The 106,091-nt window shown below is 35.8% G+C and overlaps 19 protein-coding genes, 2 long non-coding RNA genes, 1 other non-coding gene and 1 pseudogene across 23 annotated transcripts in view; 10 read left to right on the top strand and 13 right to left on the bottom strand.

The window, feature by feature from the left end:
- The first annotated feature begins 2,824 nt into the window (after positions 1 to 2,824).
- On the top strand, positions 2,825 to 5,504 carry LOC130509414 (uncharacterized). Its single transcript, XM_057005333.1, has 8 exons — positions 2,825 to 3,074; positions 3,691 to 3,774; positions 3,942 to 3,990; positions 4,094 to 4,190; positions 4,285 to 4,337; positions 4,732 to 4,794; positions 4,884 to 5,169; positions 5,276 to 5,504. The coding sequence occupies exons 1-8, from the start codon at positions 2,902 to 2,904 to the stop codon at positions 5,335 to 5,337; spliced, it is 867 nt and encodes a 288-aa protein (XP_056861313.1). The 5' UTR covers positions 2,825 to 2,901; the 3' UTR covers positions 5,338 to 5,504.
- A 256-nt stretch (positions 5,505 to 5,760) lies between these two features.
- Positions 5,761 to 13,874, bottom strand: LOC130509412 (protein EXPORTIN 1A-like). Its single transcript, XM_057005332.1, has 32 exons — positions 13,573 to 13,874; positions 13,160 to 13,276; positions 12,639 to 12,731; positions 12,485 to 12,556; positions 12,232 to 12,339; positions 12,081 to 12,163; positions 11,801 to 11,939; positions 11,619 to 11,687; positions 11,455 to 11,532; positions 11,199 to 11,261; positions 11,057 to 11,101; positions 10,812 to 10,919; positions 10,598 to 10,696; positions 10,285 to 10,455; positions 10,104 to 10,163; positions 9,767 to 9,877; positions 9,410 to 9,507; positions 9,187 to 9,295; positions 8,908 to 8,973; positions 8,721 to 8,819; positions 8,561 to 8,641; positions 8,398 to 8,487; positions 8,172 to 8,257; positions 7,970 to 8,050; positions 7,692 to 7,874; positions 7,441 to 7,507; positions 7,178 to 7,288; positions 6,985 to 7,092; positions 6,767 to 6,904; positions 6,524 to 6,661; positions 6,298 to 6,402; positions 5,761 to 6,218 (listed from the first exon to the last, which is right to left on the bottom strand). Exons 1-32 carry the CDS (start codon positions 13,669 to 13,671, stop codon positions 6,096 to 6,098), a joined length of 3,198 nt encoding a protein of 1,065 aa, XP_056861312.1. The 5' UTR covers positions 13,672 to 13,874; the 3' UTR covers positions 5,761 to 6,095.
- Positions 13,875 to 15,514: 1,640 nt separating this feature from the next.
- Positions 15,515 to 17,467, top strand: LOC108834916 (NADP-dependent alkenal double bond reductase P2-like). Its single transcript, XM_057005423.1, has 5 exons — positions 15,515 to 15,760; positions 15,863 to 16,037; positions 16,219 to 16,385; positions 16,608 to 16,690; positions 17,066 to 17,467. The coding sequence occupies exons 1-5, from the start codon at positions 15,515 to 15,517 to the stop codon at positions 17,442 to 17,444; spliced, it is 1,050 nt and encodes a 349-aa protein (XP_056861403.1). The 3' UTR covers positions 17,445 to 17,467.
- Positions 17,468 to 18,410: 943 nt separating this feature from the next.
- On the bottom strand, positions 18,411 to 18,949 carry LOC130509411 (uncharacterized). The gene has a single exon (XM_057005330.1). It carries the CDS (start codon positions 18,893 to 18,895, stop codon positions 18,590 to 18,592), a length of 306 nt encoding a protein of 101 aa, XP_056861310.1. The 5' UTR covers positions 18,896 to 18,949; the 3' UTR covers positions 18,411 to 18,589.
- Positions 18,950 to 19,167: 218 nt separating this feature from the next.
- LOC108835139 (uncharacterized) lies at positions 19,168 to 20,063 on the top strand. Its single transcript, XM_057005329.1, has 2 exons — positions 19,168 to 19,327; positions 19,395 to 20,063. Exon 2 carries the CDS (start codon positions 19,413 to 19,415, stop codon positions 19,824 to 19,826), a length of 414 nt encoding a protein of 137 aa, XP_056861309.1. The 5' UTR covers positions 19,168 to 19,327; positions 19,395 to 19,412; the 3' UTR covers positions 19,827 to 20,063.
- On the bottom strand, positions 20,059 to 22,147 carry LOC108835138 (probable arabinosyltransferase ARAD1; annotated as a pseudogene).
- LOC130509410 (TOM1-like protein 1) lies at positions 21,964 to 24,136 on the bottom strand. The gene is made up of 4 exons (XM_057005328.1): positions 23,978 to 24,136; positions 22,983 to 23,529; positions 22,654 to 22,917; positions 21,964 to 22,577 (listed from the first exon to the last, which is right to left on the bottom strand). The coding sequence occupies exons 2-4, from the start codon at positions 23,508 to 23,510 to the stop codon at positions 22,149 to 22,151; spliced, it is 1,221 nt and encodes a 406-aa protein (XP_056861308.1). The 5' UTR covers positions 23,511 to 23,529; positions 23,978 to 24,136; the 3' UTR covers positions 21,964 to 22,148.
- Positions 24,137 to 24,606: 470 nt separating this feature from the next.
- TRNAP-AGG (transfer RNA proline (anticodon AGG)) lies at positions 24,607 to 24,678 on the bottom strand. Its single transcript has one exon. It is a non-coding gene; the product is annotated as a tRNA-Pro (tRNA).
- Positions 24,679 to 25,587: 909 nt separating this feature from the next.
- LOC108843894 (AP-5 complex subunit mu) lies at positions 25,588 to 28,533 on the bottom strand. The gene is made up of 8 exons (XM_057005327.1): positions 28,376 to 28,533; positions 27,839 to 28,300; positions 27,479 to 27,762; positions 26,533 to 27,404; positions 26,389 to 26,445; positions 26,237 to 26,284; positions 26,069 to 26,167; positions 25,588 to 25,949 (listed from the first exon to the last, which is right to left on the bottom strand). The coding sequence occupies exons 1-7, from the start codon at positions 28,441 to 28,443 to the stop codon at positions 26,102 to 26,104; spliced, it is 1,857 nt and encodes a 618-aa protein (XP_056861307.1). The 5' UTR covers positions 28,444 to 28,533; the 3' UTR covers positions 25,588 to 25,949; positions 26,069 to 26,101.
- A 512-nt stretch (positions 28,534 to 29,045) lies between these two features.
- Positions 29,046 to 31,687, bottom strand: LOC108845598 (external alternative NAD(P)H-ubiquinone oxidoreductase B4, mitochondrial). The gene is made up of 5 exons (XM_057006611.1): positions 31,420 to 31,687; positions 30,261 to 31,197; positions 30,073 to 30,177; positions 29,562 to 29,822; positions 29,046 to 29,473 (listed from the first exon to the last, which is right to left on the bottom strand). The coding sequence occupies exons 1-5, from the start codon at positions 31,506 to 31,508 to the stop codon at positions 29,144 to 29,146; spliced, it is 1,722 nt and encodes a 573-aa protein (XP_056862591.1). The 5' UTR covers positions 31,509 to 31,687; the 3' UTR covers positions 29,046 to 29,143.
- Positions 31,688 to 33,078: 1,391 nt separating this feature from the next.
- Positions 33,079 to 35,054, bottom strand: LOC130509409 (binding partner of ACD11 1-like). 2 transcript variants are annotated; one of them, XM_057005325.1, is made up of 5 exons: positions 34,873 to 35,054; positions 34,429 to 34,532; positions 34,222 to 34,291; positions 33,926 to 34,000; positions 33,079 to 33,796 (listed from the first exon to the last, which is right to left on the bottom strand). In XM_057005325.1, the coding sequence occupies exons 1-5, from the start codon at positions 34,876 to 34,878 to the stop codon at positions 33,272 to 33,274; spliced, it is 780 nt and encodes a 259-aa protein (XP_056861305.1). In that variant the 5' UTR covers positions 34,879 to 35,054; the 3' UTR covers positions 33,079 to 33,271. The 2 variants fall into 2 exon arrangements, with proteins under 2 accessions (XP_056861305.1, XP_056861306.1); XM_057005326.1 differs by having other exon boundaries at positions 34,222 to 34,288; positions 34,873 to 35,051.
- A 363-nt stretch (positions 35,055 to 35,417) lies between these two features.
- Positions 35,418 to 37,509, top strand: LOC130509408 (syntaxin-21-like). The gene is made up of 7 exons (XM_057005324.1): positions 35,418 to 35,719; positions 35,817 to 35,913; positions 36,067 to 36,203; positions 36,440 to 36,514; positions 36,776 to 36,933; positions 37,027 to 37,127; positions 37,232 to 37,509. The coding sequence occupies exons 1-7, from the start codon at positions 35,505 to 35,507 to the stop codon at positions 37,295 to 37,297; spliced, it is 849 nt and encodes a 282-aa protein (XP_056861304.1). The 5' UTR covers positions 35,418 to 35,504; the 3' UTR covers positions 37,298 to 37,509.
- A 3,282-nt stretch (positions 37,510 to 40,791) lies between these two features.
- On the bottom strand, positions 40,792 to 42,760 carry LOC130509407 (uncharacterized). The gene is made up of 3 exons (XM_057005323.1): positions 42,169 to 42,760; positions 41,891 to 42,076; positions 40,792 to 41,398 (listed from the first exon to the last, which is right to left on the bottom strand). Exons 1-3 carry the CDS (start codon positions 42,646 to 42,648, stop codon positions 41,042 to 41,044), a joined length of 1,023 nt encoding a protein of 340 aa, XP_056861303.1. The 5' UTR covers positions 42,649 to 42,760; the 3' UTR covers positions 40,792 to 41,041.
- Positions 42,761 to 53,685: 10,925 nt separating this feature from the next.
- LOC130509810 (uncharacterized) lies at positions 53,686 to 54,034 on the top strand. The gene is made up of 3 exons (XR_008943741.1): positions 53,686 to 53,705; positions 53,792 to 53,857; positions 53,956 to 54,034. It is a non-coding gene; the product is annotated as an uncharacterized LOC130509810 (long non-coding RNA).
- Positions 54,035 to 54,242: 208 nt separating this feature from the next.
- Positions 54,243 to 54,772, top strand: LOC130509662 (uncharacterized). The gene is made up of 4 exons (XR_008943666.1): positions 54,243 to 54,342; positions 54,425 to 54,459; positions 54,541 to 54,586; positions 54,671 to 54,772. It is a non-coding gene; the product is annotated as an uncharacterized LOC130509662 (long non-coding RNA).
- Positions 54,773 to 58,587: 3,815 nt separating this feature from the next.
- On the top strand, positions 58,588 to 60,329 carry LOC130509404 (histone acetyltransferase MCC1-like). The gene is made up of 5 exons (XM_057005316.1): positions 58,588 to 59,014; positions 59,125 to 59,269; positions 59,480 to 59,579; positions 59,675 to 59,903; positions 59,990 to 60,329. The coding sequence occupies exons 1-5, from the start codon at positions 58,857 to 58,859 to the stop codon at positions 60,183 to 60,185; spliced, it is 828 nt and encodes a 275-aa protein (XP_056861296.1). The 5' UTR covers positions 58,588 to 58,856; the 3' UTR covers positions 60,186 to 60,329.
- Positions 60,330 to 60,940: 611 nt separating this feature from the next.
- Positions 60,941 to 66,743, bottom strand: LOC108846370 (DNA damage-binding protein 1b). The gene is made up of 21 exons (XM_057005315.1): positions 66,507 to 66,743; positions 66,242 to 66,309; positions 66,042 to 66,162; positions 65,899 to 65,950; positions 65,753 to 65,812; positions 65,576 to 65,667; positions 65,333 to 65,411; positions 65,143 to 65,258; positions 64,983 to 65,061; positions 64,608 to 64,802; positions 64,398 to 64,510; positions 64,197 to 64,311; positions 63,928 to 64,113; positions 63,597 to 63,830; positions 63,402 to 63,512; positions 63,053 to 63,319; positions 62,691 to 62,962; positions 62,288 to 62,609; positions 61,927 to 62,181; positions 61,243 to 61,813; positions 60,941 to 61,153 (listed from the first exon to the last, which is right to left on the bottom strand). The coding sequence occupies exons 2-20, from the start codon at positions 66,288 to 66,290 to the stop codon at positions 61,244 to 61,246; spliced, it is 3,288 nt and encodes a 1,095-aa protein (XP_056861295.1). The 5' UTR covers positions 66,291 to 66,309; positions 66,507 to 66,743; the 3' UTR covers positions 60,941 to 61,153; position 61,243.
- A 343-nt stretch (positions 66,744 to 67,086) lies between these two features.
- LOC108817744 (NAC domain-containing protein 86) lies at positions 67,087 to 70,170 on the bottom strand. The gene is given in 10 exon segments (XM_057005735.1): positions 67,087 to 67,242; positions 67,245 to 67,397; positions 67,600 to 67,669; positions 67,761 to 67,826; positions 67,956 to 68,237; positions 68,308 to 68,429; positions 68,432 to 68,642; positions 68,798 to 68,956; positions 68,958 to 69,082; positions 69,792 to 70,170. Coding segments are annotated over 10 exon segments (1,452 nt in total). The 5' UTR covers positions 69,949 to 70,170; the 3' UTR covers positions 67,087 to 67,135.
- Positions 70,171 to 77,329: 7,159 nt separating this feature from the next.
- On the top strand, positions 77,330 to 86,569 carry LOC108835847 (uncharacterized). Its single transcript, XM_057005314.1, has 14 exons — positions 77,330 to 77,710; positions 77,795 to 78,295; positions 82,114 to 82,203; positions 83,191 to 83,529; positions 83,719 to 83,934; positions 84,164 to 84,472; positions 84,563 to 84,649; positions 84,724 to 84,839; positions 84,956 to 85,103; positions 85,290 to 85,376; positions 85,506 to 85,718; positions 85,819 to 85,935; positions 86,024 to 86,176; positions 86,265 to 86,569. Exons 9-14 carry the CDS (start codon positions 85,092 to 85,094, stop codon positions 86,373 to 86,375), a joined length of 693 nt encoding a protein of 230 aa, XP_056861294.1. The 5' UTR covers positions 77,330 to 77,710; positions 77,795 to 78,295; positions 82,114 to 82,203; positions 83,191 to 83,529; positions 83,719 to 83,934; positions 84,164 to 84,472; positions 84,563 to 84,649; positions 84,724 to 84,839; positions 84,956 to 85,091; the 3' UTR covers positions 86,376 to 86,569.
- Positions 86,532 to 88,642, bottom strand: LOC130509403 (protein REVEILLE 1-like). Its single transcript, XM_057005313.1, has 5 exons — positions 88,438 to 88,642; positions 87,972 to 88,049; positions 87,768 to 87,879; positions 87,604 to 87,665; positions 86,532 to 87,472 (listed from the first exon to the last, which is right to left on the bottom strand). The coding sequence occupies exons 1-5, from the start codon at positions 88,468 to 88,470 to the stop codon at positions 86,711 to 86,713; spliced, it is 1,047 nt and encodes a 348-aa protein (XP_056861293.1). The 5' UTR covers positions 88,471 to 88,642; the 3' UTR covers positions 86,532 to 86,710.
- A 4,105-nt stretch (positions 88,643 to 92,747) lies between these two features.
- LOC130509402 (UTP--glucose-1-phosphate uridylyltransferase 1) lies at positions 92,748 to 97,136 on the bottom strand. The gene is made up of 19 exons (XM_057005312.1): positions 96,944 to 97,136; positions 96,792 to 96,839; positions 96,504 to 96,595; positions 96,325 to 96,415; positions 95,874 to 95,934; positions 95,718 to 95,795; positions 95,581 to 95,631; positions 95,413 to 95,486; positions 95,064 to 95,136; positions 94,898 to 94,955; positions 94,672 to 94,784; positions 94,334 to 94,366; positions 94,020 to 94,072; positions 93,866 to 93,941; positions 93,730 to 93,786; positions 93,555 to 93,638; positions 93,375 to 93,473; positions 93,110 to 93,286; positions 92,748 to 93,032 (listed from the first exon to the last, which is right to left on the bottom strand). Exons 1-19 carry the CDS (start codon positions 97,009 to 97,011, stop codon positions 93,006 to 93,008), a joined length of 1,413 nt encoding a protein of 470 aa, XP_056861292.1. The 5' UTR covers positions 97,012 to 97,136; the 3' UTR covers positions 92,748 to 93,005.
- A 2,099-nt stretch (positions 97,137 to 99,235) lies between these two features.
- On the top strand, positions 99,236 to 101,413 carry LOC130509391 (glutamate decarboxylase 1-like). The gene is made up of 7 exons (XM_057005291.1): positions 99,236 to 99,433; positions 99,758 to 99,958; positions 100,050 to 100,264; positions 100,364 to 100,617; positions 100,727 to 100,779; positions 100,856 to 101,031; positions 101,113 to 101,413. Exons 1-7 carry the CDS (start codon positions 99,236 to 99,238, stop codon positions 101,411 to 101,413), a joined length of 1,398 nt encoding a protein of 465 aa, XP_056861271.1.
- Positions 101,414 to 103,082: 1,669 nt separating this feature from the next.
- LOC108844708 (glutamate decarboxylase 1) overlaps positions 103,083 to 106,091 on the top strand; it is a 5,316-nt gene continuing 2,307 nt past the window's right edge. The window contains exons 1-4 of the mRNA XM_018617999.2: positions 103,083 to 103,258; positions 103,349 to 103,553; positions 105,701 to 105,901; positions 105,989 to 106,091. The exon at positions 105,989 to 106,091 is cut by the window's right edge and continues 112 nt beyond it. Of these exons, the coding sequence (XP_018473501.2) occupies positions 103,173 to 103,258; positions 103,349 to 103,553; positions 105,701 to 105,901; positions 105,989 to 106,091 (595 nt within the window). The 5' untranslated portion in view covers positions 103,083 to 103,172. The remainder of the gene's footprint in view (positions 103,259 to 103,348; positions 103,554 to 105,700; positions 105,902 to 105,988) is intronic.

Here is a 106,091-nt window from a genome sequence, read left to right as displayed (position 1 = left end):
ACAAAAAAAAGGTGCTATAATTCTATAATCCCAACAAAAAATGTTCATATTTAAGGATTAACAGATTGAAACGTCTTATGGGTTTAACATTTAGATGTTAGACATTAATAGACATAATTTTTAAATAATATTAATTATTTAGAAGTTCTCATCACATAAAATATATATATATACATATATAATATATATATATATATATATATTAATTTTGACGTAATGCTGCGAAGTAACTATTTATATAAATATCCGTTAAATGTCTAGAAGTTGTAATACATATAAAATAATCTATATGCATGATGACGTAATGGGACGAAGTAACAATACAGTCTTTGCCTTAAAAACGTTTCTAAATGATGCTATAATGTGGTTGGTTCAAAACAAATCTTATTTCCGATTGGTTAAATATATTAGGAAATTTAATTAAAATAACAAATTTTAAAAAGCAGTGGCATTTCTTTGTAAATAGCTTGAAAAACTAAGGGGAGAATCCTATTAGGAATTCTGATAGATGCATGATGACGTAATGGGACGAAGTAACAATACAATCTTTGCCTTAAAAACGTTTTTTAAATGATGCTATAATGTGGTTGGTTCAAAACAAATCTTATTTCCGATTGGTTAAATATATTAAGAAATTTAATTAAAATAACAATTTTAAAAGCAGTAGCATTTCCTTGTAAATAACTTGAAAAACTAAGGGCAGAATCCTATTAAAGATTCTGCTTTAATAGTATAGATTCTAAAACTATCTATATTCAAATCTCCAATCCTAATTTCATAAAATTAATATACTAAACCCTAAACAAAACAGTTATTTTCTTTTAACTTCTTAAATACCAGTGCCATGAGACTATATATATATTAAAATATGAATTGAACACCCATAAAATAGTATTATCTATTCAAACAAGTTTTACGGTTGTTGACTGATTGGTATTCAGCTATTCATAGATATCAAGTGTCTATTTATGTAATATGTATGATACACAGAGTGATGAATCTGTTCCTCTTAGCTTACCTGATTAATCCTGTATAATAAATTTAATAACAATTTAAAGTTAAACTTATTTTTGCGGGTCTTAGCAAAATTCAGTGGTTACTGTAAAGAGTAAAGATAGCCCCATCGAACCCCCTTTGTGTTTCCTTTCGGATCAGTTTGTTATTGTTTTTTGTTTGACTGAACTCCTGTTTTCTTTTTGTAGGCAATAACTCGTAATTTTAAATTATGCTTCACATTCTTATCTATTCAACATAATTTTATCTGTTAACAGCGAAAGATAATTTCCCTAAAACATATTGACTTGTTTAGAAAACAGAAAAAATGCTTCGTATGTCGACAATTAAATATCATAAAACAAATTACAAATTCAACCGTTTAAAACCGTAATAATAAGCCAGCAAGTTGAAGCAGGTAACAAGTAACATCCTCTATTTGGGAACTTTAAACGTTATAGAATTGTCACGAACGTAAGTTACGTAAGTGTTTATACATGATTCACTGGCCTAAAATCCTAGTTATAGACTAAATGCAACAATTTCCATGAGTTATTTGTTTTGAATTTGTGTAATTAGTAGCCTGTTAAATGATTCAGTTGAAACCTACTAGAGATTTAGAGCCCTAACAAATAAAACATCTTAATTAGAGACTAATGAACTCTCTTTTCTGGTGATCAGTCAAACCCACTGGCGAATTTATGTACACAGTAGGGGTAGCTGCCCATCATAGATTTTAAAAGTTATTGTACACCAATTTAATATTTCTTGTTGAAACTTCAAGTTTATAAAGATATCAAACTGTGTTTATAATTCTGGATTATCTCTAAATCCACCACTGGTTATACCTCGCGAACAAAACCTAATCTGTTTTAGATTTTCCTAAATGATTTCAAAATTTGATCATATTTGATCATAATATGTTAATTTCGACACAGTTTTCAACTGAACAACCAACCTAAATTATAATTAATTCGAAATATAAATTTAAAACAACACAAGTCTTATATTTTACAATTATAATATATATAGAGAGAAGGAGAATTATAATATATACCGTGACTATACAAATGAGAGAGAAACACTGAAACATATAGGTCATCATACATACCCTAGCAAACTTTTTTTTTTTTTTTTGAACAACACCCTAGCAAACTAGAATCAAATATTCAGTATTCTATATCAAGGCGAAAAGAAGCAGGCGGCCACACTCATAAAATATGCCCTCTAGTATTGATCGATTAAAAACGTCGCTATCATTACATTAAAGATGAGTTTTCTTTTTTTTTTGAGCTACAAGATGAGTCTCTTTTCTTTAACATACAAATAAAATTATGGTTTATTTACGAGAGAAACATGGGTCCTTTTTTCTGTCAGCACATGTTTTTTTACAGTTTGACTGAACCGTTTGTGGCTAGTTTTGTAATTCTAAAAGATACATCTTTTGTTCAACTTTTTTTTGGATCCTTTATAAAGATTTGATTTTTACTGAGAGATTAGATAAGCAAAAACAACAAGAAAAATGGATAATTAGATATTTAGTGAAAGGTTAAAAAGAGATAAGAAGGGAAATGAAGAGAAAGAGAAAGTTAAAAAAAAAGACAAATGAAGAGAAAGAGTGAACTTAAGGTGTTTTTAATAGTATAGGATCAAATTTCTGTCCCATAATTTGAATGCTACTGTAGACGAGAAGAATATTCTGACGCTGACAAAGAAGATAAAAGACACCTAACCCAAAATAAAATTTTAATCACCTTTGGTCTTCATATAAACCAAACCGACGAGAGCATTACAATCAATGACCATCATCGATCGGGTCGAATCGAATTGGATTTCGGGCCGGGTCGGGTCGGAGCGAAATAAATCGTTAAAACTTTCAATTACGGAATCGGGATTTAGTGTTCTTCGATGAGTCCTGGAGATTACTCTCAACAAGCTAAAACGACGGAGATGCCATCATCATCATCATCGGATCGTGAAGCTCCCAACAACACTTCATCCGTCGATCCTCCTCCTCTCGTCGTCGACGGCATTCCAGGCCAGGATCACGTCGTCCTCGCCGAACTTCGAGAGCATCCACCGTATGTTTCCTTTCTTCAGTCGTCGTCAGTTTCCACCACTAATTTGTGTGCTTGAATGAATGAATGCTCTTCAACCTCGTCGTCTCCCTAAGTTAATTAATGCTTATTAGTTCATATAGTGAGAGTTTGGTTTCTTGGATATCTCTGAGTTTCGAATCGATGATGTTGGCTCCGAATCTTGGTTTACTCCGGTTTGCGGAACGTCTTACTTACGAGTTTAGATCTGATTTAAGCTTTGTAATGCTGCTGCTCGCGTGAATATCATGCATGATCTTGTGTATGTTTATTTAGGAATAACACTAAGGTTTATATTTGCATCACCATTAGGCTTGTTTATTGCAAGATGAGGTCACGAGTTCTTGCTTCTCTATAGCTTCACACTTCTTTTTTTTTATATGCTCTGTTTCCATTGGTGTCTCTTTATGTGAACTTCTGACTTCTTTTTTTTCCTGTGTTGGAAACTTACTCCTGAGGCTATTTTTTTTTCTGTTGACATTACCTTCGTGTTTGTGGTTCGTTCTCTTGCCAGATTTTTGTTTGTTCATGTCAAGTGACTGACTAGTTTCGTAATACTTCATTTCTGTGCTAAAACAGAGTTATCTTTTTTTTTTTTCAGAGGAGCTTTGCAGAAAGCAGAAATGTTGTCTGAGGACGAAGTAAAGGGCACATTAGAAGCAGTTGCATCTACCGGGAAGTTCTGGTAATGCCACCCCTTTTTTTAATTTCTCTGAATACGCATGCTTGGTTATGTACTTTTCTTTATCCATACCGTTTTTGTATTGTTGTGACTATACGTTTTAGGGTCTCATCTCCGTATTGCTACTTTTGCTTCTTGTTGATTACTTTTATTACCTTGTAATACTACAGGCAGGATTGGGAAAAGTTAAAGGGAATGCTATCTTGGTGGTTGAAGAAGGTATGTTAAGGTATACCAGCATTGTGCTTATAAATACATATAACATACCACATTAATTCTGATGGTCATGATATCTAACTATCAATATGGGTGCGCTGTAAAGGTTCTGTCAGAATATCCTGAGGCAAATATGAAGGACGAACAACAAAAGGAAGCCCTAGGAGAAACGTATCCTGAGCTGGTTCGTCGATTGGATGAAGGTCTATATCTACTCATTTGTTAGTTTTTTTACTCTTTTTTTACCCAGTGGCCTTTTGTTAATTTTGTTTCGCTTGTATTTGGATTGTTTCACAGCTCTTCTTAGTTTCGATGAAGGTCCTCCATTTACACTGCAGAGACTCTGTGAGGTAAGTAAGTGCGTATGCTGACTGTGGTTACTTCAATGTGGGAGATACCATGTTCTTATTAGCTAGGCATAATTTAATAAAACAAAGTCGCTTGCATGGTATTGTAAAGACAAAGAATCAGTTGACTCAATACTTCACTCTGTTGCCCTCCATCCTCATCGAATCCTAAACCAACTTAGTTCTTTGAACTTATGATATAACAGGATTGTTTCTATATTTACGGGTTTAAACGCATCTTTGTAGACTGGGAGATATACACTAGCCATTTGCAAATCTTGTCAAAGCTGTAATTTTCAAACATGATTGCCATGCATGTATCATATGATAGTAGTCCTCTCTTCTTTGTTTAGAAGTTAATAACCACGCAGCATGTTGATTTATTTGTGTTCAACAGATCCTTTTGGCTGCAAGGAGCATCTACCCAAAGCTCTCAAAGCTTGCTCTTGCATTAGAAAAGGTTCAAATTTGAAATCATTACCTTTGTGATGTTATACTTATAATATTATCTTCATTGATAATGTGGAAGCTTTTCTGATTCTTTTGCAGAATCTGTTGGTTACTTCTATGCTATCCATCAGTACGGAACCGCAATCACAAACCTCTGAAGAAACAAACGCAGCAACGGAAGACACAGAAACGGCTGCAGCAAAGGGGACACAGCCAAATGGAATTGAAGCAGTGGTGGGAGGTGACAAGGATGAGATAATGACAGAGGTAGAAGAAGAAGCAGATGTTGATGACGCAATGACTATTGACATGGAAACAATCGATGAACCATCAGAGACAATGACGACAACGACGGCCAGTGAGAGTGAGACATCAAGCGAAATCAGTTAAGTACCTGATTTTGTTGGTTATCGTTCTTCTATTCGTTTTAAATAAGTATTCTTGGACATGTTTTGTTTATCATATTGATTTTTGTCAATTTTCTTCTGTAGCTGCTGCAAAACCATCATCAGATCCAATGGCTGCAGAGGAGGGAGACCCACGGTTGCCTTGAATTTTATGCCTACAATTTAAACATGATAAAGCTTTTTGCTCAAAAAAAACATGATAAAACTTTGAAAACTGTGATGGAATATAATGTTTGTTCTATGAGAGGAGACATTCTTGGATCTTGATCTTTCACTATATATTAGTCATTATGAAGGTTTCTGTTTTGTGTAAGTGGACTTTTTTATTATAAGGTTGATGTGTCAAATCAAAGACTTAAAATATTTAAAGTTATAGAGCGTGAAGTGTGGTCCTAGATGAGGTCTAATGTCGGCTCTGGGCGTTTTAACGGGCTCTTGTACATGATCAAATAGAAAGAACACTTCCATTGAGAGTATGAAAAATTTATCTCAACCAAGAAAATTATTTCAAAGGATTGTTGGATGCTGTTAACATTTTTTAAATTAAATCGAGTTATGGACAAAACAAGGAAAGGAACAACATTCTATTAATGGTAGCAATTATAGAGTTAAACGTTCTTGCACCTAAAACACGAATCACTCGAATCTGTAACAAAAGCACCCCGACCAAAGGTCTTAATAGTGACGCTAAAATGAGCCAACCATGTTTAAAATCTACATTAAACACCAATTAATCAACCAAACAAGCCACTAATATACCCGCATATATCTCTGTTTTCTTGCTTTTCCAATTCTCAAAATCAAATTAAAAAGGCAAAAATGGCAGCACAGATAAAACCTCTCCTCAACTCTTTACTCATTCCAAAACCTACAAAAAACTTTCTTCTTTGTTGCCAGCTTTACTTTAGGAGTCCACCATCTCGTCTTGAATCTCATTAGGAGCAACAAGCCCAGGAATCGAAAGCATTCTTTGACGCTCTTGCTCTCTCTGCGCAGCTGCTTCCTCAGCGTAGAGGTCTTTGTTATCCTGAAAGTTGTTGGATTTCAACAAATTAGTCTCGAGTTCTTTAGGAGCAATTGAATGAATGAAATGAATTAGTAATAACCTGAGCAGAAAATTCCTTGGACTGTACAAGGAAGTCCCGAATGTTTTTCTTGAATTCAGACGGGTCATTTCTCGACTCGTAGAGTCCATTCACAAATTGTGTGACCTGTATATTATTAATTGATATTCATTATCAGACTTTGAGAAACAAACAAGAGGAATCTTTGAACAAACAAAAAACGATGAGGAATGTGAACTGTGACGGTTTAAAAAATGTTTGTACTTACCTCTGCTGCAGTCATGTTGGGGAATGAAGAGCTCAATAGCTTAATGGTGTATTCACGAACAAATGCAGCGTTGTTCGGATACGGGTAAGGTACGGTTGCGGTGTCCCACAAAGGTTCCGTCAAAGCACCGCTCTCAACCTGAAATTTATAATCAACAGAGACGTCTAAGCGTATAGAACCAAAGCATATACTCAAGGCCAACAATAAAGATAAGATGGGAGAGGAGAGGAGAGACGGTTTTACCAGGCAAAATAAATGCTGCAGTACCAACACATGCAGCTTAAAGCCAGGCTTGTGAAAGGTATCAGTCAGCACAGCAAATATTTCTTGCTCGATTTGTATGAAGTATGACCGGAAGAATTGATTACTAAACGCAGATTGCTGCCACAATCAGAGGCAAATGTTAAGACCAGGTACCCACAACAACAGAAGAGCTAAAACAAGGGAAACGAACACCAAACCTGAAAGTTCTTTAGCATCTCAAGCAAAAGATTAAGCCCAGTTTCAGCGATATTTCTCTCAGTATGTCTAAATGCCCAGATAATTGAATCCATAACTAGCTTCAGTTGCTGATGCAAAAAAATGACAGAACAGTAAGGAAAATATCTGAATAATGAGACGAGACTTAGAAATAAGGCCATTAGCTCCACCAACCTGACTTGACAACTTTATCAAGGCAGGGAAACAAAATGTAGCTATAGCACGGAGTAACGAGAAAAACTTGAGGCGGTGTTCCGGATAATCTTCGAAGTTCTTAGTTATCATCTGCAGAAGGATGGAAAGGAAAAAAAAAACGAAAAGTGTCAAAATAGTATACGAAGCATTTTCCTTTACAACAATGAAAATGCCAAGTCTCCTCGTTTATATTAACAGCTGTAACGTGAGCAACAAAAAACACAGTCCCAAAGTTATATTACCTCCAATGTACACTGGAAAACAGCTTCAAATATGTTTGGTACGTCATCTAACATTGTTGCCTTGTACCTGAAAGAACAAATCAAAATCATGCCAGTTTCAAGAGAAGTAAAGTTCCGAATCAAATCTAGCAGTAAGTTTTGAATTTATGCATGGATAATATGATGATTAGGAAGACAACAATCTGGAACTAGTTAGTAGATGGTACACAATCTGGATTACTACGGCACACATCATCAAATCAGAGGCATACTTGTTTATGATCGTTGCGAAAAGTGAAAGAACTTCTGATTCCCTAGCATCAGGCACATTCCTCGCATAGTCAGCAAGTACATATTCCATCATTGGAGACACAAATTGTTTCCCTATGTGCGGTTGGTCTTCGGCTTTGTCTAAGAAGGTTTCTATCAGCTTAAGGGTCTCCCTCTTAACAGATCTGTACAGCAAAGCATTACAATATATAGTTATTCCAGTTTGTCAAATAGTGGGCATTAAGAACCTTGTGTATCTGACGAAAACAACAAAACAAACCTTAAGAGTTTTACAAAAGATGTCTTGGACGCATATGGGCCCCCATCAGTAATGCTGGTTGACACAAGCTCACTGTACATTCTGGTGCAGCCATGGAGAAAATAACACATAAAAACACATGGAAATAGCTCTGTGAGCCTCTCAACTAAAACAACGCAAGAAAGATACGTCAACTATTAAAAGACTAGAATGATGGATATACCTGTATACGTTGAGCATATCCAGAAATATCAAGGAAATTTGGGATAAGAAGTCCGTTCCTAGTGAAGTAGCAGCACTAGTGTTCGTCTGCATGGTAAACACATGTAAATAGTTATACCCTGCAGTAAAATCATTTATCTAAACACCAGCATATACACAAACTCGACTATTAAGATCACATGATTTGATATAATAATGCATTCTGAGGAATAGGTAAGAAATCAGACCTGTAGAATATTAAGCACTGTACGTATCACACCTGGATCCTTGAGAAATTCTACACTATGGCGTGCCTGTCCTATGATTTCTGCCCATTTCTATATTGTAAAACAGAACATTTTTAGCCAACTATGTACAAAAGTTTAGCAGACACATTTTTAATTAACGTACCTCGTTTGGGAGTTCCATCAACCTCTGTAGATATTCATCTCTCTTCAGCGGATCTGATTCTGCATGGATCATAGTACCAACCTGGAGACAGAAAAACCATGAAATCCCAACACAGATATAACTCTGACTGGCAAACTAAAACCACATCTGGAAAACTTACAGATTCATAAAATGAGTGAATTTGATGAGGCTCAAGATCTTGAACAGTTGCTGCAAGGCCAGATAGAAGTTCAGATACAAATGGTTCCCTCTCTCCAACCTGGAAGCACAGTGAACTATATAACTAGGAGCTCATCCGGAAGACAATGGAAGGATAAGAAAGGTGGATAGAACATAATGATACAAACCTGAACAATAACAAATTTACGTTTGCACTTCTGAACTATTTTCAAAAATGTATCACAGGCCATGTCCTGAAAAGTAAACGTAAGTATTAGGCATCTGTACTTAGAAAGGTGCAAATCTTATGAAAGAACACTCGGACTAAAAAAGAGTCAGATGCTAGCTTGAGCAGATGAGCATTCAAGAGCTTATATAAACCTTATTCTCGTACTTTAACAGCTAATAATACATTATTAATACGAACCTATGAACATCTCAGGATATCTAGAGTTTGGGAGCGGTACCTGAACACCAGGATGCGTCTCATGCATAAACTCAAACAGCTTATTCACAACTGTCTTCAGAAACTTCCAATGGGCCCTTAAAAACCTTGGATACTGACCAACTACATACCTGCAGTTAAGTATGTACAAATTTAGTGTGGCCTTGAGAGAAATAGAATATACTACAAAACAGAAGTTCAACAACCAGGAAGAAATTCAGCAGAATACGAAGGATCAAACTTACATAATGTTGCTAGCAATGACAGCTTTATTGTCTTTTCCTTTGGTAATCTCGCATAAATTTAACAAATCTCGAATGACCATGACCAAAAATCTATTTTCCTGAGAAAAGAAAAAAAATGGAACTCAAATCATCCGTTGGCACAGAACCAAAAGGTTGAACACCGTGCAGTCATGAAATGTGTGGGGGCAATGAGAGAAAATAATTAAGAATAAATTTCAAACTGCCAATCTTTTTGAATAAGATATCTTCAAGGAAATTAAGGTACACTAGCAAATAGATGGAAACGAACTGTATCAACACTTCCATTTATGTGAAAAGGAAAAAGGACACAGTCTGAGCTCTAGTAACAAAATTTACCTGATCTTCTGCCATAGATCCAGAAATAGACCCAATAGCCCAGCATAGTGTATTCAAATTGTTCCATGCCCATTCCTCCCCGCTTAATTGTTTGTTTAGCTTCCTCAACATCTTTTAAAGGGACAATCAGATGTTCACTTCAGCATAACAGCATGAAACAGACTAAAAGACAGCTACCATAAAAACTCATAGCTAACAACATGTCAATGTTAAAGCTTCTAAATTTGGGATACTACTAAAGAAAATCTCATCCGTAAACACCCATCTCCCCAGCTGTTAATCCTCAACATTTCACAAATCAATGTGCACACACCATTATATCAAGGTCACACTGTACCTGCTTTTCAGTATCATCATGATCAAGGTGTGAGAGATAGATTAATGTCTCCCGCATTATCTGCAATTTTAGAAAAATAAAAATGGGTAATACATCAAAAAGGATAACCAAGGAGTTTGAATTAGAAATATTTCAATGAATTATATATCTAACCTAAATGAAATGGACATGAATTCAGTACCTTGTACTGGACAAGAACATCATTGTCCTTCATAGTTTCACGGACGATATTCCCATTTTCATCTTCAACAATAAGCACTTCTTCAGGCTTCGCCATGCGGCTGATCATTAACCCTCTTAATTTGGACATTGGGTTAGAATAAAGTTGACGCCGTTGCAGGACTTGAGGCATCTGGGAATATGCAAATCAAAGGTAGTAACCCAAATTAAGCAAAGACAGTCCAACTAATACTATATACAACTATACTATCAACCCTTCAATCTTACGAATATAATTTTTTTTTATCCGTATTAGTCTAAGGAATCCATATTACCTGCAATCTCATCAGGTTTACACTTGCTGCAGGGTTATCAGAATTATGATGTGCATCAAACAGCTCCAAAACCAACGTGTTCCAGTAGTCCAAACAAACCTGCTCAATCCACACGCAAGCAAAAATTCTCATTTTCAGATGGCAGGTAAAGCGCATAAAACAATTACTAAGGGGAAAATAAAATACACAACTGTATTAACAGCAATTTACATACCTTAAAGACTTCAGTGTCATCGACATATGATATATTGATGAGATATTCGAGACCCGTAAGTAATAAGGCGACAGTATCTGGCGCAGATTCCAAGACTCGTATATGAAACTGCATAAAAATAATAGTTGCACAAAAAAAATAGTTAAGAAATAGATGATGATGAGTGCTGGAAGCATTAAAACGCAAACCAGAATTCCAGTAACCAAAAGACTAGATTTCCAACTCGAACAAAGAATAAGATTTACCTTGAAAAACGAAGTGAAAAAAAGGGCCAAGTTCTGGATAAATGCCTAAAGGTGACATAAGAAACACAGAGTCATAACCTTGCCTTGATAAGTTATTCAAATCAAAGGGTTGCCTCAAAACCAAAGGCACAAAAATACTTACTTGTTCTTCACCACTTCCGTTTGAATATGCCTCAGGGATGGTTGTGCCCGGTGAAAGAATGGTCTGCAAACATGAAAAAGTGTAGATCATCAGGCAAGAAGCCAACACAAGCATGGAGTAGACCAAATTGCTACATTCACTCACAAAAACGAAATTAGAAGAATCGGAATGTAGTTTATTGATCAGGGTTTAATGGAAGAACATGTAAAAATATGATAATACAAATAGAAGCAGCACAAGAAGATAACTAATATACCTGCAGCTGCCCTATAAATATGGTGTACATCTTCACATATTGGACATTGTAAAAGTCTCCGAAGTTGAGAGCGGCAACCTGTCAGACAAAGTTCAAGCCAACAGAAAATTAAATGACGCATTCAATTGGCAATAAGAAAGCAGAACAAAATAATTATCAAGTACCTCGGTCAGACATTGAAGCGTGAGATTCCTATATGCTGGTATAGGAAAGAACTTAAGGAGGGTCTCAAGCTGTAAACGCCGGAACAGATATCAGAAAACATAATTGTGGTGCCAATCAATATCACTATCTATCTTATTTTAAATCTATCAGCATCAATCTCTCTTTGATTAAAGTCTATTACCAAAGGAGACTCAAAAATATAGCCCAACGGAATCCATGAAAGATAGGCATGCAAAGCAGAGAGTGTTGAACGTATAAGATCCTGTCTTTGTGAAGCTGAGAGGACATAGAGGCATAACTCGTGAATGAGTTTAAACTCGCTGCACATAAAAAAACACCATAGATAAACAAAAATGATAGATCCAACGTCACTTAAGTTACATATTCAAGATACTTAATAGAGTTTGAAGAACTAATATTTCACAAGACTAAATATAATATTCTCAGAAAGTCTGGCATACCTGTTTAGAGATTGTTTCAGCTCTTTAATCTTTTGCTGAGTCATTTCTCCTCTTGAGAAATCAAAAACCTCTTCGCTTAGGAGCTGACAAAGAAAGACGTGTTATTGTTTCCAGTGAGAAACTGATTAAAGAATCATGTAAGTATTCTTACTTTCAAAATGATCATGCAATTTTCGCAGATAGTTTCGCTAGTTTTAGCAGCCGCAACTAGATCGGGAATGAAACTTGTCCACTTTGCCGGCCAATCATGCTTCACTATCTGTGAATGTATCACAATACATGTTATGCCAGAATATTAAAAAGGCCAACGGGGTGGGATGAGCCAGCGGTTGTAAGCATAAACGAAATTGACAAAAACAACTAACGCAAATGCAATGGATATTAGTAGGCAGTGCTGCAGATACCTGAACCAAGATAACATTGAGCTTGTTGACATAGAGCCTTTCCGATCTGAAAGATGCTTCATTACTGGAGAGCTGCAAGGCAATATCATTGTTAGCATAGCTTCCAAAAGTTTAATCCAGAGAACACCCCCAAGGCCTCCAGAAGTATATATACCTGCACAATGACCTCCGAGATGTAATTTTTCATTCCATCTCGTTGTTCAACAGGTAGTGCATTCCATCTGTACTTTATAACACCTTCTAGAACCTGAGAGCCAATCCCAAAATGATATTTCTTCGTCACGTATCTTAAAAGTACAGTTAAAATTAACAGAACTATACTTCTATTAGAACATAAAAATATGCCAAAGATTTTTTCAAGCAATAACCATTCTAAATAACCGTATTTCTATGCCAACTTTTCTCTAAAATAAATAGCTTAGGTTAATGCATAGTACTCACTGATCGGCTAAAAACTAACATCCAGAGAGTTAATTTCATATCCTAGAAGAAAAAAATGCTATAATCAACAGATGCTAGAGCCTAACAACTTAATTGTTCGCAACCGATCTTTATAATGTTTGGTATACAACATAAAACATTGCATTACATCCGTCAAAAGTAACATCATATAGCATTACGCAAAGGATAGCTAATGTAAGGAAGGCCAGAAAGGGAGCATAATACAATTCTTACCTGAAGGGCAAAGAACTTGGTATCCATGCTCTTTGTGTTCTGAAGAATGTGTACAACTTGAAGCCACATCTCAGGATTCGCTTGCAAATCCCGCAAAATCTGATCGGCAGCCGCTCTCTGTACATGTATAGGGAAGCAATGACAGATTAATTCAGTGTTTATTCAGCTTATGCTAAGTCCCATAGACTCAATCAGCCACCAAAAGAATCACGAGAACACAGATTAGGCGTAAGGAAACGACTTAGTTTTACCAAAGGGAGATCTCAATAACCGAAATAGAACGAAAGTCGCTTTCAGCTAACCTAATGAGCAACTAAAATAGAACTCGTTTTTTAAGCCCCATCGAGAACGCTACACGAATAACTATTGCTACACATTCATCAAAAGCGACGAGTCAGAGGAAATTGAAGTACCTCTTCCTTAGATCCGGTGACGAAGAAGGCGGCAACGGTGGCGTCGAGCACGGCGACGTCAATCGGCTGGCTCAAGTCTCTTAGCTTCTCGGCCGCCATGGCGGGGAGAGATGTGCGAAGTCTGGAGTAGAATGTTTCGACTGTTAACAGTGAGTGTGTGAGAAGAAAACCCTAGGAGGAGAAGAGAGAGAGAGAGATGAAGGGGACAACAATCTAGAGAGAGAAGAGAGCGGAAAAGGAGGAGAGGAGGAGCCTATATAGAGAGAGAGAGGAGTGAGTTCTCTCGGAGACAGCTTTAGATTGACGCAGACGAATGACTTTTGAATTTTTATTTTCCTCCAGTAAAATTATTTATTTTAACTCTCTTTTTTCCCTCCTCTCTTTTTTTCTTTTCTTGAACACCTTTTTTCCCTCCTCTCTAAACTATGTTTTATTACTTTCCTATTTATTTATAAAGGGACTTTGAAATTTGAAGTTGCTTATTTATCAAAGGTTTTCTGCTGTTTTCTAAAGACCATTGTTTTACAGATGATATTGTAAAAAAGTTATTATATAAAATATTAATCTGTGAGAAGTGTTGTGAATAGATATTAATTTACAGGTAATTTTGTAAATAGTAATATAAATGGCTTTCATTTACAGAAAATAACTCAATTATTTGCAAAAAAAAATCGTCCTTGGACAAACTAAAGTAATTATTTTATAATAGTGTTTATGAAATAATTATGCAGCAAATTAAAATCTATGAAAGACTTGGAAGGTCTTTAATTCTTGGTGGTGTTGGTGGCTTTATATGTCCTCTGCCTTTCATATCATTAGTCTTTTTGTAGTGAACTTGATCAAAATCTACAACAAGGAAGGTACTGTAGATTTACATCAAGCTCAATGTTTTTTGCCAAAAACATCACCCTCAATGTTAATAGAGAATTCAATGCTTACAGTTTCTTCACTTTTATATTTTATATGTCAAGACATGTCTGTCTCATTGTTCTTGCTGGGGTCATATACTACATCTTTTTCAGTGCCGCAACAGTTGTTGATGTAATTGCATTGCTTGGCTCTATGTGGGCTTGTCACCAAGTAAGCAAATAACCTACTCTTGAAGTTTTGCTGATCAAACTTGTAACAAATAGTTTTATTGTGGCTTCTTGTTGTATGGGTCACATGGCTCTATCTTTGCATGAATTGTAGGCAGCAGGAAATTTACATTTGCTTTGTGTGAATTGTTCTGAGCAATGTTAACTCCAAGCGCGCCATAAAAATATCAACATCACATGTTACATGTACAAAACACTAATGTTTAAAATCTCTGTAATGATAAGTTTGTTTTTTTAAAAATTATATGTAATAAAAAATTACTAATCACCAGAGTGGATATTAGAAAATAAAGCTAAAAACTTATTTATGCACTCATGTGGTTATTAGTCTAAAGAAAATTAGTATGTTTGTTGTACAAATCGATCTGAAGGACTCTCAAACAGTTATATATATGTATGTTTTATGAACACTTTGTTTTTTTGCTTCTTATAGTTGTTACACCATCAAATCCTCATCCTCGAATTTTATTACCATCTCCTTTTTTATCAAATTATTTTATTTCAATCAATAAAAATATTTTATGAGTGACAGGTACAGAGTATACTGCAGATTATGTCATTACAAAGGAATAAAAATACGTAATATCTTGCAATTAAAAATATATATTCTTTCCAAAATCACTTATGAGAAGTTTAAACTGAAAAATAAATGTAAACAGGAAAGAAATCTTATCAAAATGGAAAGTATGAGAAATGAGAAAAAGAACTGTGACCGCAGAAAGTGGTAATCAGCAATGACGTCACACTTGAAACCATCGTAGCTCTATAAAAGCAAGCAGCCGAGTCCTCCAAGAAAGTAACCAACAACACCTCGAACTAAGAAGTGAATCTCAGAGAAGTAAACGATGAGTACCGGAGGAAATGGTGGAGCGACGGCTACGAACAAGCAGGTCATACTAAGAGACTACGTGAGTGGTTTCCCTAAGGAGTCTGATTTTGAGATCACTACCACCACCGTAGAACTTAGGCTTCCGGAGGGGTCTAACTCGGTTGTGGTGAAGAATCTCTACCTGTCCTGCGATCCTTACATGAGGAGCCGCATGGGGAAACCTTCTGCTCTTGCTCTTGCTCAAGCTTTCACTCCCGGAAAGGTACGACGTACAACCTACTTATATTTCAAACTAGTTGACAATAGTACATGTGTTGCTCTCTCTATCTCGTGTTGATTGCACCATTGTGTGTTTTTGGTGTAGCCGATCTTAGGGTTTGGAGTGTCTAGAGTGATAGAGTCTGGTCATCCAGACTACAAACAAGGCGACTTACTTTGGGGGATCGTTGGATGGGAGGAGTATAGTGTTGTTACTCCTGAAATGCATTTCAAGATCCATGACACCCATGTTCCATTATCCTACTACACTGGACTTCTCGGTATGTTATCTCGGCCTTGCTCCTGTTTTTGTTGTATGGAACCATTTGGTAGTGTCCGAAGAGTGAGTCTTGGGTTCAGGCAGAGATCATGAAGTTGTAAGGAATTATACCCATGTGTAAGTAGTATAGTATGTATGGATATATAGTACTCTCCTTCATGGCTTTTCTCTCTTCCTCGTAGGCATGCCCGGTATGACTGCATATGCTGGATTTTATGAAGTATGTTCCCCTAAGAAAGGAGAGACCGTCTATGTATCGGCTGCATCTGGTGCAGTTGGACAGCTTGTGGGACAGTTTGCTAAAATGATGGGTTGTTATGTTGTTGGAAGTGCTGGAAGTAAAGAAAAGGTGAAACATTAGTGATCATCATTCTAGTTGTTAAAGTATCATGGGTTTCCGACTTAAAATCAACCGGGGTGGATTGATCCAAATTTCTTATATATTATTTTAGTCTTTTCATAAGTTTCAGTTTGGGATATTTTTTCCAACACTAGTTTTATTTCTTTGTCACTTGGTGTTCCTTTAAGAGATTGACTTGCCTTGCCTTTTGCTTATTTTTGTGATGATTAGGTTGATCTCCTCAAAAACAAGTTTGGGTTTGATGATGCATTTAACTACAAGGAAGAACAAGACCTTAGTGCTGCTCTGAAAAGGTTGTTAGAGCATCTCCAACCCACTCCTATTTTTGTCTCTATAATAGCATTTAGAGTCAAAATCACTCCAACCCATTTCTATTTTCACCTCTAAAATGGAGATTGCTATTTTTTTCTCTATTTATAGAGGAAGAAATAGCATTCCTCTATATTGTACTCTATATTTTAGAGATCTCTATTTTAAAGAAATACATTGGAGTAAAACCCATTTCTATCATAAAGTTCCTCTAAAATAGAGATAAAAATAGAAAAATACATTGGAGATGGTCTTACCCACTTATTTCCTAAGCATTTGATGTTTATATATATCTTATATCAACTCCTACTAAAGTACTAATGCATGAGAACTTCTCTTCTTCCTTTTTTTGTCCCTAGGTGTTTTCCCAAAGGCATTGACATATACTTTGAGAATGTAGGAGGCAAAATGCTTGACGCGGTGCTCTCAAACATGAACATGCACGGGCGTATCGCTGTATGTGGAATGATCTCACAATACAACCTTGAGGATCAAGAAGGTGTGCACAATCTAACCAGCATAATCTACAAGAGAATCCGCATTCAAGGCTTTGTAGTCTTTGATTTCTTCGACAAATACTCAAAGTTTCTGGAGTTTGTGATTCCGTGTATCAAAGAAGAGAAGATAGCTTACGTGGAAGATGTAGCTGAAGGACTCGAGAAAGGTCCTGAAGCTCTTGTTGGACTCTTCTATGGTAAGAACGTTGGGAAGCAAGTCGTTGTGGTTGCTCGTGAGTGAAAGGCAAGATTTAGTTAATGTTGTGTTTTGGGATAACTAAGAATATTTATCCATATACAAAGACAGCTTCTCTCTTCTTCTCCTTTATTGTTTCTGTAAGACAAAAATTACATTAAAAAGAGCAATTGAATTGGTTTGGTATGGTTTCGAATATTATCACCTTCCAGAATCCTATTTACCACATTACTTGCATCGCACTTAATAGCGCAGCTTATGCAACTAGTTTCGAATTCATTGGTTTTACATTTAGCTTGCTTCTCTATAACTCTTTGCATTCAAGAACAAGTTTGGATTCGATGTTGCATTCAACTACGAGGAAGAAAACGATCTTAATGGCTTAAAGAGGTAAGTAAAGATCTCTTCTTCTATATTCAAAAATCAAATGAACGACTAAACCCACCGGTTAAACAAACAAAGATTCTCTCTTTTTCAAGGTGTTTCCCTGTAGGCATTGTCATATATATATTTGGAGAATGTGGGAGGCAAATTGCTGGACGCAGACCGTGATGTTTCAACATGAGACCGCCACAGCATGTTGAATGATTTAGCAGTACAATATGCAGATTCTGAAGGAAGGCAGTATACAACCTCTGCTTCATCGCCTACAAACAAATACGTATTCAAGGGTTTAACGCCATTGATTACTTCCACAATTACTCTGAATTGGAGTTTGTGCTTCAGTATATATGTCGAAGATGTTGCTGATGGGCTCGAGAGCGCTCCTGATGCGCTCATTGGACTCTTCCGCGGGAAGAAACTGTAAACACATCTCGTGATCTTGAGTGAGAGAAATCAAAAGCTGTGGCATGTATTTTGTAAGAGAGGATGGGGTCGTTCTTAAAAAATAAACAAATACAAAACCGTTGAAGTAGTTGTGTTGCTAGTGTAAACATTGGTGGGTTCATCATATTTGCTTTTGTCGTTACTATGTAAGAAACTGTTTGAAACATTTTGTCCTAGGAAGCATTTCGTCGAACAACTTAAATGCGTTTCAGTTTGAAACATGTCTGGTCGCGTATCTTATCACAGCGTAGTTCTAAAACAAGCGAGAGTCTTTTGTCTACAGATAAAATGCCTTTTCTTGCAACAACAAATTTAAAACACAAACCCAGAAACATCTGAAAGACTTGAATCGCATTCTCTTTTCACTTCTTGTCGAATTCCCAAACGACTCCTCCATCTTCTTTGACCTTTTTGTTGATCCAAGCTTCTATAAGCATACCAGCACCGATCCCACCAAGTATGAAGCTTCCGTAGAAGGCAAGAGTCGATGGCCATGGCTTTCTCGGCAGGAAGTAAGCTTCGTACTTCTCTTCGAGTCCCCTCGGCATCTGTTTTCTCGCTCTCGCCACCATTTTTACACCACTTGGCTTCTTCTGATTCTGATTATGATTCTCACTCGTCCCCCACTCTTCTCCTTTCCATGGATCCTTCGCCCCTTCACTTGCCATCTTCGATCGCCCCAACGAAAAATCTCAATTTGATCGAGATGGTGATTGGTGAAGCACGTCGGGCTTCTTCCAAAATGTTATAACGACTCTAATAACCTAATTTAGGCCCAATCAAAGATTCTTAAGGCCCAGTAAAGCCCAGTTAGTATAGTTTCTGCGCACGTGCAATTGGTAATAGACAGCACGTGGTTGTGATGAAAATAAATCACATTCGCACAACTGGCACGTCGAAGACACGCAGACAAAATGCCTGAGGAACATAAAAAAACCAAACAAACGCGCGTGGATTATCTTAACTTGTTCAACTTTGTTGACACACATTTCCTCGAAGAAGACGAAGGAGAGGCGTAGACTTCAGACACAACTGTAACTTCAACATCTTTATCGATCACGAGCAGACACACACACACAGACTCTGTTCAAGAACATCTGGTTCGAATCTATTTACTTTTGCTAAAATATCAATCTTATATAGCTTGGCGAGGATTATTGATTGCAGATTTAGGAGTAACTAGCAATGGAATCAGAACTGATACTTCACGAAGGAGGATGCCACTGTGGGAAGATCAAATGGAGAGTAAAAGCACCAATAAGAGTGGTGGCGTGGAGCTGCAACTGCACAGACTGTTCAATGAGAGGCAACGTTCATTTCATTGTTCCTTCAAGCGACTTTGAGCTTCTCGACGATTCCAAAGATTTCATCACCACTTACACTTTCGGGACTCACACGGCCAAGCACACCTTCTGCAAGATCTGTGGGATCACATCGTTTTATACACCCAGGTCTAACCCCGATGGAGTTGCAGTCACGGTTAAGTGTGTTAAGCCGGGGACACTGGACCACGTAGAGGTTAGAAGCTATGATGGTCTGAATTGGGAGAAGTCGCATAAAGAGACCGGTATTGCCTCGTTTTCCAAAGACTCGAGCTAAATTCAACTCAGGATTGTAATGACCAGTGACCAAGGGAGAAGGAATCTTCAAGCAATCATAAAAATCTCATATGTTGGAAGGAGAGGGAGAAACTATTTGGTAAAATAAAAGCTTTTTCTTTTGCTTAAACGCTTTCAATAATAATAAAGCTCTCGATTTTGAGTCTCGAGTGTTGTTCAGATGTATAACCTGCAGTTACCTATGTTCATAATATCCATGTGACTTGTTTGGGCCAAAGTAGAGCACAAAATTATATAAAATAGGAAGCAATGTAAAATTGTATACATACAATATCCAGGGTACTTGCAAGACTGATAATGTGAAGTGGAGTGATGGGTCTTAAGACAAGAGAGGACTCAGAGAACTGGAGGTGGTAGAGTTAGGTCTCCAGGAATCGCATCTGCAAACACTCCTGGATTCTTTCACCACCCGTTGAGATCTCCTCGTGTGAAGCTTGATGTTCACCAGCTTTCCGGCTATCTGTCATTGCAAATTTGCAACAAGAACCATCATGCTTTTCTCAATCCTAGTTTTTTTTGACATTGCAGTAAGTTCTACACCAATTTTTCTAGTTTCTGCCAAGAGATCAAAGGCAAAAGGGATGTAAACAATATCCTCTGGTAGGTAGGTACATACCATTCTCCATGTCAAATCTTCTGGACCTAATGGCTGAGCAGGGCTGGAATATATGAAAGACCTAGCTATATATATTGTAGACAAGTTCATAAAACAATGTGGCAAGCACCAACGTAATATAGTTTGTTTCTTTCTTGACACATACCTTGTTTTAATCAAGTATTCCTTCAAAAGGAAGTTCCAACTCGTCACTGACAATAACAGGTATACAGCCACTGACAATGGCATCAAACAATCTCGCCGAGGATGGTGTGTCACCAGCAGGACACAAACAGAATAAAGATCTGCAACAACGCAGACGTAGTTAGTAAAAAAAAAAAACAGATATATGTATCGCATCTAAACAGTTAGGAAGCAAGCTAGATTTTACCTACGTATGCCAAACTGAGCTAGTGAGCTGCCAGCTTGCCTCCCTCTCCGGCAGTCCCCTCAGTGATGATTACATCCTTGACGCCACTTAGTCCTGCACCAAGCTTGGCACGTATTTTACCTCCCTAAGACAACAATCCAGCAGCCAAAACATGAGCGACATAATTTATAAGACACGGCAAGTTCAGGTTTAAGGCCGAGGTGGCATGACTATTACAGCATTCCTCTTAAGCCGCCCTCGGAAGAAGAGAAGCGTGGTCCTCATTGGTGCACTATCCGACAAGCATTTGGCATCACATATATCAACATTGGGAACATAAGGAAGAACCAGGTCTTTCTCTAGTGAAACTTGCCCAGGCATATACCTATAAGGTCAGACAAAGCATAGCTAAGAGAGCAAACAAACTACACGAAGACTCGCAATCAATCAAATTCAAAAGAAGGAAATCTAAGTAAGTCTCACCAGTTCCCAGTGGAGTCCATGTCAGGTAAAAGCCAGATAGCATTCTTGACAAATTTTCGTACCGTCTTAAAAGCCCAGGAATGGTGAATAGGAAAGATATGATCCCTTCCCTCAGATCTTTTCCAAGCAGGCTGATCAGTCACCCACTTCAAAGCTTCCTATACATTCAGACAAAAGAGTTAAAAAAAAAAAAACATGTCACCTGTCGGAAAAAGGAACTAGTTCAATAAGCTCACTCACACCCTATAGAGCGATTTGCATTGCTGCTTCTCCAACAAGAAGAAGCTGATGGTGGTGAAGAAAGGAACGTAGAAAAAGTCTGCGTCTTGCTGGTGATGAACCCTCACGACCACACTTTTCAAACGCCGTTGGGATTCAGGAGAGATCAGATCAGCCCAGAGCCAGTAATCAATAGAATGCTACAAATAAATAAATAGAAACTTTAGTGGGGGAAAGTTACTTGTGACGCAAGTGATTTTCAAAAGTAGTAAGCTTTAGCCAGCCGTAGTAAGTGCCTGTTCGATAAAGGCGTGCACGGGGGAAACAACGAGAGAAGGTCCAAAATGAACTTCTTTGGCATCTCGTAGACGTATACATTAACCGAAATAAACCGAAATAACAGAACCTATCAAACTGAACCGAAATAACAGAACCGAAAACTCAATATGATAAACAGTAAACACAACAATTTATTGAGAAAGATATAAAAGTAGAAATATTTGGTCTCATAACAGCTCTCTTCATTATAAACCCCAACATAAGTCAATCAAACACAGATTACTTACATAGAAACTGTTCCATATCACCAATTAAAAACCAAATCCGTTAAACATAGTTTTATTACTAAAACCATCTCAGAATCGAATGAGATCATCATCTTTAGACGACTTCTTCGAGTCATGTCCACCATCTGTCGAGGAACCGCCGCTCTTCTTGCCAAATATCATCTCATCAAGATCATCCATCATGTCATCCCCACTCCCACCACCTCCATGGATCAAAGCTCGTGTACTCGACGATTTTCTGACCAGAGATTCTTCTTTTCCATGAAGCGGAGAGTCATCAGGCTCCTCAGAAACAGGAATCATGGCTGGCTCAGGCGCGGTTAAAGGTGCAGAGGGTTTGTTCATCTCCTCGTACTTGGACAGAGTTTTCACAAGCTCGTCGTTCACATTCAAGGCTTCGAACAGAAGAGCCTCGTCTTCCCCTGCTGTTTCGATGATTCTTTGGACAGTGGTTTGAGACTGGCGACACTGCTGTACAAGTGTCGTTGTTAAGTCATCCTGCAAATCACAGAGTTAAAACATATATAGCGGATACTCAAATTCAATTGATGCCTACTACTAATTGGGGATTTACCTGTAAAGCATCGTGTTGAGGGGAAGAGGACAGAACCGTGGAAAGAAGTTCAATGCTGTTTCTTGCTATATCGAAAGCTTCCTTCGTCTGCTCAGCTGTAAAGGTTCTCACAGGAGGATTGTACTGAACATGCTCAGGCTCACGCGCATGCTGAGGAAGTTCAGTGCTCACTTCTACTGCTGGAGCTGACCTAGCAGGAGTGAAAATGGGTGCCAGGCTCTCGTTGTCTCGTCCAGGGAAGCGGATACCTCTCGCTTTTAAGCTCTATAACACAGAAACATAAGTACGAGACAATAGCCACATTAGTATGTAAACCAGGTCACAGTTACCTTGTAAGTTTCTTCGAAAACAGGTAAGTAACGAAGCTCACTGGTCGATTCTCCCCAGGCTTCAATCAGCATCAAAGCCTTGTTACGATTATTCACAACCGTCTGCGGATCATCAATCACCCTAACCATTTCGTCAAGGACTCTCTCAGCCGCCACCTCCGAGAAGGCCTTCTCGCAGTTCTTAACACACGTCTCGAGCAAAACCAAGGCGAGGTACTGAACCCTCGGCTGCTGCTTCATCATCATGATCCGCTTCTTGATCCCACGGATCAAATCCACGCTGCTGATCGTCTCTTGATTGATCATGTCGCATATCTCCAAGTTCATGTCCCAGTCAGGCTCCTCTAGATTCTCCGAAGTAGCGTCCTCGACTATTTTGTCGGTCGGGTTGGGGCCTTGGAAAAGCAGCTCCTTCATTTTTAAGCTCATGGAGCTAACGCCGGCGGTGATTTTGTTGCTCACTTCTGAGCCTCCGATCTTGAGGCGCTCGCCGAAGGCGGTCACTTTGTCCATGAGATTGTCACTCATCTTTGCTTGATACTCAAACCTGTAAAATGGAAGTGGAGGAACACATCAGCCTACTCATCATGCCCCAATAACATCAAGAATACAGAACAAGATAGCAAAAAGCTGAAACATCAACTTATAACACGCTTAAGGAAACATGCTCAATCTCTTGAACCACATCAAACAACTTACACGTATGATCGATAATCGATTCAAAAGAAAATCATCTTGATCTATCAGACCAAAACAAGGATGAAATCATCAAAAGGTACTGACTTTGACGACTATACAACTGGGTTTAACCAGAAATCAAACGGACTTTTACCCACGAGTCTAGAATCAATTAGGGTTTGCTGGGAAATAACTAACTAAATTCGATGCAAAATCCTCACTGATCATGAAAACCCCCAATTAAGGAAACCCTATCAGAAAAGAAAACAGTAAACAAAAAACAGCGAAATCGCAAGTAGAAGCACCCGAGTATCTACCTTGGCTACGGATCCGAAGCTAGAAGAATGAGAAAGGTGGAAATGATCGATTCTAGCAACAAGAAGGAGACAAGTCAATATGCAGTTGTCGCCGGGTAAATTCAGAAGAAGAAAAAGAGGAGAACGCGTCTCTCTTTAAGTGTGTTTGGTCACGGGAATAACTTTATGTCCTCCTCCTTTTATCTTTATCCCCCTACCTCCCTCCTTTACGTTAACAATAACATTATTGCCCCAAAATATACTGTATGTTTTTTTTTTGTTTATGGAGAAACAAATATAGTTCAATTGATATTTAATGCTAGCAAATTTGAAATTTCAATTCAAAAATATGATTTATCATCAATTATGTAGATTAATGATTAATGAAAAATCTTACGAAATTATTATTAGACTTACATTTCATGATTTAAAAGGACGCAAATCAAAAAAAAAAATTTTTATATATCAAAGTCATCATACAATTTCTATATTAATAAATTAATGTGAAAAAGAGAAAAATAAATACATGTACTTATTATGGTTTAAATATAGGTTGAAATATGGAAAAAACAAAGATTCATCTTCAAAGCCGTTCTCTCTCCCTATTTTCTTTTTCTGAAACCAAAATAAAAAGACGAACAAAAAAATAGGGGGCGTTCCGAGAATTGAACTCGGGACCTCTCGCACCCTAAGCGAGAATCATACCACTAGACCAAACGCCCTTTTTGTTTGTGAACCCAGGAGCCCAGTATTCTAATTTCTTGGTGCTTGCTAGTCAGCTACTAGGGAGAAATCCCCTCTGGAATATATTTTTCGCCTAAAATGTGAATCTAATATACTTCTATTTTTTTTTGCTCAAAACAAAAATATACTTCTATTTTTTTTTCAGATTCAAGGAAAGTTATGGCTATTCTTGGTGAGTTGTTATTTTCTGATCCAAGTCATGCTACTTTGATGGATATTATATGAGTTTGAGAGCTGCAAATTGCTATTACCTTTGATAACTAAATGTACTAGTCTGGTCCCTTGGTGCTTGTACTTCACCCTGATTTGATTTTATAGCTCACAAGGATCCATCATATGAAAATGTAAGCTCAAAAAATTGGTTTTGTGTGGTATCCAAATCTTCCATCTGCAACGTTCTATGGGGTGCAATAGAGATCTTGCTAGCATAATTTGTTTATAGGATTTTATCAGCTTTTCTAAGTACAACATTCGAAGACACTAAGGGTTGTTACTACTGCAGGACCAGTCCAAGTTGTTGATGAAGTAACAGGTGGACTAAAGCTTCTGTAGCAGCTTCAAGTTTCTATGTGACATCTCTTCAACCGGTTCTTTCAGATCAGATGGATCAAGCACAAGGGAGAGAGACATGCCCTACCTACATTCTTGATGATGTTAAAAAAATCTGAAAATTTGAAGTGTTTAATGTTTACTCATTCTTGACGACGATGATGAAAAATCCCATTTTAAATCATTTCCCCCAACTTTTCATAGCCGTTTCTCTCCGGGATCAGATTGATTAACCAATGGTGATATGATATCAATGCTTTCCAGGTTTGTATTAGAGGTAGCAAAGGTTCTATGGCATTCCAGGTGCTAGTATTTTGCTTCATTTGAAGACTAAACAATTGTAAAATCTTGTTTTACTGGAAGATAAACAGAGCGTTATTCTGTATTTTCTTACAAAATTTGCTTTAAGTTAATACAATCTACATGAGGGATCATTTGTAACCACAATCCTTGTCAAATTCCCTTAACAAGGGACCGTTCTTGAATCTGAACCTCTGCATTACGTTGCGGCGACGCTTTCATAACCTCTGCATGACGTTGGAAACTCGCTCACGCAATCAGAAAACAACGAGAGGGAGTAACTTCATGCATGTAAAGACTTGCCTCGCAAACCATATCAACGCATTTTCACTCAAGAGTCACGACTTTATTGGCTTAATGTCACACATGTTCCCATGTCAGAAAAAACACTCTTCTTTTTCTGAGGCACACAACAACAACAACAATATACAGATTCACTTCCGCAGCAAAAATAGGACCATCAATACTCCATGCATTTATAATGATGATTAACACAAACAAACAAATTAAATCTCACACTTCTCCAGTGAACTGAGGTCGAGACTCGAGGAATTACACAACAGCTGCTGATGGAGCCTTCCCCAATGTGTTCCACAATATATAATCCCCAGAAGTCACCTGTTATACGCACACATTATGCAGTTAAACACATACATAATTTATCATTTCTCAAGGTCTTTTACTTACCTGAGCAGAATACTCGACTGGTGACTTTGTGGTTGGATAGATATTGACCTAGCAAAACAAAGGGAGGCCATGAACAAAAAGAGAGAACCAACCCTTTCTAAAATCTGAGCTAGCAGTCTTAACAATGTAAACTAATCACCTAAAAAGCTTACCGATTTCGTGTCGATGGACATTCGAGATACAGATGCTCCCACAATCTTGAACGAGACCTATAAACCAATAAAACAGATTTTGAACAACAACCAAGACCAGAAGGTTCAGAAAGGAAGAAACAAAAGGCATATATATACACATACCTTAGCGTAGTCATAGGCTTGCCAGCAGAAAGGTTCCTCCATCTCAACTGCTGGGAGATCCTTGTTCATCTTCTGCACCAAAACCTCCTCCACGTTCACCACATTCTCTGTACCCTCACCGTCACTCTCGTCATCATCATCTCCCTCTCCGCTTCTCCTACTCTTCAACGGACTAAACTTAATTGTCCCGGGGAAAGTTGCCTCGAGGCTTTTTCCAGAAAGACCACGTCCACTTCCCACAACCCTCCACTCAACAGAGTGCTCTGTGGTCACCACAGTCCCAGATGAAGGAGTCCCATCAAACGCCACAATCCTTCTCCGCGGAAAGGGCATCGTAATAGTGCAAAACTCCATCGAGAGAGGACTCCTGTACCCTTCCATGAGACCCACCTTGAAGAGGAACGCACCTTCGTCCTCTGACACCATCGATAGCTGATAAAATCCTTTCACTGGTGGTCCAAGCCCACAACCCGCCTGGTACCTCATGAGAACAAAGTTACCCAAGGGAGGCTGGAATACAATGTTCTGCTTGTCAATCCCATGTGCTGGGACTTGCGCGCACGGATGAAAAGATATAGACTCGATGCGGGCTTTACTCAGCCCCGCTAGAGGAAAGGACACGTCAGGCAGTCCTTCTATCTCTGCACGGCAGTTTATCTGTCCTGCCACAGATACACTGTCGGGAATCTCGTCTCGGTCGTACATTGCAGCGTTAATGGTCTCATGGATTGTGAATAATAGTCTTTGCTTCCCTTTGTACAAGTACGGCTTCCAAGCTGGCTGCTTAAGGTCTTGGTGAGGAGGCTCAGCAGAGGAAAAGCCATTTGCTTTCATAGCAAAGATATTCGAAATGCTGAGGTCTAATGGTGTACCTGCAAAATTGAATTTAAAAGTTGTCAATAGATGGTCTAGTAGAAGACAGAGGGATGGATTCTTTAGTACGAACCAAAGGGCATAGCACTAGCGATGAAATTTCTAAGTAGGTCTTTGTCAAGCATCCCTGCTTTAGGAGCATCTGATGCCGCAGCTCCGGTTGTAAAGGAACCAGACTGGGAGGAAGAAGATGCAACAGGTGCAGCAGCTACAGGTCTCGGCCTCGAAGACATACCAATGCTTCCCGTTAATGAATCAAACAATCCTCCAACCGATGGCGAGGCTGCTACAACAACCTCAGGCTCAGCCGTATCACCAGAGATGATATCACCAAACGAATGTGCCACCATGAAAGCCCTACAAAAACACGACACACAACTGAAACTCTCTGTCTAGAGAAAAAAGGAGATGTGTAGTTAAATGTGTAACCAACCCAGTGATGGAAGACATGTTGAGCAAGAGAGATGATAAACTCAGATCTTCACCAACAGCTGATCCACAATCAGATCTATTACATAAGTTCACAAAGTCTTTAATCTCCTTTGGGTCAACCAAAGGTAAAACGAGGATGTGATATAGAGCTTTGGAGTGAAGCACAACAGGCCAGAGAATATTCGTCTCCTCATTTTCGTTAGATTCATTATCCTCCTGAGATAATAAGGAAAGGCTGATGATGTGACGAGTGATGGGATCGTCGACCCATGAGTCCGATCCTTTCGTGGATTGAGCGACACGTAAGCCGTATCCACGGCTCGAGCCTTCTCGTCTCTTTCTACGAGCGAAAGCTACAGCGAGTTGTTGATCGGTGGGAAGTTTAGGAGGATCTGAGCCGCCGGTGTTTTCGTTTTCCGTCTTGAAGGCGGAGCGCCACCGCTTCTCCACCACCGGAAACCTCCTGATTTGTTTTAAGAGTCAGAGATGTTGGAAGAATGAAATTGAGCGATTAATATGAAAATTTAAAAAAGAAAACCTGGAGAAGACAACAGTGTCATGGTTGTTGATTATCCAGAGAGCTCTAATGCTGCAGCCAGAGGGCATGGTTTGAAGTTTGAAGTGAAGAACGTTTCTGGGTGTGTTGATTTTGGTGGCCTCATGAGATGAAGAGGAGGAAGAAGAAGACTGGAAATTCAATTCAATTCGGTTTGGTTTGGTTTATTCCAATAGACTGAACCGGGTTTAATACATCGATTGTGAGCTGGGTTCAAAAGAGATGGGCCTCTTAATCTGGGCCAATAACTTTTAAAGAAAGCAAAATCAAATTGCTTGTCCATTCCTTTACTTGCTGAGGAAGTTGTTGACCGATCGTCTTTCCTATGTATAGAATAGATTCGTAAGAATCTCATTGATATCTGGTCGGGTGGTCTGTCTACAGTTCATGTAGAGAGAAAAAAATTTACTTTCAACAAAAATCTTCAATGGCTTCTTCATACTTCCGAAAAACGATAGTAAAACCCTAGTTCTGAGTTCAAGAAGCCCTGATTATCCGTCAGTTGACAGTGAATTTCTTGCTCAGTACGTAACGAGTCATTTACCAAAGGTCGACTAGTTAGTGTCGGAACTAAACATGGCTGTGTAATGATCTACGACATATGAATGTGTTAAAAAGACTGATAGATATAGGTTGAGTGTAATAATAAACATGAGCAAAAACAATTAACCATTAAACATTTAGGACATCATGCAAAATCTTGAAGGAGAAACACAAAAAGTTTGGAGAGAAGCAAAAAAAAAAAGAAGCTTAGATGCTACTAGAGTCACGGCCAAAGATAAAGCGACGAACCCAGTCAGAGACCACGAGCGACCTTGTGCGCCAGCTCACCAGTTTGCTAGCGTAGACAGAGTACCATAGCCACTGGCTGCTGTGACCAATAGAAACCCAATCCCCTGGTAGTTCAGCTGCTGTCTGTTCCCCTCCAAGCGGAGCAAACGATCCGAAATGTCTGTACCTAAACGGCTGGAACCTGTGCCTACCTTCTCCTCTGAACCTCAGCGGTCCCTCTGGCTTCTTCTCACACTTCTCCATTTTGTTGAAGCACTTCGCAAGATACTTCCCTTGTTGTGACGCAACCTGTTAATTAATATCATCAAGAAATCAGAACCGAGAGGTTTAACTAACATTCTAGTCCCTTTACTTGTTCTAGAAGAAAGCTTTTTACCTGTGCAGTTGCTGGAAGATTCTTCATCTGAGTATCAACCTCAGAGAGTGCTTGCTTAAACGTCTCGATGTTGACCTCAGTGTCATCACCGTTAGCACTCTTCAGCAAGTTTGCAATGTTTCTCAGTTTCTTCTTCTTCAAGTAAAGCTCCACCTGAGGGTACCTCTGGCAGATGTCTTTCACAACACTTTTGAACTCTTTCTTGTTCAATGTTCCCGTCTCTCCCTTGTCTGCCTTACTGAAAATTGCAGCTATATCTTCCTGTTAACACAAGGAAACAATCAGATTAAAACTCTGAAAACTCACTCATCATTTGATACATGACTGATATAACGATTTTATATTTAAATAACTCCAGTAGATGCTAACAAATGGTTTATGTCAGTGGTCTAATATCAATTTTGGTCATTTAAATTTAGTAAACATTATTAAATTATATTAAAATAATAATCTACTATAATCTTTGAGAACTCTTGAATGAGGTTGCTCTAAAAAGGTGTTGAAACGTTACCATGACTCTACGTTGGTTGATGGTTGCAGTATCACCTAAAGCATAGACACTGTCACATCCCTCCACTCTAAGCCATTCATCAGTTGCCAAGACACGCCTCTGACCCTGTAAACATATAACTCAAACCTCAGTTAGGTGGACAAGAAAGAGCAAATGATTTGAACAAAAAAAAAAAAGTTAAATCTAACCTGACCAATCCGGTGCATAAACTCCTTGATGACAGGACGTATCCCAACCCCCGTCGACCACACAACCATTCCATAAGGCTCAGACACAATTTTACCAGTCGCTATCTCTTTCGTTGATATCTCATCGGCATTCACTCCCACAACCATGTTCTTGGTCTTCAGATCAATACCGTCTCTCTGGAACTTCTCCTCAGCGAAAGCAGTGATCCTCTTGTCAAACATGTTGAGAATGTGGTCCCCCGCTTCGAGAAGAGTGATCCTCGTGAACTCTTGAACCTTGGGGTAAATCTTCGCCACGTCCTCGACCAAGAAGTCATGCAGCTCAGCCGAGAACTCGACCCCCGTGGGCCCTCCACCGACCACGACAAAGTGCAGAATTTTTTTCCTCTCTTCTTCGGTTAGAGAAGGAAGAGACGCTCTCTCGAAACAGTTGATAACCGATCGGCGAATCTTGAGCGCGTCCTCGGCCTCCTTTAAAAAATGAGCATGCTCCTCGACTCCAGGGGTGTTGAACGTGTTGGGCTTAGCTCCAACGGCTACGACAAGAATATCGTAGTCCATGTCAAACTCCTTATCAACGTTAGAGCCGTCCTTGGATCTGCAGTGGATCTTCTTGGTGGAGGGATCGATCTCGACGCACTCCGCCTCGGTGTACTCGAACCCTTTCTTGCGCATGAGGCCGCGGATGGGCTCGACGATGCTGCGGGCTTCGACCGTGCCGTTGGTGACGCTCGGCAGGAGGGGAGTGAAGAGGAAGAAGTTTCGCGGGGAGACGACTTTGACGTCGTAGTTAGGGTTGTTGAAGTGGCTCAAGAAGCTGTAGCCTCCCCAGCCGCTTCCCAAGACAACCACCTTCTTCTTCGGTACTTCTTGTCCATCTGAGGTTAATGCACGTCTCGGTGGAACCGAGTCTGAAAAAACTAGTAGACCTCCACCGCTGCAAGAAACCAACATTACATGAAACGACAACGGTTAGAGAGCGAAACGACAAAGATAAAAAAAAACAACTTTCAGAAAACTCTATGAGACCAGATCTAATGGAACTATACGTTACTTAAAAAAGAACTGGATCTGAACTAACAATCTAACTCATACATATGTACATCAATATTCATTACAGAAGAAGAATAGAATGGTGAAGCAGATCTAAAGGAGAGACCTGCAGGTGCTGAGAAGAAGGAGCTTGGAGGCAGAAGGGTAAGCTTTGAAGAAGCTGTAAGCTCTCTTGTAGAAGCTATGGGAACTCATGATGTTGTTTCCAGCAAAAAATTTTTACTCAGCCTCTCTCTGGTTTCCCAAAAAAAATATATATATATATAAAGGTTGAGAGGATTTACGAGAAAATTGGAAGAGAGGAGGAGGCTGTGAGAATGTGAATGCAAAGAATGGAAACTATAAAGGCTATGCTTTTTAGGTTTAGAGAGGCTGGCGACACACCTAAGCAAAAAGAAAGGAAAGACAGCTATGAGGAAAAATTGGAGTAGCGCCCAAGTAAAAATATGGAATATTGTCATTTAATAATATTCTCATTTTTCTCCCGAGAAAAAGGAAACGAGAAGCCCAATAAATAAACGGCTGACTGACTTTTTTTATGGTTTGACTTGCGGTAAAGTTGTGATTTTTTTAAAAATAATCTATTAGTATATTTATTATTTAACAAAAATTGTATTTATCAAAGTTATGCAATGTATTATATTCAATTTGTTTATGTTGACCGAAAATCAAACAACGAGTCGATCAACAAATAAGAAGCATGGAAAGGATATGCATTTTCCAGAGAAGAGCCATGTTTAAGTTAGTGCTAAGCAGTATAGGCATGTGTATTGCATGTTGTGACCTTCACTAGTTGTTCTGACCCTGAATCAAGAAAATCAAAAAAAATTCACCAAGCTAGAGTAATGGTTGAAGGGAAAAATGTTAAACAAATCCTCAACTTTGCGATTTGGACCATTATAATCTTCAACTTTCAAAATAACCACAAAAGTCACATATTTATTATCAACTATCTAAAAAACCTCTAACTTTTTGTTGAATGGATCAATTTAAACTTGACGTTAATTATATTGACAGAACATTTAAACTCAGTTAATTCTATTCGTTAATCAAAACGTCGCAGTGTTTTTTCAATTAAAAAACACATCTTCTTCTTCTTACCTACATCGTCGACTCCACTTTTTCTTTTCGATCCACTTTTGGCCCCAACGACTTTGGATGATTCTCCGAGAAACTCACCACGAGATTGTCCCGATGCTGCTGACATAGACGCTATAGAGTTGGCACCACCGAGTTTTGCTTGTCGAGACTTCTTATTCTTTTGATTACCCATCTCCTCTCTCTACGATTTGGTTCGTCGAAGATTTTTGGTGATGGTTCGTGTTTTAGGGTTCGTGATTGAGAGAAAACCCCAAATCGATTTGAGAAATAATGAGAGGAGATGTGTTTTTTTAATCGACAAAACACAGCGTCGTTGCGGTTAACGACGAGAATTAACTGAGTTTAATATTTTGTTAGTGTAATTAACGTCGGGTTTAAATTGATCTATTAAACGAAAAATTAGAAGTTTTTTAGATAGTTGATAATAAATATGTGATTTTTGTGGTTATTTGAAAGTTGAGGATTATAATGGTCCAAATCTGAAAGTTGAGGATTTGTTTAACATTTTTCCCAATGGTTGAATGATGCATCAGGTTTTTTCACTTACACCCAACCTCCTAAAGCATATACTGACTTTGATACCTACAAAGTTGGTTCAACCAGAAATTAAACATTTTTTTTACTTAAGAATCTAACTAATAGTGCAATAGGAGTATTTCAGAGATTTTAATTTCATGCACAGCTTAGCTTTTATGTTAGTAATAATAGAGAAGATCCAAACATACATTTTATGTTACATCCAAAAGACATAAAACCAAGTTCACATTTTTTTCATATCAAAGAAACCAACCAGAAAAAAAGTATACAAAAACGAAACCTTTTCAGTGTAATGAGATTTAGTTCTTGGAGTATTCAGACTAATGAATCGGAGCATACCCTTCCGGTGGTTGCTGCTGCGACGACTCTGACGGTTGTGGTGACGGTGGCGGTTGCTCAGCTTCAACCTTTTCTTTTGTTTTCTGACTAACCTCTCCAGCGGCTTTAGCAACTCTGCTGAACGCTCCTGCGGCCCAGCTCACACCGGTCAACACATACCGGTTCTTCATCACGGCGGTTCCCGCGCTGCTCACCGTCTGTTCCGCAGAGGCAAAGGCAGACTTGGTCCTCTCCGTGACCTGGAAGCTCTGGTCCACCTCTTTGATCTTGTCGTTCACCAAGCTCGTACCAGCTGTGAATTTTTGGCTTAGGCCGATTTTTTGGTCTATGGAAGCGACTCCTGCGGTTGCTGTTGAAGTGAAACCGAGTTTCTCGTCAAAAGCTTTTGCTTTGCCGACCGCGTCTTTCCCGAGGATGAAACCCTTTGCTAACATGCTGCTCACTACATCCTCTGCCTTCTGGACAACTGATTCTGCAGCGCCTCCGACACCACCGCTTTGTGTTTCCTGGGAAAATGAGCACAAATTAAAACCTCCGGAGAATCAATGAAACGTCAATGGGAATGGTTTCTTGTTTCTATTAAATGGAAGGGAAAAAAAACAATATATATGATCAAGATGGAAGAAAGACATTACAGTATGAGGGGCAGCAGGTGGAGTGTAGTCAGGAGCCATCTCGATGATGACTGATTGATCGGCAATACTCGCACCCTGAGAAAAAAAAAACATCACTTGTTGTTAGTATGATGACTTCAATTACAAATGTTCCAGTTTTTACAAGTAAATTATCTACTCGAGATACAGAGTAACTCTTGAGTGTTTCGCACCATATAGCTTACTACTTACTAGAATAGTTGAAGGCTACATATATTAATAATATATTATGATACAGTGAGGAAGGTTTAATTAAAGGGAATAAAAAGTGAACCCACGGATAAGAGCACAGCGGTCTCAGCTCCTTGAGGATCTTTGAATGTGACATAAGCACTATGCTCGTTACTGCTTTAGTTAAAACATGAAACCAAACCAAAAGAAGCTCAGAAGTCAATAAATATAACACAAAGATCATCGCTATCAAAAAGAACGAAAAACAATTAAACAAAAAAAAGGGAAGAAGAGAGGTATTGGGAATGACTAACAATTGGATGTCAATGGTTTCAACTTCACCAGAGAAAGAGAAGAACTCTTTGATATCATGCTCCGTTGCTCCTGAGGAGAGATTCCCAACTTTTACTGACCTTATCTGTCATTAACAAAAAAAAATTAAAACAACTGAAAAGATCACAAAAACGCAAAGGGAACCGTAACATATAATGGAATCCACTGGAAATGAATCTATCATCTGTAATGGGATCACTCTATACCAAACCGGAGATGAAATTCTCATATTATTGTACGATTTTCTGATTCGGATCAACAGCCATAGAGACGAATCAATTCGATTTCTACGAATTAAGAACAAATCACTAACCAACCATTCCCTAATCAGAAAACTTCCCTAAAAAGGATCATAGCAAAATCTGGAAGGCAGTATTATTCCACGCTTAAGATATTATAAGCAGAAAAAGAAATGAAGAACAAACCGCCATGAATATTGGTCTTTGTAGTTCCGGGGAAGAGAGATTGTGATCGTGATTGATTTCTAAACGCAGATTCTCACGAGAAACCGAACCGAATCGTACTTCGAGAAAGGAAGAAGTGTGTTTGGTTTTTATGACACTGCACGCACACCTTCGACGTGTGGGCGCGTTACTACATTAAAAATCCTTTTAGTGCTGCTAATAGATTATTTTCAACAATTCATAAAATATTTCATCAAAACTCAAATAATCTATCAAGTTAGTAAAACAAAACGGGCCTTATCTTCACACTTTGGGCTTTGCATCAAACTATCAAGTTGACGAAGCTTGGTGTTATTCGGTTTGGTATAAGTTAGAGACTGAATCTGTCTGGTTTAAACGGTCCGAGTTTCATTTCAATTTGGGTCAACTACTACAGCGCAGGAGGAACCATCCCTCGCAATGACGTGTCGCGCAGCTCCGTATTAAATAATTTCCCTCCACCACCATATTCACGCGGACCACATGACATAAATCATTTTATTCAGTTTTTTTTAAAAAAATAAACTAAACAATAAATTTCGAGTTAATACCCAAGTCTTGCCATTTTCGTCGTCTTCCCAACAAGAGAGATTCCAGAGAGAAAAGAGAGGAGGATGAGTTTCCAAGACCTCGAAGCTGGCTCTCGGTTTCAGCAGCAGCCCAATCGTGGGAGGAAGCAGCAGCAGCAGAGACCTCTCTCACGTGGTGGGGATCCGTCTCAGGAGGTAGCCGCGGGGATATTCAGGATCAGCACGGCTCTCAATTCCTTCTTCCGCCTCGTTAATTCCATCGGAACTCCTAAGGACACTCTCGACTTGCGTGACAATCTGTCAGTATCACTTCCCCCCCCCCCTGTTTTGCTCCGAATTATAGAATTAAAATATGATTTTTATTTGTTTTTGAATTGTTCTTTTTTTTTATGGCAGGAAAAAGACTAGGTTGCAGATATCAGAATTGGTTAAAAACACTTCAGCTAAGCTTAAAGAAGCTAGCGAAGCCGATCTCCATGGAGCAGCAGCTACTGTAAGCAAATGCTTTCATTTTTATTTGTTAGTCTTCTCGTATATATCATGAAGGAGAAAGAACATTTACTTAGAGAGCATTGGTTTGCTGTGACTTTTTTTTTTGTTTAGCTATAGACGTTATCCTGATTCTTATGTTTCTGTTCTCTCGCAGCCAATTAAGAAGATTGCGGATGCTAAACTGGCGAAAGATTTTCAATCGGTTCTCAAAGAGTTTCAGAAAGCTCAGAGACTTGCTGCTGAAAGAGAAACTACATATACTCCTGTCGTCACTATAGATATCCCTACCAGGTTTGTCAATATGTTGATTGTACTTTGGACCAGTACCACTTAGGTTTAGGAACTGATGCTTGTGGTAATTAATGAATCGAGGATTTAAAAAGTTCCTTTTTTTTTTACAAATAAGGAGCTTCTAGTGTGTTAACTTTTCTAGTGTTCAGAGAGCTTTACACTTGGGATTTTTTACTTAAGAGTTTGTGGAATTATATATACTTATACATGCTTCATTATTATGCCACTCCATGCAGTTATAATGCACAGGAACTGGATAGTGAATCTTTAAGGACCTCTCAGCAGCAAACTCTTCTTCTACAATCAAGGAGGTGAGGAGTATGTTTTGATTGTATGCTATAGGACATTGTTTTACTTGATCAAATTTTTTTTTTGCATAAACACTACCCAAATGTGAGTCAAGCGTGCAGTTCTCTTTTGTTCATTTAGTTGATATCTAATTGGGTATTAACTCTAGTTGTAGTTGGTGATATAAACTTTAAAAAGTCATTAGTACCATCTTTTTTGTTTCAGCAATTAGCTTATGTCTTGCAGTGACGTGCTTTATTAACTTCTTATTATTCTCGTTCCAGGCAAGAAGTAGTGTTTCTAGATAACGAGATAACATTCAACGAGGCAATCATCGATGAAAGAGAGCAAGGAATTAGAGAGATTCAAGAACAGATTGGTGAAGTGAATGAAATCTTCAAAGATCTAGCTGTTTTAGTGAACGATCAAGGAGTCATGATCGGTAAGTAAACTGCCAACGACCATAAACCTTAAAGTATCCCTATGTCCTTTACTTCTTTAGAATCTAAGAAACACTGTAATGTCTATATGGCAGATGACATCAGCTCTAACATTGATAACTCACAAGCTGCAACTGCACAAGCCACTGCTCAACTCAGAAAAGCATCTAAAATTCAGAGAGCAAACTCATCTTTGGTACACACTAAGACATAGACTCTCTTCTCACATATTTTCAATTCAATGATTACTTATATTAAGTAGCTAAAGCTAAGTTCCCATATGTTTTACTTTTGTTGCAGACATGTCTTCTTATTCTCATTTTTGGGATTGTTCTGCTCATTGTCATCATCGTTGTCTTGGTCTGAGCATCGAACTCCAAGAATCAAGCCAAAGACGAGTGAATCAAAACTATACAAATTACCCCAATAAAGATATAAACTATTGTACAGATTCTTTATACTCCATTTGTCTTTCCCATGTAATCGAAATGAATCTTGATTTCTAATTTTGTGAATGTTGTATGTGTTAATCCATCATAAAGACTGTTATAGCAAAATAAATATGTTTATCATTTATAGTCTGATAGATCCCCCGAAAATCTATATATTACTTATTTGTAAATTATAATATGAAAAAGCTCTGATAAAGTAATAATCTACTCTTGTTAATGATTGATCCATTTTTCCGAAAATACCATTAATCTGTTTTTTTTTATTATTCAATAATTTTACTGACAAAACATTGATCATAATAGAAGTGACCGCTTTGTCTGAGAATTAGAAAATAGTAGTAGTTTTGGGGCATTTCGTTATACATGTTGTAAAACTTGTATTTCTTCTTATTATTTATGTGCCAATAGGCATCTATATATATACATGTTACAAAGAAGAGATAAATGAAAAGATCGGAAATACATAGAAATAGTAATATCCTAATACAAATATGCTAATACATAAATATGGTAAAGTCTAAGTCTTCATTTCTTCCTCATGCGTCTGGTCCGGTTCGGTATTGTCTGTCCGGTACGTCCGCCCGGTACTGTCCGGTACGGTTCGGTTATGTCCGTCCATCCAATGGTTTATAACACTCCCCCTTGGACGCCATAACCGTTTCATAATTCATAGTGTGCTTCATGTTGCCTCATTAAAACCTTACCAGGAAAACCCAGTGGAACAAAACCTTGGTGAAGGAAAAAGAGTACAACACACACTACTCCTCCTGATGAATGCATCACTGAAGATGTCCGTGTAAGGACTTGTAAATATTGATTCAGTGAGCTTGGAGTGTCTGTGTTTCTTTCTCTTAGAATTTCGCAGAAGAACACTTGGACGTCCTGTGCCTTATGTCGTCCAACTTATAATATGGTCGACCATTATGGTCCTTGACCAAAAACGTATGTCTCTTAGACTACTAACCACTTTACTTGGTCGGATCTCATCCATAAGTGTTTATGGATCGTCCTATAGTATGACCTGGTCGTTTATGGACAGTGAGATATTTCTCTTAAGTACTATCGAAAATGTACTGAACTGGTCGATCCATATTGTGTCATAGACCTTGTCTATACACGTCCATAATTTTCTCATGAGTGTCTTAGATCATGACTTGATCAGTGATCATTACTACAATGAGTTTTACATACTCATTAGACTTTGGTTCTATAACCAAGTACACTCATCGGACCTTATTCTTGGCAATCAATCTTTCTTGCCATATGTACTATCCATACTGATAGTTGATACCTCAAAAGTCATACCACGTTTTGGGTTAACAAAATTAGTCATCTCTCATGGATGATTCGGCTGGAAAGAAGCCGGACATAGTCTTTGATTTGGTATGGTCTTTGGCGTGAACCATAATGGTTCTCTTCGCTTTTTTCTGTGACCATCTTATATCTTACTTAGGGCGTGCTGATCTCATACACATACCCACGACTATGGTCTCTGCTATGAGTTATTGCAGTCCTTCTATACATAGTCTTAAGAATCAATCTTGTTTATACACACACACAACCTTTGATGGATGTCTAAGATGTTGTTGGTGTGTTGCTATCAAGCCTTTGCCGTAGACCATTGGGTCATAGACCACGACCAATCACATGGTGATTGGTACTTCTCTCATACGGCTATATCTGTATATGCAGTCCCATGTCTTTAGTTCGTATGGACCTTTGCTAGGCGTGCCTATGGACTGCTACATGATAGCTGATCTTTTGAGATCTAGAAATAAACTGTATCAACCTCTCTTTAGGCTGGTTCCAAACACAAGGGATTTTGTACTTCTTATAAGTATGTATGGACTGAATTGGATTGTTCTTAGACAGATCCTTTACTTATACAGCTGCTTAATGATTCAGTCCATGAATAGCTTAGGAACAATGCTGTTCATTGAGAATTTCTTTTCTCATCTTTGTGGTACCTTTATAATATTTGATCCAGTGATCCATATGCTTGCTTACTACGTTTTTATCTCTTACTTATGACCAGACCTTTGTCAATTTCGAATCTGAGTAGTAGCATCCACCACATAGGAGTATATCTCCTTATAAACTGTTTTTCGGTCTCTGTGAGTAACCTTGTGTAATCAGCTATGTTCAAATGCTGTAAATAGGTACATGCACGTCTTAGACCACATGACCATGTCCTTATCTCACGGTTTACTTTCCTCACATGACCCATTCACTGGTTTTATCACTTGATGGCGTTTTATGGCCAATACGTCCATCTTTCTTTACTTTAAACCCCACGTCCATTTTATTCTTTGTGAGTACTCTCGTGGGTTTATGATCCTCGCATTATATCTTATACTCAAGTGCTACTTTCTTTTATGAGTTCTCTTATATGTAAATACATCAGTGGTGTTAACACTCTTATGTATGGTTCCATTGTGTTCCAGACATGTCCAAATCGATTTGAGATTTCATTATCTAGGACCTTTATTTCCTTGCAGTTTGGCGTCCCAAACTACATGGTCTGGTACCTTAGAGGGTTAGCTGGCCAGCCTTATCTCCATGTCCGGACTGGTTCCCTTTTGAACTCGGATTTATATCATTTTGTGCACCTTTTCATTTCTTTCTATCCGAGGTTCCTTTATCTTATGGAACACTTTGGTCTATCTTGTATAGACTCTGTAGCAACTTGATTGTGTCTCTTAGGACATCAAATTTCGTGGTGCATAAGCTGGTATGACATTTAGTCATTCTTTTCTATTCTTTCGGGTCAATGTGTCTGGCATCTAGTTCTGCTATGGTTATGGTTTATAAGCTTTGTGTTCTCTTTATTCTTTGGGTTCTGTATTGAAACTTTCTAGTTATCATTTAGTGTGGATTTTGATTGTATGTCCTATGGTTTAAGCTCACGCTCATTAGATGGGTTTCTCACAAAAGTTCTTAAAAAATCTTGATCACGATGCAGACTTTTTTTGTTTTACTCGTTCGCTTATTGTAACAAGTCAAGACTCAACGGCTATCCAATGTCTTTATATGCTGAGACTTCTGTCTTGGGCATTATGACTCGTCCAAGGGAGAGGAGTCATTGGACGTCATGCGTTTTTATCTGATTGGTGATCTTGATAGTACAGTATATATATATATTTGTCGATGGTATGGTCGTAACCATACACATTTTTTGAGCCATTTCTGATATAACTTTTTTTTTGTTCAAACAGGTTTAAAACTCAAGAGTAGTAAGAATGTAAGATTGAAGTTTGTTGTTTGTTTAGTTTGATTTGTGTAATATATTATGAAACTTTCGGTCAACAATTAGTATAGACTTAAGTTTCAATTTTAATAGAATAGATAAGTATTGTCCATCATTGCATCAGAACAAATGAATTAATATATTCTCGAAACAAAAAGAAAAAGTAAAAGGAAACAAATGAATTAATATATTCTCCACACAATTTTAATTTTTTTTTCACAGATAAAAATAAAATAAGTAACCATCCAAAACTAACCACTCAAGTAAACTAAAGCCACCGACAGTTTTTTATTCGTTACCCGTCCACGCGCTGCCCAGACAACCCAAAATACTGACCGTAGAGCTGTAATCACGTTACCCTTATACGACATCTTTTTTTCCTCACTAAAAATGTTTTTTTAATTCTTTCTTTCAAACAGTAGTGACGGTGCAGTTCTTGGTGATAGGTATATGCTTATTGAGCTTCTTGTGTTCGAAGTTGATGTCACACTCGATCTTCTTGAGGAACTTGGGCTTCACTAACCTCCCCAACACGTAAGCTCGTGATCGAACAACGAAACTGAGTCTCATAGGAACCGGTGCAGGAGGTGCGGGCGGGTCAGGAATAACAACCGGAGCTCCTTTCTTCTTCTTTTTAGGTTTGGGAAGTGGAGCTGGAGGCGCCGGCGGTATCAATGTCGCGCCACTTCCGTATAAAGGAATTTTCTCTCCGATCACGTGTACCAATACCGTTCTCTCGCTCTTCCTTGACTGATAAAACTTCTTAATCTGCAATGTATCATAATACATCAGAAACCTAATATGGCCTCACAAACAATTGTATGTGTTGGAAAATTATGCTAATCTCAATTTTTATTGGATGTTCCAAAAAAAAAAAACAATTTAGGGATTTTAATTGCAGATTGAACCGAACCAATTTAAAACTGAACTGAAACTTCCGACAAGTATTGAATCCGACAAGAACATCCGAAAAATTCAAAACAAATATATAATAAACATATATTTTGGATAAAAATCACAAACAATTGTATGTGTTGGAGATTATGCTAATCTCAATTTTTATTGGATGTTCAAAAAATAAAATAAAAACAATTTAGGGACTTTAATTGCAGATTGACCCGAACCGATTTAAAACTGAACTGAAACTTCCGACAAGTATTGAATCCGACAAGAACAGCCGAAAAATTCTAAAACTGAGGCCTAGTTTGCAGAGTATTGTCCGATTAATGCAATGTCTGACTTTTGATTAGGACCACTTACAGAACCGGAGCCAATTTTCATCTGAGAGAAACTGAGATCGACAGGAGTTGAAGTTACATGCACACCGAAGAAAGTTCCAGGGTTTCGATACAACATTCTAAGAGTCGCGTTCATGGTGATCATATCGGTTCCCACACCACCAGCATCTTGACCAGCTTGGATCTTGAGCGTCTCGAATGTTATACTCTGTGGGTTGCAAAAGTTACAGATCTTGAGAAATCGAATTATTCTTAAAAAAAAATCAGATTTTTAAAATTCGGAAACACACACTAACCAACCTTGACGGTTATCTTTGGTTTCTGAGGTTTAGCAGCACCGTAGAGAATCAAAGAGAAGAGACCAAAGAGTACGAAGAACCCAACGACGAAGGCTAAGACATAGCACCGACGAGGAAGCGTATCACGATCTCTCTCTCCATCGTCTAACAGCCCTTCCTCTTCGATCATCGCGAACTGCTTCTCTCCGTTGTGTCCTTTCCGCTTCGCTGAGCTGTCGTTGACTTTCCGCGACCCGGGTTTTAAGGACCCGGAGAACCGGGTCGAGGAGGATTCTCGCGAGTGGCGGCCCATGGAGGATTGAGAGTGCGGCGGAGATCCCATCGGACTGAGCACGGGAGTTGAGTGGAAGGAGGTTGCTGTTTTCTCTCCGTCGTGAGAGTCGCGAGACGGAGATTGGACGTAGTAGACTGGTCGGCGTGGAGATCTGGCTGGTGACGAGGCGGCGATGCTCGTCACCTCCGAATCTGTTTTGCCGTGCATCTTTGGACTTTGGAAGCGAAAGATTCTTCCTCTGGGGAACTGAAATTGGAGGTGAGGAGAAAAGGGAAAGTGAGAGGGTAAATGTAACGATGACTCAAGTGGCTTTCTTTTAATATTACCAAACGCGTCCGCAACTATACAACTCTTGGACTTTTTTTTTCTTTCGGACAAAACTCTGGACTTTTATTTCATATTCCAAAGACAACTGTTTTCATTATTTTTCTTTCTTTCTAATATTACAACTGTTTTAATTTTTCTTTTTTTTAATTATTTTGCTCGATATTTCAAAACCATCTTCCAAAAGACAACTGTTTTCATTTTTTTAATTAATTTGCTTGATAGTAAGATTTTCGCTTTATTATATTAGTGTCGCTTGGACAACAACTCATCAAAATTGGGCGATATGGAACTTTGTTTCTTGTCGGCGATACGGAACTTATCAGTAGATGTGAAAAAAAAAGTCTTATCTCCTACGTTACCAGTGAAATAATGTTTATATTACTTTTGTAACTGCTCATTTTCGCTAAAAAAATAACACTGATATTTTATTTCTTAAGCATTATGTAAAGAATTATGCTAAAAATATGAATACAGAATACTATTACTAAAGAGTTATGAAAATTGACGGTCATCGTCCAGATGACAAAACACAAAACAATATATAGTTAAAACACTTAAACATTATATTTAGTTTGGATTTTCAACCAAGGATTTGTGGAGATTTTATCAATTTAGTATGTTATGGTTTATAAGCTTTGTGTTCTCTTAGTCTTTTCCTTTTTGGGTTTTTTACCGAAACTTCCTTATCGTTAAGTGTTGATTTTGATTATATGTCCTATGGTTTAAGCTAATGCTCATTGGATGGGTTTCTTACAAAAGTTCTTAAAAATCTTGATCACGATGCAGACTTGGTTTTACTCGTTCGCTTATTGTAACAAGTCAAGACTCAAGGCTATCCTATGCGTTTTTATATCTGATTGGTGTCTTGATAGTATATCTATATCAGTCGATGGTATTGTCGTATAGTTTATGTATTCTCCATTTGAGATTTGACACAGACCCAAATAGAACAAGAACTTTTACTATACTCGATTATATATTTCTGGAACGAAGTAAAAACACTCCTAATACATTGATATAAACTCAAATTGCCGTATGAAAACCCACATGGATCATGATAACAAATTTGAGTGTTTTTGTACGATACTTAAAATAGAGAGTCCTTGAAGGGGCAATCCTCCATACAGGTTTTGAAGCAATATTGGTCCTCGCCACATCTGATGCGACAATAATGTGCGCAGGTAGGATAGTCACCTACTGTTGGCAATATTGCTTCATCCCTTTGTATTAAGACCACATAAATACATCAATATTCAATACAGTAATAAATCAAGAACAAAATATTTTGAAGAGAAGGAATACGCAGTACGTACTTTGGAATAACCTGTGGTGTGCTAGGTTTGGGCACCTCCATCTGCAACGAGATTCGCAATGCGAATCTCCGCCGCATTTGTCAACGCAATCAATGACGCATGTATTGTAGTCTTCTATTCCTCGATTAACAGTAGCACATTCCACTGTTACCAATACCATCACCATCATCATCACCATACACATTTTGTGAGCCATTTCTGATAGAACCTTTTTTGTTCAAACAGGTTTAAAACTCAAGAGTAGTAAGAATGATGTTTGTTGTTTGTTTAGATTGATTTGTATTGGTTTATATATACGATGGAGGACAGATTATATATGCATTGTTTTTTACTTTATATTCTTCTTTTTTAATGCCATATACTATTTGGAAATAAATTCCTAGAAAGGAACAATATTTTTGACTATGACCAGAATTCTTTCTTTCTCATTTTGAGAATAGAAATATATATTAGAAAAGGAGAAATATTTTTTAAATATGACCAGAATTCTTTCTTTCTTGTTTTGAATATAAAATCATATATTAGAAAAATGTACAATGCAAAATTATGGGATGATAATATAATTATTTATATATTATTTTATTTACGTCTGTTTTATATTTGCCAGATCAACATGTTTGTTATTTGTATTGATTTCAGGGTAACTTAAAAGAATGTCAACTGGAGAAGTGTGTAATTAGGAGAATAGATCATTTTGTGTTGTGGACAAAAAAATTACAGAGTACTAACTCTAGCCTTAGTTGTTGACATAATACTAAATGCTAATGTCCTCCAAATGCTATCTGGCAAATGTTTTCATATGAATTTTTTTGAAGAGCATTTGCATTTATAATTTATAAATTTTTAAAAATATATAATTAGTTCATTTATTTTATTTAATAATATCATTATTTTTATATCCAGAAAATGAAAATTTTATTTCTAAAATAAATTTACAATATAAATATATTTTTGAAAAATAGTATTTCGCATTTCAATATAATTTAATTATCTAATTATATTATATTAATAAATTAAATTATATTTTAAATATAAAATATTATTTTAAAATATATATTCTAATTGAAAAATTTATTTTTAAAATAATATTTTTGATATAAACATAATTTTTGAAATTAGTAAATAAAATAAATAAATTATATATCTTTTTATTGTATATACTAATATAAATATATATTAGAAATATATTCATTATAAATAATATATTATATATTGTACTACTAATTTTATAATAATTTTAAATAGCATGTTCATACTGCTCTACCAATCAATCTATTAAACAGTTAAGCAAAAACATATAGCTTCTGCAGCATATTGCTTCTATAGCATACTGCTACTGCTTTATCATATGTCTTGCCAATCAGGGTCTTGGTCTGAGCATCAAACTCCAAGCATCAAGAGAATACAGAGTGGACGAAAACTATACAAATTACTCATTGAAGTTAATATTTAATGTAAAGATTCCTTTTACTTCAAGAAAATATTACTCCCTCTGTTTCGAATTACTTGTCGTTTTAGAATAGAATTTTCGTTTCAAAAAAAATGTCGTTTTCGGTTTTCGCATATATTTTACTACATTGTCCTTCCCATGTAATTGAACTTAATCTTGATTTCTCATCATGTGTATGTTGTATGGGTTAATCTATCTTAAGGATCGTTATAGCAAAATATATAATAAATCAACATGTATGATTAGTGTGAATAACGAATCGGTCAGGGACCACAGAGTATAGTGATATATGAACATAAAAGTAATATGTAACAGAAACAACATAACGATCATTCTCTCAAACCAAAAATTATTCGCTATTATGGTAGTAAATTGTTCAGCCCAAAAAAAAATGGTAGTAAATTGTTTGATATATGTTATCCTTCGTTTATATCCCCTTCACAATGTCCCCTGAAAATCTATTTCATTTATTTATTTGTAGATTATAGTATGAAAAAGCTGTAGTTATCTATTCTTGTTAATCACTGGTCCATTTTCTGAAGATCCTCTGGACTATATTTACGAAGTAATTTTGCCACATGTCTTCTATATAATCAATTTAACAAAACAAATATGACATGGTTATTGAAATTGATGACATGACTTCCGAAAAAAGATGACATGGATAATTTCATTTAATGTTGATTTATAATTTTGGAAAACTTATTAAAATATGGTAATCATATATTACATTTATATTGATATTTCTTATTATAATATGGTAAATAATTCATATATTACACTTAATATTGATATTTCTTTTTGGTAATTTTTTAAAATATGGTAATACCTAGCTCATACATCATCTATAAAATAAATATATTCATATATAATATATCAAATTTCGAAATATTATTATTTGTATAATTATACAATTTGTATTACTAAAGCTTTCAAAATTTTTACAATATTTAAAAAAATTAAATATCTAATCGTAAGATCATTAGTTTTAAATTTTTGATAAATTTTATAAATATTGTTTAGCCTAAACTTTTGATAATTATAAAAATTTATATAATTTTTATTAGTTTTATACAAATTGATTTAATATATATCAAATATATATTAAATACTAGTAAGAAAATATTAAAATTTATAATATTTAATAGAAAAAAATATAGAGTAGATTTAAAAATTCCTTACTGCACATGGTATATGGTGTAGGAGAACACCTAGTATAATAATATATCTTGAGTATATCTTGAAGTTCTTTCATAGTTCATATCATTAATATGTTTTACTGACAAAAACAATGGATCATAACAGAAGTGAACGCTTTGTCTGAGAATTAGAAAATAGTACTTTTGGGGGATTTACTTATACAAGGTTCGAAACAATCTGCGTCTGCGTTATAACCACATTTCTTTCTACAATCTCTGTAGCAGCTAGCATTGTTGTCTGGCATTATTGGTTCCGTAAAAAACTCAAATTTATGTATTTTTTATTTGAGATTAGACATTACCCATATAAAACCAGTTTTTGTTTACTCACATTCCATTTTTTTTTCTGGAACGAAGTTAAAACACTTAATACATTGATATAAACGCAAATTTTCGTATGAGAAAACACATGGACCATCATAATTTTTTTGAGTATTTTGTGTGATCGATAACTAAAAAAATAGTAGTCCTACAAGGGGCATTTCTTGAAACAATCGTGCATGCAAGCTTCGTCATTGCCACATTTGATGGCACAGTTTCTGTAGCAGATAGCGTTTCTACCTTGTTGTGGCAATATTGCTTCATACCTTTGTATTAAGACCACATATATACATACATCAATATTCAATACAGTAATAAACATGAACAAAATATTTTAATTAAGGAGAAGGAAGCTGTACGTACTTTGGGAGAAACGGTAGTGTGTGAGGTTTGGGGCAAATGAATCTGCAATTTAAATGGCACCTGTCATCTATGATTATGCCGCAATTGATAATGCATTTTTTGACGCATGTTTTGTAGTCTTCTTTCGGTTGATGAATAGTAGCACATTCCACTGTTACCAATACCATCACCATCATCATCACCATATAATTTTTTTGAGCCATTTGTGATAGAACTTTTTTTTGGTTCAAACAGGTTTAAAACTTAGGAGTAGTAAGACTGTAAGATTGATGTTTGTTGTTTGTTTGATTTAATTTGTGTGGGTTTATGTATTATATATTATATATACTGTACATAGAATTATTTATTCCTTCATTTCTAGTTTTCGTGTTGTTTCACCCGCATTAAATTGCATATACTGTTTTAGTTTGAAATTATTTATTTTTGTTTGAATAACAGTCCTTTTGATCTATTCTTTCTTCTTATGCCATATACTAATTGGAATGAAATCATATGTATAATGGGAGAGATTTCTCTTCCTGAAAGGTCTACCTCTGCAGTTATGATCTCATTGAAAAATAGATCTGTGTTTGGAGTTTTAGAGAAGAGTTTTGTGATTTATAAAATGGGCTTCATGATTTATTCCGAGGTTCGTTTTAATATATATAAATTTAAGAATATCTTTTGGACTGCCAATGGATGTTATCAATAAAATTTGCAATATACTTGACTTAGCCTGCTAATAATAGAATTAACGTAAAACATATTTCTCCATAATATATAGCCGGCTCATCAGTATAGCAAAAAAAAAGTTATGAGTTATCTGCGTTTTCATCTAGTTGATGCCTTGATAGTATACATATCGGTCGATCGATGGTATAGTCGTATAGTTTATGTATTTTTCATTTGAGATTTAACATGACCCAATATATAACGAAAATATTTACTCGTAACTGATTAATCTTAATACATTGATATAAACTCAAATCGCCGTATGAAAAAACACATGGATCATCATCAGAAATGTGAGTTTTTTGTATGATAATAAAAAAGAGTAGTCCTAGTTGGGGCAGTTCTTCTGACACTTGTGCATGCAGTCCATGTCAGTGCCACATGTTAGCCTACAATTTCTGAAACAGATAGTAGCATCACCTTCTTGTGGCAGTATTGCTTCATCTTTTTGTATTAAGACCACATACATATATCAATATTCAACACTGTATTAATTAAGCAAAAAAAAGTTTGAAAAGAAGTAATCGCAGTACGTACTCTGGGAGGGACGCTTGTGGTGTGCTAGGTTTGAGGCACCTCCATCTGCAACGAGATTCGCAATGCGAATCTCCACCGCATTTGGCAACGCAATCGATGACGCATGTATTATAGTCTTCTATTTCTCGATTAATGGTAGCACATTCCATTGTTACCAATACCAACACGATCATCATAACCATACACATTTTTTGGACCACTTCTGATATCGTTTTTTTTTGTTCAAAGAGATATAAAACTCAAGAATAAGCTGCAAGGCTGATGTTGTTGTTTGTTTGATTTGATTTCTGCGAATATATATAGGATGGAGGAAAGATTATACATGGAATTATTTCTATACTTTTACAACAGAGACTAAAAAATCTACAAAAGTCGTTATATCTATACTGTTACAACAGAAACACTAAAAAATCTACAAAAAGTCATAATTTGATTTTAGCAAAAAAAAGTTATAATTTGACCATTACATTATTTAAAGTCCTATAATTTCTCATACAATTAACTTAGTTACTATTAAATACATACTATAATCTAAGATACTTTTTCAGTATTTTCAAAATAAGATATCTAAAAGATACTCTTAAGTATACTTTTCTAAGATTTCATTGTAATGATATTTTTAATACATTTATTTAAATTTAAATTTATATTTTTGATATTTACATTTAAATAATAAAATTCATAAATATTATATATTCTTATAAATGGATATTAATTTATTTTTATTTATAGAGTAAGAAATAAAATTTCTATACAACTTTTATATATATATTCATATGCATAATTTAATTGAGACCAACAAATAAATATTAAGTTACTTAATCCATTTATTAAATATTTTATAAATTATAAAATTTAAATAATTACATAAACAGAATAACATATGTTCATGAATTTTACAAACTGCTTCCACTTATTAAAATAAATTATTAAAGTATGATATTAAACTAATAAATATTTTTTAATTTCAATATACATATTCAAATTATAATATTAAATGTAAATATATTTTAATTTGATAAAAATTACAATACTAAATTTAGTTGATATTAATATATTTGATTATATGGTATATCAAACTATATGTTATGTTTTACAATTATAGTTTTTAGCGGAATATTTCATAAACATGTGGATATTATCAAGTATGAGATTAGTTAAATGAAAATAGTTAATTTTATATTATAATAAAATAAACTTTAACCAATATATAAGGTTCAAAATATATTCTTATTATATTATAAACTTTAAAGTATAAGTAAATTAATAAGGCATGTTATATAAATGAGTTATCTTATTTTTTATATTAGTGAAATTTTAAAGTATTGATTTATATTTTAAAACAAATATTTGTATAAAATTTCTAATTTTCCATAAATAATTGTTCGAAAAAAATTAATTCCGCTTTTTGTAATGGAAATCAAAATCTAGTATTTCTTTATTTCTAGTCCTTTTTTACTAATTTTATTTCTAGTCTTCAAGGACTAGATTATACTTTGGATTACTAAATAGAGTATTTAGGGTGTATATACACCAAAAATACCAAAATTTGCGAAATACCCGATCACTGTAGCGGACACTGTGTACTTTTTTAAATACCAAAATAACCCTATTCTCCTATTCTCCTATTCTCCTACACATGTCTTAGCTTAGATTTTTCTATCTCATTCTCTCTCTCACGTGTGACCCTTTCCTTTACAATTCAAGTCTGCATTTTACTTTTTTTTTCCACAAATAGCTTTATCTTCTCTCTTTTTTTCTCAATCCCTCTATATCTTTTTGATTATAAACATGAATTATCCACCGTGAACGTCTCATTTCCTCCCTTTGATATTGATTGTCGTCTCAGATACCATCTTTAAAAGCTGTTCAGCGGCACCGTAACCTCGTCACACTGTCTCGCGGTTGTGAATTCACTTTTGGCTAGGTATGTTCTATTCAACACATGTATGGATCCATCGAGTACTACCCGGAATTGATGAGTACGACCCATTAGCGATTCATGGATCAGCAAAACCTCCTCGTTGTATGGATCAGCAGGATAGTCTAAGAATGATAGGGTTCTAAACACGATCGACGAGGACGATATCACTTTTCCATTTTTCAATTTTTAGCTGATACATATTTGGGTATCTGTTACCAAGTGCGGATACCGTTAAATGATAACTTGTTAGTAAAATGTTACAAAAAATTATTGTTGTAAAATAAATAGCTTGTAAATTTCTAAAGGATACGTGGACATATAGATAATTCATGTTTGGTTAGTTGTTACAAAACATGTTAGAGACTAGTATACTTATTGCTAAGATTTATAAAAACAATTCTTTTATTTGATACATGATTTGTTAGATGTTACAAAATATGTTACAATAATAACTTAATTATTATCTGTTTAACTCTATGCTTGTTAACCGTTAACAATTATTTTAACCAATAAATTACACATAACACTAGTTTTACATGGTAAATAAAATGTTAGGTATCAAATAACTCAATGTTATAGATCATTGTACTTAATAAGTATAGATCTATGATAATAATGTTTCTCACTAACAATTCATATAACATTTAACGTCAAAGCTTAGGCTTTAACGCCTTTTCTTAGCACACTAAAATTATGTTGACGTTCCTTGATGTATACTGTTATTCTTTCATTGGAAACAGCTGTATATAATTGATTCATCAAGATCTTGCGATCAATCATTCTCTCTTATTCATTTATTGAACTTTCGTATATCTACAGCTCAGAGATTGTTGGGAGCATATGTTCTTTGATTCCATGACTGACGGCGGCGCCGGCAAGGACAAAGTTTGAAGAGGAGCTCGGTGTTGGAGTGCCATCAGAAATATAATTGGTTGTGTTTCGGCGATTTAGAAAGTAGATCGACAAATGCAAATTTGAGAAGATTATATTGATGATGAATGATAAAATTCTCGTTAGAAAGAGAAGGAGATGAAAAAAGATAAGTGTTGAAGATGGAGATTGAACTTTCTCTCTCTCACTCTCACGTGCTGAATTGAAAGGACATAAGCGTCAGTTTGTGTTCATTTTGCTACAGAAATTGATAGTTTACTACTGGTGGGGTAGTTCCCTAATTTTGGTCTCATTTATGTATATGTAGCAAATTAACTCTACTAAATAATCATTATACATATATTATTTTAGTTTGAATTGAGAAGAGATTTATCTTCTTCTTTTTTTTGAATTCCAGTAATTTTGACATATTCTTTCTTTTTGTGCCATGTTGTAATTGGAAAGAAATTCCCAGAAAAGAACAATATTCTCTCAATTTTTTTAATCATATAGAGACCCATAAATATATGACTAGACTTCTTTCTTCTGAAAATAGAATCATATATTAGAAATGTACAATGTAAAGCTATATGACTGAATTTTTATATGTAGCATTAATAATATGATTATTCACATATTATTTTGTTCACGTCTGTTTTATATTTTTGAGATCAACATGTTAATTTTTTCTTCTACGTGTTAATTCTATTGATTTAAATCTTATTCATGCCAGATATAAACTAAGATAAGATTAATAGATATCTACTCTATTAAAAGATAAATTTTCTTTTATCTATCATAATAAATTTATACTAGATCCATTTCATAATTACATAATAATCGATAAAGATATTAATAATGAACTAATTTTAGCAACAAATTTTTATTTTTTTTAGTTTTTAATAAAATATGTTGAAAAAAATCTAACAAAATCTTATTGATGTTTTAAAATATTTTTACTAGATAATTCATTAATTAATTTTGTAATTAGTAATATTATACTAATATTAATTTTTTAAAAATATATATAAAAAAGTATGTGCTATTTTTATAAATTTATATTCATAGTCTATATCTTATCTACTAAAAGAGAAGTGCAATTTTTATTCATCATACAAAAAACATACTTTGTATCTTTCATTAATTACATAATAATCAATAATAGATATTAACAATAAATTAATTTTAACAAGAAATTTTAATTTTAGTTTTTGTTATAGCAAAAATTTATTGAAAAAACTCTAACAAAATCTTATTAATTTTAAAATATTTTTATTAAATAATGCATTAATTAATTTTGTAACTAGTAATATAAATTAGTATTATTTAAATTTTATTATGAAGAAAAAATTTAAAAAATATATGTTATTTTTGTAAATTATGCCAAACACCCGTGTGGATAAACTCGAAAAATGTAATAACATTAATAAAAAAAAGTACAAAAATCATTATATATAAATAGGTAATAAAAATAAGGACAAATCTCTGAAATAGCACTTTTTAAGGTTTTATCACAAAAATAGCACTCAAAAAATAAAATAACCAAAATAGCACCTTTTTGTTATGAAAATTTTCATTTTTATTTTTTATTTTTATAAATTTGAATACATTCCTAAAACTTCATCCCTTAACTCTAAACCCTAAGTCTTAGATTAATTAACCCAAAGGTTATAAATGCATATTTACCTTTCAATAAAACTTCTTTTGGTCATTTTCTTCCTTGTGATGCTATTTTTGTGACAAAAACTTGATTTTGTGCTATTTTTGTCTTTTTCTCTAAAAATAAAATGCATAAAGCGAATTATTATATATTAGTAAAGTAATAAGAAATCTAGACGATAAGAATAAATAATTATCTATAACACTACTAAAAGGAGAATATGAAGCTCCCTTAGAGTGTCCACCTCCTCAAAAAAAATCGACCAATTAGAAGCTTTTAATTGTCCACGTCATACTGGTCGATGTAGTTATTTCCGTCTGGGCTTCTCCATTTACGTATGGGCTTAAAAATATTTTTGCTTGGGCTTGATGGTTTAAGTTTTGTAAGATGATCTAATAAAAGTTGCGACGCAATTAAAGCGACGTTTCTCAAACAGTTCGTCTTCTCCGATCGAACAGCCTAGAAAATCATATGACTCTCATCAATCAATACCTTTCTTTACTTCCATCCATACCCATGTTCTTCTTTCACAGGTGTGTTAAGTTTTGCTTTCCATTTCATAAAGATCATGAGTATTAGTCACACAGAGGTAACAAATCTTAGTGAAAAGATATAAGGTTCTTTTTTAAGAGAATATTTGTATTTAATTTGTTCTTTGAATTTATTTGTGAACAGTTTCCACAGACAAGGATTGCTGATCTACTCCCCAATGCTTCTCCTGAAGCTATTGATTTGATCACTGTGAGTCCTTGTGTTTTACTCTTTTTTTTCCTGTCAATAAAAAAGTATCTTGGTTTCTTATATGATCGATCTGATGTTATATCTTTTTGACTCAACAGAGACTTTGCTCATGGGATCCATTGAAACGACCAACTGCTGATCAGGCGCTAAACCATTCCTTTTTCAATGTAATTTGACTCATCCTCTTACTTTTTTTTAATCTGTTTCACACATACTCTCTCTGTATTGATAAATATAAGACCCCAATAGATGGCTATGCAGGCTTCGTATCCTCTACATGACCTTTGAGTTGAGGCTTAACACCATTGGTGAGATTTTTTTATTTGTTTATCCTTTTATAACCTTAGATTAAATTCAACTTATTTTTTTTTGTTCAGCAGCGGATATGCCTTATCTTGAGCTAAACCTCTGGGATTTTAACACAAAACAAGATGAATATTTTCTTGGCTTGACTTTGGCTGTAAAACCAAGCGCTCCTAAACTAGGTAAGTATCCTCTCCTTGTGTAGAGCAGGATGCATGGTCATATGATTACACACATTGACATTGCAACTTTTTTTTTTGGCAGAAATGGTCTGCAATGCATCTCAGGATATGAGTGAGGTAATCTTTTAGACGCCATGACGTTGTAATGAGCTTCTCATTGAGTTGTTGTAATGAATCCAATACTCTTTTTGTTTGCAGAACTTTCTCTTTTGCCCTATGGTTAACAATGATCGTGAACCATCAGGTGAGTGTTATGATTAAACCTAAAGCATATGTGTTGGTTATGTTTCTCTTTATTGAATTGCTTTTCCTTTTTGAACATTTACAGTTTTCTGGTCTCTGCTCTCTCCTGATGAAAGCCGCGACCACGCACCTGTTGAATCATGTCCTCTATCTCTGTCCTTCAGGTGAGAATATGAATCCATGTTTTCTCTAATGATTCCATGAATGTGTTTAACATAAATGTTTTCTTTTAGCAAACAAAACATGTATTATTATTTAAAAAATTCTGGAAAATCTCTTAATGGCATCCAAACTGACCTGATATCATTTTTGTTTTAAGCTTTCCTATTGAACTGACTTCTGACTAGGCTACTTTAATCATGGAGTGCAGTGAGAGAGAATAAATAAAAGATGATGAGCTAAGAGGAGATGGAAGAATAAGAGGGGAAGGAGAATAAATAAAAGAACAAGTTGCACTGCGTATTCAACTTGACGACATCGGTAGTGGCTTCTCGGCTATTGAGTCTACCATCGCTTTCAAGTTCATAGGATGGGCTGCTGAAATATCATGTTTGGTGGAAGGAGCAGCTGTCAAGTTTTACTCATACACCCTTTTCTCCCTCACTTTCCAACACCATGCTTCATTCGGCCACCGCTACCTCTGGTTCCATGACATGGTCACCACATCCACGTGAACTCTTTGGTTCGAGTTGGTTTGGTCGTTATGTGGAAAAACAGATCGTTGATGAGTTTTTGTAAGAGTAAAAAATCCATGGATAAAGAGGAAGAGCGGTGGAAAAGAAAATAGACTGAGAAGTTTTTTTTTGGAAAAAGATTTCAAAGAGACTGAGGAGTTTGAGAACTTTTTTGGTGAGGTAGAACTTCCACTAAGAGTCTGAGAGAAAATGGAGGTTAGGTCTTGGAAAAAGAAGATAAAGAGAAGAAGTAGAAACAGAGCAGAGGAAGAAGAAGAAGAATAAAAGGAAGTAACGGAGGACGTTCGATGAATAATAATCTATGAGTATGAGTGGCCGTGCAAACAAAATATCAAGATTTTGTATTAATGTATCAAGAGGTACATTCGTGGGATTTGTATTTTTTATTGAGAATTGTAAAAATTAAATATTGAGATACGTGTGTAAATATTTATCTTTTGTAGGAGATCAAAATATGTAAGTGTCAAGGTTGTGAGGGATATAGGTTGAAAACGAAGGGTGAAAATGCGAAGGAGGAAGATTATAAAATTTTAAAAGTTGGAGGAACTGTAGACTATTGTTTCTTTTTTTTAAGACAACTGGAGAGTATTGTTTTTTTTTTTTTTTGAAAAAGAACTGGAGAGTATTGTTATATGAACAATGCTCAATATATGAAAAGATAGTAAAAAAAAAAAGAAAAGATAGTCAAAAAGCCTATAAGCAATCCAAAAACTACACAACTCTATAAACTATTTATGTGTTTTAGATTTTAATTTAACCTCTTTCCACTGAGTAATTTAGATTTTAATTTATACAACAAACAATCTACATAATATTTTAAAAAGTTCTATTGTAAATTTTATAAATAATATAAAGGTAATTATGCATTTATAATAAATATGTAGTATTTAAATTAGTATTTAATTTACAAAAAATAGTCAGAAAGCCTGGAGTACTACACATTTTAGCAAAATTAATTAAATAAAAGACCACATTATTATGTCTTTTTTTCTCAACATTTTATGTTCTTACTTCACTAAATAAAATATTAATCTACATTTTTAAAAATTTATTAAATCTTGAGTATTTTATATTATATAACAAAAATGAATTTAGTATTACTTAAATTTCATCAAATAGCATCGATAACCCAAACTTACAAAAAAAAAATTTGAAAATAAAAACTTGCTAACGCCACTTTCACGCGTCTATGATCTTATAGTTACAAAATATAATATTTAATATTTCATTTAATAACTTATAAAAAAATTATTTGAAAATGATAATATATATTATTATCATATATATTATCATATGGGTGATATTGATATTGACACATGGACCTGATCACATGGGGGATATTGATCGTTTACAACATATTATTATTAAGAACTAACATCAATCTTGCATTGTTATATTATAATAATGCAAACACGATGCTACGAGCAGTTAAAATTGGTTCAATGTGTGGAAATATTAGACAACTCATGTTCATAGTTCAATACCAAATCTAATGCTCTCTCTATTTCAGATTAATTATTGTTGTAGAAGAAAATTTTTATTTTAAAATAAATGTTATTTTATAATTTCAATGCCAATTTTTTATTAAGAAGATTTTCTACTTATTTTCTATTGGTTGAAATATAAATAGGTATATGGGTAATGATGTTTTTATTTTGAAAATGTGCAAAACAAAATGTTTTCTTAATCTATGTGTGTAAACCTAAACGAATGGAGTAAGTAGTTACATCACAGCTAAAAAAGAAACTATGAAAGATCATAATAAAAGTTGATGTTAATTTCAATTTAGACAAATATATAACTAAAAAGTATTCTTATTAAATAAAACTATAATAAAAAAAGAAAAAGATAATATTTAAACCTTTTAACATGAAAGAAAAAATCATATTTAAAAAATAAAAAGTATATTTATTTGAAAAAATCATAACTAATTTTTCAGATAACATGGTTTATTTAGTCTTCAAATACAATAACATGTATAAAATTTAACTAATATGTATATTTTTAAACAATAAGAATTTATATTAAATATTTACTCTAACTACTTTAATTATTCGTTAATATAAGATGGTTATCATTATGTTTGTGGTAAATATGTTTTATGAGGTCAATGTTAAAAAAATGTTTTCTAAAAGTTAATCAGTATTGTTTTAGAAAATTAATCACTGTCATATATAATTTACAAAACAATAATAGAATAAATAGTGAAAACCGTTATAAAATATTTAAAATTATTGTTACATATGATTAAGAATAAATTAAGAATTAAAAAAAAATATCAAAATTGTTTTAATGGTAGAATAAGTATATTCTGTAAGTATTGTGAACAGAGTAAGGTTATAATATTTTATTTGAACCATACTTTTGATGCTGATATGAATATTAAAATTATATTCTTCATAGTTCAACAAAAAAATATAAAACAAATATATGCTTCATAGTCCATGAAGATTATTGCTCAATAATATATTAGTAGTTGTTTATGTATTGTTTATTTGCACAAACCTTTACGATTTTAGTTTTTTTAAAAAGACACAGTTCATAAGTCTTTTAAATAGAGTTCCACCAAATAACATGAAATGGAAAATTTCTTTTTGGGCTTTTTGCTTCTGTAAATTTGTAGTAAAAATATGATGAAATGACGGATAAAGAAGGAGCGTTAAGTCAATATATAGAGGGAATGAAGCGAATGAATTAGAGGGAAGTGGTCACTGGCTTTGGTATGATAAATGAAAGTTGTGTTTACGATTATTGAGAAAATAAAACCATAGTTTTCGGAGTATATAGGCGTCACGTTTGTATTAGTATTCACAAAGATTAATCCAGCTTAAGGAAAACATACAATATAATTTATTAAATAAAATGTATTGTTCACATTGGTATGTTTTTCTAACTAAAAAGTGTGCCGTCAAAAAAAAAATTAAAAAGTGTGTATCTATATTTATGTGTGTACTTTACCCGACTGATTTTGGTTGTGTATTTTGCCAAAATGTTATTAAACTTAATAATTTGTTAAGTATTCTAATAACATAAAATATATTGTTCAAAAATCAAAGAAAAACTTTAAATAAATTTTAAATAATATATAATTAGTTATGGATACAAAAAAAAATTCCATGTAAAATTAGTTTTCTTTTTGACTTATCTATGAAAAATTAGTTAAACTGACCAAAAATTATATTTTCACCATTTTTTCATCATAAACCATTAAACATCAAACATTTTCCACGCGTAGCGCGGACATCGCATCTAGTAACAATAAGAATAAAATAAGGATGTATTTTAAGGCAACATTATTAACGTTGTAAGTAGACAAAGATGCACACGTGCCTGTTTGTCGGAAGGCACGTGAGGTGATCCCAAGACAAGACTCTTTCTCTTCTTCTTCTTCTTCTTCCCAAAAGTCGTCTCTTTCGATTCATCGAACTCAATCTGCGGATTACGAAACCCCCTGTATCCCCCACCCGGATTACGATTCAATCTCGTGAATTTTCTCTTGTTTTTAGGGTTCAGATGATGATCACAAAGCGCTAGAGAGATTAATCTACCGATTCAAGATTTAGATTACTGCGATAAATGTCGCGATTCGCTCGTGGGGTCGTGGAGAATTCATCGATGGAGGAACCCGAAACGCCTCCTCTTCGTCGTCGTCGTCCGAGTATTTGTTTCAGGCCGATAAACCCTTCTGATTTAGAACGTCTTGAGCAGATCCATCGCGACTTGTTCCCAATCAGGTTAAACTAAAAAAGTTCCTTCCTTTTCTTTAATTATGTTGCGCAAAAAAATAATTATGTTTTTTTTTTGTTTTGGGAAATTTGATTTTGTCTTTTTTTTCTTTGTTCAGGTATGAGTCTGAGTTTTTTCAGAATGTTGTGAATGGAGGTGATATCGTTTCGTGGGCTGCTGTTGATCGGAGCCGTCCTGATGGTTACTCTGAGGAGCTTATTGGATTTGTTACTGCTAAGTTCGTGCTTGCCACAGAAAGTGAAGTCAGTTTCTTTCTTCTTTTGGCTTAAGTTTTAGCTTCTGTATTGTCTTGTTTAAGTGTAGATTCTGAATGTCTGAAATAATTGATTAGAAAGCTTTTTTTTTGTAATTGGTGAACGTTTTAAGTTCTGATAGAAGGTGTGTTCTTAATGTAACAAGTCAATAGATATCCTTTGCGTATATATGCTGAGAGTTTTCTATGTCTTGCGTAGATATCAGATCTAATAAGATATGACTCGTCCAAGGGAGAGGAGACTTTGGTGTATATCCTAACACTCGGAGTTGTAGAAACCTACAGAAAACTCGGAGTAGGTATTGTTTAATGACCCCAAATGATATGGATGTTTATTGATTATCTCCCTTCATTCTGTTAAATATTAAGCTCTGCAACTGTTTGAACTTTGCAGCTAAGTCACTAATTAAGGAAGTCATCAAATACGCTTCTAGTATCCCCGTGTGCCGTGGTGTTTACCTTCATGTGATTGCACACAACAACCCCGCAATCAGATTGTACAAAAGAATGTCTTTCAGATGTGTACGGAGGCTACACGGATTCTACCTAATCAACGGCCAGCATTTCGATTCTTACTTGTTCGTCTACTTTGTCAACGGTTCTCGCTCTCCTTGCTCACCCTTGTAAGTTACACAACACTTTTGAGTTTTTTTTTTTTAATTCATATACCGAGGGATATGGTTTAATCGTGGCTGCGTTTGTATTGCAGAGATCTTGTGGTGTTGGTTCTGAACTATGTGAGGAGCGGGATCAAAGTAGTGGCATCAAAGCTGACAATGAAGCAGGAAGAGAAAGGCTTGAAAGGTGTTAAATGCAAAGACAACACGCGGTGTCTATTGCCAACTCAGACCAAAAGAAACCTTGCATCATCCGAAAGAGTATCATCAGGGTACGATTACGTTTAGTGTTTTTTAAACTTAATTCATTGTCCATGTCTTCATATGATCCTTAATAATTTAATGTAATAAAAATGTAAATATTGTGAATGATGTAGTCGAAAAAACTTAATCTTTTGGAGAAATGAGGTGATACGATCATGTTTATTATTAGGCATAACTGTAACGGGCCCAATAAGCTTATTTGAGATGGTTCTTAGAAATTGTAAATTTGTGATGTCGGTTTGGTTTTGTTGTTGTGATAATCAAAAGCTATTTGAGATGGTTCGGAGAAATTGAACCGAACTATAAATATATGGCCTTTGGCTTTTACATTGGCACACGTTTATCTTCTGTCAATCGTTTACATTACATGTTTGTCCTCTGTCGCAATCCATGATTTAAAACTGATTTGAGTGTTGCTAAGTTGATAGTATGGAAATGGTTGTTTGTTGTAGCTGGCGGACTGATATTATTATTTCATTGAGTTAGTTCATATTCGCACCTCTTTTTCTAATGCATATGGATACTAGTTTTTGGATCACGAGACAATAAAGTATTTGGCGCTAACAAAGTTAAGGTACTTTTGTAGAAGATTTAGTTAAAAATTAAATTAATTATTGTACCTTTCAGATCTTATGGCATTTGGTCTTGAATTGTTGCAGATAACGTTTCAACATTTCTCATAGATACCTTTTATGTTTACTTGATGGAAATGTTTATTCGATCTTTTAATTAAAATAACACTTCTGAGAAATTTGGACTGATTGTTAGAGACTACGAGATATAAGAGAAATGCTTCTTTAGCTCGATAACGTTTTGGTGCATTCAGCACTAATTCGTGTAGATTGTTCAATAGAACCGAAGAACGCAACGTCATTGTTTACAAAAGAAAGCGTCAAAACATCTCAAAAGGTTCACTCATGATAACGACAGACATAAAGAGACAGCAGAGCAGCAGCTTAGCTCAAAAGTAACAGAGAGAAAGCTCTCGAGACCTGCAAAAAGTATGGCAGATGACCAAGTTGCAGAATCAGACCATATACAACATGTAGGAGAACTTTTTTTTGAGAAGATAGAATGTAACCTCAACAACGGAAATAGGTGACATATCCAGCAATGTGCTCGAGCTCGTCAACACTGAGATCCGTATCCCTGCCTACAGCCATCTGATCCTCCAAAGATAGAGTGGGAAAACACTCAATCAGGTTTCCATCAATGAATTCCTCTCTCGTGCTAGTGCTCAAGGCTGATAATCCACCAGATATGTGCGGATACTTCAAATCTGGGCACCCTTTTCCCATTGTACATTTCCTCATCGAAGTCTGAATCTTACCCAACAGCTTGTAGATTTTGGGAGGAAGTGACACTATTCCTCCAATTAGGCCACTCGCAGTTGAAAAAACAACACATGGTGCTTGTGCACAATCTTCATCTGACATTCTTGCTAGAGTCCCCGCCTTCATCTGCGTAATAAACTCTCCACAGTACCATTGCCGTGCCTTGTCTGGGATCCCATTCTCCCCAAATCCGGCACTTGAATATATGTTATACAGCTCATCAGAACAGAAAGTAGCGTCATTTTGTAGCTTATGTATGGCGGTGAACCTAGTCCTGAAGCGTGGCTCGGTGTGACTGTTAATATCACGCAGCTCATACTGAACCATCAAACAAACAGAAACATTCAAAAGAATGAGCCCATGCAACCATCAAAACAGAAACATGAAATCCCCTAAATTGGTTTTTATCAATAAAGTATTGGTTGCTTTACCCGTTGGGAACTTGAGGAAATCAAGGCAACTCTTTCTTCTATACCACCAGCTTCAATTCCAGCAAGATTGGGATTCTCATACAGACTGTAACGATCACCATTTAACCGCCACTCAAAATAGCGACAATGAAGACCACCTACCATGCCCAAAAGTCCACCATGCAAGGCCTTGAGGTACGTGACACCTCCATTGGTTATAGTTTGAGAAACGAGACGCAACTCTCCACCTCTAACTCTGAAAACTAAAATCCTCCCCTGTATACAAAACAAGAAGAAAAGAAACAAAGAAATTGACTTCAGAAAAAAAAAAACAGAAACCAGTATTAAGATCAGAAAAAATAAACAACATTATTATATTTACCTCTGGCGGCCGAGATGTGCCAACACAATAGTATGCACGTTCGTCTTGGCCAGCAAATGAACAACTAATTACTGAGACTCCAAGCTCTCCCTCATTGAGTCTGAAGGATGATAGCGTGTTGAGTGCTTTGTCAAGGAGTTGCACTAAATGTCTTGCAAACTCTGCTCCTGGTTGCTTCTTCTCCTCGACAAGAACAACATTTGATTCCGTTTGATCTTGATGGCATATACGTCTACCATAGCTTGTCATTGGGATTTTTGCATTCCTCTCGACATCTCCCATTGAGCAAATCACAACTCCATTTTCCTTAACAATTGCTAGCCTGCCCAATTTAGAGAATTGCAGTTAGATATTTAAAATATTGATTGAGAAAGATAAGAAACCTTAGAAAGTATTAGCTTACCCCTCTAAGAGATCAGGACGGTGGAAAGGACACACGTCTGGAACATCTGTCACATTCAGCATGGTGCACTGCAGTTGTTGGTCCTTGATGAAAATCAAAACTGGTGCTACTTCAGTTGCTAAAAGCACATGCGGCAACCCACCCGATAAAAAGCTACGCAGTGTTGCAGGGAAACACTTCAATTTCTTGGTGACCTTTTCTTGCAGTTGCCTTTTAACCAACTTGAAAGTGGAAAGAGTTCCATCTACTAGAGCACATAACAAATATGACACCTGTGAGAGAAAAAAAATATCAAGAGACTATATCAATTAATAAGAAGACTGATTTAAAGGCAGATGAGAAATGATTAGGCAAAATCATACCCCTTCAAAATCACATAGAAGCAAACACTTTGGTATTGATTCAAAATGCTCAGTTACGAGAACTTCTAGCTCTGGAAGTGATAAGAGCAAAACTGCACGCTTTCTCCAAAGCCCTACAACAGCCAGCTTACTACTAGAAGCATTATCACCTAGGGGACTGATATCCAGACATGACACGTCATACCCAGCTAGATGCTTCTCTTCCACCAGTGAATTATAACCAACTCGAAGATAGATTAGCCGCTGGTCGCTAGTTGAGAGAATAACCTAAGATGTAAAACAATATAAGTAACTCAACTAAATGGGTAAAAAAAGAATTGACTTAGTCCACAAATAAATGTAACTATACCTGCTTGGTAGTTGCTGATGCAAATAAGATTTGAGACCTAGGCTCAGGAAACCACTCGGTCCTCAAAGATCCATCCTTAGAACTAATCAGTCGAACTGATTCATCAGTAACCTGATTTGACACGAAACCATAAATTCAAAACAAGAACATACAAGCATATAAGTTTCTCTTTTGAATGAGCATAGAAAAATATACCTGAATAAATAGATTGTCACCACGATGATCGTCCCCAGCTTCATGGCAACATACCGTGCATTTATCATATGCAAAGCCAGCCATGTTATAATTTATGAAACCTCCATTACCACTAACGGTAAGCACTCGAGTCTTTGCACCTAAAATCTGAAGTATGAGGAATGTATGATGCATATCAGAGTGTAAATATTTCAGAGACCATATTCTTCTGACGTCTAAAATATCAACAGCCAACTGCAACAGGAAAAAAAAAGATTTATTAGCTGAGACATACGATGAGTTACATAATTTTAAATACAGAAGGAAGAAATGAACGACTTTGATGTAATACCTTTAGGTTAATTCCCACCCCAGTACTAACAACCTCAACACTACTGTCCTCATGCGTACCAGAACACATGACGAGCTTCCGGAATCCAACAGGCTTGTTGCTTATTGAAAAATCGATGACTGGACCAGAATTAGCAAACATCTTCAGCACTTCTAGACCTGGGGTATGCTTATGCATCTTCACAAGCTGCAGGTGTAAAAACAAAAGAGATAGAGACTTCATAAATATGGACTTTATAGCTAACTTATTTGCAAACAAACATTACACACCTGCGACTCAGCATAACGAAAGCCGAGAAAAACGATGTCATTGCTGAGAAGTGTAATAGAAGAAGCTTGTGAGGTTTGGGTTTTACCCAATGACGTAAGTGCAAGTCTTGGTAGCCTAGGACACAGATTAAAAGAAGAAGTTATGCTAAAATGTCCATTAAAGTTATGTTAGAAACAGCAAACTACATTAAATGAACTCACATCTTTTTCTTGATATTCACGTCAAGCAAAAAAAGGTGTCCATCCTGCCCACTAAGAAGATAGATACACCTTTCGGGATTCTCATCCACTCTTCCATAGGCTTCTACATCAATCTGAAAATCCAAAAATGAAATTCAACATAAACTTTAAAAGACAAATAAGATACCAAGAGTTAAACAAAAGTTGATAAAAGTGTAAGAATGAACTTACTTTTCCAATGAATATGGTTTTGGCAACGTTACTATTTGCATAGATCACACCTTCCCTTCCAATAATGAGAAAACTGTCAAGACTTGGCACGAGAAGTGTAGGCTCGATGGTAGTATTATCATGCCGATAGAAGCTTTTCACATGGAGATTAGCAGCTCCAATCGTGTATATCCCACTTCGAAAATTAACACCAACCTACAATAATGCATAGATTAGTGATCAGTTGAAAACAAATCAGATCAAAAAGGTACGTACAAGAAATATTTGATCATAAAAATAGAAGGAATGAATAATGTAAGAGGGTGAAACTGATTTGAGAGTGTGTTGTGAGTGGAGGTGTTTAATTTTGGGGTTCAAGAGAAAGAATTAACTTACCATGTAAAGGAGTGCAACATCGCGTTTATTGTCGCTGTTGAGAAACTTGACGTCAAGAATTTTTTTACTCGTTGAGAATCTGAGAAACAAAAAAATAATAATATTTTACTGTGCACCAATGTAATACAAAAGGGGTGAAGATAAAGAATTAAATCTTTACATCTTCCTAAATCTTGTTTCGCCTTGTCCTGATTCGTCGATATCAACAATCCTCAAAATGTTTTTACAACAATATAGGAGGACAACAACTTGTCCATCCGGAGAGATTGTACCACCCTAAGACACAAAAAGTCAAAATATAAAACATACAAGTCATTATTATTAGATAAAGAGATAAATATTCAACATACCTTTACGTAATCAATGTAATCATAGGCTTCATTCCCTAGTCCATGAGTTAGTACTGTTGGTTGGAATTTCATTGTGTGTCTGCAGGATAAAACAATGAGTCTTATTAGTTAGAACTGTTAAAGAAGCTGGAAGCACGTCAACGTCTCAGAGAAAGGAGAAAAGACATTTGTGGACTATGTTTAATGGAAACGAAAAAAAGGAGAGTTTATGGTGGGTTTCTAACTTGACTCTAGGTAACATACCGTGAAACGACATTAGACGCCACAACATCCCAACCAAACGTACAAAGCACGCCTCTTTCACTGGCAATGAAAAGGAAGTTTTCAGCTGATCCCTGCAGAAAGATTATAAATCATCAAATTATAGTTGTCAACCCGAAACAAGAATAATAAGATACAATAAAATTTAAATGTACTCACGACCACAGGGGAAATCTCCATGAAAACGACTCTTGCAAACATGGGAAAATCCACTAGATGCTGTATTTGATTAAAATATTGAATCAAATGAAGAAAGTAATCTCCAGAAATAACAAATACTGCAAAGAAGACATATAAAGTAATACCTCTAAGGATCCACTATTGGCCATGACATATATCGATACTACAGAGCCTTTGCTGAAAGGTGAATGGAAAAAGTAGTTATGGAACCATAATGAACAGAACTAGTATTAAAGATAATATTGTCTTTCCAATTTTATCAAAATACCAGATGAGAAGATTCAAGTTCTTTCTACTCGTGAAATTGCCACAGCATGAGTGAGTCACGGCGGTTGGTTGCCGAATGGTAGTTATATAATTCCCATAAGCAGTTTGCACTCTTGGTCCAGCTGGAAAAAAAAGAGAAAAAACATAAAGGTTTTACAATTGACTTTGAATTTCATTCAGTAAATAGAAGTTACAAAGTACCTGCTGCTTTAGAATAAGAGTTGGGACGAAAAAATTCCATGGGATCCATCGCCGTGGACAAAAGCAGCCTAAAAAGATGATATTTAAGTATTAAAGAAAACGTGATGTCGAAAGAAAACTCAATGAACCAAGCTAAGAGATATGAAACATTAAGTATCTCTAATTTAAAATTAAATGCCAATGTTTCTGTGTCTCTGTTTCCGGAAGCAATTAGACAAGGATTCAAGTTGAAATGGGCATTGGACAAATATTTGTGAAACCTAACCTTGTACCAGACGAAGAGATTGAACGGGCGATGTCTTAAGGCGGTGGAAATGTTTGTACGGAAATTTCTGTCCTAGACGTGCCGGAACCAAAATCGAGGTCTCCCTTGAAAGATTAGCAAGGCGAAAGAAGGAGATCAAGGTGGAGAATCATACGATTTCATAACCCCTCCCTAAACCCTAGTTTCTCTCTTAGATGGACTTGGATGTCTTTTAGCTCAAAAGATATTTTATGGACTTAGGTGCCAATCAGATGATGAGGAGAGGACCCATAAAAAATAAAACCCTACAAAACTCGCGTGCTATTCACACGTGACTCGTTTTTCTTTTCTTTTTTGTTGCAAAATTGCTATTTGGGCCTCATATTTTGTGGGCCTTCTGTAAAAACCCCAAAATAAAACAAAATAGATTATGATTTGTCTAGTATGATATTAATATATGTATATTGAACCTGTTTATCGACCAAGAATTTCAAATTAACAATATAATTATGCATCCCCCCCCCCCCCCCCCAATATTATATGTCACAGTGAATTTGAATATAGTTTACAATAGTATAAATGTATATCGTCTCCTCCCTTTTCCAAAACGTGTTTGCCACAATAGTTTTGAGTATAAAACTATAAATAAATCAGAAAATAATTCTGAGACCTTTGTAATAACGTTTTGAAACTAAACTAATCTGTTTCAGTTTCATCTTGGCACCATTTTCCGCCTTCTTCAACCAAGAATCATTGTTCTCTCTTCAAATCCTTGAACCCGATTTATTTGAATTTTCAAATTCTGCGACGGTACGACTTGGTAGTACATAACTTCCGTTGTTTGACGCGTACAAATGAGCATTTTATGCTCTACTCGTATGTCTTCTTCGTTCATTGTCTTGTCTGTGTGTTCTCAAAATCGTCTAATAGCATGTGTTACTGAAGCGGTCGTACAAGACCCAAATCTAAAAATAAAAAGATATTAAGACATTTTAGAAAACAAATACATAAATTTGGTTTGAAATTTCAATTCTTTAGATATATTTTTGAAATTATAGTTTAGAATTTGAAGAAAAACCTCAAATATGTATAAATAAAGCTATTGGTGTCCTACTTGGTTTTCGGATGAGAAAAAAATCATCGACCTCTATGTTGTTGTTGATTGTATTGGTCCGAGACCCGCCTGTTATAGTATAACAAATTAAATACTCGTTCACTCAACATTTTATATCTCAGTTATCTATGTAATTGGATATTTTTATATCATACCCACCAAAAAAATTCAAGATCTTGATCATTATCCTCGAAACTTGGCAAAATCTCTTCCTCTTCTATCAAACTCTGTTGATTAAGATCAATTCATATGTTAGAGACAATTTATGCAATTGGGTCTAGACTTTAGAGCCTAGAATATATAAAGGACGAATTCACACTAATGAGATATGATATTATATATAGCTTGTTAATCACCTGTTTCAGATTCTCGTTGGACATTCTCATCCACGTTGTGTTTCCAGCATTGAGAAATTGTTCATCGAGACTTCCAAAGTGAATTATATTATCATCAACGTCGTTGTTATAGAGCTGGTTAAGGTTACTTGCAGCGAAAGTAAAGTCTTCGAAACCGCACTCACCGCTATTTTGATTCATTCCATTGGAGAAATCGCTGGTTTGAACCCGCGAGTTTTCTACTCGCAACGGTGGCAATGACATCTGACGCTGCAACATCCCACACTCAATTTCTGTATTTGCCTATACATATTACAGATTTAGATACATATTTGATGATTCAGTATTAAGTTCTATAACTATAGAAGGTTACCTTTGGTTGAGTGAGGTATGATCCATAAGGAGATACGTAACTTGAAAAGCCAGTAGGCATGCCTTGTGACATGTATTCTGACCAGTCATCACGATCACCGATTGCGTTTGTGTTTCCAAACCTTGTTGGGTCTCGGTAGCGTTGTTATAATTAGGTAGAACTTGATGTGTTACATGTGTACTTGAACTTATTTCAAGATCCGAACAAACGTCAACACTTGAGTTACCACTTATATTTGACCTCGTGTTTACGTAATGCTGATGCTGATGTTGATCTAATCTTGGTTTAGCTTCAATAATTATTTTCTTAAAAACACGGCATAGTGCATATGCATCCTGAAATTAATTATAACATTCAAACGGTTTTGTCTTAATATATGCAGGGAAATAATAGACTATGTAAATCTATAGTTTAGAATAGCTAGATAATTTTTTCTTCCCTTTTTTTGGAAAAGAATAGCTAAGATAATTGATCAGTTTGGTTAGTCAACCTGCATGCCGAACGCAGTAGGCTCGCATTCAGTTTCATCGAGGCGATATTCATGCATGACCCAACCAGTTCCAATACCGTCTGGTGCGCGTCCACGGTAATAGACTAATGTTTTCTTGGTTCCTATGGCTCGATCTCTCAAACTCACCCTCCGGTCTTAATTTGCCCGTTGCTTTCCAGTAACCTCCTTTTGTTGCCCGGTTTGTTCTTGAACCATTGGGGTACTTTCTGTCTCGTGGACTGAAGAAGTACCATTCTTGATCTTTGTTAGGAAGCAATGATTTCCCTGCCAATTTTTATAATTAGTTAATTTCTGACGACACTTATTATATAGTATATAGAGCTTAGTTTTTCAGATAAGCTAGCCAATTAGTTTCTTATGATCAATTATCTCTATCTTTCCCGTACGAAATATTATGTTTGATAATTACTTACTGTTTCCAAAGCTAATACCCCTAAAGTACGAAAAGAGACAAACTATAACACAAAAGGAGTGGTGGTCGATGAAACTTTTTGACCAAAACGAGATTATAAAAAGTCGATTGCGTCTGCTCTAATGAATACTACTATGATCGTTGTTAATATTTATTACTTAATTTTCATCTAAACTTCATTGGTTTTTCTATAAATGAAAACGATAGTCCCAATCCAAAACTGATCTTAAAAATGTAATATAATTACTGAATCGATGTTTAATTTAGATGTATTAAATTGTGAAGTAGTTTTGTAACTTCTTTTATTCGAAGGAAAATAAATTTGAAGAGGTTTAAAAGCGGATATGAAACGAAATGGAGGTATATATAGATGTATTAAGTGTGGTCAAGTTAACGTATATTATGGTCTTCTTGGCCATGTGATATTCTTTTCTTCAGTCTTATGTCTTGAACCTACGTTCAAACCCTTTTGAGCTCTAACGTCATAAAGGGATCACGAACCAGATTATCTATTGCTAGATTGATAGGTGGTTACTCATTTAATGTACGTATAATTATTACCGGGCAAGTCCCATGGTTCACACTTGTAGAGGTCTATTTCAGGGATAATCTCTAGCTCAATCTCTCGACCGTTGATCTTTCTTTTGAGATAGTATGTGATTAGTTCTTCACCCGTTGGGTGGAACCTAAAACCAGGAGGCAATGAGACCGGGGGCATGAATATCCTCGGTTGACGATGATACTGAGACCTCTTGATCGATTTGATATCGGAGTATAATATACTCGAACAACAAGATTTGGCGAACGGTCTTGTTACGAGATAAAATAACAAGACCGATCTTAGTAGTGTATGTATATAAATAATTGAAAGGTGTGATTGAGTGGCTATATAATTGATGATGAGACAATAATAGAAAAGACTGAGAAACAAGAAAGGGAGAGATGACAAATGTTTTGTGTTGTTGAGTAGAGGCTCAAACGGTATAGGTTTATAAATGAAGAGGAGAAAGACAAAAATTCATATAAAAATAACGAGAAGGGAATAATTAAGGGAGAGTATGTCACCTTCGTTATAAAATATGGAACTAATAAGATAAAGTTATAAAGAAAATACCCAATTGTCTCTTCTCTTTTTGTTCTTTCTTACACATATTCTGATTTTCACCATCGTTCTCTTAAGTTTGATGATATAAGAGTGGAAGAAACTAAAAGCTTCTGTATATTTATTAGTTCAATGGATATTATAACATAATTAGACAAACTGAGTTTTTTTGTCAAATAATTGTTTAAATTTCAAATTGACAAGTAAATTGCAAATGAAAACTTACAAAGACTATTCATTATAAATTATATACACTTCTAACTTGTTTTCCAATGTCAATGTTTAATGATTTTGGCCCTTTTGGGATACCAGTAAATTAAAGGGAAAATTCCTTAAAAATACACACACTAATTTTCATTTGTTAATAAAATATACGAACTATTTTGGATCCCTATTTAATACACGAACTATTTTTCATTGTCTATTAACTACACATACTTTTGAAATTCACAGATTTTACATATCGTTTTAGATGGCATTAACTATATTTAACGGAAATGTTGACGACGTTAGTATTTAATTAAACATGTGTTTAAATTGTTAAAATAAAATCTTTTAAAATACATGAACTAATTTTAATTGCTAATAAAATACACGAAATAATTTTCATTTGCTAATAAAATACACAAAATATTTTATATCTCCGTTTAATACACGAACTAATTTTTGTTGTCCATTAAATACACAAACTTTTGAAATTTGCATATTTTATACATCGAGTTAGTTTTAATTCGAGTTTGGCACTCTAATTTGTTTCAACCTCTTTTATTCTCCAAACTCTGTTCCTTTTCTTCTTCTTCGCTTTGATTTATCTTTATATCGTTTCGAAGTAGAGTCGACTCTATGTTGTAAAAAGATGAAAACACAGGTAATTTTAAATGAGTTTCTGCTTTTAAACGAGTTTCTGCTTTGTGTCACGTTTTTTCATTTGGTTATTGCTTGATATAAATATTGATTTTGGATTTTATTCTCATTTCGTTCTTTCGTTTTGGCCTGAGATTTAAAATTATTAAAAAGATACATATTTAGGTTAAGAACTGCGCCTTGTGTGAATAAATATTTTATATTTAATACTTATTTTTTATTTATTACTTATTTTATGTTTTTCTGCATATTATGAAATATAAAATGATAATTGACAAATATATCTATTTATACTATTATTTATGAAGTGATTTTGCTGATTTGTCATATTCTCTATGGTTTTAGCTAATTTTGATTATTTGTCATATTTTTATTAGTTTTCAGGTTAAATCATCAATTTATTAATTTAGTCAATATAAATACTTCAAAAATTCTAATTGATTTATTAATTTAAATAATATAAATATTTCTAAATTTCTAATTGAAAATACAATTATAATTATTTTAAATAGTTTAGAACCAATTCTTATTTTCTTATGATGTAAGCTATTTTAAACTCTATAGTTTTATTTTTCTCATTCACTCCAAGTTGTCTTGATTATAGTTTTTGACATCTATCTCTATGTACTTTTTATATATTTTTTAGTTGAAGTTCTATGTTTTTTTTTTTTGAGTTTGAAAAACTAAGAAGAACTCGGTTTTATTACATGAAGTTTGAAATTATGAATTAAGTATTATGAATTACTCTTATAGTTATTTCACGTTTATTTATAACAATGAAACATAATAAATTATATCCCCAAGTTGAGGACATGGTTTTTTTTTCTTTCGAAAATATGACCTAAAATTCAATGGGAAACAAAAATAATATAAAATTACCATACTTTTTTTTTGAAAGTTATATTGATGATACCAGAATATAATGCAAGTGTTATTTGGTAGTCGGTAATCTTATGAGCTAAAAGGTAAATAAAATCGTGTTTCGGTTAAAATTCAATTATGTTCGTAGCGCATTTTTATAGAGAAAATGGTGCATTTATTTGTCCATACGTTGCGCATATGTGTGTTAGTAAAGCGTATCGCCGTTTTCCCTTATTTTTTAACGTGAATTTCTAGGTAATTTAGCTCTGATCCGCATCATCGGTCGAATTATATATGGTCATTGATTATATTGGTTACTAGTTTCCAGCTTGGCCATTCTCATGAAAATTGCATCTCCAGATCATCCGTCCTATATATGATAATTGTTCTTGCCATTTTACTCATCTGGTTACAACATCTTCCCATTACTTTAAAAAAAAAAAAAAAAACATCTTCCCATTACTTTCTCGCCACCAGTTCTTCATTTTTCAAGTTTTTGTTTGTTATTGTTGTTTGTTAATTGTTAAATCATGAACCTTAATTATATCTTCTTTTTTTTTTGAAAAAGAAAACCTTAATTATATCTTTCTGGTGCTGTGTTTCATCATAAGTTTTTTTTGAACTGAAAAGATTAGTGTTTTTGTCAGCAACATATTCATCATAAGTTCCTTTTTGCCTATTTCTAGTTTTTGAAAACTACATACTGTATATGATATCTTTCCACAAACAATATTCATGGATAATGGATTCACTGTGAAATTTTGAATTACACCAAACGAGAATGAGACATACAAACTAGTTCGTAAGATGTAACATCTAGACGACAGTAAAACATATGATAGTGATAATATACGCACGTATATATGTACTGTGTTCATACATAGCCTATGGATATTAAACTTACACACCGTAAAGAGACGTAGTTGCTCAAAAAAGAAGAAGGTAAAGAGATGTACAAGCTGGGAGTCCACATGGTAGATCATGTGGGTCCAAACTGTGCTCATGTGAATAAATCCTTGGAGGCATTGATGGGCCAACCCCAGCATCACTTCTCAGCTTTTCCCATCACCATCATCAACTTTTCTGTCATTATTCAAATTCCATATTCCAGATCTATATCCAGTTATATATACATATACTACCATTAGCATATAGCAAACACATATATAATAACAAATTAGGCATACCCTTCTTTACACTTTTCCCTCACATGAATCCATCTTTTTGTTCTTATTCATTTCTCGCTTCACACTTTTTTTTCTTATAACTCTTTCTCGCTTCACACATAGTTTTAAATTGGTAATGTATCGTTCCTACTTCCTAGTACTCGTAGTTTATACATATTTATTTATAACAATGAAACGTAATAAATTATATCCCCAAGTTGAGGACATGGTTTTTTTTTCTTTCGAAAATATAACCTAAAAATTCAATGGGAAACAAAAATAATATAAAATTACCATATTTTTTTTAAAATGATATTGATGATACCAGAATATAATGCAAGTGTTATTTGGTAGTCGGTAATTTTTTGAAACAGTGAGATAGAAAATGTGGTTTCGTTCAAACTATAGATGCATTTATTATCAAAATTTTTTGACACGAATAAATCTATCTTATTAAAACAGAAACATTTTGTTGGACCTAACATTTATTTTGTAAGTTTTTAAATTAAATACACATTTATACTTTATAGTTAAACCTACATTAAATCACTAATGTTCCTTTTTTTATACTACTATCCATGTTTCCAAACAATATACTTATTTTTTTATACTACTATCAATATTTCCAAACAATATATTTTATATACTACTATTAATGTTTCCAAACAATATAATAATTAATCTTAGTTATTTTTTATTCATCATTTTCTCTTTAAAATTTTGTAGAAACGTCATAATTTCATAAATTACAAAATAATGAACTTTAAAATTTGAATTATAAGATTAAAAATTATGAAACTATTACAATTTCAATCAAATTAGATTACATATCGGTCATCCATCAGTTCAATCGGTTAGTCTCGGGTTTTAGTGATTTTTTAATATGAATATTTTAGAAAACTAAATTGAATTGTTAGATCTCCGGATTAACCGGTATAATCACAATCGGGTTGAATTTAAAAACACTGATTTAAATACAAAAATATTTTAAATACACACTCTTTAAAAGTTAACAAAATATTTGTTAAGTTATTAGTGAAATTTTTCATCGTAAAATATTCCGCGCTTCCAAAGCGCGGGTCAAGATCTAGTTTTACATTAAAAAAAAGAAATTATCAAAAACCGGTGCTCAGAGAGATGCAAATCACTGTAATTTGCTAATCGCATTACCATAGGCGGAACTACATTGGTGGGCACGGGGTCACGTGCCCCCTTCTAATCATGTATAACTGCAATCAATTCTAGAATAGCTCAGTGGTGATAATAAGTGTGCCCCCGTTTAGTCTCGACCCTCGAGTGAGTTGGTTCGATGCCCCATAGCTGCAATTTTTGATTAAGATATATCAGTGGGTCCCATAGCACAAGACGTCCCATAACTGTTCTTGTGCATTTAGTGTGTTGTGCTATTAGAAAATCGTATTTTTTTTATCTTTTTTTTCTTCTCTTTTTTTTTCTTTAAAACACTTCAACAATCATAATTTTTTTTTAATTTTATATTAGAATATTAAAAATCTCAAAAACAAACTAAGTTTTTCTGAAGACATATAGAACAATTAAAAATATAATATAATATCCAAATATCGATTTTAATTGGTTTAAATATAATATTATATTTAAAATTAAATTAATTATATAAAGTTATATACTATATTTATATTATGATGCCCTCGATTAAAAAAAAATCTATTTATGGCTTTATCTAATCCAACTAAGAATGATTATCTACCGTTTACAAGCATATGAATCTATCGATAACATATATATGCCATCACAGTTAGTAACCCTACAAATTATTTATTTGTCGTTTTAACATTTGTTTTCTGATTTTTAACATAACGAAGACTTCAGTTATAAAAAAAAAAAATCAAGACTTGAGATGATATCAAAATTTGGCTTAGCCGGTTCGCTGGTTTTATACTACCGTTTTTCTCGATTTTGCAGGTTAATGACCACCCGCGTTTTAGACTGCAAACCAAACCGGAAAGAGATATTCGTATACCGTTATAACCGGCTTCACCATTATACGACGCCGTATGTCATAGTACTAAACCACAAAAACCTCCATGTCTCTCACCGTCTCCTCCACAACACAACCACCATGACCGATGGCGAAATTCAAACCCTACGCGGTTAGTGGGGCTCTTCACCCCCGTCAGACTCTCCTCCCGAATCCCAATCCGAAACCCATTCACACGACTCTCTTATAAACTCCCTCTTGTCCCTAATCGAGTCCGGAGACTACCTCGGAGCTCTTGACTCCGACGCTGCTAGGCTTATACTAGGCGATGCCGAGTCGGACCTGGTTGACTCGGTTGATTCGGCCGAGCTAGTTTACTCCGAGCTTCTCGAAAAGGTCGAGTCTTTCGTGGCGGCGAACGGTTCGTCGGATGAAATCGACAAGTCTCGCCGTGCTGTTATGGTGATGTGCGTAGCGATCTCCGCTGCTCTTTGGTTCGCTCGTTGCAATTTGACCGGGTAAGTAAGCTGCCGAGTTATTGCAAAACTCAAAACTTTACTGATCACTTGTCGATTATTACAAAACTCCAACGAGTCTTTTTGTTTTGTCTTTTTTTTTTTCTTTTTGAACAGCAGTCTTTTTTTTTCTTGTTTTGTCTTAATCAACTTGTTAGGCCGACAGATCGATCAGTGAAGTGTTCGTTGCCGTTTAAAGTATCAGAAAGTAAGGAACTTGGTGAATGGGAGAACTGGGCAAAGATTCAGCTCATGTCTGCAGGCTCTGACTTGCTCGGCAAGTTTTCTAATCTCCAGGTTACTTACTATATATTATTATTATTATGAGCCCTCTTTTGATCTTTTCGTTTTGATCTTTTCGTTTTTCCTGCAGCACTTAGTGTTTGCTAGAATGCTGCTGTTCAAGTTGAAAGATTTGTTGTTCGAGACAACCGCTACTCAACATTTGAACTAAGGAGTGTTTCGTGGTGGATTGTCAGAGTCTTACTTATCCATCAAAGAGTTCTACACGAGCGATCTTCTTCTTTGTTTGATATGTTGCAAGTCTATATGGCTGAAGCTTTAGACCACTTTGGAGACTTGGAGAAAGTTGAAAGCTATTGGGATGACAAGCTGCTGGAAGGGGAAGTTTCATCCATAACGTCAACCATCCATCTGGAAGCTTTTGTATTGCAATACATATATGCAAGGATTGATCCCTGTCGGTAAGTTATCATGTCCTTGCCTACTTCTTATACATGTTTATAGTTGAAAGCTATTGGGCTACTTCTAGTGCTATCTTATTATATTGGTATTGATTCGGAGTAAAATTGTCAGTTTCAGCTTGAATCTGCTAAAGCAGCATCAAAGCTGGAGCTCTCTGTTAGTGGGGCTTTTGGATTCCGTACTATTCACCAAGTAAAGCTAATGAGACTTATTTGATTATTTATTTATTTTGGCAACTTTTTTATTCTAAGCACCTCTGGTCTTTGTTGTAGGTAGAGCCAAAGGCACAAATGGTATTTATAGCGAATACTAGCTCATCCAATGGGAACGTGAGGCTGGCCTCTGAGAAAGCTGATGTTGGATCTTACGAAGCTTGGGGAGGTGAAGCTCCTGAAGTGTACATGACTCCTAAACTAGTGAACGATGAGAGTGAAGCTGGCAAAGATTCTGTGACTTTAAAACCAGTGTGTGAGGTATTTCAATTCACTTTAACCTCGCTTTTAACTTATATCACCTAAGTTATACTTGATCAATGTGACCTTGATACGTTTGTTTGTTTGTAGTTAAAGAACACAAGACAATTTGGTAACCCAGTTCCCTTTCGGTACGTCTGGGGAGAGACTGTGCTCTCAAGATCCACTAATGTCAAAGTAACAAGAGTTTACAATAGGAATAGCTTGTATTGTATCTCTACACCTAACGCTTGATCTCTTCTTCTCAACAGGAACCTGAGAAGAGATACTACCAACGCTAGCTGACACTGTGATCACCAAGCAACACAACCTGATCAGCACTTGAGTATCTTCACTGCCACTCTCCTGCTATTGTTGTTATCGCTAGGTACTTGCCGTAAAAACCCTAACCCTGCACTTCAAGTTTCAGGTTATTTATATACTTGCAAGTCGGGCTTCTGAGATGGGCTGATGTCTTGACTGGTAAACGTATGGGCTTTACAGATGTATTGTAGCCCATTAGGCGAAGCCCTTTTGCAGTCTTGGCCTCATGTCTGAATTGCGACAACTGATCCCTTCAATCTCCACCTTTGTCTCTATTCAGCTTTCCATCGCCACCATCGCCGATCCATCTCATCCCAATCCTCAATTGACCTTGAGATTCTTCCGATCCTCCTTGATTCAGCTCAACCCCTTTAGATATGACCGTTTAGCTTCAAGTGGATCTATTCATCGATGTCTCCTTCGTCTCCTTTACCGAGGACGTGGTTTGACTACGACTCGCCATTACAGCTCCCAGTGATGCGTTGTGAGCTGAGTCATCTGCTCCGCTTGACCACGATAGCTTGCTGACTCTATGTAAGTACTGCTGTAACTTATGTCTTAGTCACTGACTTTGTCTGATTCCTATGATGCTCATCTTCAATGTGAAACTCATTACAGATTTGGAGAGTTGTCGACTAGTCTCCTTCTCATATAAGCTTCAACCCGGATGCTCAACATAACTGCCACAGATTTCTCAGATCTACCTCTGAAGTGTCTTGACTCTCACAGTTATCTCCAACACTCTGACTGCCTCGGATTCAGATTCTGCCGACTGAAACTGAGACTGTTCTACTTCTGTATATGACCTGCTCCTTCCTTTCGCATCTGCAGTTGCTGAAGGAGAAACCAGATTCCAGCAAGATGAACCATCAGTGTTAAGTAACCTTCCTCTTTCCTTAGAATTTTGACCATTCTACAACCATCTCAAACTTTACCATCTGAAACTGCATCATTCTGTCGATTTCCATTTATGTTGTTACCGATACTGACCTTCTGCAATATCTGTTTTAGGTCCATTTTGTGAGACTCTCAAATCGACTAGAGAAGTCCCTGGACCATTATGGCTTGCTTACGCTGTGAAGTTTAGAAGTGCCAAGCACTTCTCAAAACTGTTTCCAGGTAAACACTTAGTAAGCATGTCTGCTGGATTGTTAGTCGTATGCACCTTTTGAACTTTCATTGACCCTGCCTCAATTATATCTCTGATGAAGTGATATTTCCTGTCAATGTGTTTTGTTCTGTTATGATGTGCACTGCTTTTGGCTAGGTAGATAGCACTTTGGGAATCACAGTTTAGCTTAAAATCGTTTAGCTTAAACCCCAGTTCTTCGCATATGTCTCTAAGCCATAGACCTTCCTTAGTTGCTTCCGCTAGAGCCATGTATTCTGCTTCCGTAGTTGATAGAGCCACTACCTGTTGTAGACACGATCTCCAACTCACTGTGTTTCCACCAACTCGAAAAACATACCCTGATACAGATCTTCTCTTGTCCAAGTCACTAGAGTAATCTGAGTCTGAGAACCCTTCAATATCAAATGTCTCTGACTTTGTGAAGTTTAAACACACTCCAGTAGCTCCGTTTAGGTATCTTAGGATCCACTTAACCGCAGACCAGTGATCCCTTCCAGGATTTGCCATAAACCGGCTCACCACACCAATAGCGAATCCTAGATCAGGTCTAGAACCTATTATAGCGTACATAAGGCTTCCTACAGCACTGGCATAAGGAACATTATCCATAAGGCGTCTCTCAGTAATTAGTTCCTCCTTAGTTAGGCTTCTTAGCTTAAACTGTGAGTTACTAGGCGTGATAACAGCTCTGCTTTCCTCCATATTGAAAGTCTTGAGGACTTGTTTTAGATACCGTTCTTGTGATAGCCTTAATGTTCCCTTCTTTCTGTCTCTGATGATTTCCATGCCTAGGATTCTGGACGCAGGTCCTAAATCCTTCATCTGAAATTCTTTGTTCAGACTTGCCTTTTTTTTTTTTTTTTGAACAAACCTTCATTAGATTACTTAATTAACTCAAACAGAGTACAGGAGATTCGACAGGCTTAATTTAGCTAAAGCATCAGCTTCAGTATTGTTTAGCCTTGGAACATAATGGGAAGAAACAGACTGAAAGGAATAACATAGATGTTCAATATCAAATAGGACACCTTGTGCCTCAATAGCGTTCTTCTTGTTCTTGATGGTGGAGATTAGGGACTGTGAATCTGACCAAATGGTGAGCGTTCGTAGTCCCATGCTGACTGCTTCCAAGAGAGCAGTTTTAATCGCTATAGCTTCTGCTACGAAAGCAGAGCCGACAAAGCAGCGATTTGCAGACTTCCGGTGAAATGTGGTGCTGTTGTATGGGTCCTTGAATATGCAACCGAAGCCTCCTCCTCTTGTGGTTGCATTCCAAGCAGCGTCAACAAAGCAAGGAACCGGGGTGACACTTCCACAGACACGTGGTACTTGACTAAAGGCTGGGACTCTGTTTGTGGCTGGTGCTGGTGTTGGTTTTGTTTGCACAGGTTGAGCTGCTTGCCAGAGTCTCGCTTCTTTGATTGCTAGGGTAGCCACTTCCTGTTCAGTCAAAACCAGATTTTCAAAAAGCAATTTATTTCTTGCAATCCAGAGGTACCACAAGACCCACGGGAAAAGGTCAGTAGCACTCAAACCAGTCGGTGGGAGGTTTATCATGCAACTACAAGCAGAGAGTAAGGAAGCAGGTGTGGATATGGAGCTCGGTTCTGGCTTAAGGAGAGCAGGGATCAGGTCCCATACTCGGGAGGCAAACTGGCATTGAGCGAACAGATGTCTGTCTGTTTCTAGAATCCCACATCTTTTACAGTTCCCTTCCACAACAATCCCTCTTCTGAGCAGGTTTTCGCCCACTGGAATAGCTTTATTCTTGATCTTCCAAAGAAAGTGCTTGAGCTTCGGTGAAGTTTTAACTCCCCAGACTAGCTTTTTCCAGTTGAACGCGAGGTCAGTATTCTCCACGTTGATCTTGCAAAGGGCATAGCCAGTTTTTGTAGTGTAAGAACCTGATTTATCAGGGAGCCAAACTAGTTCATCTTCCATAGAGAATTGGCTTAAAGGTATGGCTCGTATTGCAACCTCATACTGAGGTAAGTGTTGTCTTATGGCTTCCACGTTCCATTCTGCGGTTTGGGCATCAATGAGGTCAGAGACCATCATACTCATGTTTGTTTCTGTCGGAGGTCCAAAGGGTGAGAGGGGTTTAGTGATTGACAACCAAGGATCTGACCAGACGTTGATGCTTGTCCCCGAGCCCACCACCCAGCCTAATCCTTTTCGTAGCACTTCCCTCCCCGCTAGGATACCTCTCCAGCCATGTGACGCATTGTTTGGTGCGTGTACTTCAAGGAACGGCGTCAAATGACAATATCTCCCTAATAGTGTTTGAGCCAGAAGTGATTGCGGGAATTTGATAATCCTCCACGCCAATTTTGCCAGCAGAGCATCGTTAAACTGCTCTATTTCCCGGAAGCCTAAACCACCTGCATGGCTGAGGGAGCGTCATCTTTTGCCAAGAGACCCAAGCCATTTTCCGCAGGTCCGGTTTCGCGTCCCACCAGAACCGGGTAAGTATCATCTGAATCTGTTTGCAGAGCGATATAAGCAATTTGAAGCACGTCATGGCATATGAGGGCATAGCTGCGAGAATTGCCTTTAACAGGACTAGCTTGCCAGCAGCATTAAGATGCCTAGTCGCCCAGCTATGGGATCTTTGCCTGATACGATCAACAATTCCTGCAAAAATATCCTTTTTCTTACGGTTGAAATGTTCGGGGAGACCCAAATATTTCCCGATACCGCCTTCACCTTCGATGTTAAGAGCCATTTTTACTCTTCTTCTTGTCTCAATCGGGGTCTTTGCAGAGAATGTGATTGCAGATTTTTGGAGATTGATACTCTGTCCCGAGATAGACTCGTAGCTTTGTAGGATGCGGTTTAGCTCACAGACAGAAGCGTGGTCACTTTTGCAGAAGAAGACCGTATCATCGGCAAAGAGCAAATGGTTGAGAGCAGGAGAGTTTCGGGAGATCTTGATTCCTTGCATTTTTCCTTGTTCCTGAGCGTTTAAGCACAATCCAGAAAGTACTTCTGAGCATAAAATGAACAGATATGGAGAGAGAGGGTCACCCTGTCGGATTCCCCGTGACGGTATGACACTCCCTTGCGCACTGCCATTTATCAGAAAGGAATAAGAAACTGAGCGAATCCTAGATCAGGTCTAGAACCTATCATAGCGTACATAAGGCTTCCTACAGCACTGGCATAAGGAACATTATCCATAAGGCGTCTCTCAGTAATTAGTTCCTCCTTAGTTAGGCTTCTTAGCTTAAACCGTGAGTTACTAGGCGTGATAACAGCTCTGCTTTCCTCCATATTGAAAGTCTTGAGGACTTGTTTTAGATACCGTTCTTGTGATAGCCTTAATGTTCCCTTCTTTCTGTCTCTGATGATTTCCATGCCTAGGATTCTGGACGCAGGTCCTAAATCCTTCATCTGAAATTCTTTGTTCAGACTTGCCTTTAATACGTTGATTTTCTGAATGTCTTTTGCTGCCACCAACATATCGTCAACGTAGAGTAGTAAGTAGATTCTGTTCTTAATGTCTGAACCCTTTGTATACACACACTGATCCTTTGTGCATCTCTGGAAACCTTGTGATTCATAAACTCATTAAATTTCTGATTCCACTGTCTTGGCGACTGTTTCAACCCATATAATGACTTCTTTAGTAGGCACACTTTTCCTTCATCTCCTTTAGCTATGAACTCTTCTGGCTGTTCCATGTAAATAGTTTCATCCAATGTGCCATTTAGAAATGCTGTTTTAACATCTAATTGCTCCAATTCAAAATCGTAGTTGACCACAATCGATAGCATGATTCTGATTGACACATGTTTGACCACAGGTGCAAAGATCTCGTTGTAGTCTACTCCTTCAATTTGAGTGAAGCCTTTAGCCACAAGTCGGGCCTTGTACCTAGGATCTTCCACACCAGGTATCCCCTCCTTGTACTTGTATAACCATTTACATCCAATTACCCTTTGCTTGGCTGGTCTAGGAACTAGAATCATAGTCTCGTTTTCATCTAGGGAGATTTTTTCTTCTACCATTCCTGTTTCCATTTCTTCCAATCCCTACTTCGTTTTGCTTCAGCAACAGATTTAGGCTCTGCAAGTTCAATACTCTCTGCACACGCCAGTGCATACGCCACTACTGACTCACCATAATCGTACCTGGATGGTGGTCGTATGGTACGCCTGCCTCTGTCCCTAGCTAGAATGTAGTCATCTAGACTTTCCCCTTCGTTTAGCTCAGTTTCCTGATTCGAGTCCGATTCATCTGAGCATTCATTTTCCTCTGATTCTGAGCTTTCTCCACCTTGATTGTTATTCTCAGTCGTAGGCAGTACTCCACCTTGAATAGTGCCCTCAGCGTTAGGTTCATGTCTAGATGGTCCTCGTATCAGATTTGTGCTGAATGCGACTTTCTTTTTCTTTGTCGGCTTGATGGTTTCTTCCTTCTTCTGCCTGTTAAACAGATTCTCTTCATCAAAAACAACATTTCGACTGTTAGTGCATTTACCTTCTTCAGGAAGCCAAACCCTGTACCCTTTAACCCCTTGAGGGTATCCAACAAATATTCCTTTTACTGCTCTGGGACTGATCTTGTCTTGAACCTTATGAACATAAGCTACACATCCAAAACGCCTTAGGTGTCCATAGTCGATTTTTGAACCTGACCATACTTCTTCTGGAATTTTGAACTTGAGTGATGCATTAGGTGATCTGTTTATTAGATAGACTGCTGTGCAAGCAGCTTCAGCCCAGAAGCTCTTTTCCAAACCGGATTCAGCTAGCATGCATCTTATTTTGTCAGCTATTGTTCTGTTCATTCGTTCTGCAACTCCATTTTGTTGTGGAGTATAAGTACACGTTGTGTGTCTTTTGATTCCTGAACTCTGACATAGTTTGTTCATCTGCAGGTTAAAGAACTCAATCCCGTTGTCGGTCCTGAGGCACTTTATCTTCCTCTTGGTTTGATTCTCAACCAGGATTTTCCACTCTGAGAAGTGATCGAAGACCTCGTCTTTGGTTCTCTGGAATCTTATCCACACCTTTCTCGAGAAGTCATCTATGAAGGTGAGGAAATACTTGCAACCTGACAGGCTTGGCTCATTTGAGACTGACCCCCACAAGTCACTGTGGATATACTCCAGTACACTGGTTGATGTATGTCTCCCTTCTGGAAAGCTCTGCTTATGCGTTTTCCCAAACACGCATTCCTCACAGAAATCTAGCGTGTGTACTTCCTTCGAGCTCAGGTAACCTCCTTTTACCAGTAGATTCATATTCTTTAAGCTCATGTGTCCCAATCTAGAGTGCCAACGATTAGTTAAGTTCACTTCAGTTCACTTGCAGATAGTATAACCCATCCTGATATTTTCCCTGAGATAACTTTCTGTCCTTGTTTGTAGAATGTTACAGTAAAATCCTTTCCTTCATACTTGCAGCCGTTCTTCTCTAGTTGGCCATAGGAGATGAGGTTTCTGCCCATTGTTGGCATGTATCTCACATCGCTCAAGATCACCGTTGAGCCATCAGAGTTTATGATCTTGAGTTTTCCTATGCCTTTGACTTCACTATGGGTGTTGTTACCCATCAGGACCTTCCCACCGTTTATCTCTTTGAAGTCAAATAACAGATCCTTCTCTGGAGTTATGTGAAAGGTACATCCTGAATCTAGTACATCCTCAATACTTTTGTGTTCCTCCATCTTAAAACTGGCAAACCGCTGTTTTAGATATATTCTATTTGGCAATGTTTTCGTCTGATAGTCTCGTTCAAGGGCTTTCCATACTGCTAAGGCAGTAGTCTCCTTCATAACTTTCCTCAAAACCAGATTGCTAAGACTTGCGCATATCATATTCTTAGCACGTTTATCCTTCTCCTTTTCAGTTAACTCACCAGGAGATTTCACTGGTTTTGTCTCCGGTTCATCATCCTTTAGAGCACCTTTCTCAGATGACGAACTTGGCTTATCTTCCTCCAGGACACTGTCTAGTCCCGAGTTCTCAAGCTGCATTTGCATCTTAAATTTCCACAACCCGAAGTCTCCTTTGCCATCAAACTTCTCCACATCAATTTTGATCTTCGTGGATTGCATGGCTTCTCACCGGATCCTCCTCCTGTGACCCACCAGCTGCAGATCAGAAACTGACAACCGTATCCACTGCAATAGCCTGATGCTCTGATACCACTTGTGAGGTATTTCAATTCACTTTAACCTCGCTTTTAACTTATATCACCTAAGTTATTCTTGATCAATGTGACCTTGATACGTTTGTTTGTTTGTAGTTAAAGAACACAAGACAATTTGGTAACCCAGTTCCCTTTCGGTACGCCTGGGGAGAGACTGTGCTTTCAAGATCCACTAATGTCAAAGTAACAAGAGTTTACAATAGGAATAGCTTGTATTGTATCTCTACACCTAACGCTTGATCTCTTCTTCTCAACAGGAACCTGAGAAGAGATACTACCAACGCTAGCTGACACTGTGATCACCAAGCAACACAACCTGATCAGCACTTGAGTATCTTCACCGCCACTCTCATGCTATTGTTGTTATCGCTAGGTACTTGCCGTAAAAACCCTAACCCTGCACTTCAAGTTTCAGGTTATTTATATACTTGCAAGTCGGGCTTCTGAGATGGGCTGATGTCTTGACTGGTAAACGTATGGGCTTTACAGATGTATTGTAGCCCATTAGGCGAAGCCCTTTTGCAGTCTTGGCCTCATGTCTGAATTGCGACAACTGATCCCTTCACAGTGGAGCAGGCAATGGTTTTGGCTCAGTGCCTTTTAATTGAGAAGGCTAGTCGGAGCGATGAGATGCAGAGTAAGTAAACCCAAATTCAAGTGTCTTTAAAACGTTTAGAGTTTATGTTCTGTACATGTAGAATAATAGTAACAATTTTTCGTAGTAAATTAATTTACCAGACATAAGTTGCGACTGCAATAAAAAAATGCCTAAAGAAGATGTCTGCTCATGCTTTTGTGTCTGAATTAAACTATTGTCCTTTAGTTTTATTTATATATCAACAGGCGAGACAGCTGGCAGATGTGGGAGAACTTCAGCCATGTAGCTATGGATGTGGGAAATATTGATCAGGTAGATGCAGCTAAACCACTTAAGATTTAAAATTCAGCACTTTGTATAAATGACTTAACTAGTAGTTCTCCCTATATCTGTTTGATGCAGCTATATGAGTTGATTCATCTGTGTGTGTTTTTCTTTCAGACCTTTGAAGCTATACAACAGATACTGAGAATGAGCAAAAACAAGAGGATTGATGTTGTTTTATTAGACCGCATAATGACAGAGTTAGAAAATAGGGATTCAGTATGCAAGTCAGCATCTTCATCGGTTGAATCAGTAGAAACAGAACCGTGTGCTGCAACACCAGCTGAAACTCAACGTCAGTTAGAGTTGCTTGGGAAAATTATTCAGCAGGTTAGCAAACTATTTTGATAACTAGTATGTATCTTTGTATCGTCTCAGAGTCTAAGTTTTCCTTTACCTGATTCTTGCTTGTGGATATTCTCTCTTATAGATTGTCCGGACAGAAAATACATCTGAAATTTGGGGATTGTATGCAAGATGGAGTAGAATCAAAGGAGATCTTATGGTATGCAGCGAGGCACTGTTGAAGCAAGTGCGATCATATCAGGTATTAATGTCATTTATTAATAGTAGTCGCTCTTTTGATCTGTGAGCAGCATTCTCAGTTCCAATCTGATGATATCTCTCTCTCACAGGGATCAGAAGTGTGGAAAGACAAAGAGCGTTTCAAGTTGTTTGCAAGAGCATCATTGGAACTTTGCAGAGTCTACATGGAGATCTCAGTGTCCACAGCAAGCAGCAGAGAACTCTTTAGTGCTGAGATGCATTTGAAGAACACAATCAAACAAGTAGGAACCAAAATGATCATTAATTAATACCCACAACACTTAATAAGCTTTATGACTGTACTGAATAATGGCTAACATGTGTGTGTAGGCCACAGTGAGCTTCTCGGAGAGTGAGGAATTGAAGGAGCTTGAAAGTTGTCTTGAGGAGGTGAGAGATCTTATACAGAAGAGTGGAGAGGCTACGAATACTAAAACATGAAGGAAGCAAAGACTTGTCTACTATATAGATAGGTTAGTCCCTGACTATGGTTCCTGTGTGTTTGTAACATTTATCATTTTTCTTGTTTGTGTCATAGACGATTTTGAGATAACAGCGTTATGGTTCTTATAGCATAAAGATTTTGGGGACGATCTATAGATTAATAGAAAAAAATTAGAAGTGTTTTACAGTTACAGATTACGCAGAAATTTTAGCCTTAACAGCAAACAGCTCAAAGAAAAAACTGAAACAACAAATAAGAACACTTTGATGAACATTAAGAAGTTGAATGAATATTGAATTGAAGGACCTTGGTACATGAGAAAAGATTCTGGTTACAAGCAGAGGCGAATCTCTTCTTGTTCTCGTTCTATAACCATCTTTCTCTTCTTGTAAGGACTAAACCCTCTTGAATTTGACTCGGAGGTTGTTTTCCTGAGCACAGAGAATGCAGACCTCTCGCTAGGTTTAAACTCCCATTGACATACCATTGTCTCGGGTTCTGAGTTCTTATCCGTGTGCCCTGTGTCATCGACCGAACCGGTGTTTGAACCAGTCGATGATCCTTCGTTTTGGACGGCCATTTCTGAAACTAAGCATCTGTTTTCCACCACTTCTTGCTTAGGAGGGGATTGTATCCAACAGCTCAAGACTTCTTCTTGTGGGTTTGTTATCATGGAGAGTTTCTGTGGTAATGGCTGCATCGGTGACTTGCAATAAGCTGTTGATGATGTTAGAGAAGAGGACATGTCTGAATCAGCAGATACCAAAACTATCTTGCCAAAGAGTTTAAGGCTTTGCTTTGTTGGTGCATTTGAAGTACTTGCAAGAGCAGCCGGAGGTGATGCAGAGGAAACAGGGGACAAGCTTTGATTAGGTGAATGTGAATCAGAGGAACCAAAGGCTTCTGATCCAACAGGGGACAACACAGAGGTTGGTGATCGGTTGTCTCGTTCTGAGGGAGAAACCGACCTACTCGTTTGATCTCCCTCGTTCCCCAACTTGCGTGGGTAAGGATGCATTGGTCTTCTCTTGGGACGAGGAGGCGGTATCACAATCGAGCTCCCATTACTTCCTTCAGTTGCTTCTCGAGCAATCTGTGTAAAAAACACAACAGAACAGAGGCAAGTCAGAACACACACAAGTCTCCGAAGAATGTATGTAACAATGATCCCTTGTTTAAGCAGTTCTTGGTACACTTTATATGAACAAGGAGGGGGTATAAGACCTTAGAGAAGAACTTCTGAGCATGGCTTCGAATCTGAACAGCAGTCTTTGTGCCCACATGTTCTGTTAGTGATATTTTGATGGTTAAGGTAAAGCAAAGAGCGTACATGCATAACTCATTAGAAAGAAAGTGCTATTTATTACTAGCTCATTCATTTTTATTACCTTTGATTCGTCTCCAGGCTCGGCCGTATAACTTCAATGCTTCGACAAACTTATAGTGTTCTCCATCTGTCCATCTCTCTCTTTCCTTTGTTATAATATATGGTTTCCTCACCTAAAAAAAAAGAAAGACGAAACTGAGCCAAAAGATCTTCACCTTTTACATAACAATACAGACACATTAGAGTGTATCAAAAGAAGCAAAACCTTGGGTGCATAGTCATTAAAGTGTATCTGCGTATCTGAAGTTTCTTCAACTCTGCTCCTCGGAGGAGCTTTGGCACCCTAAAAGAAACAAACACCAAAGCCAAAAAGGAAGGAACCTTTAGGAAGAAAAACATCATCTATAATTTTCTCACATGGTATACATATATACAAGTTCTGTTACTTTACCAAAAGTGGTATTGTATCGTATCATTCACAAAATGTAACGGTTTCAAATATATTCAGAGATTCTGATTACATTAAGACAAACACAATTGGCTTTAGAGGAACTCATAGCTCAAAAGAAACAAAAGAGTCTGCAAATGAACAGGCTTGACTTTAACTTAAGAAAATAAAACTCAACTTGAGGTTTTTTTTTTACTTCTCTAAGCTCATAGATTGATTAGCTAAGGAGAAACGAAATGTGGATAAAAGAAAATTAAAAACAGAGCAAGATTTGAGTTCACACCTGAGCATTCGCTGTCAACCGAGGCGAGTTCATAGTTGTTTGCCGGGTTATAAGAAAACTAAGCTTCTGCTACAGGAAAGAGCAAATGAAGAAAGCAGAGAGAAAGGAAAGTTGTTTTGGGGTCTGTGGAGGAAGGAAAGAGTGAGAAGAAATAGCAAGAAGATAAAAGGAGAGGATACCACGTCAGCTTCTGCTATGTGCGCTTTTTCAAATTTTCTTTGTTTTTTTTTGGGAAATTAGGCCCAATGACCATGAAAAAAAGCGTAATTCACATACTAGCTATTTTACCTAACAGACCTATAGATGCTGTCATATATACATAATAATACTGTAATACCCTTATTTTCAACCGGCGTAACCTGCTCAAAAAAATAATTATTAATTATGCAGAAAAAAGTTGTGGCGTACGTGACTTCAGATATGTATTCTTTTTTTTACTTTTTTGGAGTCGAAAGGCCTCCGACACCAAATTGCTCCACAACGTCGCCTCCGCCTGATTTCAAAAGCTTTTTCGTCTTCTTCTCTTTTCTGTTTGTGCCATCCTTCGACATCGGACATCGTTAAATTCGAAGCGGCGGTTAGTAACAAACCCTTCCTTTCTAACTTCACCAAGTTGAGTCTTCTCAGATCTCCTTCATATCAGTGATTAAGGTGAGTTCTGTTGCAATATTGTAAGTTATCTGTTTTGTGTCATAGATTCTACTATTACAATGTTATCTTCCCTATTCGGAATAGATTTCACCCTAGTCTATTCTAAATTGATAAATCTAACTCATAGTTTCTGTTTCATGTCCAATCTGGTAAGCTGAGGTAAACAAATTTTTCTCGGTTCGTCTTACTCATATGTTTACTGCAAAGTGGGGATAGTGATTTTGGAATGAAAAAATCCCTTTTGCGATAAAAAAATGGTTTTGTGTGAAATAGAATATCTTATAGAACCTGTACTATTTGAAATGGAATATCTTAGTTTTAGAGACTGGTTATGTACCATTCCATTCGTCTGTATTTCTGAAGAATCGTATCAAAACTAATATATTATTCGCTTTCCATTCCATCTGACCATCTGTTCCATTCCATATCTATAAATTATATATTATATCAGATGGTACAATTCTAATTGCATATGTTACTTCTTTACTCGCATAGGCTATTTGGGAGTAATACAACTAAATATTTAACCTAAGCATAAAGTAATTCATATATTAGTAGTTTATCTTAATGCTTCCATTTCCTTCCAACTTGTAAACTAACGTGTTTTTCATTTCATTTTGTTTTTCAGGTTTGTCATGGATGAGTTGGAATGGTAATAGCATTTCTATACTATTTTATGAATGGAAGAGACTGTCTTTCCTTCAAATCTGGCTCTTCTCTTATTTGCAATGTTTATTAATATATAATATACTTTTTACTAAGTTATACTTCATTCGATCTTTGAAAGGGAGGATTCAATATTGTTCGTTGTTGTTTCATATTCTATTGATATGAGTTTTGTATGGTTTATATTAGCTTGTATATGATTTGTAAAAATAAATAATATACTGAACATAAATGGAATAAAATTTATTATTGCATCAAATAAAATAGAATCTAATGTGATGTTGAATGTGAATGACATACATATGATGTTGTCTTTTCTACCTCTTTTTCTCTAATGCTGTCAATTTTTGTTTCTTTCGCTACAACCAATCTGAATTTGTTGTAAGCATTAGATCTTTTCCTGCCATCATAGACACTTCAAAATTTGAACTATATATATATATTGTGTTATATCATTTGTTACATTTTTTATTTTATATGCTCGTATAGAATGGAAATGCATGTTACTTGTGTTTCAAAATTTTTGGTTTAATTTATGAAATATTTGGGTTGACATTGGATTATGGTTTACATCTACATGTAGGGTTTAGTGATTAGTGGCTAGGGTTTAGTTTATGAAAGATTTGGGTTGACATTGGATTAGGGTGTACATTTATGTGTAGGGTTTAGTGATTAGTTGATAGGGTTTAGTTTATGTACGATTGGAGTTGACATTGGGGCAACTATTACCACTTTCCATGAAGGTTTAGTTTTGGTGACAAGTGTTCTCTTATCCATCCCCATTAGTTTTGTATTTCATGTAACTCAATCATGGTTGTATTATGCGTACTATATCATTTAAAATAGTACACTTTATATAGAATAGAACGGTTCACATAGGTTAACTTGGCCAATAGATTAGGGTTTATATTTCCCTAACTTGGGTTTAATGTTTGGTGTCAACTGTTCTCTTAACCATTCCCATTAGCTTTGTATTCATTGTATTTCATGTAACTAAATCATGGTTGTACTATACATCTAGTAGCATTTAAAATAGTACGGTGTATATTGAATAGAACGCTCTTCGTAATGGACAGTGTAAATATTTACTTAACCCTATAATGCACATATATAATCATTAGCTTACACCACTTGTTTAATTCTACACAGTGAAATTATCTTAATAACTCTAACTCATTATGTGGCATCTTCCTACTCTTTCATATGGAATAGCTGTCACCAACTATTGGAAATGTATTCTACAACATGCATCATCGCATCTCATACCGCACACGTCAACTTTCAGATGACACAAGTATAATGTTACTATTCTACCTAGCATACATAGTATGGAAACTTATACAGTTCGTATAGAATATAAATGTCATTATCTTCATATCGCCGTTAGGTTAATATAGTTTCTGGTTACTTGCAACTGTTATCTATTCCTTTCGATGCATACACTTACATCATATGTATTGAATATAACTGTACCACGTGCTCCATAAATTATGTTATTGGTAATATGCCACACAAAACCAACCACGTCGTTTACTTTAGAATATGGAACCGGCAACTTGTTACGTGCAAGGACATAACCGGGTAAAAGGAAGCCAAAGAGTCTGACAATGAATTATGTCAAAATCATTGTTAGATTCTTAATTTCATACTAAAAAATGGCTATCTCGCCAATAAGCCCTTTTTTTTTCCCAGTCGAGAAACAGATGAAATCTTGTGGCTCACCTTCAAATACCCCCTCCATTTGACACGTGTTGCTCGTGTGGTTGGTGGTTACTCGCTAGTATTAATAAAAAAAAATTTGTATGATAAAAAGGATAATGAAAAATATCGGGAAATATGGATTATGCTGGACCGAGAAATGTGAGCCGCCAGCTAAATATCTTCTGTCTATAAATTAATACATGGTGTGGGTCGCTCCATTACGAAAGCCTTTGATAGAGATACACAATATGTTGCCATCATATCATTACAATTATTTTCAGCTTTTTCCTTACTATTATGCAGTTTATCTATTGTTCAGGTCGTAATCAATCCTCTTAAATGTGTAAGATAATTAATTAAATCCTTTGGTTAAGCATATACGAAAACATAAGCAAACAAGTCTGTAAATCATAGACTTTAATTTAAAATATATTAAAATGCACTTTTGTCCATGTCACTTATTCTTACATTTAGCCGACTGTTCTACACAAAATTGACACGCGGAAGAAGACGAAGGCGCCACTGGCTTTTTTTCTTGTTACCGAATTATTGTTATCGCAAAAAAAATCCTCAGCCACGTATTTTCGTTCTCGCTGTGCTTTAGCACTGGTTATTTGTTAGGCTTGGTGGTGCTTGGGAGTTAGGCAACTTATTATATTACTGGATAGTGTGAATTGATGCGTTACACATTTGCGATATTTTTTTTTATTTTTCTTTCACCACCATACATTTATCTTTTGCGATATAATTCCCTTTAGCTATGTGGTTCATATTCGTTGGCCCAACATCTTTTTGGCCTGCCACTTTAGAGCCAAACGGGATAAAAATTGAAAGAATCAGATATTCTTTTGAAATAAAGGCCTCTGACTTTTGTGGCAGTCAGTGTGAATGTTCTTCTAAAGTCTAAACAAAGATAAAAAAAGAGATTGGAAAAAGGATGTGTGGACCTGGACCAGTGTAGAAAAGCCTGACCAGTGAGCAGTGAAACTATTTATGGACCAACCGTATTATCTTTGTATTTTATGATTTCTTGTCGTTCACTTCGGATTTCGAGTTGGTAAAAGTGGTCCAAGTAAGAGTAGGAAATAATTTGCGACAACCGGAATATGGTATAGAAATTGGTAGGAATAATTTTTTTTTTTTTGAAACACAAACTGGAAGGAATAAATTATTCTGACTAATTAGTTGAAAAACTAAATAAAACATAATATTTACTCTCTTTGTTTTTTTTATTTGTTTCATAATATTAAATTTTCTCACATATTAAGATGGTTCTTGGGAAAATAATAAAATTATTTTTAACTGATGTTTTCACTAACATCTCCATTGATAATATTTAGAAGAGTATCCCAACCATAAAAAATGAAAGAAAAAAAAACTCAAGTAGGGAAAGAGAAGAAAATAGTTCCGTAAAAAGAAGATAAAGAAAACATCACTGTGTTATTCTTGGGAATCTTTTACCTTGAAAAAAGTTCAATCAAAAGTGCTTTCACGTATAATAAGAAGAGGAAGACAGAAGAAGACTGCATCAGGGATCTTTAAACTTTTCTTCACAGATCCTCTGGACCGTTGATGTCCTGTAACAACAACACGCACAAGTTGAGTCCTAGTGATGTAGTTCTTACAATATCCTCCCCGGGAATATAAACGTTACCTTATCCTTGACCACCGCATTATCGGGAATTTCAAGTTTTGTCCCGGAGTTTGCCTTCACCGACACTTTGCCCTTGAGAACAACGCCTGAGCCAAACCAGACATCACCAGAGACCTTAAGGCTATCCAGCTCAACTATACTCGGGATGGACTTGAACCGGCTAAGGAAGCTCGCCACCTGTTTTATTAACCCAAACACACACAAAAAAGTTAGATTGTGTAAGAGTGAAATACTCTTTTACAGAGAGCGAAAAACGTTTTCTTACCTTTTTGAATTCGGGTCCCAATTCGATCGCTGGGTTTGTGGGGTTTGTTCTAGCTTTGTTTCGTGTGACAAAGCCATCCACGAGAGTGTACAGATCAGACTGTGAAAATGATTAAGAATTATTAGCTCTCTGTTGCGTGTTCAGTGGATTATTTGGAGCTTTGCAGTGTTTTGGCTTTACCTGAACAAGAAGCAAGTCTGAAGTTGCCTTCACTGGTAAGAACCGTGACCGCGGTACATTGACACCGATTGCATTTTCAAAAAACTGTTTGAAGACAGGGAAGCATTAGAAGAAGGTCACGGTTGTGTTTCTCTTAAAAACTGCGTTGACGAAATAAAGAACAAAATCTGCATACCCTTATCGCAGCACCAGCTGCAGTTTCCAGTTGAAGAACTTTGACTCCATCGACTTCCTGAGAAGAGTTTACGACAAATCATGCAAAGTTGCAATAGCCTAATTGTGCAGGATGGTACGATTTGAAAAATAGGTACCTTCGGGTTAGGGATGATCTCCATCTTAAGCGCATCAGCTTCCACAAGCTTTTTGATGGCTTTCAAGTTAACCCAACTGTAAAGCTAAACAGGTAAGTCTCCGAAAATAAATCTATTATCTTCCACTGTTTTGAGGACCAGATAGATTACTTACAGGTTGTTCGTGTTGAAAATCTTGAATTTCTCAATTGATTTGAATTCATTTACCTACCAAAAACACGAGTAAGGTAATTCTTAGTCAGACGTAATAACCAGAGATGAGCAATTTCGTTTCATGCTCAGAGCAGCAGCAACTTTTTTATGACATGTTATGAGCGAAAAATGGAACAAGTAAAGCTAATGAAAGATAGTGTCTGATTGCTACAAGAATCTCAAGGAAGCTCTCGTAAAAAGGAAATCTATATCATAAAAACAGAAAGATAAATTTAAATAGAAACCACAAGGAAAACAGAAGAGTTGTGGACTTACATGCTCATCAGGTACCTGAGCAATCTCCAGTAGCTGAGTTACACATCAGAAAAGTCAAACTTAGAAGTCAGTAAGACTATTATATTCTCCTTTAACAGAAGAACAATGAAAAAGCGTCAGGATCATGAGTTGCAGAAAACAACGACATATATCTCCATATATTATTTAACTATGAGCCTGGATACCCCTATGATTTGAAGGTGGCATGCACAATAATAAGGAGAGATATTGCAGAATGCACAGACAATGTTCAGTAGGTACTAACACCAAGTTTTATTAGTAATTTTCCAGTAATCTTGCAGCCAAATAGCTATATCTAAACAGGAAAGGAAATCTACCTGTACTTTTCCTTCGTAGGAGATGAGAGTTCCTCCCTTTACATCAGCTAGGGTTTTTGGTGTCACCTCCATACAGTACTCATTTTTGTTTTGGATCAGGTGCTTCAAGATTTCTGAAGCAACATCGAATAAATGACAGCCAATAATTACTCTCTGATTCAATGTTACTTTTGCAGATTGCAACTAAGCAAAAGCAAACAGGAAGAAACCAAGAAGAAGATATTACTTAAGTCGACGACAGCGCCCAAGTTGTCTGAGTTGGCAACGAACACATACTCCTTACCCTGAATAGTGAGAAACCCGGAATTAAAATTGGCAAATGCCAAAAGTCACAAACGTATCAAAAATCAGTTCAGGAGACAAATAGTAATATACTAGATCAAAGAAATAACCTGTGATATGAAAGCATCAAGCTTGCCACTGTTCATGAGGGATGGGAATACATCACCGTGACCGGGAGGATACCTTCACAAAAACACCCTTTATAAGTGGTGACAGAATAGAGAAGGATATTCACATGCAAATGGAATCTCAAATGCAAATGCATATGCAATACTATAGGAAAAAATTCCATCAGGATTGCAGCATTTGATTGACAAGGCTAAATGAGACTCATAATGATTGTAAGCATAGACTAGACCCCAGGACTTTTTGAAAGTTTTGCATGATAAGAAAAACCAAAATACAGAAGGCAGTGAAATTACAATATAAGTTTACTAGTCTACGAGAACAAAATCATACCAGCCATCCTTGTCAGTCTTTCCTTTGCTAGGCCATGGCACAAACTCGTCAGCAACAACACGAGGATACTTGCTCTACACAATTAAAGCCAACATTGTTAGTTCCACAGTTGACCTAGATCGTTCAAGTAAATGAAGTTTTGGTTTCTTGGCATTGACATGAAAGTACCTGATTAAAAGTGTGAATATCGACATTTGAGTTGGTGTACTTCTCCACAATCTGAAAACAGACAAAAAGCAGCCAGCCTACAAGTATTAGATAAATGTAGAACTAAAGAGAAGTGAGTCTCGGTGTAAAAGAAGTACCTTTTGTGTGTCATCATGGGTATTGAATGAGTTCATGAGAACCAAGGGAACCTTGCATCCATACTTGTTGTTGAGATTCTGTTGGAAAGCAATATATGAAGTTACGTAAAGGCATTAAGATTAGAAAGAAAAAGAAAAAAGAAAAAATTGACAAACCTCGATCTGGATAACAATCAGGTCAAGAAATGTCAAACCATCACGAACTTCGATAACCGATCTGCACAGAAACAGGAAAAGACAAATGAAAAACCGATTGCTAGAAGAAAGAAAATGTCGCATAATACATCGGTAAGGACTGCATACGGTAAACTCAAATGAAGTTATAAAATATGGACTGTATGAACTTGTTCACCCGTGAAGTTCAAACAACTACCATATCCCTGCCATTTTCAAAAAGCTAGCAGTGAATTGTTTACTAGCTACACAAAGGATCCGCTAAGTCCACTAGTGATAGCAATAAATCCTATAGACCAAGAGCGCAGTCCAAAACCAAGGAGGACATGGTAAATGTACTCTCCACTTAATTATCTCAAAGAGACTAGATCCACTGCTCAAATTCAAACTAAAAAAAAAAAAACCGATAGTGAGGCAAGACTAGAGAGCTTACTTTGGACCAGTGCATCCCATCGTCGTTCCCAAACCTCCATTAAGCTTTAGCACAACAAGCTTGTCCAACAGATACTTAGTCTCGGAAGCATCTTCATTACGTTGCAAAACATAATTAAAACTTATTTTGTTACCGAATGCAAATTTCAATAGAGATTTTGTATCATTCGAAAAAAATACCTTCAGAGACGTTAGCCATTTTATCGTAAGGAACAACAATCTCATCAGTAGGAGTCTGGATCTTGCTCCACTCAATGTGCTGAGCCTCACCGCTAACAGATTCACACGTGATAGAATTTTAGAACTCATTCAAAAAAGTTTCTTAGATCTGTTCCCAGATCCGATACGATACTTGTTGCATCGATCTTTTCAACTAACAAACATTACTCCGTTTCAATGCAAACTAAACCGTTTGATTTTAACAGCAACACAAAAACTCGATCAGCAAAGATAATACAAAGGACGAACCTCAGGTAGCGAGAGACGAGGTTGATGAATCCGCTCCTCTCGTTATCACTGAAACAGATGAGAGAGAGAGATTAAACGATGAAGAAGAAGATTTACCAGATCCAGAATCAGAATCTGAGAACGAGGAAAATGAGAGAATGTGTGGAAGAGACCTCATCTCGTTAAGTCCATCGGTAGCGGATTTGAGCTGAGGGAGCTTCTCGATCGCGGCTGCGGCCATGGTTGGTAAACGAGATTCCGATCTAGAGATGTTAATCGCAGAGAGGTTGGAGATGAAGGAGTGTTGTGGAATCAAAGGGGAGGGGTATTTATAGTGAGGGAGAGAGATAGTGGTGGTAACGAATGAATCGTCCGTTGTTTTCTCTTTGCCATTTGTAAAACAGTAATCTCCCCCACCTCGCAATCGCATCTCCCTCCATTCGGGGGTGGTTTTTACCTAACCGGTCGGTTTAAGTGTTTGAACCAAGTAAATCGGTTCAATTTAGCTCAACAAATTGAATGTTTTATTGTACTTTTCCCCGTTTTCCATTATGAAGCTCGAAAAACTGAGTTCTTATGATAGAAACTGAATTCAAATCGAACCAAAAATACAAAAATGGATCGTGACTTTTAGATTTATATTCTTTTTTCAAATTTGTGAAATCTAAACCGGATAGTAAACCATTTTTTATATTTAACTCAAATCTGTACAGAACCAGAAAAAAAACATTTGGAACACCCTTGTCCAGTTCTTTTTATTATCATCATCATTACAAAACTAAATTAAAATTATTATTCATGTGAACGTGGAAAAAAACGAGTACCACGTCTTGCAGGTAAGCTTAGCTATCCATTTCCGATGGTGCAGTTTTCACGTACGAGAAAAGATATTTTGATGTTGATATGTCTTTTACAAACGTAAGATTTTTCATTGTTAACTGATGAAATGTCATATAACAACTAATTAAAATAGTGTTACAGAAGAAGAAAAGTGTTACGAAAAAACAACTAATTAAATGATTTTGTAGGAGCTAGTAGATAGGGGCCTCCCTTAGAATTTATTACAATATTTATTTTACCAATCAGAAACATCAAACCGATATGAGTTTGATACATTATAAAATCACCGGAGAATAGTCTTCTCACTCAAAACATTATTTGAAAGATAAAGAACCAAATAGTCTCTCACTGAGTATCATCGCATTTTAGCATGGCTTTGATCCTTTGAATTGTGGAACTATGTTGTGCTTAGATCAACGGGAGTGTAGACCACTATACTTTCTAATGCATCTCTACGAAGCCGTTGTGTATTATCATCATCTCACTAGGTGAAAAATGCCTAACACGGTACCTAGTAAATAAAATAGTAACAGTTTAAATTGAGGATTCATTGTGGGTTTCTTTATTGTGTGTTTATATAACACTATTTATCAGTTTTTCGAGCAAATCGTGTTCAAGCCTCACATTCAAATGTTATATAGACACCGTGATGGATATCAGAACATGCCCGGTCTTGCCATTTTTCACTTTCTATTTGATAAATCATGAAATGACGGATTAGCCTCGTCTTCTACCTAGCTAATTGGTGCGACTTCTGCGCTGTGTCTACTTTTTTGACCACCTATAGAAAGTAGAAACCATATCGTATACATGGTCGGAGCCTGGTCCACACGCATCTTCTTCCGTGTTATAACAATGTAAAAAAACATAAATGTTTGGTCTAATTGTATAAAGAAAAATAAGATATTCCGCTAATTTAAACAAACTATAGGCGTTGAAAGCAATTTTGGCAAAAAGAGCATTTTGTCATTTATGAGAAGGCATTTAATTTGTTAAATAAATGCAAGTTTCCTTGAATCCCATTAATCTTTTACGTATTTAGCACGCATTGCATATTTTCACCCTTTTTCCAAGTATACTTACTTTTTAGAAACCGAAATCAACAAAATGGAAAGTAACGAAATCGTATTTCCAATGTGGTTTCATTCGTGTCGGGACCCTTCTGATTCTAACCAAACTTCACAAAAAAGTACATAATATAGGCCTTGCGAAGAAATTTAACTTTCTAAAAAGAAAAAAAAACGAACATTTCCAAAAGCATTTATTTCAAATATATATTATTAGCCAAGTAACTCACATGGTTTTTAGGGTTACCTTTTTTGATATAAACCACCCATATATATAAAGTGTTTCACTTCTTCCTGCAAGATCCATCACCACTTCTCTAGGCCTTACTTTCTCTCTTATTGTAATCTCGTGGAGATTCTCCCTCATCGTCGTGATGGTGCTCTCCCATGCTGCATCGGATTCGGACATCTCCGTTCACTCAACATTCGCATCACGATACGTCCGAACTTCGCTTCCTAGGTAACATACAACTTAAAAATAAAAAATCTTGATCATGTTATATGCATGTAATAAGCTCCATTATAATGTGGTTTAAAACGTATAATATCAGGTTCAGGATGCCTGAAAACTCGATTCCAAAAGAAGCTGCTTATCAGATAATTAACGATGAGCTGATGCTTGACGGTAATCCAAGGCTAAACTTGGCCTCCTTCGTGACCACATGGATGGAGCCTGAGTGCGATAAGCTCATCATGGCCTCAATTAACAAGAACTACGTCGACATGGACGAGTACCCTGTCACCACCGAACTCCAGGTTTGTACTTTAATCAATAATATATAGAAGTCATGATAGTTTCAAAACAGAGTTTATACTTAATTCTATATCGGAATATATGTGGAGATAGTTTTACTGGATCTTAAGAATTTTTTCTAACGATATTGTGATATCATGTGACCGAAATATTACATGGTATATTCTTTATGTTGTTTTTGGGTTTCTGTTCATTACCATTACTAGTTAGCATTATAGAACTTTTCATAAGATATATGGTTGTAGTTAACCTTTATAACATGTTACGTTCTTATTCAGTAAGATTATTAACGCTAAACACTCTTTTTCTTACTATTACTAAAACAGAACCGATGTGTGAACATGATTGCACATCTATTCAACGCACCGTTAGGTGAGACGGAGACGGCCGTTGGAGTAGGGACCGTTGGATCATCTGAGGCCATAATGTTGGCTGGGTTGGCCTTCAAGCGGAAATGGCAGAACAAGCGCAGGGCCGAAGGCAAACCCTTTGACAAACCCAACATCGTCACCGGAGCCAATGTTCAAGTAATTAATTAGCGATTCTTCAAGCTTAATATTCACAATTAAATAATGCTTTTGAGCAATGTCTAATAATCATGAATCAAAATGGTTTTAGGTGTGTTGGGAGAAATTTGCTAGGTACTTTGAGGTTGAGCTTAAGGAAGTGAAACTACGTGAAGGGTATTATGTGATGGACCCAGAGCAAGCTGTTGAGATGGTCGATGAGAACACTATATGTGTTGCGGCCATTCTTGGTTCCACTCTCAATGGAGAATTTGAAGATGTCAAACTCTTGAATGATCTCTTGGTCCTGAAGAAAAAAGAAACTGGGTAATTATATATTTCCTTCATTATATCAATGGATCGTTACACACTACTGTATGTCTAGTACACTAAGTAAAACAACTAACATATGCATGTTTTTGATAGATTGGATGTACCCATACATGTGGATGCAGCAAGTGGAGGATTCATAGCACCGTTTATATATCCGGAGTTGGAATGGGACTTTAGACTGCCACAGGTTAAGAGTATTAATGTGAGTGGTCACAAGTATGGACTTGTGTACGCTGGAATTGGTTGGGTGGTATGGAGAAACAAAGAGGATTTGCCTGATGAACTCATCTTCCATATCAACTATCTTGGTGCTGACCAGCCCACTTTTACGCTCAACTTCTCCAAAGGTAACGTACTTCACCACTTAAGTATTACTATTAGTAGCTCACTCCAGAATCTATAAATTACTTCCATTTTTTTCTATATATTTATTGATATTCTTTTTAATAAACACAGGTTCGAGTCAAGTCATTGCTCAATACTATCAGCTTATCCGATTGGGCCATGAGGTGAGCCATGAATATCGATTTAATATATTATGCTAATTAACTAAGAATTACTTACTAACTAAAATGTATCAAACAGGGGTACAGAAACGTGATGGAGAATTGCAGAGAGAACATGATCGTGTTAAGGGAAGGGCTTGAGAAGACAGGAAGGTTCAACATCGTATCAAAGGACGAGGGAATTCCACTTGTCGCTTTCTCCTTGAAAGATAACAGTTCTCACACTGAGTTCGAAATCTCCGAGATGCTTCGCAGGTTAGCTGTCTTGAATATGATACTCTTTGTCATTTAGAAGCAGTCATTGTGTTGTTATATTTACGTTTGACTATGATGTAGGTATGGATGGATAGTGCCTGCATATACAATGCCGGCAAACGCCGAGCACATAACTGTGCTTCGTGTGGTCATCAGAGAAGATTTTTCAAGAACACTGGCGGAGAGACTTGTGATGGATATTGAGAAAGTGATGCATGAGCTTGATGTGCTTCCGTCGCGAGTGATCCACAAAATTTCACTTGGAGAGTTGAAGAGTGAAGATAACGGCGACAACATGGTGGTTACGGTGAAGAAAAGCGACATTGAGAAGCCGAAAGAGATCAATGTCAAGAAGAAGACAGACAAGCCCGTATTTTGTTGATGTCAGACCTTCATAGGTTGACTGGTTTTTGATAGTTTTTTTTTTCTATTTTTATTGCATTGGTTTTAAATTTTGAAAGACATATCGTTTATCTTTTTCATTGAATTGATTTTAAGTTTTGAACTAATGTGATTATTATCACACATTTATTTTGGAGACATTAAAAGAAAATTAGTTTCTTATTTTAATAAACTATTCTTAGTTTCTTTGTTTTGTCAATTAGACTCTTATATGATCTTTTTTCTTCTTGTAACACTATTTTTATTTTGAAAACAAGATTTTTGTAATAAGATTGTTCAGATTTATTTAATTATATGCTTTCATACTCTTTGATTTTTTTGTAGATAGATGATGAAGACTAGCAACTCGTTATGATATTCGGCCGACTCAATAATAGAGATCGAATTAAATATAATCAACTTTACAGTTAATTTAATTCTTAATAATCATATCATCAATCGATCGGCAAATATTATTACAAACATTAACTGTGCACTACGCATGATCTTATGTAATCAATGATGAAATATAATAAACTAACTCGCATATTTTACATTACGAGGCCTATCATACTAGATAAATTAAGAAGAAACCTTACCGTATTGGTCGATGTGCGTTGTCTTCCGCGTTTCTAAAAATGTAAAAAAGTAACCAACGTTTGGTCTAATTCTATGGACCAAACGATTGCTGAGAGAACATTTATTTAAGATTTTTTCTTGGGTTCACCCCAAGGGACCAACCAATAGAAAGTTGTCATTTTAAATTTAGTATCTTTTAATTAAAGAAACAAAATAATTTACCAAATTATATTATGCTTTTAAAATAAATAAAAATGATTAAATAAATAAAAATAACAATAGTTCTCAAAAAATATTATTTAAAAGATATTTATTTATAAGATTTAGAGTTTAGTGTTTAAGATTTATAATTTAGAATTTATGCAAATGTTTAGTGTTTTTCTAAGGGTTAGGATTTACCCAAGGATTTAGGGTTTACCCAAGGGTTTAGGATTTAAGATTAGAGTTTGGGGTTTAGTGTTTTGTTGACAACATGTTTAATGTTTTTCCAAAGGTTTAGGGTTTACCCAAGAGTTTAGGGTTTAGGATTAGAGTTTAGGGTTTAGTATTAGAGTTTAGGGTTTAGTATTAATTTTTTTTTAAATTCGTTTTTATATACTATGTTTATTTATTTTAAAATTTTATATTGAAAAGATAATATAATTTGACAAGTTATTTGTTTCCTTAATTAAAAGATACTGAATCTAAAATGACAATTTTTTATTGGTTGGTGAACCTTTTAGTTTCACCTCAGAAGGTGAACTCAAGAATAACTCTTTATTTAATACATGAACGAATTCATAAAACGCTTATATATTTTCCTCGGATCCCATTCATCATTGACTTAGCAAGCATTAAATATTTCTACCGTGTTAATAAATCAAATTTCTTAGAAATCTTTATTATGGAAACAAAATAAAAGCTATCGTGTTTTCAAACAAAACTTCTCAAAAATGCACTGGGTTTAGAAAACTGAAACGAAATTAATTAGAGGCATTATTCTACTAACTTAAATAAACACTCCATTTCAAAATATATTATTACACAAATAAACCCATATGGTTATCATTCAATATTATTTATTATTGATATAAAACCCCTACTAGGTGTTTCTCCATTTCCTCCAATCCCATTCATCACTTTCCTCGATCTCATTCTCTCTCTCATCATCATCTCGTGTTATTCTCTCTCTCATCGCCGTGATGGTGCTCTCTCACGCCGCATCGAATTCGGACGTCTCTGTCCACTCCACATTCGCATCAAGATACGTCCGAACTTCACTTCCCAGGTAGCATACGATTAAAAAATATAACAATCTTGATCATGTTATATGCATGTAATCTTCATTATAACGGAGTGTTAAAAACGTTAATATCAGGTTCAAGATGCCGGAAAACTCGATCCCAAAAGAAGCGGCTTATCAGATAATAAATGATGAGCTGATGCTTGACGGTAATCCAAGGCTAAACTTGGCATCCTTCGTGACGACGTGGATGGAGCCTGAGTGTGATAAGCTAATTATGTCTTCCATCAACAAGAACTACGTCGATATGGACGAGTACCCTGTCACCACCGAACTCCAGGTATTTGATTATATAATATATAGCTCATGATCGTTCAACATCGAGTTAAAACCATAATTATATATCGGTTTATATATGGAGAGAAATGATTATAAGATCTTCAGCATTTTTTCTATCGATCTTGTGATAGTATGTGGCCGAGATATTATATGGTATTTTTTTGATTGAATACATTTTTGTCTATACCATTGTTGATTAGTATTCATAAGATGCATTGTTTTAAATCTTGTTTTGTGAGTATTTTTTTCTCTAATTTGCTGGTCCTATATATTAATATTTGTTACTATTATTAGTTTGTATCATCAATAATAAGATGCTTTATTATTGAATAATTTTCCACATGTATAAATGCGTGCACTACGCTAACACCTATCTTGACTTTTTCTATGGTCGTGTTTATTACTTTTGGATTCATTTGGAGTAAACTATAGTAATTAGTGGGAATATTGGTAGTACCTTATTCCTCAAATACCAGTCATTTTTGATGATATTTGATGATCGGGCCATCACTGAAATTAAAATACATATATATATAATATAACAACTAGATCATGACCCGCTCGACCGAGCGGGAGTCAATTTTTTTTTATCTTCGTTTTTACTAAATGTTATATATGATTGCAATGTGTATTAATATAAAATTTTGATTAATAACAATGTGTATTAATGTGTTTAAATAAGCAATGTGTTTAATTACTAAATCTGTATTTTTAAATTTTATGATAACGTAAAGTAGATTTTTTTATATTATTTAAAATATATAGTGCTATATATTTTGTATTTTCAACATTTATTATACAAAACTTACATTGGGGTATTATTTATATGAAAATATGTGTAACATAATATATTTATATATTATATAAACATATGCACACCCGCACGGGTTTTTTTTTTAAATGTATTCTATATTGTTTAGTTTTATGTAGTATCGAGTTTGTATAATTCAATTTTGTGTTTAAAGAACAATATCAAAACTGTCTTTCGTATGTAAAAATAACACTTTGCAAGCGCGAATTGTGTTTTTATTATAACACAAAATTTTATATAAAACTTATGTTTTTTGTACATTACGAAATTTAATTTTTTAAAATAATTATTACGTAATTTCAAAGTGAATTTTATCTCTAAAGTCTAATATATTTTGTGTGTAATGGTTCAAAGCATTTTCGATATATATTATATTTCAGTTTGGTTTGTTTTTAGTATTATTGTATAAGTATAATACTATACAATATTATTATTTTCTATACAATATATGAAGCTATGTGTTATTTGTTTTAGAAAGTAGATTAGGTCCAACGTAGTTATAAGAATAGTCATATATTTATGTATGTGTCTATGACTTATCTACCTAATGTTATTCGTACTAATAAAATTAATATGGCCAATGAAAGTATACTGATCAATTTAAAATGAATTGTATAGGGTAATTATAGAACGATTAATATTTTTAGTATTCTTAGTATATATCTTATCTAAATCGATATGTAATAAATGTAAAAATCATATACGGAATATAGACAAAAAGAAAAACTGTATTTAAGGAAATACATCAATGCAAAGTTAGACTATGGTATGTATTATATATAAAGAATGAGATATTTAATTTAAATATATGAGGTCCACTTTTAAAAATCTACCTAGAAAAAGTTGTAATGTTCCTGTTTTAATAAGATAGATATCCAAGTTATACCTTTTTAGCAAAAAAAAAAATATCCTAGTTATACTCTAAGTTACAAGTGGTTAGATTCCTCGTATTTTGAATTGAAAATATAAAGAGTATGAATAATGTATGATATATTGCAGGATCAAATCTAACATTCATTCATAGTTACAAAAAAAAATCTAACATTCTATATTATCTTCAGATTAGAATATGATCGTAATTTTCTCCATCAATTAGCTGACCGTATTTATTCACATTATAAGATTTACACGATCTCATGCTGGACTATAGAATAATTGTAGTTTTATGACTAATTAATCTCCACCCTTTTGAGTATTATTTTAAATTTACACAAAAGATCAGTGAGGATGCTATTCACTAGGAGTATTATAGTTAAGCATCAATCTAGGTGTCAGTAAGTCATTAGCCACACTGCTTTTCACTAATTAATCATTATTGTTTTAATGTTTTTAAACAGAACCGATGTGTGAACATGATTGCACATCTATTCAACGCACCGTTAGGAGAGACGGAGACAGCCGTTGGAGTAGGGACCGTTGGATCATCTGAGGCCATAATGTTGGCCGGTTTGGCCTTTAAGCGAAAATGGCAGAACAAGCGTAAAGCCGAAGGAAAACCCTTCGATAACCCCAACATTGTCACCGGAGCCAATGTTCAAGTAATTAACGATTATTCAAGTTTAATGCATGGTAATAGTTAAATTTGTGTTTGATCAGTTTCTAACAATAACGTATCAAAATGCTAGGTGTGTTGGGAGAAATTTGCTAGGTACTTTGAGGTTGAACTTAAAGAAGTGAAACTAAGCGAAGGATATTATGTGATGAATCCGGAGCAAGCTGTTGAGATGG

Source organism: Raphanus sativus, chromosome 3, assembly GCF_000801105.2.
Source record: "Raphanus sativus cultivar WK10039 chromosome 3, ASM80110v3, whole genome shotgun sequence".
Taxonomy (NCBI): domain Eukaryota; kingdom Viridiplantae; phylum Streptophyta; class Magnoliopsida; order Brassicales; family Brassicaceae; genus Raphanus; species Raphanus sativus.
Note: the sequence above shows the minus strand (reverse complement) of the source record. Positions and strands in the feature narration are given on the sequence as shown.

Bases quoted from the DNA above. Each gene is read 5' to 3' on its own strand.
- LOC108846370 (XM_057005315.1), bottom strand. From the start codon at position 66,290: ATGGATCCCATGGAATTTTTTCGTCCCAACTCTTATTCTAAAGCAGCA. The intron at 65,813-65,898 runs GTATTACTTTAT...AATCAAATACAG, and splicing joins CCAATAGTGGATCCTTAGAG to CATCTAGTGGATTTTCCCAT. The intron at 64,511-64,607 runs GTAAGTTCATTC...TTGGATTTTCAG, and splicing joins AAACCATATTCATTGGAAAA to ATTGATGTAGAAGCCTATGG.
- LOC130509412 (XM_057005332.1), bottom strand. From the start codon at position 13,671: ATGGCGGCCGAGAAGCTAAGAGACTTGAGCCAGCCGATTGACGTCGCC. The intron at 11,940-12,080 runs GTATGCCAGACT...TTTTATGTGCAG, and splicing joins CTGAAACAATCTCTAAACAG to CGAGTTTAAACTCATTCACG. The intron at 8,974-9,186 runs GTACCGCTCCCA...TTTACTTTTCAG, and splicing joins AGACGCATCCTGGTGTTCAG to GACATGGCCTGTGATACATT.
- LOC130509408 (XM_057005324.1), top strand. From the start codon at position 35,505: ATGAGTTTCCAAGACCTCGAAGCTGGCTCTCGGTTTCAGCAGCAGCCC. The intron at 36,204-36,439 runs GTTTGTCAATAT...CACTCCATGCAG, and splicing joins ACTATAGATATCCCTACCAG to TTATAATGCACAGGAACTGG. The intron at 37,128-37,231 runs GTACACACTAAG...CTTTTGTTGCAG, and splicing joins AGAGAGCAAACTCATCTTTG to ACATGTCTTCTTATTCTCAT.
- LOC130509414 (XM_057005333.1), top strand. From the start codon at position 2,902: ATGAGTCCTGGAGATTACTCTCAACAAGCTAAAACGACGGAGATGCCA. The intron at 3,991-4,093 runs GTATGTTAAGGT...TGCGCTGTAAAG, and splicing joins TATCTTGGTGGTTGAAGAAG to GTTCTGTCAGAATATCCTGA. The intron at 4,795-4,883 runs GTTCAAATTTGA...ATTCTTTTGCAG, and splicing joins TTGCTCTTGCATTAGAAAAG to AATCTGTTGGTTACTTCTAT.
- LOC130509410 (XM_057005328.1), bottom strand. From the start codon at position 23,510: ATGAGTGACAATCTCATGGACAAAGTGACCGCCTTCGGCGAGCGCCTC. The intron at 22,918-22,982 runs GTAACTGTGACC...TCTGTGTTATAG, and splicing joins TTTTCGAAGAAACTTACAAG to AGCTTAAAAGCGAGAGGTAT. The intron at 22,578-22,653 runs GTAAATCCCCAA...TGTGATTTGCAG, and splicing joins CTCAACACGATGCTTTACAG to GATGACTTAACAACGACACT.
- LOC130509411 (XM_057005330.1), bottom strand. From the start codon at position 18,895: ATGGCAAGTGAAGGGGCGAAGGATCCATGGAAAGGAGAAGAGTGGGGG.
- LOC108834916 (XM_057005423.1), top strand. From the start codon at position 15,515: ATGAGTACCGGAGGAAATGGTGGAGCGACGGCTACGAACAAGCAGGTC. The intron at 16,386-16,607 runs GTGAAACATTAG...TGTGATGATTAG, and splicing joins GTGCTGGAAGTAAAGAAAAG to GTTGATCTCCTCAAAAACAA. The intron at 16,691-17,065 runs GTTGTTAGAGCA...TTTTGTCCCTAG, and splicing joins CTTAGTGCTGCTCTGAAAAG to GTGTTTTCCCAAAGGCATTG.
- LOC130509402 (XM_057005312.1), bottom strand. From the start codon at position 97,011: ATGGCCGCAGCCGCGATCGAGAAGCTCCCTCAGCTCAAATCCGCTACC. The intron at 96,416-96,503 runs GTATTTTTTTCG...AACGTAATGAAG, and splicing joins AATGGCTAACGTCTCTGAAG to ATGCTTCCGAGACTAAGTAT. The intron at 94,367-94,671 runs GTAGATTTCCTT...TGTGTAACTCAG, and splicing joins CCTACGAAGGAAAAGTACAG to CTACTGGAGATTGCTCAGGT.
- LOC108835847 (XM_057005314.1), top strand. The intron at 85,719-85,818 runs GTTAGCAAACTA...TCTCTCTTATAG, and splicing joins TTGGGAAAATTATTCAGCAG to ATTGTCCGGACAGAAAATAC. The intron at 86,177-86,264 runs GTAGGAACCAAA...ATGTGTGTGTAG, and splicing joins TGAAGAACACAATCAAACAA to GCCACAGTGAGCTTCTCGGA.
- LOC130509407 (XM_057005323.1), bottom strand. From the start codon at position 42,648: ATGCACGGCAAAACAGATTCGGAGGTGACGAGCATCGCCGCCTCGTCA. The intron at 42,077-42,168 runs GTTGGTTAGTGT...TGCAACCCACAG, and splicing joins AACCAAAGATAACCGTCAAG to AGTATAACATTCGAGACGCT. The intron at 41,399-41,890 runs GTAAGTGGTCCT...GATACATTGCAG, and splicing joins TGAAAATTGGCTCCGGTTCT to ATTAAGAAGTTTTATCAGTC.
- LOC108843894 (XM_057005327.1), bottom strand. From the start codon at position 28,443: ATGCCCTCTGGCTGCAGCATTAGAGCTCTCTGGATAATCAACAACCAT. The intron at 26,446-26,532 runs GTATGTGTATAT...ATTGGTTTATAG, and splicing joins AAGCCTATGACTACGCTAAG to GTCTCGTTCAAGATTGTGGG. The intron at 26,285-26,388 runs GTAAGCTTTTTA...TTGTTTTGCTAG, and splicing joins TGTCCATCGACACGAAATCG to GTCAATATCTATCCAACCAC.
- LOC130509409 (XM_057005325.1), bottom strand. The intron at 34,001-34,221 runs GTGGGTTCACTT...TTTTTTTCTCAG, and splicing joins AGACCGCTGTGCTCTTATCC to GGTGCGAGTATTGCCGATCA. The intron at 33,797-33,925 runs GTAATGTCTTTC...TCATTTTCCCAG, and splicing joins CACCTGCTGCCCCTCATACT to GAAACACAAAGCGGTGGTGT.
- LOC108845598 (XM_057006611.1), bottom strand. From the start codon at position 31,508: ATGAGTTCCCATAGCTTCTACAAGAGAGCTTACAGCTTCTTCAAAGCT. The intron at 29,823-30,072 runs GTAACGTTTCAA...TTGTGTTAACAG, and splicing joins TCAACCAACGTAGAGTCATG to GAAGATATAGCTGCAATTTT. The intron at 29,474-29,561 runs GTAAAAAGCTTT...ATTAATTAACAG, and splicing joins ATCTTCCAGCAACTGCACAG to GTTGCGTCACAACAAGGGAA.
- LOC130509404 (XM_057005316.1), top strand. From the start codon at position 58,857: ATGTCGCGATTCGCTCGTGGGGTCGTGGAGAATTCATCGATGGAGGAA. The intron at 59,270-59,479 runs GTCAGTTTCTTT...TGTCTTGCGTAG, and splicing joins TGCTTGCCACAGAAAGTGAA to ATATCAGATCTAATAAGATA. The intron at 59,580-59,674 runs GTATTGTTTAAT...TGAACTTTGCAG, and splicing joins CTACAGAAAACTCGGAGTAG to CTAAGTCACTAATTAAGGAA.
- LOC108835139 (XM_057005329.1), top strand. From the start codon at position 19,413: ATGGAATCAGAACTGATACTTCACGAAGGAGGATGCCACTGTGGGAAG.
- LOC130509391 (XM_057005291.1), top strand. From the start codon at position 99,236: ATGCCTGAAAACTCGATTCCAAAAGAAGCTGCTTATCAGATAATTAAC. The intron at 100,780-100,855 runs GTGAGCCATGAA...TGTATCAAACAG, and splicing joins TTATCCGATTGGGCCATGAG to GGGTACAGAAACGTGATGGA. The intron at 101,032-101,112 runs GTTAGCTGTCTT...ACTATGATGTAG, and splicing joins ATCTCCGAGATGCTTCGCAG to GTATGGATGGATAGTGCCTG.
- LOC130509403 (XM_057005313.1), bottom strand. From the start codon at position 88,470: ATGAACTCGCCTCGGTTGACAGCGAATGCTCAG. The intron at 88,050-88,437 runs GTGTGAACTCAA...TGTTTCTTTTAG, and splicing joins GGTTGACAGCGAATGCTCAG to GGTGCCAAAGCTCCTCCGAG. The intron at 87,880-87,971 runs GTTTTGCTTCTT...CTTTTTTTTTAG, and splicing joins TTAATGACTATGCACCCAAG to GTGAGGAAACCATATATTAT.